Source organism: Furipterus horrens, unplaced genomic scaffold, assembly GCF_987537825.1.
Source record: "Furipterus horrens unplaced genomic scaffold, mFurHor1.1.pri manual_scaffold_6, whole genome shotgun sequence".
Lineage (NCBI taxonomy): Eukaryota > Metazoa > Chordata > Mammalia > Chiroptera > Furipteridae > Furipterus > Furipterus horrens.
In genome coordinates, this window is record NW_028327176.1 from 136,428,275 (window position 1) to 136,550,170 (window position 121,896).

Genomic DNA, 121,896 nt, shown 5'->3' on the forward strand with positions numbered 1-121,896 from the left:
AACAAGAAAAGGGAGTCATCATGATTCTCCTAAGTAGTTATTTTAAATACAGGCATACCTCAGACATAAGGTGATTTTTGGTTCCAGACTTTCACCATAAAGAAGATATTGCAATAAAGTTAATCACATTAATTTTTGGGTTTCCCAGTACATACAAAAGATAAATTTACACTATATTATAGTTTAAGTGTACAATAGCATTGTCTTAAGAAAAAAAAAAAAACAAACAAGGTGTATAGCTTAATTTAAAAAATACTAAATTGACCCTGGTTGGTGTGGTTCAGTGGATTGAGCCCCCATCTGCAAACCAAAGGGTCACTGATTCTAGTTCCAGTCAGGACACATGCCTGGGTTGTGGGCCAGTCCCCAGTTGGGGGCATGCAAGAAGCAACCATACATGGATGTTTCTCTTTCTCTCATTCTCATTCACTTCCATTCTCTCTAAAAAGAAATAAATAAAATATTTAAAAAATATATTGCTAAAAATGCTAACATCATCTGAGCTTTCAGCAAGTTATAATCTTTTTGCTGGTGGAGTGTCTTGCTTTGCTGTTGATGGTTGCTGACTCATCAGGGTAGTGGTTGCTAAAGGTTGGGGGTAGCTGAGGCAATATCTTAAAGTAAGAGAACAAGGAAGTTGGCCACATTAATGACGACTTTCCCTTTCCCTTGAACATGTAGAGGTCATTGCAAGGTTATTACTTAGCCTAATTCCAAAACTGTTGTGTCTCAGGAAATAGGAAGGCCCAAAGAGAAGGAGAGAAAGAATAAAGAGAGAGATGAAGGAAAGTCCAGTCAATGGAGCAGTCAGAACACATACAACATTTATTAAGATTGCCAACTTACATGGGATGGTTCATGGGACCCCAAAACAATTGCAATAGTAACATTAAAGATCACTAATCACAAATCACTGAAACAAATATAATTTTAAAAATTTTGAAATGTGGAAGTGAGAAACTGCTGTTAGAAAAATTATGTCAACAGACCTGGGTTACCACAGGGTTACCACAACTCTTCAATTTAGAAAAAAATTAAAAGCCCAATATCTGTGAAGCACAGTGAGAAGTGATTAGTATGGCATATTTTTAAAAATTCAAACCAAAACTATACAAAGTATGAAAGAAATCTTTTTAAGGATGTTTGGCTAACAGATATCTATCCCTGTGTCCTTAACATCACCCCTCTTTGAAAGGGAAGCCCTTGATACAGCCTTCCTTCTAGACAAGGAGAGTTGGTGAACCACGCATTGACGTAGTCCAAGAGGCTTCTTTTAAATGCTTATCAAACTCATACTCTGACTTTTTTTTCCAACTCATTCATTAAGCCACATCCTCCTGACATTTACCAAATAATTTTGCCTTTGTAAAAAGAGAAATGCCCTGGTTTTAGTCGGAAGAGATTATGGAAACAATGACCGATTGTGCTCCTGAACCTTGTGTTTCCTAGACAAATTGTGCAATCAGAGTTTCTTAGCACCTCCTTATAGCTCCATGCTTATTTGAGAAGCCACTCCTAATCATAGACTCCTTATGTGTCTAACATCCAGAAAATGAATGGGCTTTTTTAATTTCAGTTATCATTCATTACTTATTTGAAGAATGACTGTGGTTCATACCTATAAAACCGACGACAGTGGTAGAAGGAGAAGAGGAAAGGGAAGACAATTTTGACCTGTGAGACCTCATACAGACCCTATTAGGACCAAATCAGGAATTAGATCTGCATGTCACCTGTCCATTGAGCCCTCTGATTGCCTTTCTCAGAAACGTCATGGAGTGGTGGCAGGGCCAGGACAACTGTGGCAAAACCAATGAGTATCCCTTTAAGGAGGCCAAATGGCCAATAGGACAGCATCTGGAATTGCTTAGCCTGCAGTTAATCACATATTTTATCTTCGCTACAAGGTATCCTTTCTAATAAATCTAATAAATCTCTTGTTTTAGAGCAAGGAGTGGAGACAGTTACTTTTGTTTTGGCAAACTCTAAAGAGGTAAATAAACCCACATGAGCTGAAAGGGGATAAAAGGCTAGCTATCAGGGTGGGAACTCCTAAACCCTCAGTGGTCAGGCAAGAGTAAGGAAAGGAGGCTGTTGTTCGGAAAGAGGCTCACATATGGGCTCTATATGGACTCCAAATGAATTCAAAAGGCCAATACGAATTTGGTAAAGTCTGTGTTTAATACAATCCTTGCAGCTATCATGGGTCTGTGCTATATCGCCTTTGTTCATTTCATGACAGATTTTTAGCTCCTTTTTATTTTTTTCCCCTCTAAAATTACAATGCAGTCAGGATTCCCCAGGTCTCTACTGACATAGAGAAAGATAGTTGAATGACAAATCAATTAGCATTAAACTGTGATTACTAAATGCCTCAGAATTTCACACTTCATAAAGAATAGTGTGAGCATGCAACAACAAGGGCTTAACGCACAATATGAGCTTACTCTATTCTATTTATATAAAATATAAATGGTATTTAGTGGATATTTACATATAATAATAGGAAAGCAGGCATTTTCAGTATACCTCATATGATACTGGCTAGCTGATCACATTTTATTACAGAAATAATATCAGGGAAATACTCTGTATCTTTTGACTTTATCATTGAATTTTTGTGTTTTCCTTTAAGTAGAGAGTAATTAAGAAAGTAAAACCTGCTGATAATGATGGAAGAAATGTTTTTATACCTATAGTACAGTTCCCTCGTCGTTCGTCGGCTGCCATCCGTCTCGAGAGACGATGGTGTAGCTTCTTAAGAGTCTATCTGCACCGCCGAGAATGGCTGTGCAGTCCGACTCGGGAGTGACACGGTATCTGTCTCCTCCCGTGTTGAATCGACATCTTGTGATGACGCTGGAGTGTCCTCTCCAGTGAAGCTGAAGCTACAGAGCCTGGGCAGGGTGATATGGAGGGTCTGCTGTTGCCCATGCAGCAGACCCCCCCTCTCTTCGCAGCTGAAGGGTCCAAGGGAAAGACGGAGTCAATACAGCTTGGCTTCAAGTGCGCCGCAGGAGTTGCCGGTGTTGACTACAACGTCAAACCGCCTTAGGGACTCCGGCTCCGGATTTTCTGTCGGGGTTTACTCCCTTAGCCTTTCCCCTGAAGAGGTATGCCGCAAGGCAGCGGAGGTTTTTTGGAGTCAGAGTTTTCCTTCTCTGATGTGCCCTGACTGGAAGATCGAACCAGCGACACTTAGCTCGCAGGCCGACGCTCAATCCACTGAGCCAAACCAGCCAGGGGGCTATAGTACAGTACTACAGGATTAAGACAATTGAAAATCATATCTAAGAAGCCATAATTCCTTTATCTTGCAGAGATTCTTTTCACTGACCCTTGGGGTGTGTAGAGATCTATAAAATCCTAAGAGACTGAACTGCAGTCTGGGCAAATAGCTTAACCGTTCAGATACTGAAGTAGCTCTACACTACTACAAGGCCTGAAGCCATAGGCACGGTGTTGTCCACCTCTCTGCACACTTAAGCTTTACATATTACTACCTGAAGACAAAACTTATTAAATGTTTATCTTATTATCCTCAAGCTTCTTAATCCTTAATCTCATCTAAAGTCAAGTCTTTAATCTGGTCTTGTAGTTACAAGGATTCTGGGGATAGAACTGAAAGATTATAAGGCTGAAAAAAAAAATTATACCTAAAAGAAAAACCTCATAAGAATTGAAACTCTGCAATAAAAAAATAAAGAGGTCCCTGGCTGCTGTGGCTCAGTGGATTGAGCGTCAGCCTGCAAGCCAAGTGTCGCTGGTTCGATTCCCAGTCAGGGCACATTACTAGGTTGCACGTCAGGTCCCCAGTTGGGGGCGCCAGTGAGAGGCAACCACACAGTGATGTTTCTCTCCCTCTCTTTCTCCTTTCCCCTCTCTCTAAAAATAAAATAAACAAACAAACAAATAAATTAATTAATTAAATAAATAAAGAGGGTAGCAACTGTAGCCTACTAAGAAAGGCAACAAGATTCTATTCCTAGCATATTCAGAGGAAAACTAGCCTTGTGAGTAAAGACATAGGCTGTGGTACCAGATTTGCACTCCTTGGCTCATCTTAGATGCTAACTAGTTGTGTGATGTTGTTCATTTTATGTAACCTCTTTGAGGTACAGTTTATATTTCTTATAAATTAAGATATATAAGATTGAGCTCAAAATGTTTCTAGAAAATTTTAATGACACTTGGCTTCTGACTTAATGATAATCAATGTAGGGGATAAAATAAGGCTTTCCCTGCCCCAAACACTGCACACAATGAAATACGTGTCACAATGAATCATAACAGATAAAAATTTTAAAAATTGTTTTTTGTTCAAAATCAAAATGCTTTGTGTCCATTGTGAGGTGACAAACCTAAATCAAAATTAACTGTACACACTTAGCATAAACATTTAGCTTAAATTATGTATGTTGGATTATATTATTAAAAGGAAACATTTTTAAGAGTATAAAGCATTTAGTGATATTCCATAATACATTATAAAATGCATTTTTCATGCAAACCATTAGTCTGCATATGATGAACAAATGCATTTTCAAGAAAGAAGGAAACATGTGAAGTTGAAGTTTTAATCTAACCCCTAGACGCCTATGAAATTTGGTCATGGAACAAAGGGGAGAGATCTCAACTTGCCTTTGTCATGCCAATTTTTTTCTGATTTTGTTCTACTTCCCTTATAATGATCTTTAAAAATTTTGTTTTGTATAATCATTTCAATTTTTTTCAGGAGATGTTCTTATGTAAACATTTTACACAGTTATGTTCTTGTGAACAGATCTTATGTCAGACTAGTCAAGGCAATTGTCTTTGATTTATTCTAGAAAAGAGACAGGGAATGTATAAACTTTTTCAGACTGTCACTCTGAGCTTTCCTCTGACTTAAAAAACAAAAAACAAACAAACAAACAAACAAAAAAACACATCTGTGAGATCGAATTTACGGAATCTTTACCTTCATGGAGCAAGGAGAAATGGCACTTGAGATATTGTGTGAATATTTATACTTTTATCGGAAGAGGTTGTACACCCTCTGCAGTAACAAATGTTGGTGGAAAAAAAAATTTAATTGAGAAAATAACATTACTGGTAGTGCAGGAAATCTCAGCTGCAACCATAGCACATTTTAATTTTATTGGTAATAGAAACAAAAAGTCTGCATGGTTTAGGGATTTGGTATCCCAACTTTAGATTCAGACAATTCTGGGTTTGAATCCTGGTTCTTCAACCACCACATTTGTGACTACAGACAATTCAGTTAACCTTTTGGAGCCTCAGGTGTCTCATATGAAAAAAAGAAATGGTGCCTGCATGAATTGTGATAATTAGTGAGATGATGCATCTATGAAAGTTTAGCATATTTTTCTGAACACAATCAGAACTCAATCAACATTAGCTAATATTCATACTATGTGTATGTGTGTATGGTGGGAAAAGAAACCAGAATGGGGAGTTGGGGTAATGGTAACAAAATATTCCATTAAGTTATTGCTTTTTAGCCTTTTTTAAAAAAACTAAAGCTAGGGAATCAACTTCTTAATAATATCTCTTTTTCATATATTGGAAAGAAAGCTATTAAATGAAATATAGTCAGAGGAAGTCATTCAACTTTTCTTGCAACTATTAATTTTGCCATTTTAAAAAACAATTACTAAGTAGTATTCTTCTCCTTTTAATAGATATATTTCTAAATTTGACATTGATCAACTGCAAAACCGCTCTGCACCTAAGGCAAAAGTACATTGTCTGTTCTATTTCCTATTCCAAATTATGCCTTTTCACATTTTCCATTATATTTCTTCAGAGATTCTGCAATATGTAATGTAATGTCATAGATATATTTCAATAATTACACGAATAAGCACTTCTAATAATATAATGTCAGAAATAGAAAGAAACCCCACATTTGAATAAAACACTTCTCTTTCTCATTTTCTAAGAGAAATCAAGTTTAAAAACTACTTGCAAAATCAAATTCAAGAACCAAATGGAACTATAATGCAAAGTCAAATATTTTTATCTTATGAGCTAAAAGTACAAGATATTACATCCCCTCCCCCCGACACACATTTTCTTATTTTCCTGTTTCAGCCATGGGGATTCTTGATGCTTCAGTGGACTTGAAGTTTCTTTGGTCAACTGTATAACATCCTCTATGTGAATAAATGTGCTTCCTTAAAGGTTTGAGGAGCTGAATTAACGTAATGCCAGATCTCTAATAGGCCACGTGTTTTAGAGACTCCAGTAAGTTAATGGAATTTGTAAGATGTGCATAAAATCGTCCTCAAAGGAAGACATTTCCCAGCCTTCACAGTGATTATCCAAGATGCAATTATATTCTTAGAGGACAGTACATATGTTCCCAATGATGTGGCAAAGACTCAGAAGTGTTTGAGTGAAGTAGGACAGGTACAAATCTTCCTGGTTATAGCCTCATGAGAATGCCAGTCTTTACTAATTGCCTATGAATTTATTTAACTGGAAGTACTCTCTGAGCAAGATGTTAATTTTTGCACTATTGTTGTTCTACTGCCTGGGGAAAATTCCACCTCAGCATGTGTCCTCTCTCTGAAAGTGGTATTTGAGATACTGAAGATATCCTGTAAGGTTTATACATTTGCAATGATGACAGGTCCTCTCTAAGGTGTTTTTCTTTCTCCATCAGTATGTTGAGAAACCCTTAATTTTCATTTTCTCTTTGCACTGCCTGCCTAAGCCTGGTACTAACAACTTCACTCTAGAACCTCATCTGTGCTGTTTCAAATATAGAAGTTAGTATCTTTGTGGTTTAAAATTAATAAATTTTGTACCACCTGTCAGTGCATAAAGACCTGAAGATAAAGGGTCTCTCTACTATAGATATTTTCCTCAAAAGTTATTGGAGTTCTTAAGCATGTTTGGGTCTGTAAAAGTTCCTAAAGAGCTTGAGCAGATATGTTAGTAGACTAACATTCATAAACTTCAGAATCAAGCTGTAGAAAGCCGTGATAACGTTATAATCATGAAATTAGCTATTTTACTGCAGCCAGTGTTGCTCAAAACAAACTTCCTGAGTCCCACAATACTCTGTCTACCTCTTGCAAGTAGGTGGGGCAGGGGTAGGGGATAAGACATCATGTGTGTTCCATTAATGGATGTCCTTTTTCATAGAATAAATTATCAGAACCATGAAAGAATCATTCTCTTACCCTTCCTGATCATGTATAGATTTTTTTAATAGACTTATAGAATTTAGTTATCAATTGTCAAATAAGGTGTACTCATATATTCAAACACTTCATTCAAAAGTAAAATTAGTTAATAAATATTATTATCATTAAAATAAACATTTATTAAAAGTCAGTACCAAATTGTGAGTTTAAAAAACAAAATAATTTGTTTTTTAATGAACTAAACAACCATTTTTAAAATTTTAACTCATTAAGAGTTTTATTGATTTCCAGCCAAGATGGATGCGTAGACAGACATGCTGCATCTCCCTCCACAACTAAGAAGGAATACAACTACCACAAAACTAGAGACAACCAGAAGTTCCAGAAAACTGAGCTGCATGGAAGTCCAACAAACAAAGATAAAACGAAGAAATATTCATCCAGACAAGTAGGAGGAGCAGAGCCGGGTGGAGAGGACCTGGTGTGGTGGCAACAGCAGCAGCAGCAGGCCAGAGGAAAGCACAGGCACATGTTTTAAAAAGTCGAGAGGGTTACCTGAGGAGCATTCCCAGCTCCTCACCAGACCACTCAGCTTATGGTCCCAGCACTGGGGAAATCAAGCCTCATTGCTTCTGACTGTGCATACCAGTGGGGGTTGGGGAGGAGGCAGAAACTGCTGGTCTCTCAGCGGAGTCCGCTTGTTTAAAGGGCCCCCACAGTCCTAGAACATCACAGACCCACCAATTCTGGGAACAACAACCAGGGCAACAACTAGAGGGGTGCCAGTCCCATATGGAAGTGGGAAAAGTGCCTGGAAAAGGGGTGAGTGCTGGGCAAGCGGCATTGTTCTGTCTCAGTCCCCTCCCCCACATACAGCGCCACAATATCATGAGACCGGTTTCCCTCTGACGAATTTCTAAGGCTCTGCCCCTTACAACATAACAGGAGTGACAGCTCCTCCTAAGACACAGAGGCAAACAAACACAGGAGCCTGTTAAGATGAGGAGACAGAGAAGTATGGCCCAAAAGGGAGAATGGTCAAGGTTCCAGTGGGAGAACTAAGTGATGAGGAGATAGCCAACCTAACAGATGCAGAATTCCAAATACTGGTGATAAAGATGTTTATAGGCTTGACAGATATGCCTGAGTATGGCAAACTCATAAAGGAAGAAGTGAAGGCTATGCTAAATGAAACGAAGGCAAGTCCATACAAAACCAATGGTGAAGGGAAGAAAACCAGGGTTCAAATCAATGATTTGGAACATAAGGAAGAAAAAAGCCGTCAACCAGTACAGAATGAGGAAACAAGAATTGAAAAAAATGAGGAGAGGCTTGGGAACCTCTGGGACAACTTTAAACGTACCAACATCTGAATCATGGGGTTGCCAGAAGGAGAAGAGGAAGAGCAAGAAATTGAAAACGTATGTAAAAAAATAATGGAGGAAAACTTCCCAAATTTGGTAAAGGAAATAGACATACAAGTCCAGGAAGCACAAAGAGTCCCAGGCGAGCTGGACACAGAGAGGACCACACCAAGACACATCATGATTAAAATGCCAAAAGTAAAAGATAAAGAGAGAATCCTAAAAGCACCAAAAGAGAAGCAGAGAGTTGCCTACAAAGGGATGCCTATGAGATTGTCAGCTAATTTCCCAGAAGACACTTTGCAAGCAAGAAGGGACTGGCAAGCAGTATTCAATGTGATGAAAACCAAAGACCTACAACCGAGATCACTCTATCCAGCAAAGCTATCATTTGGAATGCAAGGGCAGATGAAGTGCTTCCCAGACAAGGTAAAGCTAAAAGAGTTCATCATCACCAAGCTATTATTATATAAAATGTCAAAGTGATTTACTTAAGAAAAAGATCAAAATTATGAACACTAAAATTACAACAAACTCACAGCTATCAACAACTGAGTCTAAAAAATAAAAACAAAATCCAAGTAAGCAAGCCAGAATAGGAACAGAATCATAGTGATGGAGATCATTGGGAGGGTTATCATCTGGGAGGGAGAAGGGGGAGAAATGGGGAAATGGTGCAGGGGTTAAGAAGCATAATTTGTTGGTACAAAATAGACAGGGGTAAGTTAAGAATAATATTGGTGAAGCCAAAGAACTTATATGCACTACCCATGGATATGAACTAAGGGGGGTGGGATTGCTGGATGGAAGACGAGTAGTGGGCAGAGGGGAGCAAAGGAGAAAAAAAGTTAGAACTACTGTAACAACATAATAAAATACACTTAAAGTAAAACAATGTTTTATTAACTTACTTTTATTTTAACTTGCATATTTAAACTTAATAACAGATTTTTCTTTAATAACGTATAATTAATGTTTAAATCCTGCAACAGTCTTACAATGGACATGATCTTACCAGTGATAAGTTAGTAATAATCTTAAAGGAAAATCTTATAGTGGAAGCTTTTATAGATGGCTAAAATTTATAAATAATAAAAAACACATTATTTTAAAATTATTTTATTTTTCAATTAATGTTTATATTCAATATTGTTTTATATTAGTTTCAGGTACACAGTATAGTGTTTAGACAATCATATACTTTACAAAGTGTACCTTCTGGTATTTCTAGTACCCACCTGGTACCACACAGTTATTACAAAATTTTAACTATATTCCTTGTGCTGTAGTTTACCACCCCATTTGTGTAAAGAAATCCATTTTCTGCCATAACAATAATAAAAGATTCCTATAGACAACATCTTACAAATGTTACCCTTATTCCTTGCAATTTTGGTGAATTGGGTAGGAGTTCAGTTGCTGTATTTATGTTTTATCCAGTGCTGGCCATGTTTATCTTACTTCTTTGAAGCTGAACATTAAGGGTCCTTGAGACTTGGGTTTGGGTACCTATTAATGATTTAAGCTCATCTAATTTTTCTTCTTCAGCCAATGTGCCACTTAAAAAAAAATCAAAACCACTTTATCCGACAACTCAAAAATGTTGTGGAGGAGGTAGCTTACTACATGTTGAAGAGTGTGTCATTGTGGTTATCATCATCGTTATTAACACTCATTAGAGCTTTTCATCTTCAAAGTGCTCTGTGTGCACTAGAAACCCCTCCTTCTCACCTCCTGTCCACCTTTCCTCTCTTTCCCAAAAGGACTGTGATGGATTTTTAACTTCACATGACCTTTGAATTTTTATAAAGTGCAGTCATTGATGACGACTACCCTCTTGAGGTCAGCCTTATCTCTTGGTAAGGAGGAACATGTGCCTTGAGGTTCAAAATTAATAAGAAATAAAATGCTTTCCAAGTGGAATTCAAGAACTCCTTTGAAACACATCTTGCTTTGCTCACCTTCCTCCATTTACCCCCTACTTCATGTCTTTAAAGGAATGCAAACACACCACGCTGCTCCAACACGTGCGCTTGTACACAGAGATAAGTGTGCTGCTGTGCTTGGGCCCAGACTTTTCGTTGCCAATGAAAGTTTTTCAGACTAGGAAGAAAAGAATTCAACCAAACATCCAACAGGGTGTAGAATAGGTTAATACCAGAAAATATAATTTGTGAAGACAAGGTGTTTAAAAGAAATGAGGCATAAACTCAATCTGCAGAAGGACTGACTGTTGTTCTTCATCAATGTCTTCCTCCAAAGGATGATTCATAAAGGAAAATTAATTACCAACGGCCCCACAGGAAAGATTGGCCTTGAGCATATAGTCTCTAATCAACTAACTAGCTAAACATGTAGAAGCCAAAAAACAGGCATGGATATTAAAAAATGCTGAGGAGGCATTTCTGAAATACAAGCGAATTTTGTTTTTGCCACAATTTACAGATTCTCACTAAAGCAGGGAGATAACCTTGTCAGCAAAGTAAAGCCTCCTTCCAGGGGGCAATTGAGAGGACGATGAGCCTGGGAGGGTATGACAGAGTGTTTGTAACTGGGATGCTTTCACATAAATGATAACTCCAGAGTTAGCCTGAAAGGGTTCTGCTGTTTACAGGTGTGACTGGTGCTTTTTAAAATAGTTGGAACCATAGCTCTCATTGCCAGGACCTAAAGAAAAGGAAATTCTTGAGGTCCCATCTGAAGTTAGCAACTTTTGCTTTTGTTTACCTTTTTCCCTTAATTCTGAGAAGATCATTCTGTAGCAATGAAAGAATGTGGTTCTCCTTTTTTGAAAGGAATGGGCCTGTTTTTTGTTGTTTTTCTTTTTTTTTTTTTTTTTTTTCTTTTAACTGTTTTAATCTGGGCTAAATTGGTAAGGGATGTAAAGTGTTTGCCTTCGGCAAAAAAAGAAAGAAAAAAGCACTCACATTGTTTGTAAAACTCTTCAGCAATGAATTAATGTTTAGCAAATGACAGTTAACTTTTGATAAAGTATTACAGTGTTTCAAAGAACACTCACAATTATAGATTTTTTTTGTCCTTTGTTTTGTTTCCAATGTCCTTTAAAAAAAATGTTTCCATCCAAAAGAAAGTATTCAGCCTTTGTTAAAGTCACTTTGATAAAAAACCTATTGCAAGTTAATCAGTTCCACATTTCTAATTGTTTTCTCAAAGAAGCTAAGGATTATTAATTTGGTGAAAGTTGTAAATGTTTGGCACTGCAGTTTCTGGGGAATACTTTGGTAAGATTTGTTGGAACCATGTGTTATAAACTATGCTCTACACTCTACATTGATAGACTAACAGGACCCAATGTTTTCAAGCGTAATTGCTCTGTAGGGATCAAAGACATGTTACTTACTCATCTTACGCTAGGTTTTGCGATCAGAAAGAAAAGTAGCTTGATTCCCCAAAAAGCTGTTATGAGGCAAAATAGAGTGTAATAACCCATTTTTGAGCCAGGAAAAAGGGGTAACATAGATTTCTAGTCAGTTTCATACAATGGATGATACAGAAAATATGTAATCAGTAGGGGAAAAATGATTGTAACACATAGTTAACTTGGCAATTAGGATCAGTGGATTTATAAAGACACTTGGAAAGAATTTTTTAAAATATTTTTCAAATCATATGTGTTTGCTGAGTTTTAGATTAACCTTCTCAAACTTAATCATTAAAGGGAAAAAAGCGGGAGAGTTCATCTGGATTACAGTTTTGCACAGATCTAGACTTTTAAAATTACTAATTTACTAATTTGTTAATTAAAAAAATAACGATGTGTAAACAGTTCTTAAGTTATTGAAAGAAGTGGAATAATTTGTTTCCTAAAACTTAACAAAAACAGAATTTCTTAATAGCTAACTTGAGAGCTTACACCATCTCCCAGAACTTTCCACTGAATTCTCTCAAATAACCCTTCCCACTATTTTATACATGTCCTATTGGAGTCACAATTTTCAACCCAAAATGAGAAATCCACATGGTGTATTTACTTCAAGAAAATCTACATAGCTGACATTTATCAACTAGTTGATAAATTGTGACACTGACTTAATAACTTCACATTCCTAATTTTCTTCTAAACTCAGAACAGGTCTACAAAGTAGAATTATAATTTCCTCACATTAAACATGTGGAAACCAAGTCACAAAGGGTTTAAATGACTTACTCAATATTCTCCAAGGTGGCAGACTTCAGAGTCCTTGCTCTGTAACCCATGATTGTAATCCCCAGTTTTATAAAATCAGAGGTACCATTCCTTTTATTTCTGTTAATTATGAGTCACATGTGGATTTAATTTCACCTAAATAGTTTTTCCTTTCTCTTTGGCCTTCTTCCCTGACTCTACCTTTACAGTTATGAAGCATTATTTAATATCTTGGTACCCTTGTGAAAAAGAAAACACTTTCTCACTGAAGTCATACACTGTATGTGAAAATTATACTGATAATCACTGTAAACATGACTCCACTCAAGTGTCTTTGATACCCAGATAACAGATTTTTTTTTTAAATAAAAGAAGCCTCCTTTATCAAGAGATTGTTCTTACCTTTGTATTCAAAACATGCAACTATCATGATCCTTCCTTCCTTCCTTCCTTCCTTCCTCCCTTCCTTCCTTCCTTCCTACCTTCCTTCCTTCCTTCTTTTTGTGACTTCTTGTTTTCTTTCTCTTCTCTACCCACTGAATTGCTAGCTCCACATTATCAAAACCAGTCATTGTCCACTTTATAATAATATAGAATTGTACTGAGCTGAACTATAGATCAATTAAGTGAAATAATTACTTAGGAAGTAATTGATTAACAGGATTTCACTGGGAAAAAAAACTAACATACTAAAATAAATGTTTTTCTACTACACATATCTACATATAAACATATTGGCAATTATAGACTAATTTAAAAGTAAAGCATGGTCCAACAGACTATTACCATATCTTTAATAGGGTTTTAAGTTTTGACTTATACTTGAAATAAAACTCATTTCTATTAAAAAATTAGAATCTTAATTAATTCTAACTGGCAATTTGACCCTGTATCATAAGGCTGCCTCAGCTGTATTTCACTATCTGTGGGTAATTTTCTTTAGTAATTTCCCATTTCTGTTCCCCTAATACTTGTGAATCAACTTAACATCTGTTCAGCTGTAAATATTCGAGATGTAATTTTCGTTTTTACTTGTTAGACTATCATCAGGTAGGCCTAAAAGTTTAATAATGCTTGTTATGATGATTATACAAATGACAAAAATGACAATGATAATCTAAATTTGAGATTTTAAATCTCTGAGTTTCTTGAATTTAAAGCAGTAAATGTAGAGAAGAGTGTTAAAAAAAAGAAACCCACGAAACAAAAAAGCAAAAACATTCTCAACACTGTCATTTTTGCCTTTCCAATATAGTAATTATTTATTTTTGAAGTATTCTGATTATAGATGTAGCCTTCTATTTTCAAATCTCTCCTTCCCCCAGGTTTTTTTCTTTTCTTTTTCTTTTTTTTTTTTTAACTTAATATCACTGACTCTTTCCACAGTTTAAAAATCGAGGACATGTTTTGTAAGCCTCCTTCAGATAGGAACTATTACACCACTGCTCTCTGACCACTGGAACTATCCCTATTCAAGTCTTGAGATCTCTAAGACAATACCTACCCAGCATCCCTCAGGTTTCCAATAGGCAGCATGTATTTGGGAAGCATTATTGATTTTAAAAGGCTCTGGCTCTTAGATTTTTTTCTTTTTAAGATCCTTTGCATTTTTCTTTTCAAAGGGCTTCAACATGGGGACCTGGTAAAGAAGGATTAATGTAGTTTAACAAAGTGAAAAACTAATTGAATCATTAACTCACTATTCAGATTCAAATATCTTCATTCCAAACTGCATTCACTATTTACACTTCTGCTTTGCTCCTCTGCCTGATTCCTTTTCTCTCCCTTATTGGTAAAACTTCTTAGTCTTAGTTCTAACCCTGAGAAGGTCATGTGAAAATGCAAAGCCAGCACGTCAGAGGAAGTCATGGCTGCTAGAATGAAGCCCAGGAGACGTTTGCTCTACAAGTTTGAAATCTAACATTTCAGTTTCTTTAAACATTTTAGAACCCTATTAATTCAATTAAATTGACACAAAATCATAACTGGCTATCACTTCTTTTAAAAATTAGTATTTCTTTGTTTTGAGTTGCTCTGTACAACATACGGAACCATCTTACTCCTACTTAACACAGAATTTGAATTCAAAGCTACAGTTCAATTTATCTGAAATGTTGACAGTCATTTCTTCACATAATAACACTCCCGCACATTTACTATCACTTTTTAAAAAACTGGAGAATAATTTAATATGTGTATACACTGTGGGCCAGCAATCATCTTATACATAGAGTAACCTGGGATGGGGGAGGGGCACTGCATTTGCAGGAGCTTTTTTAACAAGCTGCCACTAATAAGACCTTCCCAGTAGTTACTTCTATGTTTCACCTCTCAAATTTTATTAGACCACTGGCAAATTTTAATCTTCAATGCTAAACCAGTGATAATAACATGACATCTTAAGTGGTGTGTTCATTATTATACAATATTATTACATTTCTGTTTAGTCTGATTTATTGCAGGCTCAATGATTTCTTTAGACAGACACATGCTAATTTGTACTGATGACACAATACATTTTAGTTGACTAGAAATAATTTATTAACTAAGAGAACAACTCATGGACCTTTACAAATAAGCAGTTTTCTCCTGGAGCACTAGTACTCAGGCCCATTTTAGTTCATTCATCTTCACCATAGTGCTAGTAGTTATAAAACAAACATTATGAGCAATTATTCAGATTTGTTTTAATCCCCTAAATGGAAATAGTCCTGTACTTAGATTTAAAACAAAACTCACTCTCAGTAATGTTTAAGCACTTGAAGAAAAAAGAAAAATTATTGCTTTCTTAAATAGATCATGGTAGATAAAAATTAAGTCTTAATTAAATGCAATTCCATTTGTGGAAGCACCCAGTGCAGTGCCTTGCATACAGGAGGTGCTCATTTGGTGATAATTATAGTTATTACCAGCATTGGAACTAGACCAAAGGCTTTAGGACTCCATGTCCCTATTCCCCATATCCTATTTCCCCCTGTAAACCTCCAGCACCTCATCCTATGCAATTTATCATTCCTGTACTAATCACACTCAAACAGCAGTTTCCAAGAGCAGGAGAGAGATAAACAAATCAGGAAGGCTTGTGTGCAGTGTTACCATAGTCTAGACTTCCCTGAAAAGGCTCTGGTTTCAAATTATTTAGCGTTTCGACTACAGTCATTTATTTTTTACTAACATCACCAGAGGCCAAATTTATACCTGTATATCAGCACCAAAAGAACAATTTAATAAGTTCAAGTATTCTTGTGTTTGATGAAATAAAGCTTCAAATAAGCCTAATTGGATTGATTTTGATAATGATTCACCCTCAAATATAATGAAACATACCGCCTGATTTGCATATTGGAGCAAAGGACACCTAGTCCAGACCTTCAATGCGTCTCTTCTAGATACACCACAACCCCAGTGAGAAGATAAAATGGGAGATTTCCCTATAGTTTTTAAAGCAATACAGTATTTATTTATTTATTACTAAACCCTCTTTTGTAGTTCAGTATCCCTCACTAAAAGAAAACAAAGCAAAGAATCTCTGCTCTAGGGGCAAACCCTCGGAGGAGGCTCCCCCTGTTTTCCACAATGTCAGGTACTGAATTTAACTATAGGAGGCCCGGCCAGGAAGGGACCCAAGACAGGGTCCCAGCATTGCATGTAAAGTTTTACAATTTTCTTCTCTTGACAGCTGAGATTCTTCCTTCTGAGGATGGGCATCTGAGATACAAGCTTCGTTCCGATGCTACATGAAGAAAATGGAATGAACAGCTCCCTGCGCTTCCTCCGGCTGGTTGCCTCATTTAAACAAAAGGAGGACACAGTTTGAATTTACCTCACTCTCACCCTCCTTGCCAAGGCAGATGTCTTACACACTCTATTTTAAGGATCCAAAGACCATAATATTACTAATAATTCCACATACTTGTTAGCATTTCCCACATTACCTATAAATGTCAAAAGCAATGACTTGCAGCCCCCTTTAATCTTGTGACAGCTTTATTATCATTGGCTGGCTGAACTTCAAGAAAAGTTATGACAGTGGCGAAGTTCTGCAAACTGCAGCACATATTTCGGTAATTAGGTAAAGGAGGCAGAGCTACATTTAGAATGTACCGCTGAAATTATTTGCTAAACATTTAAGATGCCGAGGTATATCACATTCCTCCCAAGACAGCTTTTGAAAGATGATTTACAAAGTATTTCTTCTACCGTTTAATGCCAACCCCCCTCTGTTAGGCTGCTTTAGAAGCAAGTCTTACTTGAAAATGGATTTCTGGAAATACTGTATTTGCAATGTGAGAAGGTGGAAGGAGGATCTGGTCGGAGAAGCTGTGTTTTTTATTTTTATTAATTAATTTATTTTTTTTATTTTCTTGTTTTGAACTCAGCTTTCTTGAATGACTGCATCTCTCTCATGAAGGCTTTAGCATTGAACGTTGAAACTGTTTCTTTTCCTGTTTCTGGAATCAGGGCAAGGTTTTCCAATTTTGGAAAGAAGTAACATAAACTGCTTAAAATACATTTTGATCCCATCCAAACCAAACCATTCGTTATTATTTAAAAAAATTTTTTTCAAAATTTAGTTATTAGTTAAGTTCATGCTAACAATTACCTAATAAAGTTGCTGGTTTTTATATTTTGTTAAGAGGTCATATACGTCAACAATTTCTTAAAGGGATTTTTCCCCTAGCATAGTAATGGATTTCAATGAAAAAACACTTCATTCAGTTTTTATAACCAAAATCATGGACAAGAAGAGAGAGAGTAAAATCTGTGACTGAAAATAACACATATTTTGCTTAAGTGCATAAATTTAGTCTAATTAACACCCAAGTTTAATTCCTAAAGTTGGCCTGCCCAGACTTAGAGTTAAGAAAATCTGTCAACTGCTAAAACCTTTAATTTTTGTTTTGATCTGAAATTCGAACTATCTTCTTCAATCCCATAGATTTCTTTACAAGTTAACCTAAGTATTGTTTAACAAGTTGACAGAAATTCTTTAAATTTTGACAGGAAGATATGAGCTTATTGTGAGCAAAGGAGAAACTTCCAATTCTATTTATACTATCCCCTCTGTTGCAAGGTATTATGTTTCACTCTACAAGGAATATAGAGAAACATTCTCATTCCCATTCTTCTCTCTTCTCTCCTTCCCCTTCTCTCTCAAACTATAGATCTTGAATCTTAAGTCAACATCAACTTAAAGAAAAAAATATATACAAGATTAGGCAAATTAAAAAAAAATCACAATTACATAAAGAGATTAAGCCAAGGAAAAGAACCACAGCTAGAAATGAGAATTTAATAACATGTATGTCACTATCTAATACAATTGCTTAAAGTTGGCTGCAAACTGACTTTAAGCAAGATAAAAAGAGTTTGGTAGGTTATATGATTGGATCTTCAATGTTTTCAAGAACGAGCAAATCCAAACACTGGGAAACACAGGTATCTCTTACCATAGAAGGAGCAAAAAAATTCTTTCAATAATACTGTGGAAGAGAAAAAAAGAATTTACTTCTCTAGGTTCTTTCACCTGGTCTAATAATTAATCAACAAGAGACTGATTAACAAGACAAAACAACCAAATTTAATTACATGGTATATACAGGAGCCCTGCATGCATGTAAGGCTCCAGGGCAGAAAGGGAAAATGAAGTGTATGAGGTATCCTGAGCTATGAAATGAGGCAAGATGTCCTGAGACTTAGAGGGGAAGAGGGGAATTTCCCAGGAAGATAAGATGAGCAGATTTTCATTAATTAGATGTTTTCTCTGTCCTATAGATAGGTCATAAAAAGTTATTTCTGGTAATAATTCTTATTATGAGAAAGGCCCAAATTTAAATTCTTTAAGGGAGAGCTTCAGGGTCTCAATTGCCTTCAGCTCAAAATAGTCTGCATGCTCAAGGAGCACATCTTGGGGAGGCCTGTTCTGAACCCCTTCAGTACTTATAAGAAGGACACTTCATAATATTATGCAACAAACAGAGTCATTTACCACACATTAAGCAACACTAAGAACTTCATATATTTATTTATCACACTTGTCTTCTCTTGAGTCTCATGCCTTGCTACTGAGACCCAATTCAGTAAATGTTGTCTTATGAGTTGGCTAGTATGCTTTCAGATGGCCTGGCTTACTTCAGGGGTATATTATGTACTACTTAAAAAAATAAATGCACTATACTGTATATCTTTCAAAAGATCTCATACTAATATTTCTTTCAGCTGAGCTTTGTTAGACACTGGCAAGCACTGAATGCAAGATTATAACTCAGACAGAAATGTAGACTATAGCAGTTCTGTCTTTCACTAGATACAGATTCTTATGGTCTAAAAGTCAGTCGAATTCTAAGAGATTTGATCCTGTCTTTGTTGCATCCTAAGTAGATACCATCTAGAAAACTAAGGGTGTCCCCATTACCCATATTCAAGTTTACATTTATAAGATTACCAATAAATAAAGGGGGGGGGGGAGAGTTAAAAACATGGCATGCTTTTCCTAGAAAGAGATCAAGAGTAAGTTTGATACCCATGTAACTTTGCTTCAATTTTTACATGACTATCAATAATTTGAATGAAATTTGTATAATATTTGTATGTTTCAAATAATATTTGTTTTTATAAAATATATACACAAAAAAACTCTAAATCTGCTTTCCTTTCTCTGAAACATGTTTAAAATAATTTTCTACCCATTATACTTCATTTAAATAAAATAAGTTCTGCCAGCTATTTTTATTTTGTATCATTTAGCCTTCAAAATAAAGATTAGAATAACTCAAATGCAATAAATATTGATCTGCAATTTATATCAAAAGTAAATATGATACAAGCTATGAACAGAGATTTGATTTCTCTGAAAACCATTTATTTAAAGCTTAATTCAGTATTTGTTTTGTTATTAGAACTCATTGGATATCCAACATTTTAAAACTGTAAGTCAGAACTAATACAAAAACCTTTTTTGGAAGTTACAGGGTCCTGGAAAATTATAAGAATAAGTATGATAGGTAATTTAAATGTTCAATATAACCTTTAAAAAAAAGAACTTGACAATGAAGTCTTGTGTCTTTAGTCTTTAAAGTTAGCAAAAAAAAAAAAAAAACTAAGAAAAATTATTAATGTAGACCTGTAAATTTGTTCAAGAATAAAAAAGAAGTAAAAAAAAAAAAGATTTGTCATTTATTTCATATAACTCAAGTCACTTCAAGCAAGTAAATGTTGGCAACATTATTTTACTTTCAAATCAGAAATTGTGCATATTTTTTAAATGCTAGGATTCATTTTTAAAAAGACTATTTGGTTATGTGTAGTATTATTGTGTGTGTGTGTGTGTGTGTGTGTGTGTGTGTTTTTAATATGGTACGTAGAAATTCAGCCGTGTGACCCGCAATCTTTTCTACAGAATTTTGAATAAAAAACCATTAAAAGTCAACTTTTCTACTATCTTCAACTATCTAATACATCTCAATCTCTCAGCCATGCATAACATCTTAAAGGATCTTCTGAAATCATGGCACATTCACTTTTCTGCATATTTGGAGTAAGTAGGAATGAGCAAACTGCCAGACACAGTGGTGTATAAGGAAAATCGTGTAACAAAACGGTTGAGTATCATATAAACTAAGGTTCATTTACTTTGTATCCTTCAAATGCTAAATGCAAGAGATGTGAAAAAGAACAAACCTAGCACTAAATTGAATCCCACGGTTCCAGCTATTTGTGCTTTAGGACTGACCTCCTCAGAACACCTAATTCACACAAAGCAGCTTTAGTGAAGGACGTAAAATAGAAGTTTGGAGCCAATGTTAGCTGTGTATTCTCTAGTCATTGTTTCTTACTGTGGTATAATAAGAAAGATTATCGGTCTCTGTCCCCAGTTTCAGGCACACATTTCCTGAAACGCTTGGAATGTCCTTAGTGTTAGAAAAGTCTTCTGTTATTCTTAAGGGCTTCTTTGGAACAACTGGAGTTTATGCTAATGAGGTAGTTTAGGTTAGAGCCCCTAGATAGCTTCTGAATGAGGCTGTTCATCAAAAAGATCAAGTAATTAGTGAGTTGGAATTTTCAGCCCCACACATCAACTTTGGGGAAAGGGGAGGGGCTTGGGGATTTGGGAGAGTGGAAATTAAACTCTATAAAAACTCCTAGCTATGAGATTTGATGAACTTCCTGGATACTGGATGAAACCATTTGCCTGGATGCACCTCAGTTTCACATGAACAGAAGCTCCTGTGCTTGAGGGACCGTTTTAGACCTTGCCTGATTTATGTCTTCATCTGGCTTGGTTTTTTGTTTTTGTTTTTTAATTCTTTGTAATAGTTTTTATAATAAACTGGAAAATGTAAGTAAATGGTTTCCTAAGTTTTGTGAGCCATTCTAGCGAATCATGAAACCTGATTAGAAAGTCTTAGGAATCCAATGTATAGCTAATTAATCAAAAGTACAAGTGACAATCTGCACCTGCCATTGGTATCTGAAGTGGGGGCAACCTTGTGGGACTTGTAGTATATAATGCCATCTTCAGGTGGAATATGTCAGAACTGACTTAAATTTGTAAACACCCATTCGGTGTCTGTTGAGAATTAGAGAATTGCTTGGCAGGTTGGAAAACACTCCAGACTTATCATAAGATTGTTTCTTACAAGGCACTCTGATTTTCAGATATTGGGCAGCTGTCTGTTTCATGTCCCCCTCCCCAGTTTCAGAAGTAGGATGTCAATTAGCATAAGCCAGTGATTTTCAACATTTTCATCTCATGACACACATTAAACTAATTATTAACATTCTCCAGTACAGAATGTTACTGCAACAAAAAAATATTATATTTTTTGCTGATTTAACAAAAAATATGTATACTTTTAATTGATTTAAAAAATAATAGTAATTATCTACTCATTTTGTTCCAAAGTTACTTAAAAAATAAAAATTAAAAAAAAAAGAAACAGCTGCTTTTACTTGTATATAAGAATTCTTGTTACCAAGAATTAACCAACCAGAAGCAACTTTATTATACAACATGACCAATAAGATACAGCTTTATTATATGATCTATATATTTATGGTTCAGGACAGGGCATTCACACCACACAACTATTGTTGGGTTAGCTATTGTCATTTTTTATTTGACAACTTAAGGGAAAAGAGGTCGGTGTCCCTGACTAAATTATCTAAATAATCAAGTATTGCATGTTTTAAAAATTCTTGCAGCACATTTGTTAAAAAATCTCTGGCCTAAGCCAATCAGGATAATTCCATTTCACTTGACAAGTGTAATTGGCATTAGATATGATATAAACCAGGCAAATAAAATGTTAAAAATATGTGTTGGAAATTTTTTTCTAAAAGCCTATGCCAACTGAGTGTTCATCTATTCTGAATGTTTCCACGTGAGTGTGAGTTGCCTAGATCTGCTCCAGCTATCTGCTCTTTAGGACTAAACCCCCAGATATTCTCAGTTCCACTTATCTCACATGACACAGCAGTGTGATAAAAATAAATTGGCATTAATGACATTATTCAAAAATAGATTTGCAGCTATAAACTCACAACATCAGTTATTCTTTTGTTCATGTATACTTATGTGTCACCTATGCTTATATAGGATAGATTCCTAAAGGTAGAACTGCTGTGTAAAAGGTATGGGTTATGTGCATATATCCTGTTTTCCATATTGGAAAAATAAATTTTAAAAAAATTTCCAATCCCACCAAACTTTACCTCTTATAGACAGTTGAATAAAATATATTCAAGCATATTTACACATCTTTAGTTGACCATAGAATATATAAATGGGACTACTTACCAAAGGGATTATTGTCTTCTTGAGGTTGCCCTCTTGAATTTTATCTACTTGTTTATTCTCAAAGTTAAATGACAGAAAGAAAACCAGGTTTACAATACTGTATTTCAAGTTTCCTCATTTTGAGATTGCACTTGGCTACATATCTCAGTATTAAATTATTTTGCAGCCACTACATTACTATAGTAAGCCCACAGTTCAAGTTCTTTATGGTCATTTTCTTTAAAAACAAGCTGACCTCAAATTTTCTTGATATTTAATCATTTTTTTTCCATTTTACAAGAGGCAAAATAAAGAATCATGCGCTGATGATAAATAGAGCAGTTTCTTCCTTCACCTCTTCAGTTTGAAAGTCAGCATTCAGAACCAGCACTGTACTCTTAAAAGGTATTATTCTTCTGAAGGGACAGGTGTGAAACAGTAGCCAGACCAGCTGTGGAACTGGCGCTGTTTCTAAAGTAGGTTGCTTTGGTAAAACAGGAGGACATAATGATAGTTATATCAGAGTCTAAAGAAGCCTTTTGTGTATTAGTTTATTCCTTCTGTATTAGTCCTGGAGCCAGAAACTAGCAGACACATAATTGTAGTTGGCATTTGCCAAGGTACCACTGGCAAAGGTGCTGCGACAGAGCAGCTCTCCTGTCCTGCCACAAGCAGCCATGTTGGCAAGCTACCACACCGACGGTTGCCTGCCTCTTCTATCCACTCTGGTGACAAAGAGATCAGTGTCATCTGTCCGCCTGGCACATTTCACAAGCACAAAATCCACATGAAAATCAGAGTTTGAGAAGAACCTTCTTTTGAAAGTGTTTGTAGCAGTAAACTGGAGAGACTTGGCTTCTAGAAGATACAGGACATAGAACAATGAGAATAAAGTGAGGTGGTTGGTGAAAACGCTCATTATTAATGCTGAAGTGACTTATTATGCATTAAAATGACAAGCGAAACCAAGGCATATGAACCACGTTACAAAAAAATAGAATAAACACTATTCCTAACAACGTTCATTCTCATCTATAGTTATCTTCACAGCTGATCCATCTTAATGAAACAATGGCTAACCTTGAATCTGCCTGACAACAGAATATCATGGGGTATGGAAGTAGAATCATTTACTACATATTGCCCTGTTGAGCGTAACAGGCCAAGGAGTCTTACCCTAATATTTTTAATATTGACATAATTGTCAGAGAGCCTTCAATTATAGGAGCAACTTCACAGATATCTATTAATAACCCAGAGAATTGGCACCCTTTGTTTTAAAAACAAAACAGAACTGTGAAGTTCAAATAGTACTTCAAATTACAAAAATAAAATATAACTATTCAAATAATTTCTAGTATGTATGTATAGGTGATCTAAATTCATTCTGACATTTGCATGCAATTCATTACATGAATATTAAAAGCCAGTTTTTAATAGGCGGTCGAGGTCAAGGTATAATTGTATGTTATACATAGGAAAGAAGTAGAAGGCAATAGTTCAGATATCATATTTTATAGTCAATCCCACTTAAAATTCCACTTTTATTATTTATTTTCTGTGGAACTTCAAATTAGTACCCTTTCTATGCCCTGATTTTCTCACCTGCAGAATGTGGTTGAGAATAATTATAACACCTATATTGGAGATCGTTATAAAGCTATAAGATTTAAGTCATGTTAAATCTTAGGAAAAGGTCTTAATAAATATTAGCAGATATTGTTTGCTCATTTAACTTCAGCAGGCCCTGTCTCCCTCTCATCTTCCATTCCCTATTGCTCAAATACTGGTCATCTTGTATCTCATCAACATTTCTAAGGAAGAAAGGTTGAGAAAGACTCTATTCTTTACTTAAAATTTAAGTTAATGTGCTACCTTTCTCAGTGCTATTTAACCCTTGAGGGTCTTTTCCCCTCTAATTGTACAATTAAAAGTTTGCCAGCTGTCACAGCTATGGCAAAGCTCTAAATGAGTTTGAAGGTATTTCAGGCCCGAAGGCGTATTGAGTAAGTAGTCCTTCTTTACTAATTCCACCTCCATCTAGGGCCTGTCTCCTCCGAACACTCACAGGAATGTAAAGCAGAAATCAAAGTGATAAGAATAAGAACTTATATATACTTTTCAAAAAGAATTTTTTAATGTTTTACAATAGAAGACTTTTAATTTGTGGTTTATTTACATTTTCATACCATTCTTATTCTACATAGAACTTTCATATAAGTTCTCCCTCCCTCCCTTTTTCTTCAATTTTCCAAGAGATTTAGAGAAAATAGAAAGCAAAAAGTTAGTTCCTTGAAATATCACAAACACTAACAACTTTCTTCCAAAATAAAATTAACCCACTTAAAAATTTTTGTTGTGAATGAATCTATTCATTCTTGCCTATCTAGATCTGCATGGTCATATGCAATAGTTACTTAGCTATATATCGCTACAGAATTCTTGGAATATAGCTGATACAAACTGGGATCTATGTAAGAGTGAAATACACCTTATATTTCACAGACTTAGTTTGAAAGAAGGGCTGTAAAATATATCATTAATTTTATATTGACAATATGTTTAAAAGAAAAGCTGTAAAATGTATCATTAATTTTATATTGACAACATGTTTAAAATATTTATTTTAGGTTAATTAAATATATTATAAAATTAACTTAATCTGTTTATGTACTTCTTAATGTGACTACTCGTCGGCAGCCGTCCGTCTCAAGAGACGATGGTGTAGCTTCTTAAGAGTCTATCTGCACCGCCGAGAACGGTTGTGCAGTCCGACTCGGGAGTGACACGGTATCTGTCTCCTCCCGTGTTGAATCGACATCTTGCGATGACGCTGGAGTGTCCTCTCCAGTGAAGCTGAAGCTACAGAGCCTCGAGAGATGATGGTGTAGCTTCTTAAGAGTCTATCTGCACCGCCGAGAATGGGTTGTGCAGTCCGACTCGGGAGTGACACGGTATCTGTCTCCTCCCGTGTTGGATCGACATCTTACGATGACGCTGGAGTGTCCTCTCCAGTGAAGCTGAAGCTACAGAGCCTGGGCGGGGTGATATGGAGGGTCTGCTGTTGCCCATGCAGCAGACCCCCCCTCTCTTCGCAGCTGAAGGGTCCAAGGGAAAGACGGAGTCAATACAGCTTGGCTTCAGGTGCGCCGCAGGAGTTGCCGGTGTTGACTACAACGTCAAACCGCCTTAGGGACTCCGGCTCTGGATTTTCTGTCGGGGTTTACTCCCTTAGCCTTTCCCTTGAAGAGGTATGCTGCAAGGCAGTGGAGGTTTTTTGGAATCAGAGTTTTCCTTCTCTGAATGTGACTACTAGAAAAGTGAAAATTGCATATGTGTCTTGAATTTGTGGCTTCAATTTATTTCTGTTGACTAGTGCTGGTCTAGACTGATAGAAGGGAAATATTAAAGTTGTAAAATAGACACACATTATTTGGAATTTATAAATAAAAATTTAGAGAAGAAATTTAACCCCAAAATTTCATGTGTAAATACAGTGGAACATTTTCCTTGAAAGAACAACTGTAGAAATCATATTTATTACTCCCCCCATGCACATAAAAAGTTGTTTAAAGACATCAGAGAGCTACTGAGGCAATCCATACTGAGATAGCAGAATACCAAGAAGAAGGCCAATGCAGAGATATGACTTCATGAATTAAAAGAGTTAGAGAATCCAGTGGTCTCTGCTGGCAGACAGAAGAAGCATCAGAGCATCTGACCATTTTAAGGAGATGGAAGGACAAAAATGGGAGTTTAGGACTTCCAGGAATCAGCACTTGAGGTTAGAGATATTGGAGAGGAAAAAAACAAAGTTCAACATTAGTAAATTTCCACTTAAACCATTTACCAAATTCTTAAACTGTTCAAAAGCAAGACTAAGAAATTAGGCAGAAAGTGTCTAAAGAGTGGAATAAAGTTTTTGGCTTTATCATGATTTTAAGGAATTAAAAATTGGACTTTCAGGAGGTGTTAAGTAGGAGTTGTCATAATATAGAATCCAGACTACCAACTGGGATCCCCGGAAGACAAAACTCTATGAGAAGAACCAGAGTTTGATGGAAACTCTGCCAAGTCATGGTGGTTACAGTCCCATTCTATGTGCAAGAAGGGAGAAAACTCTCTGAGAAAGACAGTACCACTCAGATCCTTTATATTTTTCGTATATAATGTTATACATTTGATAAAAAATGACTTAGTATTTGAAGAAATAGAACCCAAAGAGGGAAAAAAGCAAATCAAGAGACCTACAGGTGACCCGTGTGGTCTGAATATGTTCTCTCAAAATTCATGTGTTAAAGCCTAACCACTAAGGTGATGGTATTAGGAGGTGGGCTCTCTGGGAGTGCCCTCAAGAATGGGATTCATGCTTTCATAAAAGAGAGTCGAATTGCCAGTATCAACATTTTCAACATGCATACCACTTGATACCTGACAGCATGTTGAGCTTCACTGTTCATGTCATGTATTTCCTTGTGCCACTAAATATTGAGAAATGACTTTATTAAAATGACTCATCACATTTTGCTGTGGCCAAGGTTTTTTGTTTTTTTTTTTTAATATTTAAGTGAAGTACTGGGACGAAAAGAAAAGAAAACTTGTCTCTTCCACCATGTGAGGACACAGTGAGAAGATACCCGTAAGGAAGTTGGGCCCTCACCAAACACATAACTTGTTGGCTCGTTGATCTTGATCTTTCTAGCCTCCAGAAGTATGATAAATACATTTTTGTTTTTTATAAGCTACCCAGGCTGTGGTATGATATTTTCTTCTAGCAGCCCAAACAAGCCAGGTCAATCCAGTAACTGAAAGTACCAGATATGGACTCTGATTAAAGTGTTTTAAAAAACTAGATGACAGATATAAAAATTAAGAATCAAATGGAAACCCTAGAACTAAAAATGTAATTATATAAATTTAAAACCTCAGTAAATGGGTTTAATAGCTCAGAGATAAGATCACTGAACTCAAAAATAGGTCAGTGGAAAATATCAGGCTTACTCAGAAAGCAAAAATGATGGAAAATATGCAATAAAAAGGGGTAAGAAACATATGGGTCTTAATAAAATGTTCCAATAATATGTGATTGGAGTCCTGGATGAGGAAGAGAAAGACAACAGGCAATAATCATATTTGAATAGTCACTGGCTGAGATTTTTCCAAAACTGTCAAAAGATATCAGACCTCAGAGTCAAGAGGCCCTACAACCCCAACTAGAATAAATATAGAGAAAATCACGTTAGGTACATTACAGTGAAACTTTGGAAAAACAAAGACCAAGGGATAATCTTAATAATGTGGGGGTTCAGGGTTGAGCGGAGAGCAGGAGCTAGTAGATTATTAATTTTCTAAAAGAAAAGAAAGAAATAACTTGGCAAATTGTGAGGCTGGATGAGATTAAGTATCCAAAGAGTTTATGAAGTTCATAACTCAAAATCCTTGGAAATGCTGCTGCAGATTAACATATAACACATGCTATCCTCACACTAATCCATACAGAGAAATGGTCAGTTAGCTGTAACAAATCATAGCAATTACATGGTGTGTATGATTGTTAGCTCTGTTAAGTATGGGGACGATCTCTACCAGAAGAAAAGAACAATGATATCAATAAATAGGAATAAAGAAAAGTGAACAATTTTTAAAACCTTTCATTAGTCTTTAAAATGGCCATAATTTTGGCTTACATTACCAATGAATAATGTTGGGAAATTTCTTTTGAGAAGAGGAATAGAAGAACTATTGTAATCATATGACCTTACTTCCTGTTTAAAGAAGGACCATAGACTGGTTTAGTCAGCCTTAGAAAAACCATCATAACTTCATTCACTTATAAACTGTCAAAATTTTTACCAAATTTACTTTTTTCATTAGTATTTGTTCACATCTTCCTCCAACAACAAATGTGCCTATTTGCTATGGCAAATAAATAAATAAATACAAACAAAAACAAGTAAAAGCAAACTTTTTTCTCCAAATATCAGGGAAAAACACCAATGCGCATGGCCTTATAAGTACCTGCCTATCACTGTAGACTGTAAGTATATAACTCCATCACTGCACCAGGGGCTCCTTCTTGAGGTGAATTTACTATTCTAATGGCCTGAATCCTGATTTAACAATCTTCAATACCTGTCCTTCAGCAATTTATACATTTTATCCCATTTATTCTGAAGATATTTATTGAGTACCCACTGTGTGGCAGGTACTACTTTAGACAGGGTATAAGGTACCTAAATGGAAGAAACAAGGTAAAATAAAACACATGGATTATTAGACACTGATTAGTGTTATGAGGAAAAATTAAGTAAGAAAGAGGTGAGAAATTAATGGGATGATGTAATTTTAGATAGGGTAGCAAGGGAATATATGGTTACAAAGGTAAGGTTAAAGCCTTGCAGAAGGTAAAGGAGTAAAGAAATAGGACAAGATTTCTAGTCAAAGCATCCAGTAAATGCAATGGCCATGGGGCAGGAGCAGGGTTGATGTTCAAGAACAAAGAGATTCAAAGGACATGAGCAGAGGGAGCGAAAGGCATGTAAGAGGGGATGCCATCAGAAAGGTGCCTGTGAACAAGTTCCTAAAGGGCTTTTCTAAGTCATTGAAGAACTTTGGCTTTTATTTTGAAGGAAGTGGGATGCCACAGGAAAGACGTGTGCACCAGAGTTATATGATTGAAGCTGAATGTAGAAGGATCGTCAGGCTGCTGTGTGGAGGACGCAGAGTGAGGGTCTAGGAGTGGAAGCAGGGCCGCCAGTTAAGAGGCTATTTCAATAACCCCAGGCATAGAACAATGGCTCCTTAGCTTACAGTGATGCTGGTGCAGATGGTGAGAGAGCATTGGATTCTGGCTGTAGAAAAGCCCAAAATTTTGGGGGGTGAGGTGTTGTCAAGTGATCTATATTTGAAATATTTTCCTCTGTAGTTCTTACCTAGCTGGCACTTACTGCCGCAGCGTTGATGTCATCTATGATGTCATGAGAGTGGCGGCCATCAACATTGCACCCTACAGCCTGGGGAAACCCCAGGATCTCTTTATGGTTCCAGAGAGTTTTGTAGCTAAAGATCAGTGTCACATCTGTTGGGCAATGCTGACAATCTCATCAAAAGTGATATTTCCACTGTGTTTATTTTATTTTTTATTTTTATTTTTTTTGCTTCTTTCTGCCTTTGGTGGTCCTTTGAGAGCTTTAATGATCAGGGCAGAAACAGAAGGCACTACCTCAACCTGGGCCTGTCTGTTCTAAATCATCAGTTTCACCATAAATCTCAGACCCTTCCAATCACTGGTTGCTTTGGCAATGTCAACACCAAACTTTTTTGGAGACAGACCCAGGGGGCTGATCTTGGGGGTAGTGCAGACATGACAGTTATTTCCCCACTGGTGCACTTCAGGTATTTTAATTTCTTTCGGGTTGAATTTTGGTGGCATAACAGAGGCTACAGGTGTTGGATGAACTTGGATTTTGGACAACTAGAGCAAGTTATACTTAGGCCTCTTCTGAGCCAAAAGCCAAAGAAGCCAAATATCCAAAAATCTTCCAATTGATCAGCTATGGGGAAAGAAGGAGCCAAGGGTACCCATAGTTTTTTGTTTGTTTTTGTCTTTTGGGTTTTGTTTGTTTGTTTGTTTAATTGAAATCAGTGATCTTCAACTGGTATGCCACAGAATTTTTAAAAGGTGCAATACCCGACTATTTAGTCAGGGGTACTGACCTCTTTTCTTTTAAATGATCAAGTAAAAACAAATTTCAAAATTGACAACAACGGCCAACACAACAGCCATCCAGTGTGAATGAATCATGAATCAAAATTATATCTTTTCGGGGGTTCAGAATGGCAGAATTTTAGTAATTAGTTTATGTTGAGATAGAACATGAGATAGAAAATGTTGAAATGGGGGAAAATGGGGAAAATGTCGGAGGTGTCCACTAAAATGAAGATCATGAGAATGGCAGATTTAGGAGATCTGTTTTGAACACGTTAGGCTTAGATATTAAATATGTAAGTTAGTCTTACTCTGCATGTCCTATGGCAAAAAAATAGTTCAGAAGGGAAAATAATTTATAGTAAATACTCTGTAATTTTTCAACACTGATTACTTAGATTAATAATGTGTTATTGGGAGACGCTCCCTTGGATTTAGCTACTCAGCACACTGTTTTCTCCACTTTCTCATGATGTTAAACTGTCTTTTCACACCAGAAACAAGGTCCATATCATCCAACCTTGATTAGTCATGAACTTTATGTTCTTTGACATGATGTGGTCCTGTCAAAATCTTTCCTGCTACTGATTTATTGGTACTGCTACATGGAGTTAAATGAAATACTCTTTTTATAAGTCTGCAAATTTGGGATCACGTGTATCTGTGGTTGCCAGTCCCCATCTTCCCTGACTGCAGGTCATTCTGTGGTGGAAGACCATGGGGACAATACCTAGTCAGGAAGACTACTGAGAGGTAGAGGGCAGCTTTGAGGTACTGTACCAGCCTCCAGTAAAACAAGCTTCACCCTAGAACTTCACCATTACTTTGTCATTATCTTTTCCCCTCCGCCTCCACCTCCACCTCCACTTCTTTTTTTTCTTCCTTCTCCTCCTCCTTCTTCTTCTTTGATTAGCACTATTTTGAACTGGCTTCTCTCATACATAACCAATACAAACAGAATTTGTTCAAAAACAACAATAACAGAAAAAAAAAAAGACTTCAGAGATTCAATCATTTTCACCACGAAGCAGAAGCATGTCAGGCTAATAACATTATTTTTGCTGCTTTTTTTTGCAGAATTTCTTTGAGAGACAACAACTGAAATTGTGCGTTATAAAAATGGGCATTATTTTTGAAAATAAAATTTAATAATAATTAATTTGGGTTCTTTTTAGAGCCAATTTTCAGCCATCCATATAAGTGGAAGATAAAACTATTAAAGATAAAATGATCTCTTCTCAAAAATTCCTAATCTACATTAAAATCAACTACTTTCATTCACTATCCTAAGTATTTTTTACACAAATTTCAAACCATGTGTGAGTTAGATGTTCATACTTTTTTACCCAGAATTCTAGGGTCATTCTTCCCTTGCAAAGGAGACCAAATCTAAAATTGAAGTGACTGTAGAAACAAGACATGCCCATGGCTCACTGAACTCATTGATTCTATAATTTGCCTTGAATGACTAAGAAGTTATTATAGTAACAATCAAGAACCCAGAAAACATCCCAAGATAAACTCAGTTAAAATTAAACCAATAGTAGATTCTTGGCTGAACTCTGGACTGCTATTATTATTTTCAATGTCCAGTGTACTTCAGTTTATAATTATGTATTATTTATTGTATCAGCTGGTTGATAGCTTATCTTCTAGACTCCATATTAAGCACATATTTAATTTTTTTTTTTTTTTGTATCTGTATTGGTTATTTTATAAATGTAACAATGACTTTGAGGCTGGTTCAAAAAACTACAAATTTCGTTTCATGCTCTTCAAAAACTACCAAAGGAAATGAATTTATTTCTATTAGTAAATTTAGTAGTCAACATTTTAAAAAATCAAACATGTAATAAGAGATTTTCTTTAAAATGTCATCTACTTTTTGGTGGGGTAAAAGAAAACCTCATTTTTATACTTGCTTCTAAAAAGGTGTTGCCAAATGATAGTAAATTAAACATAAAAACTTTTAGATAATATCTGGCAGATTAAATATAGCTCTAAAGGAGGGCTTCCCAGAGTTCCTCCCAGCAACCAGAATGAAGATCATTCAGTGTTTATACTAAAGATACACAAATATGAAAAAACAAGATAGCTTCTTATCTTAGGATTTCATGACTCAGAGATATCAGCACTTTTTTCTAATTTAGTTTATTTAATTCTCAAGTAGATCTATAAGTCTAAGGATTAAAATGCCAAAAAGAAAATGAGGGAAGGCCTCAGATAGCGTGAGCTGTAATCTAAACAATAAGCGGGCCCTGTGCATTATCTTCATGTGAATGGAGATTCCTTGGATAATGCCTATAGATCGGATAGGAAAAAAGGCTTTGCACACAGCCACCCGTTGTGTTCAGTCTTTGTTGGAACCAAAATAAGTAGAGACTCACTTTTCAGGGCCACTCCGTGAGGACTGAAAAAAGAATGTCATTGGATCCCAACAGTGTTTGATGTCTTCATTTTCCAGGACTCCTCTGGGAGAGACCTGGCAGGCAGGCATAGTCTCCCTAGAGAAAAAGCAACTTCTGGACCAAGTCACTTCCCTGGTAATGAGCACTGGGGCACTTCTGTTATGATAATGTGCTTTTATTGTCAGGGTAGAGCTAATAGAGCTGTGGTGACATCATAGATTCCATAATGGAAAAAATAAAAAACAAAAGAAGAAGAGGAAAAAATAGTCCCCAGAGGCTCATGGAATTTCCCAGAGGGTCACAGTTGGCAAAAGTGCATCAGACATATAGGAGATGTATTGCAAGCATGAAGGAATTGAAGAAGTCACTAAAAATTTTAAGTTATTATCTTCAACTTCAATCTACCTCGCCCATCCTCCAGAAGGATAAGAAACAAGAAATAAACAGATGAAGAAAATTAAATAGTACAAGTTTACTGAGTTGGCTACTTATCAAGGTGTAGCAGTTTCCTTAGACATAGCATTGGGCATGCTTTATTCTGCATACGCCTGTTGGTGTACATGCAAATATTTTTAGTTTTAGAAATATGAACATATTGTAATTTAAAATATATTCTAAGGATACACTTCTAAAAGCCAAAAGCCCAAAGGTTGTGTCAAACAGCTCTCTATATTTTACAGCTCTCTAGATTTCTACAACTCAGCAAAAATTACTTACTGGTCTTAGAAAAAGCCAAGTTCATTGTCTTGTAAAATACTGTGGGTATTTATCACAGCATGATAAATCTCAGAGAGAAAAGAAAGTGGGTAGGAGATTTTTAGATCTATTACACCATTTAATTCCAAGAATGTTTATATGACCCACTGCACAAAGTTTAAATACATGAGGCCGTTTTGATTGTTAACTCCTTGAACTTGCTGGCAGAGCAAAGTGAGACAAGACATTTCTAAATAGTGTGTGTGTTCTGATATTGTTATCAGCTATGAGGCACTTTCTGTCTTTTCAGCTGCTTCCTACATCTGCTCAGCTCCCTGAAACCTGCACACAGCATGGGGCTTTTGCTGTTGTTGTTGTTTGGGGTTGAAGAGTATCAGCCGATTTTAAGTTAGGTCTGTTACTCAAAGTTACATAAGACAGGAGAATTTTAGTGGTAAATTCCGTTCGCCAGGAAAAAAAAAAATATGTTTGCTTAACCTATTCAGTCTGTTTGCTAGGTATATTTTCATCTAAAAAAATGTACATATTACATAATATAGTTATAGCACTTTGAATAATAAGGAAAATGTTCCATCCTAATTTCCCACATAATATACCTACTAGATTCAGAGTATTTTTTCCAGATTTTTATATAAAAACATGTACATAAAAAGATAGTAACATAAAATGTTGTGCTCTGTTATTTTCCTTTAATATGTCATTTTATGTATCATTGTATTCCTTTATAAAGCACCATTTCAAATTGCTGCATCATATGAAGATAAGAAAATTCACTTAACTGTTATTATATTGTTGATTACTTAAGTTGTGCAGCATTTCTGCCGGGCCCAGCCGTGAAGTTAATCCTATGCTTGCTTCCATTTTTATGTGTTCTTTCCCACTCTACATGACCCGAGCAAAGTTCTCTTCATTTTACTGAAAGAAAAAAAAAAAAAAAAAAAAAAAGCTGTATTACATATATTAGTATTTGAACAAATTTTTGTGTGTTTTTTTGACTAACCTTTAAATGTTGTACCTCATAAAATAAAATTTTTACCTGATCAAATAAACCCAGGATACATGCTAGTATTCCAATGCTATGATTGTGATACTGTTTTTTCCTGGGGCCCATTAATACACCCACTGAGAATGTTCATTCTATCAGTATGATTTCTGCCAAGCACAGAAATTAACTGCTTGGGAGAAAGGGAACAGGATTATGACAAACAGGGTCTTCCTTCCAGATTTAGAAAGAGGATTAATGTAGTTGGACCCCAGACCTCATACAAATAGGGTTGAGCTTATATATTTTAAATGACTGAGACCATAGTCTTCGAGGAGTTGTATTAACCAACTAAAATCATTTTGAATAAAATAAGATATTTATTATTTAGAAAATAATTTTAAAAATTTAAATGCTCCAGAATAAATGAATTATTTATGTAATAATGCAAGACATTTTGTGCTCTCTACCAAATTGGTCATATGTATATACAACCCAAAGTTCTGCCTCTGATATTAAAATAGAATGAATGTCATGTGTCAGTTCTGGTTTGCTTCAGTAAGATAGCCCCTCAAAATATGTAAATATAGAAAATAAGAATGTGCTAAGATTCAAATCTTATGGTAAATAATAATATTTTGATTTACTCATAATCTCTTGCTGTCCTTCCCTTTCCATGTACTAAGCTAAGTTACTCTCTGCTCCATTTTTAGAGAAGCTCCCTAGAGTTGTCAGTACTGACTTTCTTCAACTCCTCTCCTCTCATTTTATCTTACATGCACATTGGTCATTCTTTTAACCCCAGTGCTCCATTAAAATTGCTCTTGCCATGGTCACCCGTGACATCCAGATTGATAAATCTCATGTCACTTCTCAATACTTTTCTTTAAAGTCTAGCACCAGCATTTGGCCTAGTTTTACTCTTTCCTTCATTAAACATTTCTTCACTTGATTTTCAAGACACCATACTTTTTTGTATCTTTCCTGCCTGACAACATTGTTGGTTCCTTCTCATCTCTCAAACTTCTTACTCTGATCTTAGAGCATACTGTTTCATTCACTGATTTGCTGGTATTTTTTTAATCAATACTTACTCTTTTGTTAGTCTAAAAGCTTTAAATGCCATATAGCCATTGATGACTCCTAAAGTCACAACTCCAGCTCAATCCTCTATTATTTTCCAAGCTTAACCACTCCACCTGGAAGAATAACACTTAATTCAAAATTAATTGACCCAAAGCCAAAATTCTGATATTTCTCGCAAAACATCCTCCTGCTCTCACATTCTTCATTATTTTAGTAAATGGCAACTCTGTCTTCCCAGTGGTTCAGCCAAAGCCTTTGAAATCATCAAGGATTCCTCTTTCTCCCACTCACAAAATCCAAATCTTTCAGTAAATCTTTTGGTTCTATCTTTAAAATTTGTAGAGAAATAGACCATTTCTCGTAATCGCTACTGTTATTATCTGGTCCAAGCCATCATCATATCACATCTAGATTATTGCATAGTCTCCCACATTTAAAAATTCACATAAGAGCACTGCCAGTGTAGCTCAGTTGGTTGAGCATCATTCAGCAAACTGAAAGGTCGTCAGTTTGATTCCCAGTCAGGGCACATGACTGGGTTGCGTTTCAGTCCCTGGTCAGGTTGGTACTAGAGAAAACTGATCAACGTTTCTCTCTCACATTACTGTTTCTCTCCCTCTCTTTTTCCCTCTCTTCCTTTCTCTCTAAAAATAAATAAGATCTTTTAAAAATATTCGCATAAGTAATATAATATAGGTAAGTCAGATAATATTACAACTCAACTCAAACCCATCTCACTCAAAGTCTACATTTTTTACAATGATTTTAAAAATTACTTTTTCTTGCTCAGCCTCCTCCTTGATAAACTCCACACTGTTCCTAGAATTCTCTTATTACAGAATTGTGCCCTTGTTGTTTTCTTAGGTTGCAATACTCTTCTCCCAGAGAACCACATGGTTTATTCCCTTTATTCCTTCAAAGCTTTGCTCAATTGTCACCTTCTCAGGAAAGTCTTCACTGATCACTGTCTAAAATGTCTACATCCTAACAGCACTTCTCAGTTTTCTTCTATGTTGTTTTTCACCAATTGTCATAGTATATATTATACTTACCTGTCTCCCTCCACTTAAAAATAGACTCCATGACTCCGGCCAAGATGGAGGCTTAGACGGACACGCTAGGTCTCCCTCTACAACTAGAGAGGAATACAACTACTTCAAAACAAAGGATAACTAGAAATTCCAGAAAATAAAACTACACGGAAGCCCAACATATGAAGTTATAAACCAGCGGTGCCATTTGGGCAGGTAAGAGTTAAAGAAGGCAAAGCTGTTTGCGGAGCGGCGGGCGGGGCGGCGAAAAATCCCGGAGGCAATCAAGCCCCTGGCGGGCGCGACTCCAATCAAGCCCCTGGCGTGCGTGACTCCGGGCGCTGGGGAGAGCAGCCGCAGCATCGCCTTGAACAGTGAGGCCCAGGGGGGCGGGAGGACGGATCCCGGTCTCCTAGCTGAATAACTGTGTGAATCCATCTTGGACCCCCGCCCCCACAGAAAGCACCACAGGGCTGCGAAATAGGTCGCAGACAGGCACTGGTTGCTAATTTGTGACGCGTACACAGGCACCGCCCCGGACAGCCAGCCCAGGAAAACAAAACGCATCTGTCAAAATGAGGCAGACAACTATAGAAATCCCGGTGGCACAGCTCACCAGACAGCAGATAGAGAACCTGACAGATGAACAGATAAGAAACCTGTCAGAGGCTCAGTTCTGGGCCATTGTTATCAGGTGGCTTACAGAATTCACAAAAGAGCAGGAAAAAGATATGAAAGAAGCGAAAAACTTTCATAACGAAAGGAACAAAACCACATACGAGACAGATGGTGAGGAATCCAGAGTTCAATTCAACAAACTGGAATATGGAGAAGGAACAAGCAGTCAACCAATGCAGCGAGAGGAAATAGGAAGCAACAATGAGAGGATCAGAAACCTCTGGGACAGCTATAAAAGGCCCAACATAAGAATCATTGGTTTGCCAGAGAATGAGGAAGATGAACTAGAACTTGAAAAATTGAGTGAAAATATAATAAAGGAGAACTTCCCAGACTTGGGGAAGGGAATAGACATGCAGGTCCAGGAAGCAAGGAGAGTTCCCAAGAGACTGGACCCAGAGAGAACCACTCCAAGACACATTATAATCAAAATGTCAAAAATTAAGGATAAAGAGAGAATCTTAAAAGCAGCAAGAGAGAAGAAAAGAATTATGTACAAAGGGATCCCAATTAGACTATCAGCAGACTTCTCAAGGGAAACACTACAGGCAAGAAGGGACTGGCAAGAAATATTCAAAGTAATGAAAATCCAAAACCTACAACCACGAATACTCTATCCAGCGAAATTGTCATTCAGAATAGAAGGACAGAGAAAGTGTTTCCAGGACAAAATAAAACTGAAAGAGTTCATTAGATCCAAACCACTGTTATATGAGATGTTAAAGGGACTGGTTTAAAAAACAGAAGCTAAGGAGATGAAACAAAGGCAAACGAAACAGGCAACGAGAGTGGAAAAGGAACTGTGGGTAAGGGAAGCATAGTGGGGGGAGGTCAACAGGGAGGGGGAGTGGGGAGAGGGAGGGAGATGATATAGGAATTGGGGATCATGGTAGGAGGGAATGGAATAGATGGAGAGAGATTGGGAGGAACTGTATGCACAACTAATGGACATAATCTAAAAGGGGGGGACAACTGGAGGGAGGGGGGCCACCGGGTGGAGGGGAGCAGAGGGAAGGGAAATTGGCACAAATGTAATATTTTAATCAATAAAACACATTAAATCTGAAAAAAAAAAAATAGACTCCATGAGTCAAAGGACTTTCACCTCCTTCATTATCATATCCTCACAGCCTAGAATAGTGCCAGGCACTTAGCAGGCACTTGATAAATACTTGTTAACTAAATACATAAATAAATGAAAGGTAGAGGTAAGGAGTTTGGGGAGTATTTCAGCAGTTCAAGTGAGAAATTATAGCGGCTTGAATCAGGGTGGTGGCAGTGGACATATTGATAGATTGCAGAGGTAAAGCAAACAGGAGTATTGGGATTCCCATCACTGACATTTTTGTCATCATACAAGAAATAAATCTACCTTGTACTTGAATGCATTGATATTGAGAGCACATTAACGTGAAGTTCCCCCTAAGGACTTGATCAGCTATCAATGTGCCAATATCGTTCTATCTCTTAGTCTAAAGAACTGAAAAGCAGACCTTGGTCTAGGGTTGCCAAATAAAATACAGGATACTCAGATAAACAGGGAATAAAATTTAAGTACACACAAAATATAGCATGGGAAAATTTATACTGAATACATTTATACATATATGTACAAATATTATATATACTATATGTTTGCAATATAATACACATATACACATATATCTAACTATTATCTGGCTTATACTTACACTGAATATATATTCATAAGTATTATAAATGTCTAGAAAATATATAATATAAATGAGTATATGTATTTAGTATAAATATATACCATGCAATGTTTGGACGTGTGTGTGTGTGTGTGTTTATTGTTTATTTCAAATCAAATCAAACTGGGTGTCCTTTTAAATTTTAGTTTATTTATTTATTTGTTGCTAAAGAAGGCAATCCTAACCTGGATAACTGTGAATTCTCTGAAATAACAAACTTTACTTTGAATCTTCTTTGATATAAACATATTAATTTTCTGTTGGTAAGAATAAACTAAGTTGAAACATGAGTGTTTGTTGTTTTTTTCTCCTTATTCTTCTACCTATTTCATTTGCAGTGATAGAGGCTATGAGCGACCAGAACCAACTCTTTAATTTCACTTACTATTCTTTTATCTCTAAAGAATACTTTCAGCCAATAACAATATCAAAATAAAAAATAAACTATCTCTGTAAGCTACTTAAACTATTTATATATTCTGGTTAATTATTATTAGTATATATCTAAGGAAATTAAATTTATTTTATAATTTCTTTTGCCATCTGATTAAAAAGCTGCAATGGGGAGTAATCAGTAAAAATGTTTATCTAACAGGTGCCCCGTAATTCAGCCTAGACTTTCTAGCCAGTGATGGCCAGGCCTAACCTCTGCCGAGCCCCTACCCGTACTCTCTTAGGTTGATGCTTACACACCTTCATGAGTGTGTACTTACACTTAACATGAACATGAGTAGAGCTAAAAATTGCCCCTGCTAGACAGATTCCTCTCTCTCTCTCTCTTTTTTTTTTTTCCTGGTAGATCTGGGGAAGAGGAGATGGGGAAGCTGCTGGTATACTTTCTTCCCCAATCACCTCACAGGACCAGAGCTGCAATTACAAGGGCTGGAGACAGGGGTGATTCCTAAGCAAATAATGTCAATTATGTTTTTCTTTTTTAACTTTATTTTTTATTGTTGACATTATTAAAGATGTTCTCCTTTTCCCCATCTTTGCCCATCTACACCCAGTTTCTCTCTCCCTTTCCCTCTGGCCATCACCACACTGTTGTCTGTGTCTATGAGTCATGTATATGTGTTCTTTGGCTAATCCTTTCCCCTTCTTTCTTCATGTCCCCCCTTCCCTGTCCCCTCTGACAGCTGTCAGTCTCTTCCATGTAGCCATGCCTCTGTTTCTATTCTATTCATCATTTTATTTTGTTCTTTAGAGTCTCCCCACATAGCATATTTGTTTCCTTCTGACTGGCTTATTTCACTTAGCATAATAATCTCCAGGTCCATCCATGTTGTCACAAAAGATAAAATTTCCTTATTTTTTACAGCTCAGTACGTTCCATTGCATAAATATTCCACAGCTTTTTTATCTACTCATCTACTGATGGACACTTGGGCTCTTTTCCAGATCTTGGCTATTACGAGTAATGCTGCTATGAACTTAGGGGTGCATATATTCTTTCGAATTGGTGTTTCAGGATTCTTAGACTTTATTCTCAAAAGTGGGGTTGCTGGGTCACAAGGCAGTTCCATTTTTAATTTTTGAGGAAATGCCATAATATTTTCCAACTGTGTTTTAATTATGTATGTCAGAGTTCCTAAAGACCTGATGGGGCAGGATGTGTCTTTACCCCCTCTGGCAAAATTAGGGCTAAGAGTTAATGCAGCTATATTGTTTGGTGGCAAAGTTAGTCCATTAGTTTTGCACCTGTGTGAACTTACCCTGCACTAATGGGTGTGAACTGAGGGGGAAGCACTTCCTAGATTAGTATTGCTGTGAGCAATCCAGAGCAGCACAGGTGCTGGACCTTTTTCAAAGCTAGAAGAGACTGAATATAAATGACGAGAAGGAGGGATAGTAGGTGAGGGTAAAAGAATGAATAAATGAGTTACATGATAAGGAAAATTCAATATTATATTAACAACTCAAAAGAATCAGCAAGAGATGACATTGTCTCTTAGCTGAATTATATTAAATTCCCGAAGGGATGAAGACATCTGCTTGCCTAGACCACTTCTGCTTTGGGAACTTGACAAGATCAGGTGGAAGCCTACTCATGCTGGCACACATTTTTCATATGCTATGATAATGGACTGGAATGATTGTTAAAGATTACATGGAATCCTAATAATGTGCCCATATCATTTTGTTACAAAGGGTCCATGGCTGGAGACTAAGAGGTGTGCTGTGAGATAATAGAAAATATTTATATTGGTCTTCCTCTCTAGTTCCTGGCACAGAGCTCCTAAAGCTCTAGTAATTTCTTAAATGATAAGAAACTAGGAAAATCTCATGTTCTTATATGGGTCTCTGATCTCTGTTCCTGAAACCCTGCACTGTGTCAGAACTGAGTTGAACTGAAGGACACCTAGCTGTTATCACAGAAATTGCTTGGTGTGAGGAAAAACCTTCATATATTTGACAACCAGAAGTGAAGTGTTTTGTGGGAGTAGTAAAGGAGACTCAGGGAAGAAACACATGGAGGGAAAGCTGCATTTTTCATCTTTAGAGGCATGTTCAGAATAGGAGTTAAATAAGTACTTGTTGAAGTGAACAGAAGGTACTTAGGACTCGTACATGGTGCTTGCACTGTTTGCTCCTACTCACACAAAGGGCTGGCAGCACGAGACATGAAACCCCCTCTCTGCATTCTCAATCTTTTTTCTTCATAAGAATAAAATAATCTCTAATTAAAGTGAAGTTTATTTACATTCATGTAGAAATAATATGCAATCCCTCTCTCCCTCCAAAAAGACTAGTTCTGTATGATTGTAGCAGCATGTAATCAGTTTCAATTTGTATGATTTCTTTTCTTCCCAGAAAGCTAACTACACTTACATTATCAGCATGATACATATAAAAATATGTGTTAATGTGAATTCAATCTGAATAATAACATGTGTTATAAGTTTTGGGGAGCAGGTTCACCCCACCTGGTGGGAACATTTGATGTTTTTTCTCCTTGCAAAGTTTTTAAAAACATTTTGGAAACTTAGGAGCTAGCAATAAGTTTAATTAAAGTGAAATGGGATTTTAAAAAGTATTTCAAAGAGTTATTTTAAGAGACCTAAATTTTAGTAAGTCATTATACCAAATAATTATGGGTGCTGCAGGAATTTTAAAACTCTTTAATGTTCACTTAGTATTTTAATTTTTTCCATTGCCTATTCCAGAATTTAAGTTCCTTTTGAAGCCTAAAAGTAGATTGTTGGATTACCTCTTCCACTTTGAGTTTTTTGAACAAACACTTCTAATCAAGGTTGTACCTCCTGGAATAATATGTGAGGCAGCCATCACTAATTGTCCCACTCTCCATTCTCCTTTTCTCCCTTTGAATAATAGAATCTCCTGGACACATGTCTGTGCTGTTTGAAGTTACATTTCTCAGTCATCTGTACAATGAGATGTGGCCACGTGATTAAGTTCTTGACAACGAGATGTGGGTGGAAGTGATGGGTGCAGTGACTTATCTGGACTTTATCTTTTTCTCTTTGTATGTGGCTGCAAACCAGTTTTGGTCATGCAAAAAAAAAAAAAAAAAAAGTAACACCTTAGGAAAAGTTGGATCACGAAAACAAGAAACCTATATCTTTGAATGATCACAGGGAACATGGTATCCTACTGAGTGGAACCAATCAGCTTTAGGTTTATGTGTGAGGAAAAATAACTTTAAATCATATTTGAGACACTGTATTTTTAAATCTCTTAGTTAAAGCAGCTTAGCCTTTGATCTGCCTGATACAATTTATTAGAACTTTAGCAATATAAATTGATGATATTTGCTTTTCTAGATTTTTTAAAAGTTTTTATTTATTGATTTGAGAGAGAGAGAGGGAGAGAAAAAGAAACCTCATTTTGTTGTTTCACGTATTTATGCAGTCATTGGTTAATTCTTGAATGTGCCTTGAATAGGGATTGAACCCACAACCTTTGCATATCTAGACAGTGCTCTAACCAATAGGCTTTATTAACTGGCATCGAGGGCAATTCTTGAAGCATTAGATTAGATAAATGGATATATAGATAGATGATAGATAGATGTCGATTAGATATTTCATTGAAATGAAGTTAATTTATTCTTTTCTGTTACTACTTAGATATCTATATATTCTATCATCTATCTATCACCTTTCTATCTGCCCCCCTTTCTTCTAAGTTTTAGTTTCTTTTTTTTATTATTTATGTTTTATTTCAACAATATCCTAAATTAATTAACTGAGTTATCATGAGCAGTATGTTTCTGTATATTTAAAACTTTAGGATAAAGACTCTGAAATACTTCCCCATTTAAGGAGTTTTGAGTTCACTTTGTTGTATGAACACCAAATATGTTTTTAAAATATCATGGTGGTAATAGTAATTGTTCACAGCACTTATTTAGTTGCATTAGATGCACTGAGTTTAGTCTTCTGATTTTTTTAGTAGCCTTTACTATTGTTAAGTTAGATGACTAACATATAGAACATTCAAAAGAATGTATATTACAAAATAATATTAAATAATTCAACCCAGCTTAAAATCATTCCTCCAGAATTATTTAGAATCTTCTTTTCATCAATCAATAGTTTGTAACGTATTGTGCTTTCTCTTTCTCAAAGGGGAAGGGGATTCTGGTAACCAACATTTGTTGTGTAGTTTTTGGTATAAATGAGTCAACCCCAAGTTTCCCGTGTAAATATTTCTTTCTATTCTCTAAATCCTGTTTGTAAATTGCATTCTATGGAGGCTTCCTTGTTCTGTAGACAAAGAAGAGTGGATATATGTGCATCTTTATTTTGAGTTTGTTATGAGTTATCTTAAAACTATATGGTCCAAAGTTAAAACAAAATACAAATAAAAAGAGAAAATGAAAAAATACAGACCTCTAACTGAGCTTATTTCTAAAAATTCATTGCTTTATATTTATATGCATTTTCTTAGTAAACCAACTCCAATCCCACTTGGAAGTAGTTCAGTAAAAATAGAATATAGAGAGAAAGGTTATATCTATTAGCATGTTGCTTTTCTGTCTCTATTTATTACAACTAAATACTATTGTTAGAGTTTTATATGAGTTGTATATTGCTGAAAAACATACAACTCTAAAACTTACTAACTTAAACCAACATCATTGTTATTTCTTGAAGTTCCGTGGGTTGACTTTTACCCTAGGCAGCTCTCTCCTGTTATACTTGGGACCCTCTGGGGTTGCATTCATATGTCAGCTGAGGATGGAGTCATCTGAGTCTTTGTCTGGGATGCTTCAATGGCTAGGCCTCTCTATCTCAACATAGTCCCAGGGACTTTTCCCATGTTTTTTTTTACACAGTGTCTCAACCAGGGTAGCCAGACCCCTCCCAAAATTACAAAAGTGAAAGTTGTCAGGCTTTGACCTAGGAGATATCCTGGAAAGCTATCTAAGGCATGATCTAGAACTGAAACAGTGTTACTTCCTCCATCTCTGTTGGTTAAAGCTAGTCACAGACCCAGCTTAGATTCAAGGGGTGGGGACAATACAGAGACTATGGTTTATTGTGGTATATGTTTGCCGTGCACAATACTGTCTTATACACAGCAGTTCAGTTCTGCTATTTTCACAAAACAAACCACTCTTTTAATGATTTCCTACTTCTTTACATGTCTTCTGGCTTACTACATGCTTCTTTTCTCTGACTTACATTTTAGTGTAGATTTGTTTAGATTGCTAGGACCAATGGCCAAACCATGAATATTTACTAGGCAAATTTTGTTTTCTGTAAAATGTCTTTTAATGTAGAGGATGCATCCCCAAAGTATGTCTTATTTCTGATTTTTTTTAGTATAAATAGAAATTATATGAGCCAAAAACCTTGACAGCTGGGAATCTGCTTGTTATTGCATCATTTACTTTGTACATAGTAAATGATAAAACATTCTTGTATGGCAATGAGTTCTACAGTTAAATCCTTGTGTTCAATGTTTCAGCTAAGTCCAGTGAGAAACTTGGTCTAGACAAGATACTGCTTTCTCAGTAATTTCATTTCTCCTGAACAATGGGATGAAAACTGTATATAGGTTATGAGCTCCCTGGTCCTAGATAACTTGGTATGGAAGCTCTGGAAAGAGATTTTCCCTTCAACTTGGAAGTCTATTTAAAAATCTCTCCACCTGAATACAACCTGCTCTTTGTTCTTAGTAAGCGTTATCAGAATTATTCTAGTATTAAATACACTAGAACTTCCACCAACACTTTATGTACCTGAATAAACTCTGTTAAATTTCATTTCATGATGATTAATTAATGTACCAAAAAATACAAAAGAATAATTAGATTGTAGCTGACAACTTTCCCAAACCTTATTCTTTTAATCAACTATGATATTAAAGAGTTATTTCTTGAACAGTTAATTTTACATTCACTTTCAATCTCAAAATCATGTTCACGGATTAAAAAGGGAGGGGTATGTTCTAGCTATATTTTATCTGATGGCTAAACTTATAGTATATATTCTATTAAATCTTGATGTGTGCTTTGTGATTCCTTTAAACAATTGGGTGCCTACCAGGAACTGAACTAGTAAATTCTCTACTGAACTTATCTCGGTGGAGTTTTTCTTTACTGAACATTTCACAGCAGTCTATCATCCATTGTGTGGGCATGTGTGTATTTCAGCAATTAGGAATTGATGGTTTTAATAATAGAAAAAAATAATTTTGAAGTAATACTAATTTAGACTATAAGTTATATGTGAGTTTTCTTCCTAATAACATTTTTTTCTGAGTATAAACAAAAACAAGCAGTTATCTTTCAACAAGGAGAAAGAACACAGCTACATGGCTCATTTCTCTCCCACATCAGTAGTGGTAAGCCACAGGCCTGTTTAAGCCTTCTCAATTGCTTTTTTCGGCAAAGACAAACAAACAAAAGCAGGGCAAGAATTAAAAACCATATTGGTTAGTGGATTTATATGACATATTTCACCACTTAAAATGCCATCATATATTCATTTATAACTTTGAGGTTTTGTTCATGTAGCTGTGTAAATTAATCAATGATAATGAGTTTAGATACTTTAGATATGAACTGCTACAACAGAATCTTATGTATAACACATGTCTGTATCTGAAAATTTGTTACTCAAAAGGAAAACATCAAAACAAGTCTTAAGGCCCCAGTTGACTCTAGCTAGATTTGTCAACCTGTACATGTATTTGAGGGGAGACCTCCCAAAAAACTGGAAGGTAGGCCACTTGTAGTACAGGTTTTCCCTGCTAGATGAGTGTTCTAGAAACTCATCTGTATCAATGTACCAGCTGGTGTTGTTGTGAGAGGCTGCATTGGGCTTCAGTGAATTTTTTTTTTTTTTTTTTTTTTTTGAAGACTCTTTCAACACATTTCATGACAGGTGATTTATGAGCGCATCCACCTGCACCACACTGAGTGTTCAGTGGCTTTTGACCAAAAACATCATGACTCTCACGACCCACCCTCCCTATTCACTTGATCTCACTCTGAGTGACTTTTTTGTTTATTTTTCCCAATGAAAAAAGTCCTCAAAGGAAAAAGTTTTTGCCGATGTGGAAGAGTTGAAACAAAAAATGGCAGAAGAACTAAAAAGCATCAAAATTGATGAGTTCAAAAACTGTTTTGAGAAGTGGAAAAACATCTTGATAGGTATATTGCATCAAATGGAGAGTATTTTGAAGATAACTAAAGTTTAAACATGTAGGAATAAAAAATAAGTTCTTTTGTGTGTGTGTGTTCCTCTTAAGTTTGATGAGAATTTCTTTTTGTCTTCCTTTCTAAACTAACTTGATCTTCAAAGCTTCCCTGAGAGCTTTATTCTGTGCTTTGACTCTGGCTAGGCTCTCTGATGACCTTAACTTATTATGAAAGAGGTAATTTTCCTTTAGTGTCAGCAAGATCCTTCTTCTCTCCAACACTTTTCTATGTACCTTTTCCCCTGTTAGTTCAACTCAATTTTTTGTATCAATAATTTTAAAAGTAAGAAGACTAAAAAGAAAATCCACAATGAAGGAACAAAAATTATTACTAATCCATATTAATTCTACTCAGAATGCTTGAGATACATCCATCAAACTAGTTTCTTCTGTATTACTTTATATTGGGTTACATTACTACAGGCTAGTAATAATTAAAAAAAAAAGAAGTTGCATAAGTAACTACAATTAAAAGAGAAAATAGGTTTGCTCCTTACTCTTATAAAAACATAGGCAATTTTCACATAATATTTTCTACATGCTAAGCACAGACTTATGGGCCTTACTTTTATTAAGTCATTTAATTTTCAAATTTTTAAACACCTCTCTGAGGCAGGTTCATTTCTATCCACCTTTACAGGTGAGAAAACTGAAGTACAGAAAGGTTAACTAACTTGGCAAGGTCATACAAGAAGAGCTGAGAGCTGAATCTGTGTCTAGAGAGAGATTATTACTATGGAAGGGAGTTAGGTGAGAACTAGCAATTGTTTAATGACATCAGATACTTAGCTAGGTACTTTACACATATTATCCCATTTACAACTCACAACAACTATATTCTAGGAGTAGTAATTGACTCATTTTGAGGAGAACCAGATTCAGAAACATTAAGAGGAAACTTGACTAAATACAACGATAATTAAAATGTAGAACCACTGTTTAAAACTTGGTTTTATTTCATTAAGAGGTTTCTTTCTACTGAGCCTTGTAATATTGATGGGTTTTGAACTGCCATTAAAATGAGCTCTGATCAATATACAAAATATGGATGAGTGTATTGGGTAGATGAAGCCTAAAGACAGAGAGAATATTATGCTGTGGTGTAGAGGTGCAGACCAGTGGATGATACACCATAAACGTTAGTCTTTGTGGGCTTTGTCTGTTAGGTGGTGTAGTTACTAGATGGTTTCATGTAAGGAGCAGCCTGAAGTAACATGACATTTTTAGGTAGACAACTGTAGAGGACTGATCAGAAGAATGTGGTATGAAGTATGCTAAAAGTGACATATCTTCCATAGATGAAGACTAACTGGATGTAGAGAGTAAAAGAAAATAAATTTTACAGTCTGAGTGGGTTACTGGGTAAGAAGTGGGGCTACTGGCCAAGATGGAGTATCTAGGTAGAGGAGCAGGCTTGGGGCAATGGATGATGAATTCAGTCTATATATGTATTGGTTTGAGGCATACATGGAGCATAGAAATATCCACAAACAGTTAGATGTGTAGATCTGGCTCTGGAGATTAAATTTTTGGGATTATCAGAATAGAGTGGATGGTTGAAGTTATGGGATTAAATAAGAAAAAGCATATGAAATAGAATGATCCTCTGGGTCAAATGCAGCAAGGTAGTCTTAGTTAAAAAGATATAAGGCAATTTTAATAGGGTTTAAGATTGTCCAGACAATGAGAAAATGGGTATTTGGATGAAATTAATTAAACCATGGTTGAAGAGTCAGATTTAAGGGTCAGAATTTTGTTGTTATTGTTATTTTTTTCAGTGTTAATGGTGATGGTTCTTGTTGACTTCATGTTGCCATTTGAGGGGCAAAAAAGAAAATCCTAAAATTATTTATGATGTAGCAAATAGCAAACACAGACTGAAATGTTAAAAACCAGAAAGAAAGGGGATAACTCATGAAACAGAAAAAAACTATTAGGAGACTTAGTCGAAATGCAAGTTGAGGTATTAGTTTTGAAATGAAAATTAAAGATTTTTTCATCTGAAACTGGAAGAGAATGGAGGAACAAAATGGATTTTAAGGAAATGATAATTATGGAAGTAAAAAACTGATTTAGTTCAAATCATCCTTAAATTTCTTGGAAGAATTGGGTGTAAATTCATCTTCTGACAGGAGCTAGAGAATGAATTATTGTATAATAGAGCATTCACTATATTCAACATAAGCAGCAAGAATAAGAAAGTCACAGCCTCATGGCATAGGTGCTCTATCAAAGGGTACTGGCAGCTTCCAGCAATATGTACCTTTTAATTAAAGGATTAGAAGACCTCATGAACTAAGAGGTACTCCAGATTCCTTACACCTGGCAACTAAGTTTATTTTGCAGTGCAGGGAACTTGAAATACCTTAGGACATAAACTGAAAATACAATAATTTTTGGTCAATGAATTATGATAATTATTGAAAAGCTTCCTATATATGATTTGAACCACCTTCTTTTAATGGGGTAACTTCATATTAGAATACTAGCTCCCTTTAAGAAAGTAGATATGATCTTATCATACCCAAATCACATTTCTCTCAGAATTTTTACTCTTTTTGACAAACTTTAGCACCTGTTATTAATATTGTAGGTCTAAGACAGTTTATTATATTTTTTCTGTGAAATGTATTCTAGGATGAGATTCACTTGAAAAATGAGATAGATATTGGAATGGTTCTGAGTTATTAACAAATAATGAGCAGCATCTGTAATTCATTAAATGGAATCTCCCACCAAACACAATTCTGACATTTGTGTAAGCCTATTTGACTTTGTAACTAATAAAATAGTCATATCACCTTTACTGCTTAAAAATCCCTGAGTGGCTCTCTATATCTTCAGATGCTTAAGAGGAAGGTACATGACACGGTTTTTACTGAGCAGAGCTGACCCATCCGGTATGGGAGCAGGTTTGATAAATTATTTCTTGAAGGACTAGATTTTAAATATAAATGTCCAGGATCTTTCTGATTTTAAACATAGCAAGAAATGTATATGCTTGTATTTAATTTGTGAGAATTTTGATCTTTACATCATCAATATGGGATTGAATTGTTAGCAGTGTTTTTATTTAGTTTTATAGATAATTTGAAGCAAACATTAAATTTGACTGTAATCTCCATTAAATTTATATTTGTTTCACTTACATGACTGATTATATTGACATTGGATATTAGCAAATGCTCCTTAGTTGAGTACAAGATAATTTATGATAATAGTATACTTTTCATGTATCAAGTCAAATCTTATTTAACTAGTTATTTCACACCTAGTGACAACAGTAGGCATTAGTAACTCATTAAAATTTGCTAATGTGCCACACATAAAATCTCCTCATCCCTGAACTTTAAAATAACCATAGCTATGGTACATAAATAAATAAGTGCACATATATATATATATATATATATATATATATATATATATACTAGTGTTATAAATGCTTTTGTAATGACTTTTCTAAGTAGCTAAACCATATAGAGGCCAAGAATAATTTTTTCTGGTATAATTTGGAGAGTGAACACAAAGATGGCATTTCTTACAAGAATGGAGATAAATTGGTTTTATGCTCTTTCAGAGTATATTCTGGAATAAAAAATGATTGGGTCAAAGTTGGTTACTGACATTATATAATCTAAAGCCTGATTATTTTTATCATCTTGTTTGTGATAGATGCATTTTTAATTACAGTTTAGCATTGGAATATGTGTGTGTGTGTGTGTGTATGTGTGATATATGATATGTATATATCATATATTTTATATACTTTGTTTCCAACTGCTACATATTTCATTACACCATTCTTACAAATAGTATTCATTACTTTGGTCATAAAAGCTCAATTGCTTCAAAAACATGTACTGAGAAAGACAGGTTAACAATGGGCATCTTGTTTTCATTGTTTAGGATCACTTTAAAGCAAATCATTTCCTTGTCAGCCCTTTCGCCTAGCACCTAAGTCATATCTGCAAATAGCTTCCATGATAACCATTTGTTTACATGTCCACTTGAGGAAAAACATAGAACATTTTCCAGTTGAATATAGGGAGACCCCAAAGTAGAAAGCAGAAGTTTTTCTGTTATCAGACTGTCTGACTCCTATCTTCCCTCTTATGAAAACCTTTTAAGTAAGCCTATTTTTGTCTGTAATCAAATTCTCAAGAAGTGGCCCTTCAGTAATGTACTTGTACTTCCTTCCCTGGTTAACATTCTCTCCCTAAAGCCCAGAATTCTCTGCTGACTTTTAGCTCAACAACCTTCTGTAAACTGTAACTCCCATTCTGCTGTTTCGGATTGATAGTAATCTCTCTGCATATGTATTCAAGTATACAGTGACGTGGTGGTTGCCAATGTTTCAAATGCCAGTGGGAATGCGATCTACGGCTACGAGGAAGCACTTAGGAACCACAAAGAACAAATGGCTGCCATCGGGAATAAGGGTTTGTTATATCAAAGGTTTGGCAAACATAAATGCTTAGAGGACTTAATCTAATGAGTTTCATCAACACTACCAGATGTGTTATCTAGAAATATGCCAAGCACTTGCACAAATATATATTGCCCAGAAAATCATAGGAATAAATGAGATTTAATTTTAAAATTAAACTTTTATTTTGGTAAATAGGATTAGTTTAGAAAAATATAAAAACATTTATGTTCACCATTGTACATTTGGCCAAATCATCAAGATTTTAACAAAAAGCCCAATTCATTTGTAAGATATTTTATGTTGGAAGTTTTCAATATGCTTGCAGTGCTGCAGTATTAAATATAAAATGAAGAAAAAGACATATGAAGGACCACACCCATGAGCTATTTGCTAACAAGCTTCTTTTTTTTTTTTATCCTAGAAATTTTGGTGTAACTTTTTGATTGTCTTTCGAACTTCTTTTTTTAAGAAAGATCAGAAGATGCTTAACTTAATATGCTTTTCTTCAACTCAAATGTTAAATTGGTTTCTTGGATGCAGACTAACAATAATTAGAAGAGGAAAGGGAAAGTAGACAGTCTTTTTAGGTGTTAACACCAGAGAAATTTCATCACCAACAAAGAAAAGACTGTCTAGAAAAGACTTAAGTTGAATTACCTGTTGCCAACAGTTCAAAGAAATCAAAGTAGGATTGGTATTAATGACAAAACAAACATGTTCCATTGTCTTAAGCATAAATGAGGTACAGAATATCTCTGCTCACTGAAGATCAAAGGATAATTTTCAATGAAAGTGCAGCATTCTTTCCAAAAAAGGGGGGGGGGTACCTAAAAGGAAATAGAGTCCAAATTTCATTTTTTCCTTCATCTGATTCTTTAACAAAGATAGATTGAAATACTTTTTGGAAGGTGTCATATTTGTGTGTTGAAAAGTAGAATCTTATTATTACAGACTCTGCAACAGTAAAGTATCCATTTTAGTGTATGTTCTGACTTGTTAGTATTTGAATAGAGATATTCTAGGAAGAAATATTTAAACTATCAGAGTAGTTATAGGAAAACAATAAAGACCTGCTGACACTGTTGTAGCTAGAATTTCCCCGTCTCCTGGAACAGCTGGAGATAAGGGTATTTGTCAAAACACACTCAATTCTAAGAAAACGAAGACAGAAATATCCTTAAGAAGACACCTTTGGTCTACACTAAAATGAAAAGGTTTGGCTATGGAGTAGGTTGCTCAATCTTGAAACCTTATATTAATATTTTGGAACCCAATTAAATCTTATGATAAAATCACATTCTCATCTGTCAGTGAAATTGCACTCTCCCAAATGTGTTATGATCTCTCAATCCAAGGGATTATCTATCAAGTTTGTATTATTTGACAAGCACTTCTTTTCCACTTCCCTTTTTCTTTTTTTTTCATGCTTACTTTATTATTTATTATCTCATTACAAAGACTATCTTGACTTTAAGATACATTCTCCAGATTGGGTTAGATGCTTCTCTATCTTATATCCTCCTTACTAAACAATAATATTATTATATGCTTGCTTAAATTCTGAAATTTTTTGGTGTTATAGGTAGGGTAAAAGTTTACTGAATATTATATGATAAAACTTTCCTGGAAGTGTTCAAATCTGGTCAGCAAGTGTGTTCATTTCCACTCCAGTTTGCTAATGGGTTATTTTGTTTGTTTGGTTGGTTGGGTTTTTTTGGAATCACTGGGCATACTCATGTGTTGAATATTTGGGTTCCTTTCAAGACCCTTGCTGACATGAAAAGTCGACAAACTCTAGTCATCATCCAATAAGGTGATAACAGATAGGGTGAGAGACAATTAAATGTGTGGCTTTAATTTTACATTGTCTTGTTGCCCTATGACCCCTTCCAGTGTTTTAATGTGTACATTAACAGAGACTGAAGGAGAAGGCAGTTGTGTTCTCTTGTGAGAAAAACTAATATTAAAGTTATGCCAGTTTTACTCCAGAAAATTCTCTCTTCAGTATTCTCGTGTATCTAAGGATGCAAGTGGAAAGACAGAATTTTACAAAACAAATTCAAAATGATTTAACTAAAGAAAATACTGTATTCTTAAATATATGAATAACCTGAATATGTTTAGCACAATATTTTCCCTGGGTCTTCATTGAAAACAGCATTGTGGATTGTGAGTTAATGGAACTGGGAATGAGATAAAATAGGAGAGCTTGAACAATACCGGATCATGTAGGACCTTATAGAACAAGGCAAGCCATTTTAATGATACTCAGAACAAACACAATGGGAAACTCCCCGAGGGCTCTAAGTAGAGAGATACAATCTTATCTGAATCTTTAAATGAATACTTTAACTACCACAACCAGCATGAGAAGAAGTGGGAGGAATAGTAAGGAGATATAGCAGTACAGGAGAAACCTCTGGCTAGGATGAGTAAAATGGCAGTAAAGAGGGATGAGGTGGGTGAATTTAAGATCTCTATTCAATTAATTAGAATAATGAATGTGGGGGACTAGGAAGAAAAATAATCAAGGTTTCTAACTTGAACAACTAAGTAAATACTCATGCTGTTTTCTGATAAGGGGAAGACTTAGTAGAAATACATTTGGAAGAGAAGAGTATTGGTTACATTATTTACTGGACATGCTATATTTGAAATGCGTATGAAGAATCTAAATGAAGATGTCAGGTAGGACTCCACATGTCTGGCTTGCACTGGAGGTATACAAGAGAAACAGCAGCTCTTTTTACATATCATCCAAGGTCACAAAGAGATAGAGAAAGAAAGAAGTCCTAGAAACAAATACCAAGGCTCTTGAAAACACAGGCCAAATCCAAACACTTCTCCCCACAGAATCTTTCCTACCACAGTCTTCTCTCAGTTGGTTTATTGCAAACCACTATCATCTCTATCTATTTTCACTTCTGCTTCTTACAATCCATTTTGGAACATAGGAGAAAGATGATCCTGGGAAAAATTAGTTCAGATGTGCTCTAAATTCTCTGGGAAAAAAAAAAAAAAAAGAGAGCGAGAGAGAGAGAAGAAAAAGAGAAAGATATTTAGATTGACCTGATCTAGGCCACAGTTAGATCTTGGACTTAATTCCCTTCCTCTTGCTTCAGAGCCTTTGTACTTGCTGCCCTGTCTGGAACATTGCTCTCCTGTTTACGGGTGTGCCTCAACTTTTTTCCTCCTCCTAGTTTCCACTCAAATATTACCTCAGTGATTTCTGCAAACTCCAAGGACCATCTTTATGGGCATGTGACCTGTCTAGTTATGCAGTACCCCAATTTTAAAAAGGTTCATTCCTTGTTTTAATGTGTTACTGCTACTATCTTAAAATTCTTAACATTTCAACAAGGGGCCTTGAATTCTTATTTTGCATGGGCCCCAGAAATTTTGTACCCAGGTCTGGAACACTAGCTTTAATCCCTTCTATCCTCCCTGCCCTGAATTCTGTTATCACCAGATTATAGATTAACTTCTAATATACTGTATTTTATTATTTGATTGCCTCATTCCATCAGAATCTCATAAGATAAGATATTGAAAATATTGTTCATTGTTGTGTCTCCAGTGCCTCTATGACTAGCCTGCTGTGGATGCCTCACAGGATTTTTGAATAAAAGAATAAATTAATGATTGAGTGAGCCCTGATGACAAGAGTTAAGATGGAGAAGAATGAAGGGAGGAGACTGGGAGGGAGTAGTCACAAATGGGAGAAAAATCAAGAGTGTTTCAGATGGAAATGTAGGGAATAGTGTTCGAAAAGGATGTGCATTCTAATGTGCTGAGAACTGCTGAGGGCCAAGCGGTCCATGAAGCCAATGTGGCATTTGCTACTGATCTTGACAAGCGTGATCTACATAAGCATAGTGGTGGGGATCAAAGACAAATGGGAATCAATGGAAGAGAGTAAATAGAAGATAAGGAAGATGTGTTTAATAAGTTAGAAAAATATCTAAGGTATTGATTTGTTTATCATATACATTACATTATCTATCTATCAAAAGTAAAGGACATAATTGTTGTGTTATATTGCCCTCCACAAAGTTTATTTTTATCCTACAGCTATAAAACTCCAATTAACGAAGTACTCTTTCTGGACTTGACTTCAGTCTCCATGGTTTTTGAACACTTCTGGGGGAAGAGAAGAGATAAAAAAGTATAAACATTTTCTCTGTACTTAGGAGCTTTCAACATAATTTTAAAACTATGGCAAACAACAAGGCAAAAATATGAATTTAAATAATATTTTGAGGCAACATAGAAGAAATATCACAAATGTTATACATAATAAATGATTTGTAACCAACCATCATTACAATTAAGGTATTAGAAGAGAAAAGAGATTACTCAGTCTGTGGTGGTTAATCAATATTTTAGAATTAAGGTAGATTTTAAATGCAATCTAGAAGAATGAATATCATATATGTAGACAGAAAGTGTTAAAAAGTATATTCTACATCTTTGGAGAAATCTGGATTAGGAAAGATTAGGAGATGAGGAAGTGGGAGATTGATTGAGGAAGCCAGATTTTGAACTAAGTTTGTTTGGACTGAAAAGTTAAGGAAGATGGGAACTTACATGTGACAGTACAAACAACGTGGTGTAATAAAAATAGTATTTGCTTTGGAGTCATAGAGACATATATTTTTATCTTGGTGCTGCTCCCCATTAACTGAGTAACTTCAGACGGTGTAGAAACTCCATGTCTTCAAGCTAAAACACATTAAATAGGCATAATGTTATTTAACTTATAAGTTTGATGTAAATATTAAATTCCCTAAAGAAAGCAGTTTAACGCACCTGGTATATACTTGTTTTCTAATACATATTGGTTCATTCCCACACACATCCAGCATCATGTTACAGAATTTTAAATGTTTAAGACTTGCTGTTTGTTATCTAAGTAGAGGGGAACAATTAATGATTTCTAAATAGGTAAGCAATAAGTTCAAAAGTGGGCCTTTTTAAAAGATGAATCTGCTTTTATTGTGCAGGAAACTAGAAGAGAGACTGGCTGGAAGCTTTATGGGAAGGTAGACATATATGAACAAAGATTACTTTACTCTGAATTTACCTCTTAGTTCTGGTCCCTGTGTTAATGAAACTCTAATCCTTATACATGCCTAAAATATTAGAGCTGAAAGGGCAGCTCTTACATGTACAATATGATAAATTTTTACCAAATGTACAAGCCAGATAATTTTTACCAAATGTACAGTATACATTACCAAGGTCTAGATATAGAACATTTGTCAGACACACAGACATCTTCTTAGTGTTTTACCTCAGCATTACCCTTCACTTTTCCAAAAGGTAACCACTCTTCAATAATCAATGTCCCAAATGTTTTGCTTAGTTTTTAATTTTATGTAAATAAAATTGCACAGCATTTACTCTTTCATGCATGGCATTTTTTACTTTATAACTGTAAGATTCACCTATGTTGATACATGTAGCAGTAGTTCATTCCTTCTCCTTCCTGTATACTATGCCATTGTATGAATATATCACAATCTATTTTATAACTGAAGAATAGGTACTTCCAAGTTTTGGCCATTATGAATAATGCTGCTATAAACATTCTTTCACATCTTATTTGGTGTACAACTGTATATACTTCTATTGTATATATATTGAAATAGAATTACTTGAATCATACAGAGTATGTGTTAAGGGGTATCTACTAAATCAATCCAGGTAGTTTATAGACAGAGCTTCTAGAAGATTAAAAAGGACCATTTTTATAACCTTATGGGAAGCAAATATTTCCTTAAAACTTTTTAAAATAAACCACTAACTATAAGAGAAAAGATTGAAAAAAATAATCTTCCCTAAAATTAAGAATTTTAATTTATCAAAAATCACCTTTAAGAGAGTAAGAAGCAGGACATAATGGGAGAACATGCTTTGAATTAATTTCTATAACAAAAGGCTCATATCCAGGATATCTAAAGAACTCATTAACACATCAAAAAAAAAAAACATAAAAATCAAGTTAAAAAAATAGGGCAAAAGAAAAAAAAATCAAACAGGCTTCTTATAAAAGGAGCTATCCTAATGGCTGAGAAACATAGGAAACAGTTCTTCACATTATTAATAATCAGGAAAATTCAAATTAAATTCATAATAAAATATGAGTACTAACACACCAGACTATCTAGAATGAAAAAGGTTGACACTATCCTCTATTGGTAAGAATATAGAGTAACTGTGACTCACACACACTGCTGATCAGAGTGTAAGCTGATATAACCATTTCATTCATTTTTTTAATATCATGTGGGTCATACAAAACATATCTTCGTGCTGAATCTAGCAAGGGCTGCTGATTTTCAATCTCTGAGAACTCCTTCATGTAACAGATATGGACCCTGAGGCACAAAGAAGTTAATTGAAGTTTAATTCAAGGTCAAATAGCTAGAACACAAGTCTCCTGCCTACTCAATTGGTGTTTTTTCTGCCCCATAGTTTGGCTTTCTCTAAATGACCAGACAGGAAATGAAGAGTAAAGCATAATGCTTTGAAATTTAACATATTTCTCATTGTGCAAGTAAAATCCATTTCATGCAATCTTAAATGAATAAAAGGAATTTAAAGCAAATGTATTTCAATTCTGCTAAGGAAGTTTTAGGCTTAAAATAATAATAATAGTAAGCCTAGAGCCACCTATTAGAGATTAGAATTTAGAAGGTTCAAACACAAAAGCCTTTTATAAAAAGATATCTGGGTATTAGTCACCATTGTTTTCATACATTTGAAAGAACGTAATAACCCACTTAATTATTTTTTTCTGGAGTACAAATGAACTGTTCCAAAAAGATCAATTAAATAATGGGAATGAGAAGCATCTTTTTATTATAGGTTTTTGTTTTTTTTTTTTTGAGAATTTATAGCATTAAAGTTAATTCTCTTGCCATTATTGAGGAAACAATATGGTTGTGTTGAAATTTTAAAATTTCTACTGATGTAGGAAAAGAATCTCTTGGCAGATTAAACAATAGACTCTTTGGAAACACTGAAGTAGTCTTAAAAAAAAAAATGATCTCTTTTAAAATTGACCCATCTTTAACCAGAAAGATAAGTTGTTGTTTTTTTTCACTACAAGAAAGCTTTTAATCTCATATTTAGTGAGGTGAATTATTATTTTCTTTTACATAGGAATTTTATCTATAAACACTTGAATTAAATGGTTACATTTTAAAATACATAGACATAAAATTAGGTGTAGTTAGAAATTACTGCTTCTTCAGACATTCTCTAGCTAAATATCTCTTCAGTATATAGTGTTGAAATTTCATCTGCTTTTAATGAAAATAAATGATCTGAAGCTAGTAAATCAGAGAGACTATCTAAAAGGCTTTAAAATGTCAGTGAGCTTCCTCTAAATTTTTCAGAGAATGTTAAAGCATTTCAAAGGTACTGAAAATTTCAGTTCACTAATAAAATTCTACCAATTATATAAACAATAAATACAAATCATGTACAATTTGCTGGAACCATTATTTTATTATTTTGGGAAAAAAAAGAAAAAAGTAACAAGTGATTATAGAGTACTTTTCTTGTGAAACAAAAGAGCATGCACTTTCCTACAAATATTAGTTCACATATATAAGCATCTACTGATGACCTACTGTGTTTTCCTCCAGTTTAACAAAACTAAATGTGTTAGCTGTATAAAGGATAAGGAACCAAAACGTCAAAGAGAGCTAAAAGAAGAAGAAAATGAATTTTTGTAGCGCATTGTTTAAAACTTTGTAGAAAACTTTTATTCACTGCTATTAATCCTTCACTTTGATGAGAAATGTATTCAATCATTATTCCTTTTTAAGAAACTGTTCTTGGCTTTTTAATACAGTAATTGTAAGACTTTTTTTAGACTTTAAATATCTCTTTAAAGTGCTTAGAACAACTAGTTATATTCCTTTGAATTCCTCTATTGCCATAGAGTTGAAGAAAAGAAAAAGTGACCTGACAGAGTTAGATTAAATACTTTATTTTTGCAGAATACTTAAAAAACAAACAAAGACTTGACCTTTAGCTTTTTTCCCAGTGTTTTTAACATCTTACTGTTTCTAAAATATCATTTCCATGGTTTCAGATAGCTATAATTGATCAACATACTAAAAAGAGCATTGCAATTTTACTGTGACCTAAAGATCTGATGTTTTTCTTTTCCTTCTTTTCTATTTCTCCTTTCAGTCTCAAGAACTACACAAATATATAGACAGGAAAAGATAGTCACATATTCAATACAGGACTCAGTATATTATCATTTTATTTCCTAAATAAACAAATATGTGTCCTTTCATCAATGGTTTTTTATGAGCTCATCCAGACTTACAAACTGGTTTTTAGACAAAGCTTGATGAGCAAAACTAAGCAGACTGAAATGATCTTGCCATTCTCTTTTTTTAAACTGTAAGGGTATTTTAAGTCATACTTCATATATATGACAATAGAAATATAAAGATTTAACTGGGAGTGACTTTTCAGAAGAGCCATACCAAAGAATGAAGAAGAGAAAAAATATATTTACTCACACATGAAATCTTCCTTAATATTTGGAGTTAAGCCTTGGGGTTGGTGTTAAAAGTGAAGCCAATGTATCATGGATTTCACTTGAAATTTTCCTGTCAAATTTATAGTGTAAGCATCAAAGGATCCTTAAATATATAGTTTAGGTCTTAAGGTAGTAACCTGGTATCTTTTTAGCCTGTTTCAAGAAGGGAAAAAAAAATTTTTTTAATGCTGATACAAGGTTCTCACTCAACCCATTGAAAGTTCTGAAATAGGCTTGATAGAACTCTCAGAAGAACTCTGGATTATTACTGGTCTCCTGAAGACCTACCAGGTTTCTAAAAACAAGGAAGATTCCTTACAACCAACCCTTTCCAACTGAACCACCTCCAATCCTTGGCTATTTTTTACCTCAATTATTGATAAGCCCATTTGTTCCCCTCAAGATGATAAAGAGCAAAGAACAGCCCTGTGTTTTATGCATTGTTCTGTTCTCTACAGAGCTTCCAGCATTTTGGGAGAGAGAGACACACAGGACCCCATAGGTATTCGGGGCAATATAACTGGGTGATGTACTTTTCATTTAAGTTATATGCTTCTCTTGGTACTTCTGCTGAAAGTATTTCTGTTAGACAAGCTAGTTATATCCTTGATATTTTTACTGAGCAGCACATATAACAATGTTTGACAATTGCTACATTAAAACATTTTAGTTATTCTCACCTTATATAATAACAGTAGTAAATCGGACCCTCCCAGGATTTTCTCACTGTGTTTCTCGAGCTGTGAGTCGGGGTGTAGGGGACATGATGCAGTAAAAATAGCTGGGGCTATTCCAGTCCCTGTTCTGCCAAGATCCAACTCTGGGCCCTTAAGCCCATCACCTACTGACATCTCAAAAGGTGTTTGCTCATAAAGGACAGATCATCTTTCACAGGACAGATATGAATACCACAAGAGTATGTAGTAAGGCATAAAACTATACAAGATTGTTACACATTAATATTGCAGCTGGGTGGTTTTGGGGAAATCATTTAAGGCTCTGTATACCCATTTTCTTATCTGTGAACCATGAACTGGTTGATCTCTAAAGTACTTTCTAATGTCAGCTCTAAGTTTGTACTTATTTATACTTAATAATTTGATTAAAAAGTAAATTGAAGGGCAGAGAATAGGGCATATGGTTGGTCACCACCATGGGTGACATGACTTAAGTCCCATGAATGAAAGTGGAGGTTTAGGGAGACTGAGAAAATAAGAGAGATTCTTGAGAGCCTCCCCAGACACTAGTCTGGGCTGACACTAAGCAAGGATTAAGACACATCTTAGCTTTGGATTTTTCCATCTACTCCTGCTACCCACTCACTTTGTCCCATTCTTTCAATATGCACTGCATTTGGCCTGATCCTTTTGGCAAAATGTTTTTGTTTTTGACTACTCAAAAATAATGTTTTCCACACTGGCTGGAAAACTATGGTTCTTTACATGAAATCCAAATTGTTTTTCAAGATTTACACTTCTAACTCTCCAGGACAACAGAGCCCCTCTTAGTTTCCTTCTCTAGTCGTTTTCTCACATCTTCAGACAGTTCTTTTTCATAAACATTCAGAATTTATCCCACAGATTCTTTCTCATATATCCCTAAACAACAAGTCAATATATGTTATGTTATTTTAGAAGAACCAGCAATTCCACATGTAATGTTTACAAGTCAAACATTTAATGTGTTATTAGTCAAAAAACAATGTGTCATCCACTGATAAAGAAAACTTGATAACAGAGGATACAAAAAAAAAAAAAAAAGAGAGAAAAAATGCTGTTGACCTTTATTCTTTCAACACAAAGTCAGTCCTGATCAGATAACCAAAGTATAAATCACCTGATATAGGAAAGAAGACAAAATACAATAGAAAAAGATGAGTAGAAAATTACTTTTAAAAAATTAGTTCAATTAAAATAAATGTGGGAGGCCATACTGTCTTATGCTATGTATATTGATGACCTACTAAATAATCATTTGAGAGGTCTGGGATATATCTAAGTGCCTTTGAACTAGAAAGAGGTATACAAAATACTGGAACTTACAGAAGAAAATTAGAAACCTAAATGACCAGCTCTGTTGTACAAATCATTGTTCCTCCTTTCAATATTTATATTTGTTTAATGACAGATTCACATTCTTGCAATGAAATAATTTGTAATCCTTGTCTTTCACAATATTTTGCTGCTTTGTGTAACATCAAACAAATTTTGAGAGAGTGGAAGCATCAATAGCTTATTTGTACAAGCACCTTGTAAAGTGTGGCCACTGCAGGACTCACCAATGTTGGCATCAGGCAGCGAGGGACCTTCCTGAACTTCCTTCATAATTAGCCTCATACCCAAAGAGAATAAGCACCCACATCAGAATCTTACACATCAGACTGTGTCAGAACATAGGTTCAAGAAGAACTGCAGGAGGAAGAATAATGACCATAGCCACTGTCACCTTCATCTGTGCCTTGAAAACCTTGGTTTTCATCATAGAATAGTCCATACAAAACACTCAGACTGATACTGCCTGCTTGGCCCCACGCATTTCTTATTAAGAGAGATGAAGTGAACCAGCGTGGCTCTAAGTTTAAGAGCCTACTTGTGTAGCAGGTAGTCTCGGTCTGCATACTCTCACACGCAGCCGGCCAAATGACCTCCTGGTACTTTTCCAATGACTTAGTTACTAGAAAATATATAAGGTATACTGGAGAATTTGAATCTTTCTGCTTCCATCATGGCTTTTTTACGTTGAGTGTTGCAGGGGTTTTAATAGAAAATTGTCTAGCATTATGTCTATTAAGTAAATCATAGCTTTTTATTATTCATTAGGTACCATAAATATACAAAACTAGGCATCCATTTTTAATGAAAGATAATGTTTTGAAAGGTAATTATGAGTCAAGAAAATGCATATTTATTAAAAATTTTTTTATTTAAACCAAATTTCTCTACCTCTCTTCAAAAGTTAGCATGTCAGTCAGGTAGAATGAAAGACTGTAGAGGAAATAACAGAATGAAGTAAGTTATCTAGGTGCAAAATATACTGGAATCATGCATAGTCATTTTCTATACACTTCATCAGAATGGTGTCATTAATATTAAAGCTAAATGTGCATTATGGAATCTTTAAGTCATTTAAATGTATTTCTGTAAACTAAAGGCAAAGCTGTCTTGTACATCAAAAGGATTTGCTGCATAGTCACAAAGAACTTTTCTGGATGCTGCCTAAATGCTTTAGTTCCTTGCTGAATAAAATTACAGGCCTACATTGAAAACTAATAACTAGTATAAAATAGTATTTATTTTTTTAAAGATTTTACTTATTTATTTTTAGAGAGAGGGGAGAGGAGAGAGTGCAGGAAAGAGGGAGAGAAACATCAATGTGTGGTTGCCTCTCACATGCCCCCAAATGGGAATCTGGCCTGCAGCCCAGGCAAGTGCCCTGACTGGGAATCAAACAAGTGGCTCTTTGGTTCTCAGGCCAGCACACAATCCACTGAGCCACACAAGCCAGAGAAAAATAGTATTTCTTTTTAAGACTCATTCTTTACATAATTTCCTCCATGGTAGTGACTGCATCCTATATAACTTTCTTGTCCACACAGTATGAACATAGTCCCACAACTTATTGAATAAACATAGGTAATCAGTAATTTTCTTTTCTGAACTGAAGGGTTAAATATAGTTTTTTAAAGGTGCACAATATGTTTATTTGATACATTTCCATATTACATGTTTATCACTTAAATATAGTTGTTTTATCTTATAATCATATGTTTCAAGAATAAGCAAACAAAATTAATTCCATAAAAAAGAGCAAAGTAGGTAAAGAGTATATTAATAGTTTGAAAATATTCTAATTAAAAATAAAAATACTTTAATTTAGGTTAATGTGTAACAATTTCTCTATTTACAGACAAAATGCAAGGGTTTAAATTAGATTATGTTAGAAAATACCTACGATCAGTGATTTCAACAGTTAAGTATAAAAACTGAAAGTTACACATTTCTTTGAGATTTAAAGGCACTCAAATTCTGCATCTTTTAATTGGTGTTGATTTTTTTTTACGTTAGAGCCTTCTGTCTACAAGTCTGTGTTCTCTAAAATCTAAGACGTATGCACCATCATAGGCACTATGCCAGACAACGGAAATCAGTCTCTGTGGTCTGCCTGCAGCGATGTAATGACCACTGACTAACTTCACCCCCATGGCAGCCAGCTGTGTGAGTCAAACATAAGGACAGACATGCTTAGTTCTACTTTTGTTTCTTTTATACTAAATATTTTTTGAAAAAGATACAGAAATTTTACTCCCACTGAAATAACTTTTATTTCAAAATGACCAAATTTAAAGAGAAAAATAAAACTCCAAGGAAGAACAATACAATAATATTTAAAAATTAAAATTAGTAAAGGAATAGGGGATAATAGAAAGATAAATTCTCTCCTAAATATATTTTTAACATCTGCTGTGTGCTACCACATTGTTTAAATTAAACCTAAACTCTCTTTACTATTGTTAGAGATATATGGTTTTGGTAAAACTCAACAATCTATCCCAATAGTGAAGATTGTAAACCTCCAAACCTTGCTACCTAGCATTATTAAATATATTTAACTTAAAGTTTCTTTAAATTGTCAAAGAAATTCCATTATATATTTTTATTTTTTATTTATTTAATTTTTTAAATTTTTGATTTATTTATTGTTTTTCTATTACAGTTGTCCCACTTTTTCTCCCATTGCTCCCCTGTCCCCCCACCTAGCCCACCCTTTCTCCCACGGTCAATCCCCACCTCGTTGTCCATGTCCATGGGTTATTTATACTAGTTCCTTTACTAAACCCTTCCCTTACTTACCCCCCTTTTCTCCCTCCTCCCTCTCCCCTGGTAACTGTTAGTCTGCTCCTTGTTTCCGTGCTTCTGGTTCTGTTTTGCTGATTTGTTTGTGTTGTTCATTAGTTTCCTGTGTTAGGTGATATCAATGGTATTTTTCTTTCATTGTCTGGCTTATTTTGCTAAGCATAACTCTAAATATAAATATTACAGAGCATATGTTTACACAGAAATTATTATATATAAAGCTGAGTCTAGGGACTATTACATGGTCATAAAAATATAAAATTTTACTTCCTTTTAACTATGTCTGTATAAATGAGATTATTTTCGTGTAAGAACAATAATTTTTTAATAATTAATGTATTTTTATGTTAAAAGTTCATTTTTAAATGTGACATTAAGCAAGTATCTTATATCTTAGCAAAAATAACAAACATATATTACATCTTTATTTTGTAACATTCAAGCATATCCCAAATTTTACATGAATATGCTTACTGCCAAACTTTACTTTCCAATTTTTTCAGTTAAATGAAAAAAATGAAATGAATGAAAAAAGAAACTACAAATCAATAGCCATTCAACCCGATTGATGTACTCAAATGAATTTCTGGGAATCATAGTGTCTAAAATATTTACGTTTCTCATCTGTTTGTAAGGTCTTACTTTTCTTTTTTCATTTTATAAGTTTACAGTTTGCTGAGAGAAATTTAAACTAAACCAAATTGAGAATAATCTTTTTATTTTCTTTTTGCAGTGTTAATTCGGTATTTACTATCTTCTCTGCATGCTCTGACTAGGTGAGTGTTGTCTCTCTTGCCTTCGGGACTCTTTCTGCCTGCAGATGGTTAGGATCTCAGGTTTTTTTAGGCATTACTTGAATGACCAGGAGACCTAAAACAAGTAGAACAGATAAGAAATAGAATTTGCTGATTAATATGGGAGTTGAACATTGAGATTTTTAAAGAAGACATTATACAGGATAAAGAACTATGCTTACTTGAAAAGTTAAAATTTGAAATAGTATAAAATGTAATGGATCTGAATACTAAAGAAATGCTCTTCTATATATAATTAGTGGGTTAAATTGCATCTAAATTATTGGAAATCTGTTGATCTGCATACATGAATACTGAACTTAAACTTCTCAAAATTATGTTCTATTTATACACCAGTATATTTTACAAGTGCTTTACATGCAATTATAGAGGGCAAAAGACATCTTCTATGGGAGAAAATATAATGCCTATATTATCAACATTGTAAACAGACAAAAGAAAGTCTGTTAATTGCTAAGAAGTAATAAGATGTAATATATAAAACTCTACTAGTTAGCCAGCTCACCAACTTCTTCCCTATAACCTTATCCTTCATTAGCCGAACTCAATAAACTTGTTTCTACATTTCTACAAAGGAAACTCTACACATACATGTGAATAATAGCCTTTAGCTATTATTTCCTTTTTGGAGGAAAAGTGAAGAAAGAAAATTTGTTCAGATAATGTTAGCTAGCACTAAATACCGATAGAAACCTTCCACAACAAAAATTATTAATATATATTATTAATACTTACTGTCATTCTTACATTTTGATTGTATATATTAAGTATCGACAATAAAGCTTAAGTAAAGTGTTGTAATAAAGCTGATTACAGTGTCTGCTTGTTATCTGTTTTTCCAGACTTTAGATTTTCACACCTTATTTCTTAATAGATATTCAAGGTTCTTAGAGTCTAAGATATGTAGTTGTATAGCTATTAAATTATTAGCTTTCCCATTAGATGGTCAAGCTTTATCAATTTATATCAAAGTGTAGCTATCTATCTACCACTCATACATATGATAATTTTTGGATTCTAACTTCATGCACAACACCTTTTCTATCATAGTAAGTAGCCAAAAGCTGAAATACAGCACTTGTACTTTGTGGATAAACAGCTTACCTCTCAACTTGGACTTCTGGAGTTTTCCACTGAGCTGATTCTACACAAATTAATCTTCCTGGCCTTGACTCTTACAATTACATTCCACTAGTTATGACTATAAGTTGGCACTTGGTTAGCAGAAATAATAAAAACACATAAATAATTGAGTGGTTAGCCCTGACTGGTGTAGTTCAGTAGATTGAGCATCAGCCTGTGAACAGAAATGTCACTGGTTCAATTCCCAGTCAGGGCACACGCCTGGCTTGTGGGCTCTGTCCCCAATTGGGAGCGTGTGAGAGGCAAATGATCCCTCTTTCTCTTCCTCTCTTTCTTCCTCCCTTCCTCTCTCTCTAAGAATAAGTAAATAAAATCTTTAAAAAAATACTAAAGAAAAATAATAATTAAATGGTTAGAGGAGGAACTGATTCTGTGTCTAAAGCATGCAGGAAAAAAAAATTCTTTTTAAGTCAAATTATCTTCCAATCATTTCCCTTCACTTGTCCCAATACAATTTACAGTACTGTATATAGTCAGGTAGCTAAATAGCCAAATAAGTTAGATTTTGTAGATTATTTGTCCATAATTAAAACATACAAGCAGCTGTTAGCTATATTACAACTCAAGAAAATACTGAGTGTCATTATTAAAAGTGTTTCCAAGACAGACTTTTAAATATTGCCCATAACCACATTGCTGAATTTATTTCTATTATAACTGCACACTCAACATGTTTTCAATAAGTTAGCATTTGGGGTTTTCTGGGCACATAACATTGTACTTACCACACTACCTCTGGAGCCAACCTCATATTTGAAATATTAATCTCTCATAAGGGTGGCTTATTCCTGCTGTTGAGGTCATTTTTTATTTATTATTTTTTAATAACCTCATGAATAGTTCCACTTGGCCTTTGCTTAATATCTTTCTAACCTGGCTCTGGACTTTATTCTCTTATGTACTAATGGAATAACCATCTTGATCACCCCTTCCCACCCCCACCCCCTATCACCATTCTCTGTATCCAAACAAGGAGAACCACAAGAAAAATTGAAAATTAGAAGATAAAAATTTTGAGAAGATAAGGAAGAATCATGCATTTTCAAACATGAAAGTTACACATTTAGAAACATGCAAGGCTTCAGTCAGTACACATACGTTTGAACTATTTATTTGGATGAGAATGTTGTTTTAAGAATTCAGAAATTAATGGAAAAGAACCAATTGATTACACAGATTTTCCTTCCTTGCATTTTAAGGCATACACATCTCTTGCCCTGAAATTGCTGAAGTCTTAAACACAGGATGCTATGTCATGTTTTTATTGTCTTCTCTGATCTCTGTTGGAATTTCATACGAACCTCATCCAAGATTAATAACTATACATTCGTTCATTTAACAGTGCAGCAAGTTTGTGATCAATGGACCTATACATATAGATGAAATGATCAATATTCAGAATGAAGATAAACATATAATTACAGAAAATGTCTTTTTTACAAATTATCTATTTCTTTGTGCTTCAACAACATTTACTACTGCAATATTGAGATTGCTTGAAAGTAAATGCAATTTGAAAAATCAAAACTGCCTATTACAAGATTACTTTTAACCTTTAATTATCAAGATGGAAAATGCAGTCTTGTTAACAAAACTGTCTTGTAAATAGAACATTCTACTAAGGGACTATAATTTTAGGAAGCAGTCCAAATTTACTTCACTTATTGTCTTCAGGCATTCTTCATAATCAGTTAAAACTTACAAAATATCAAGAGGGAGAATATCAAGAGGGTCATCTGGAGAAACTTCTCTAAAAAATTTAAAACTTTCACTTGTTTTTCCCAGGTTAGTTTAAATTCCCAGCAAAAAGCAGGAAGTTTTTTTGTTTTGTTTACTTGCTTGTTTCTAATATAAACTTCAATAAACTCATCTATACAGGGTTTTCTTATTGAGCCTACTCTCATTTAGTAAACATGTTAATTGTTAATTTACTAATGTTGAAAAAAAGATTTCTTTAACTTTCTTTAGCTATAGGTTCTACTTTTACCCCATTTTTTGCAAACAGACAATATAAAATAATTTTTAATTACTTCACAAAAATGAATAAAAATACGTGTATATGTTTTGTAACATAAGTGTGTTTTGGTCAAGTTAACATAATTCAATGTCATATTCTTTCTATATTACTGGGTCTTTCATACACTCTAAGGATTTTTATTACTGTCTTTGAACTAATGTTAATCATAGTTTTTTTTCTCTAATTTTGACCATGTCTCTGGAGTAAGAATTCATATATATCCAACTGCCTTTTGTATTTCTTAACATACAACACTGTATGTATCATCTTCGCACACCTAAACAGGTTCCTGATCCATCAGATCTAGAATTCACAAATTGGACACTTGTTATTCAGCTATGACTGCTTGCTTTTTTTCTCTTTATAAAAGCCAATATTATGTCATGTTTTCTCTTAATTATGTTTTATAATAGCTGTTGTTATTATTATTCTGTATAGACCTCCATGTTTCCATGTACTTGTTAGAGGTACTTCCCCTGACTATAATGCTATCCCCAACTTTCTTCAACTGATTGTTAAAGAACACAGGCTTGAAGTCAAACCTAATTCCAACTCTGTCATTGATTTACTGTATGACAGTTGCTGTTGTGTTCATCCTCTTTTAGCCTAGTTGGCACATCTGTTACATGGGCATTTAAAAAAAGAAATAGCTAGACTCTGAATGAAGTTTTTATAAGGATCAAATTAGGTAGTGCATACAGTGCATAGTAAAATAATCAACATATAGTAAGCAATCAGAAAGTTTATTTTATTAATATTATTGGCACAACTTAAGTATTATCTCTCCCATGGATCCTTCTGTAAGTCATCAATATCTGCTAGTACGTTTCTTATAGACTCCCATACAAATTTATGCCCTTTTCCTAAGTCACTTACTACAATGTATTGAAATTTTTTCTTCACATGCAGCTGTACTGTAAGTTCCTCTGGAGCAGAGATTCTTTGTTCATCATCTATGCATGCATTTAACATATTTCCTGGTAAAAAGTGAGCATTCAGTAAATAGTTGCTGAGCATGATTACAGAACTACAGAATAATCAAGAGACTCTGACCAATCTTATTAATACATCAAAAATGATTAAATGAATAGGTACTATCCTAGATATGTACCAAAGGAAATACAGTAATCTTGTGAGATAATTATTACCATTTCCAATTTACAAGTGAGATAATTAAGATTTAGAGTTTATATGCCCAGATCATATTGCCCATGAGTTATAAATCAAATTGCAATTTTCATCTCCAAATTGAAATATCACTTATGAAATAGTTATATATTAAAATCAAATTATTGGTAAAATTGGCAATTTCTGCTTTACTTGAGACCAGGATTTTTTAACCCAACATCTGAAGATAGCCTTCGAAAGGTTCATAAATCTTCTATGAGACCAATTGTCTCATAGAAGTGCAATTGTGTGTATGTGTCATTTGCTGGTAATAGCATCTGTGGCTTTTGTCAGAGTCTCAAAATAGTTCATGATGTGAATGAAAAAGGTTATGAAGCAATGTTCTTGATGATAGTTTTTCATTGCTTAAAATATTTGACTAAACCAGTATACTTTATTTCTTACTACTATTTATTTGTTATCAATTTGAATGTAAAATCAGTGCCCAATGCTGAGTATATGAGTAATACAATTTAATTTTGCATTTCATAAGTATAATAAAGCTAATTAACTTGACATTAATTTTTGAAAGTGATATTAAGGCATACATTTTAGTTGGTTCACTAAATAATTATAACTTTCAAAGCAAAAGCTTATTCTACTTATGCCAAATAATTTTCAAAAATTGCCTATTTACATTAAAAAGATATGCTAATTACACAGCATATTATTTATGAAGTCATGTCCCAAAGAAATTTGTTTGACAATCCTTTGTTAGTTAGTGGTTATTATATATATTGGTGAACATTATAGTTGTCTATTTCAAGCAATATTTTAATGGAAAAAATTGAACTAGTTGGCCTCAAAGGTCCCTTCTGATAAGGTAATGTTCTTTAACTTCTGATTCATGTGGGTAATTCAGACTTTTTACTTCAAAAACAACTACTACTCAAATAAATCATAACTGTGCTACTAAAATCTATGAAAATAATACCATATGTTTTTTCAAGAGAATGAGCCCATTTGGGTCTGAGGTGCTACATGTTCATTTATTTGAGCATCCTCTCACCTTGACCGCTTACTTACACATCTCTTCCCCTTCCTGTGTCAGAGACATCTGCAATAACCCTGTTTGTTCATTAATATTTTTTTCATCTTTTGTCAATATTTGCTTGCCTTGGATTGGCCACTGGGACAGGGATTGTGTTTCATGGCCCTATCCATTTCCAATCTCCTTTTAACTTGTCATGGTACAGTTGCTGAAGAACCTAAAAACTAAACTTTCAGACCCCCTTGCTGAATACAGCCCAGGAACGCATCCAGTTCTCACACAAGAAATCCACACAGAAGACCTAGAAGCAGAAAGTAGCCTGGGAGCTTGTGTAGCTGAAGAATATATTGCATCTTCTGGCGAGTAAGGTGATGGGATCGTTTGGTTGTTCTGGGGTTGCTGCGGTGGATTGTTCTGGTCTCCGTTTTGCAGAATCATGGGTGCCATGTAGCAGGTGGTGAAGACAGTGACACACCCTCAAAACAGTGTCACCAACTGTACCCATCTCAGACAGCAAGAGCTTGTACCTGAATGCTAATTAACACAGCACTTCTTATTGAGGAAGCTTCACTATGAAACAAATTATCAACTAAACTAAACAGTATACCTGCTGACACAGTTCATTTACAATATGGCACAAGGACTCTTTCTCATTCTAGGCTAGTAACAGAAGGTCGATCAGTAGCTTGACCACAGACCGCACCTTGAACAGCACTACTTTAGGTCGTGGGGAATTCTTCTAGTTGTAGTTTTCTTCTGAGCTACAGCAGTGTCTAAACCTGATTATCTGAGTGTCAAAAGATTTTCTTTATTGCATAGTGCTTTTTTTCTTACATTAGCTATAAGGAAACCTGTTTTTTGTAACTAACACAGCTCTTACACGGGAATTTGTCCCTGATAATATTATGCAGTGGTCAGGGCAACATCAGCCTTTAAGGCCCACTATTATTTTAAATGCAGTCTTCAGTTTGCATTTTGTTTGCACTCTTGGGCCTTCACTTGCTTTTCAGCAAATCCTACACTTCCTCCAGTGGCTACCACAGCTTAACATTTCTTTTGTTCATGCAAATAATCCTTTAAAAAATATTGAGTTCTCGAATTTCCTCCATTTTTTTTTAAACCTTCAGTGTATCCTTTCTTTCCTGACTTTATATATATTTTGCAAAGCTTGGGAGTGGCAATTGTTAATAATTATATTATACTTAAAATAACTATCGTCACAAACACTTGGTAAAAATTACATTCATATGATATTATTCACATCTAAAGAGTTCATAACATGTGTCTAAAAGAATAATAAATATACCTTTAAAGTGAGCTAGGGGAGCCTCAAAGCCCAGGAAAATTAGGAGTGTAGAGGAGTCTAAATATCATACAGGATGCTGAACTAGTCATAGCCTGTCTACAAATTAAGCTAAAGAAAATTCCCCTGCTCTCTCAGAAGTGATTATAAGAATTTATAAGATTTAAAACATGTTTTAGTTTCAAAAAATATATAGAATTGTTGAAAAATTATTTAGATTTGACTAAAATTAAAAGTGGCCATTCCTTGCTACTTCTCTTCCACTCCCTAAAATTATTTATTTGTAACAATTAGGCATGTTTTCTTTTAACCCATTTTTTTTATTATGGGAATTAAGGACACCCCATATCCAAGGTACCTCCTTGGTTTCTCAGCCTCCTTACAGTCTGGCAGTCCATTTGGCTAGTTATGTCTATAAGTAAGTAGAAATTATTTGTGTCCTTTGCAAACAAAGACAGTACTCAAAGTCCTGTGCAGTCCTCCGTTTCTCTTTTCCTCCTAATGGATCAGCCAATCAACCTTTTGTTCAGGTAGCAGAACAGAGGATTGAAGGGTCAGGATCGCTGAGTCATTGGGGAGGACCGCTACCCTGTGGAGTCAGCTGCCCTTGTAATGTACTCACAACAGTAAGCCGTAAGTTCTTGTTGCTTGAAATCACTGAGAATTAAAGATTGTATCTTACCACAGAAAAATATTTCCTATCCTGGCAATTTTATCTATGCATATAACATACATATATAGAGGTAGATAAATAAATGTATATAAAACACTTTCATTTTTCTTCCTTCAAAATTGAGGTGGTAGTATAAATACCAATTTAGAGCTTGTATTCACAAACAACAGTATTTTTTGGTTATCAATGCCAAAGAGAATGTGCTATCTTTAGTATTAACAAAGCATGTAATGAGCAGCTGATGCTCAGAACAAATGTTCCCTTTAATAACGGATAACTATTTATAATTATCCCATAAAATCTATTCAATCAAATGATAATCTGTGATAATATTGATAATCAATATCTATTTTATAGTTTCTATAATTAATTACATTAAAATAAATAATACTTTCAGCTTTATTTAAAAGATTTGTTTTCATCATTTAAGGTCACCATTAAAATGTTATTCTTCCTAACATATTTGTTTTGTACAGAAAAAAGTAAAACTTTCAAAAACAGCTTTTTCTGTTAATGGCAAGCACTAGTTAGAGTGAATTTTGTTCTCAGATCATCTAATAGATACAGGCATCCAAGAGTAGCGGGGCGAGGGGCGGGGATGGGGAGGTGGAGGGAAAATGAAAAGATGTGAGGACTTAGAGGCCCAAACACAAGGAAACCCTACCTGTCCCCAAATTTAAAATCTTATCCCTCATATTGAGATGAAGTTGTTATTGGTTCCTATTTCAGTGGATATGATCATAAGGAGAGCATCAATGATTATTTCTATTCCTAAATCTTGGGCTGTCAATATGGTGAGAAACTAGAGAATATGTTCAATTAAATGTGAAAGGGTTTTGTTTAATTACATGAGAATATTTGGTAGGTTTATCTACAAATAACTGTTAGCTTTATGGTTAATTGGGCTAGGCCAATAACATGTTTTTCTTTCTAACAAGTGATTCTTTTATCAAAAGTGAGAAGCAGAATTCACAGTCACCCAACCAACTGGTCTGGTTAAGTGGCAGCCTTTTCACCTGCTATTCAAGTGACTTCAACAAACATTATTGCAATTGCTAGTATGGATTTGACCTTGAAAAATAAGTAGCTCAAGGATTATCTGGTGTATTGTTCAATAAACTCTGTATCATTGAGCCACCCAGACTTTAAAAGCAGTAGGATGTTATAGTGTTTTCATGTCCTGCTTTTAGTATGATCAAACGTTTCACAGAGCCTGCTCAGAGAGTTCTCTTTCTTCCACACATTACATCCCAAGTACGATTACTTCATTCCAGATGACTATATTTTATAGCTCTTGTCTGCTCCATAACTTTGGATGGGTTACAGTTCTGCCAACACAAAACATTTACTTTCTGTATGCTCATACAAAAGAAATTTTATTCAGTTCTGCCAAGTTCTACACTCTCTGAAAACTTCCTAAATAGAGAAATATTATTTAAACAAATAAATGAAATAAAGCACATTAAAAAAAAAACCTTTTCAGTTTGTGGGAAGGAAAAGTGAGAATCTAAAGCATAAATCAGCTATTTTTATTAAAACAGAGTAATGTTTTTCACTGAGCTCATCTAAGGAAATTCACAGGTTTCTGGCAGGAGCTGTCAGTGAACTCTACTGGCAGCAGATTCAGTCTGTTTCCCAATCAGGATTTAGACCCCCTTTGTTGGAAGAAACAGCACAATTTCTTTGTGGCTTTATAATCACTTCAAGTCTACAAAGTTCTATCCAGCAAACTTCCAAAGACAACTATGAGCTCTCACATGGCACTGTACTTTATTTACTGTAATATTCCTAGCATAGAATTTATGTGTTATTTTTATAATGTATTTAGTTGTCAGAGTTACAGCATAAGAAGTGGAGAGGGAGAGTTTCAAGCAAAAATAAGCAAATACCTTTAATATTCAAATTATGGCTCAGGTTACAGCAACACTGGCATCGCCTGAGAGCTAGCCAGAAATGCAGAATCTGGGGTCTGGCCCAGACTTGCTAAATCAAAATCTGCATTATAACATGATCACCAGGTTTTTAACAAATCACATTGAAGTCCCAAAAACACTAGACCCGACTAAGAACTTCATGTGGATTTCTCCATAATGGATCTTCCTTTGTGTTCATGTTTGAATGGTTCACATTCTCATTGAAGATTCCTTCTAAGTGCGTCTATTAACTCAATCAAGCCATGAGCACTTACTATACACCAGGTACTCTACTAGGCTCTTCTCAACACAGACAAAAATCTTGCTTTAACATAGTCCTTGAGCTTAAATCCTAGTGTCCTTAAGCAAATAAAGCATATAACTTCCACAGAAAATTTTGATGTATCATTCTTGTTAATTCTTTGCTGAAGCAGCATAAAATGTATTATCTTTGTTAATTCTTTGCTGAAGCAGCATAGTTTAAACAAATAGTAGAACCATGCATCCAATAATTACTTATTGATGGTTTACATATTACATTAAATCTTTGCTTTTTACCTTTTCAGAATGGGTGAAATTACCTAAATAGCTGTGAATAAATCAGTATTTTACTTAGTCTTTTTATCTGGCTAGATATTTCCAGAGTAGTCCTTGGAAAAGCATAAAAATATCTGACCAGTCACAGAGCACTAAAGAAGAAAATAATTGTAAAATTACACTTCATAGAAAAAGTGATTATTTATAGGGCAATATATGTAGTTATATAAATTGTGAGTTAACTTATTCATCACCTTTAAACACTGGTCTTACACTTCTAAAAGTAAGTCCTATTTATTGCACAATTAAACACATAAGAAAAACTAGAACAAATCAATGCCATTTATTAACCTTAACTACACAGAATTATGATGGCATTGTTAATACTTCAATTAGTATTTAAGTATTCTGTAATGAGCTAATTCACTCATAATTCTCAGTGTCAAACTTCAAGAAAAAACAATATAGCTATAGAAAGATAAACTGTTCTCCGTCATTTTATATGTTTTTACATATATATACACACACACATACACATGCACAAGGTATCCTGAGTGAGACATTGGTGATTATGTTGGTAATGAATAGAAGAATAAAAGCATTTAAAATTATGCATCCCAGATATAAAATTATGATCTATATGAATAAAAGTTTCTGTAAGAGTCTTTGTTCCCCCACATCTGTTAAGTATGCACATGGTTGTTTCTTTTATTTCTGCTATGAAATTTTCAGAAATCTTACTTTATTTCAGAGAGTTTAACATTTTTGTGATTTCAGCAGATGTACAATGAGCATCTACTCTGAATCCATGGAGAAAGACCCATACGATTAGCTAAGTGCTTCCCTAGACTCAGTTATCAACTACATTTGCAAAAAATTGGAGACAGTGGCATGAAGAAGATAATGGTTGAATATGGTGGCAGTATATTTGACACACAAATATAGGTTTGATGGTGAGACTAAAAGATCCAATCCAACTTACATATTACCACATTGTTATTACTCCTTACTTAGTGATAAGAAATGAGGTATTATGTCAATATAATGGCCACTGAAAATACCATGTCATATGATTGCCTTGTACAATGTTTTCATTTGCTTTATTTTTTTTAGAAAAATAACTTGTAATAAACACATTAATGAAAACTATAAAAGTCAAGAGATTCTATTCAGATTACATCTCTATTAAAATAATTTTTGTGCCAAATATACTTTATAATATTATAAGACAATTTTTTTCTTGCAGACAGTCAATAGTCACTGTTTCAATTTTAGAATTATAAAACCTAACACATAATTACTTGCATATGTTAGATAAAATTACAAAGGTGAACACTTAAAAAACTGTACACATAAAAATTACCTTAATGAAGTGGAAACAAAGAGTAAAACAATGATAGTTCAGCCATAGATTCAAAACAAAGTGATAGCAAGGAAATATTAAAATAAAAAAGATATCTAGATGACAGATATCAGGCAAAACTTATTTATTATGCTAGTAAATGCCCTGGCTGGTTTGGCTCAGTGGATTGAGCGTCGGCCTGCGAGCTAAGTGTCGCTGGTTCGATCTTCCAGTCAGGGCACATCAGAGAAGGAAAACTCTGACTCCAAAAAACCTCCGCTGCCTTGAGGCACACCTCTTCAGGGAAAAGGCTAAGGGAGTAAACCCCGACAGAAAATCCGGAGCCGGAGTCCCTAAGGCGGTTTGACGTTGTAGTCAACACCGGCAACTCCTGCGGCGCACCTGAAGCCAAGCTGTATTGACTCCGTCTTTCCCTTGGACCCTTCAGCTGCGAAGAGAGGGGGGGTCTGCTGCATGGGCAACAGCAGACCCTCCATATCACCCTGCCCAGGCTCTGTAGCTTCAGCTTCACTGGAGAGGACACTCCAGCGTCATCACAAGATGTCGATTCAACACGGGAGGAGACAGATACCGTGTCACTCCCGAGTTGGACTGCGCAGCCATTCTCGGCGGTGCAGATAGACTCTTAAGAAGCTACACCATCGTCTCTTGGGACGGACGGCTGCCGACGACGATATTTGACACACAAATATAGGTTTGATAGTGAGACTAAAAGAGTTTCCACAAACTTGGGAAAAGGCTGATTTTTCTGTAGCCATGGTAAAAAGTGGCCTTTAACTAAGCCTCTCAGATGATACCAACCCACTTGCATTTGCGAATGTTTGTCAATGCCTGTACTCCGCACTTCCCCAGAACCCCTATGAAATCAGTCTTCTGCTCTGCTCAGAGAGACTGTGGCTGACCACTGTAACTTTCCTGAAGTAAGTTCAGTCTTGTGATTTTTATTTTAGGTATTGTGTGATGGTCATATCACTCTGACAGTGGACAGCATATCTGGTTAGAAGAGAAAGAAACCTCTGACTGCTCCCTTTATTTCTAGCAGAGCATCCTGCAATGTCCTCTTACTGAACTATGAATTCTTTTCTAAGTGTATGATGTGCAGCAGCAAGCATCACCTGGGAGCTTGTTAGAATTGCAAATGCTTTAGCAGTCCCCAGTTTTATTGGACTAGGAATCTCTTTACCAAGCTCTGCTGGTGGTTTTTGTACTCGCTAAAGTTTGACAAGCACCAATAGGAGGCACATAGCCTACAAGTTATTGAGCCGAAATTCAAATTTTAGCTAGTTGACCTTGGCAATTTACATAACTGTTCTGTGCTTTGGCTTCCTAAACAATTAGGGATAACAAAGTACTTTTAACTTCTAAGGTTAATGCAAGATTGAAGGACATAATGATTTTAAAGTGTTTAACCTGGCATGCCATAAGTGCTGTAGAAGAGCCAGCTATTTTATTATATGTACTATTGTTATCAGTTTTAAAAAACATCCATGTGTAACTTGATACATTTATTGATAACTATATTTAAGTACATGCAAGTTATTTACAAAAGTAGATCACATTTTGTATAGCTACTTAATCTGTTTGATAATCAGAAGCAGTTTAGAGAATTTTTTAAACAAATGCTAATAACAAAACATATTATCAGACCATAACTTGGTAGTAAGGTATAATGCACAATAACTAATAAACAATAATATACACATTTTATATATTTCTTCTATTTTGGATGAGTTGATAATGTTGCTGTACATTTGCAAATTAATTTAGAGTTCCTAGTCTAATTCTATTTCCTAAGTAATTTTAGTCCCTCTCCTTTTTCTCATAATCAAACCACATGACTTTACAGTTAGTTGTTCCAAGGTGTAATATTTCCTTCCCACCACAGTCCTTTAATTTTATTCACTTCTCTTCCCTAATCCTCACAGGACAAGACCCTTGGAATACGTTGAGTTCTCTCCCTCTCTTCTCGTCCTTCCCCCTCCCTCTCATGAGACGATTACAACATCTTCAATCTCTTCTCTCACTCACACTCATGTGGCCCTCAACACCCAGGTTTCCTGGAATAATTTAGTGCTTATTGGAATTGCTTTTTCATTAAGTCCCTTAAGTTTCAAAAGTCCTCATATCCTAATTTCCAGAATTCACACATTTTAAGTTCCATTGCTCACCACTATTCCCTCTTTCCACATCCTGTGGTTTCATATCTTTTGCTTGTCTTTGTTTATTGTCCTTCTTCAAGTGCTTTCCTTGGATAGCACACTTGCATGGCAAACTGAGTTTTAACATTAACAAGAAAAGGACTGAGTATAGGATTTTTCCCGTGCTATTTTTAATTCCCTATAGATTAGTAAATGATTTCCTATCATCTATTGGTTTCCAATATCAAATAATACTATTTCTGCCTGTGTGATTCTTTTTCCTTTGTTGGTAAGTTGTTCTCTAAAGATGGAAACATACATTATTTTCCTTTACCCTTGTAGTTCACACTTTTTGCAAGGATTTACTTGGTTGTGTATATCTTTTTACTAAATTAACCTGAAACTTAGTCAGGCCTTCAAATTTGCAGATGAAATCTTTCTTTAGCTTAGGAGCATTTATTTCTAAGAGTTGATTAGTAGTTACTTCTCTCCCATCCACTCTTTTTTCCTCCTTCTAAATCACCTTTTACTGTTCTTTTTCTTGATGTTATTCTCCTAGTTTCTTTTTTCTTTGTAATTTCTCTGTTTCTTTCCTATGGTTTGAAATATTTCTTGTACTTAAATCATCTAATCTCAACAGTAACTGTTCAACCTTTGAATATATTCAGTTAGTTCCAAAATCAGGGACTTTGTTTCTGTGTGTGTGCATGCACACACACACATGTTGTCCTCGTATATCTTTTAGTTCCTTCTTCCTTTCCTTATTTTTTTTTTAATTCAATTGTTCATTTACCCATATGTCACTGGACATGCGTTCTGAATTTCGAGCTGATCCTCCTCTCCGGATGCTCTGGCCCCTTGAATGAGAAGTTATTTTCTCAAGCAGCTCACTGGACTCATTCTGGTGGCTGGAATTTATTTAGAGCAGGAATTCTCTAGAGGATAAAAGGCCAAAGGGTTATCTCTCTCTCTCTTCTTTCAACCTTGTCATGTCTTTAATGGCAGGCTATCAGCCTCTTCTTGAGACACCAGAGCGGCCTCTCTTTTTTTCTATTTTCCCTGAATTTTCACAGACATCAGATTAAGGAAGACTCAGCTAAAACTCTGGTTCTGGCCTTCAGAGGGTCAAGTTGACCAGGGTCACTTAAACAGAGTGATCATATAGATTCTTTGATGACAGAGGCCACACATTCCCAAACACTGAGCTCTTCCATGGATCCACCACTCACCTGCCCACTTCTCTGGGTTTTGATGCTGTTCTTTAGTTCAACCGAGAGAGACCTCAACAGAGCTGGGTGATCCATCCACCCTTAGTCACCTACAAGTCTCAGTAGCTGCCAGGCTCATAAATGACAAACAGCTTGCAACTGAGAGAAGGAGAGAAGGGGGATCTGTCAGTTGCTTCTTTGCTGTTGTTTTACTTGCGGAGATATGAGCTAGGGAAAAAATACCATGTCAAAAAAGCCAACAATGTATTAATTAAATATATCTTAAACTAAGATGTTAGAGTTTATATGAGCATGACACTTACACGAGGCAGGTAAGACAGAATAGTGTCAAATTGCTTATTTAAGAGGCTTATTTAAACACTTGATGTAGAGGGTCTTTCCTCCTCCCAGGGTGAGTCGTGACCAATCCAAGCTAGTCAAGGTGGTGTCAATTCTTTGGCCAGTGTCTGATTGAGACTTGCAAATGTGACTCTAGTTCTGGAGGAGGATAGATAGCTCTTCTGTGGCTTCTGGAAAAGGTTTCCTCATTAATACAAATAGATACATACTGGGAAAGGTCCCTTTGTCTCTTGCAACTACTTCCTGAATTGACCGATTTTGGCTGCATTTTCCTTTTGTGAACTATCTAACTCATTATTATTTGAACAGTTTTATGGGTCTTCTGTCACTTGCTGCTAAAACCTATCTATCTACATATCTGTAAAAACAAATAGGTACTGTAGACAAGAACTTTGGGTCAGATTTAAATTTTAATGGAAACTGCAACTTATTTAATCACGCTAAGTCTGCTCTTTCATCCGTGCTTCACCTACTTCAGGGGTCTGAATATAAATATTACACTTGAGAGTTTATATAAAATCCCCAGAGATGACTGCCTATATTAGGTACTACCTCTGGTAGTTCCACAGAGATGAGAAAAGCAACTCTTCACCCAAGATTTGTTTCAGATGTTAAAACAGATGAACCATGCACGCACTAAGAGGGTATTAAAAACTTATTCTCACAAACTGAGGTCTTCTGGGGAGGACAGGATGGCTCACAAGCAGGTCTGAAAATGATGTGTGAAGGACAGGAAGGGAAATTGACTTGGGGATTAATTGTGTTTAGTGGGTGTGTCTGGACTCAGGGTTCCCAGGCAACAGACAGGGAGTTTGGTAGTTTAAACTTTCCACTGGCTCAAGATAGAAAGTGTCAGTGCCTTCTTAAGGATTTCCCAAGAAGTAGGGTAAGAAAGGAAAAGAGAGGAGTGGGTTTTGAAAGCTATCAGAGGCCAAACATCAAAAATGAAGTCAGAATCCATTACAGATGCTCATTTGATGTCCCTTCCCCCCTTTTGTCATTTTCAATGACACATTACAAAATGATGATTAAAGATTCCTTTTGCAGAGGTAGAGAAAAATGGGATCTTGATTAAAAACAAACAAACAAACAAAAAAAAAACCTCTATTGCCATTAGTTAAATATGTCTTTTTTTGCAAGGAACATACAACACATGAACTCATTTACACAGCTCCTATTACTGATGCTAGACTTCTATCACAGACCCCACATTAGAATAAGATCAACGTGTGAATCATCAGATAGATAGTAGACAAATGAATAAATCAAGGAATAATTGAGTAAATGCTTTCCTGTTGTTCTGACATTTAATTTCTAGCAGTCTGAACATTTTACACTAAAAGAGAACTTCCTTTTTCATGGTATGCTTTTGTTTGAGATCTGTTTAGTCTTCCTAACCAAAGTAACCAAAATCCTTTGCAATCTTAAAACCAAAGGAAACAGCATGTTAAAAACACTGGTGTTTCTTTCTCCTGCCTGTAGATTTATTCCATCACTTTCCAACCAGTTCTCTAAGCACACAGCTAGCAACTCTGAGCTGCAGAAACCATGTGCTTGCTGCCTGAAACCTCACAGAGGCAAGGAGAGGAGGCTCTGTTTTCCAAATTTCTCTCCATTTGCTGTAAAGACCAAAAAGACGCATGCAGCCACACTGTACATTTAAAGGCACAAAAATGAGTGACTTTGAGCTTTGGGCTTTCTATTGCCTTTGAGACTGAGCACGTAAGATATCGGGTATTTAAAATATTGGTGACTTGGTCGACTATTCCTCACTCGGCTCTGAAAGAGATGAATGCCCTTTATAACCATCTCTTCCAAAATTGGCCAGGTATGCTGTGCAAAGATTTTAATATCTGCTTCTTTCCAAGCTATCACACAACCATGTCAGTCAATTTTTTATGTGTTCTCCTTTTTCTCTATCTCAAAAAATTCATCTTTCAGTTCATTGCCATGAGCTTTTGAAATAAAAAAGCAAGTGGAACAAGCTCATTTGCCTCACTATGCCCTTGACCTCAGGCAGGCCTTGCTACCCACACCATCCTCCCTGCTCCACAATGCCTTTCATTCCCTACTTCATATAAACAATCCTAAATACCTGCATGAAGTAGAAGCTAGGAAAAGACAACCAGTTCCATGTTGGCCACTAATTCATTTTTTGTGTGAGTATGTTTAAGTTACTGAAAGACTCTGGACCTCAATTTCTTAAGTGCATTTTGGCTTCAACCTTCAATCAAGGTGGCTGCGTCTTCCTGTCCCCATTACTTCCAGTGTGACTCTTGAGCTTTGGTGTCTTTTTAGTTCTTTCCTCCATTGAAGGTTCCTCTTTATTGTGTTATCTCTCACAAATAAATGTGGGGGAGACTGGAAAAGGGAACCGGCGTCTCCAGGGAATGCTAATGTGAGCTATAAAGGAAGGTCTTAGCCTTTGAGATTTCCCTGTTGAAAAACAGGAGGAAGAGAAAAAGAGCACAAGTATTTTCACCTTTGCTCTAGAGTATTCTAATATTTTTCAAGGGTTTAAAGAGGCTGGTAGGATTTATAAAAGGTTTGGACTTCTTTCCCCTGAAAAAGAAATCTAATATAATTCTAGAGTCAATATATTTTTTTCTCAGCAAGAGTTCATAAAACAGAGTCAGCACCTCAAATGAATACACATGCATAAACCAGGGGACAAATGGCAAGTTTGCACAGATATCTGGTGATTTCCATGTTTTCCTCAGTTGTTCGCTTAACTCAAATCACAACATGTGGTCATTTGGTTTTATTTGACTTTATGATTATTGCAACTCTAGAGAACTAGGTACAAACAACCATGTCAAGAATTCCTATTCCCTGCGACCAATGCCAGAATTTTTGCTACCATTTTTCTTGTTCTAAATATAGTTTTATAGGCCTCTAATATAATAGTTAAATATTTTTGCATAACACAAAAGAATACTATTTTGAATTGCCAAAATTACCTATGGAAAAATACTAAAGAAGCATCCAAGCAGAATTCTTTATATTATCTCAGGTACCTGGGGCAGTTGGTTTAAATTGTTCAGGCTATAAGGAAGTTATGTATCCTAAATAAGTCTACATGGCTTCCCAACTACCTGACTTTATCAGAAAAATTAACGTTTATGCTTTTTATTGCCACCTTTGTCAAACTCCTCATACAAACATGCATCTTCTTGAGCCTAGCCCTCAGAGTGTCGTGTGCAGAACACTGTTGAGCAACTGTCAACTGATAGTCAGCTGTGATCTTCCCATTTCTGCCAATCCCTAAACATATCGTGATAGCTATGTCTATGGGCAAAGGAGTATTCTCTGTACTAGAAAATATAAAAGAATGAAAAGATGAGTTCCTACTTCCAATAATATCAGAATCTATCTGGAAAGACAAAATTCAGATATATAGAACACCTAAGGACTGGTATCAGATCATTTATAGCCAAACCCTAAATCATGTAGTTCTGATAATAAATATGCTAGGAATTTGGAAAAGTGAGAGATCAATAAAGAGCCTTTAATAGTCCTTTCACTAATCCTAAGGGATTCAAGCTTGAGGCAAAGAAAAATTGCAATGTAGGTAGTTGTGTGTATTATTTAATGATCAATTACTGTCTTACTTGGGGAGGTCATGTGAAATAGAATATGTATTTAAATGTCATGCTTTCTTTTATAGACTTATTTCTCCTCTCTTTTCCTCTCATCTCCCTCTCTTCCTTACTTCCCCTTTCTTTCTTTCTTTCTTTCTTTCTTTCTTTCTTTCTTTCTTTCTTTCTTTCTTTCTTTCTTTCTTTCTTTCTTTCTTTCTTTCTTTCTTTCTTTCTTCTTTCTCTCCCTCCCTCCCTCCATTCCTTCCTTCCTTCCTTCTTTCCTTCCTTTCCTCTCTCTTATCTGACAGATTTATCTAGGGATAATTCAGTGACTTTTACTAGATAGGGTCATAAGGATAGCAGTAACTTTCAGAAAAAAAACAATTTAAAAATTTTAAATGCTTAAATTTTTTCTCTATTAAGGCTAGAAATGTCCCTTCCTTTACTTAAGTCTTTACCATCACATAGAGGATAAATTTTAGAGTAAAACCATCTTAGGTATCACTGCTGTGAGGTCTATGCATAAAAGGTTAACCAAGCAGGATGGGGTGAAGAGCAGGATATCACGGATAAGCAGGCAGTGGAAGGGTATTAGAGAGGAAAAAAATGTTTTCGATAAGAAGAATATGTATCCCCTAAAACAAAATCTGCAGTAGCAGAACAAGAAAGTTTATGCCAAAAGAGGGTAGGCTTCTCTTAGAGAAAAAAGAAGAGACAGAGAAAAGATGGTGATTGAGAGTAGAGGTGGTACAGGAAAGCTGTCTCTTAAAAGCAAACAGACTGATAAACATTAAGAACAGTCTCCTAAGTTGTACAAATGGGACTTTATAACTCCTTCTGGCTTAATTTATTTTACCGTATTTGTTCTCCATTCTTGTGAAAAAATGATCATTATCACCAATAAGAAGGCAGAGTATTCTGTTGTCATTTGTTTATTTGTATTTTGTTTTGTTTTTATACCCAGTGAAGGACATTCTATCCACCAGGTCTCTGACATATGAGCTTACAAACTATGTTCTGGAACATCTGAGAAGAGCTGAACAGAATGAGATGAACATGCACATACACACGTACATTCCTTAATGCTACACATTCTTAATTTTTGTGCCCAGGAGCCAAATAAGGTAACAACTATTGTTATTTCTAAAGTCAAAGTAATACCAACTTTCCATTCACAACATGATTTACTTGTGCCATAAAATTCTTGCTCTTTTCCTTAAAAACTTCATTCCAGGCATAGAGAAACAAACAATTAGGCAGATCTGCTTAATGATTGTTATGCATTTCCATAAAGAACCATGGAGTATATTACTACCCTAGACCTAGATACCAGTAAAACAAATGTGAAAGTTCATAGCAGAGTCTGTTGATACCTGAGGAATTTGAAATTAATATCCAAAAACATTGTTAAATGAGATAGAAATAAATCTAGTACAGTTGAACACTTGAACACTGAAGTGTTAAGGGCACTGATCCCTGCAAAGTTGAAAATTTGCGTGTAACTTTTGATTCTCCCAAAATTTTAATAATAACCTACTATTGGTCAGAAGCCCTGTTGATAAATAAAGAGTAAATCAAAACCTATTTTGTATGTTATATATATTATATTCAATATTCTTATAATAAAATAAGCTACAGAAAATGATATTAAGAAAATCATAAGGAAGAGAAAATACATTTATAGTATTTATTAAAAAAAATCTATGCATATGTGGACCAGCTCAGTTCAAACCTGTGTTGTTTAAGGGTCAAGTATAAAACAAAAACAACTATTTCAAAAAGAATAAGCCTACTGATAACTATAGAACAATGAAGTATACTACTTGGCTAGTGACTAAATATTTATCTTCAAGGTATATGCTAATAAGTGAAACCTCACTTTAAATTCAATTTTAAGTAATCTCTAAAACAGCACATTTAAACTAATCTAGATTTTTTTTTTTTGAAATTGTGATACATTAGAAGAATAAGTTAAGGAAGTTTTCTAAATTCACATTTAGAATACCTTGCAGAAACAAGTCCTTTAAGACAAGTAGCTTTCATATATGAGAGAATGTGAGCATTTCATTTGCAACTTAACATACAGAGATTTACCTTACATTTCTATAGAAAAATCAAGAGCCATTTCAAAATCCACCTACATAGTACTTTACATTGAAATATACTCAGAGGAAAAAGAATTACAGAATTTATAAAATCGGATAATTTTCTTTTCCATCATTCCTGCCATTGGCAATAGCTTAAGGAGAACATTTAACTAGGATTAAAAATATCAAATGTTCTATTAGGTGACATTAAGTGTAATGGAGTTCCAAGGTTGAATTAATTTTGTAGCTTCCCTATCACTCCATAGATTACTATCTCAATAACTGGCATCAATAGTCAACACGAGAAGACTTGAATAATTGGTGATCAATCATGGCAACTTCATCCTTCCCAAGCCTTAACCTTAGAGATTTTGTTTAGGAAAAGTACATAGAAATATGTAACTATAGCTAGGTATGAGTTTAATTCAACTGTTTGAAAGTACAGTCTAACTGCATTTCAAATTTTCATTATACCATGCTAAAAAGCACATGAGAATTTTATGGGCTTGGTAGTTACTCATTTAGGAATGTTTCATATCACTGAAAGTAATACATTTTACTACTAGTCAAACAACCTCATAAAATTCTCAGAGATAAGATTTCATAAAACTTGGACAGCAGTCGAGATAAAAAAAATTTATCTTAATGAAATTCCAGGACAGGCATCATATTTCTATGTGAAATAGTTCCACAGAGAAGACATTTTACATCGAAGAATCTAAATTAGGATGAGTGTAACTTGGAGAAGAAGCCCACCACCAAGAGAGGTTTTCACAAATTCTCTTCTCAAGACCAGCCTTCTATGAAAATAAAAATATTTACGTATCTATTTAGTCAGTGACAAATAGAGAGGAAACCATCTGGCCATTTGAATCTGTGTAAATTGCCCAGCCACTCTTGTGAAAAGAGGAAGCTAGTCAAATTAAATGCTTATTTTGTTTTGCAGCTAAACAATTGTCCTAAACTGTAATCATAAAACCCACATTTGCGGTATCAAATAAACAAAAGCAAATCAGGGAAGAAAACTTGTTTTTGTGTAGTAATTGGCAAAGGGATTAGCATTTCAGTGGATCCGATTTCCGAAACCTCCTCATTCCTGATAACAACCGCAGTGGCCGAGGTGACACACCAAAAAGCATAAATTATCTAAAGCTGGAGATAAGCAGAGGCCATTTGGGGGTTCTGAGTGCAATATAAATAGATGCAAAACAGTAGGAGAACCAGCCCGTCCAAAACCTCAGAAGGATTAGCTGTGTGAGCTCTGACTCCTTTGCCATTGTAAGCTGTGATTTATCATCAGACAGTAACAGAGACTCGGCCTTATCTGTGATAATTCAACGGCTTAATGGCAGTACCTTTTTCCGGAGGTCATAATTAAGCTTGTTTGATCAGGCTGAGAACAAGCACCTAGGCTGTGCATTAGCCCTAACTATTGCTTTTGGTGTCAGGGGTATAACATAATAAGAACATCATTGGAAATGACATTAGTAATTTTGTTTAAGTGCTATGGCAAGTTATTACTCATCTATAAAACAGAATCCCCCAAATGAAGAACACTGCATTCAAAATTAGGAACTTCTATGTAATTGAGAGTTTAAAAAGGTAGCTTTGGTCTTTGGTGCTTGGACTTAAAACCAATTTCAATATAAAACTAAGAATGAGGAAATACTGTAACATTACCTTCATCTAATAAAAGCAAATGTTTATTAAAAGGAAAAATGAACATTTATTGCATCCTACAATTGAAACATCTTAAACTCCAGCATCTCTTCAAATGTAATAGAAATTATGGGCATTAATTCAAAAAGACATAATAAAACCTCATTAAAGTTGAAATTACTAGATGGAGATTTCATTTGATTTTAAGAAATATATGAACTATTAAATATTTTAAAATAAATTATATTTTATTACTTGAAAGTACTTAGCTAATTTGAACTAGCTATTATATATTTCTAGAAAGAGATTATGTCAGCTCTAAATTTAATAAGACATGTTGAATTTAGCAGTGCCAGTTGGTTGCAAATCAGGAGTATGTTAAAACACACAGAAAGAGTTCATTCTTTAACTTTGTTAAAAAATGTATTTATGATTACTTTCTGCATGATCTTTTTCTTTTGTTAAAGTTGTTCCCAGGTAAACTTTATATAGGTTAGGTATAATTATTTACGGATTCTGAATTAAGATATGATATATCTGAGATGTCTTTCAGCATTTGATTTTAGGTTTATTTTACTTAAGTATTTTATGAAATTAAATAAAAACTCCTTCATAAAGTATTTTCTCATAAAACATAATTGATTTGATAGATACTTAGTTCCATTTCTCCTTATGTGTAATATAGAATTTAAAAAAAAAAGTTTTCTCCTCTCAATGTTTAGCAAGTTAAGACAAACTAATATGTCCACAGCAAAGTCAGATGCTTTGGGTTCAAGTCACATCTCTGTCACAGGCTATGTGACCTTGGGTGAATTATTTAACCTCTCTAAGTTTCAATTTCCTACTCTGTTAAAAGAAGAGAAAAATAACATCCTATGGTGTTTTCTGAGACTCCAATAAGAAAATTCATGTGCAGTATTTTGCACAACGCCTGCCGCACCATAATTCACATTGGATGTTAACTCTCCAATTAGTCCTGCTTCTCTACCTCCTTCTCATCTTCACTTAGTGAAGAACTTGAGGCTAATTTCTTTAGAAAAGAAAATACTAGGAAATTTAAGAAAAATAGATGTTAAGAATGATCAAATAGGTGAAGAAGTCAATATGATAGCCAAAAGTACCTAATCAAGTCAATTTTACTGTCTTTTCTAATTAATAACCTGTTTCAAAAGCTTGGGTATTTGTCTTTTGGTAGTCTCAGATAATCTTAATTTTGTTCTCCTGATCATAATTATATTTATAACCTCCTGGAGTAAATTATTAGAAGAAAACATATATGTAGAGTGTATTATTATATACATGTTAATGTGCATGCATATATGTGAATCAAATGTAACCTGTTTCACTTTACTAAATATCAAAAGGACTTTTCCATGTTCTTAATAAGAAAGTCATTAGTATATAATAATTAAAATATATGTTATGATTATTAACGCTGGCTGGTTTGGCTCAGTGGATTGAGCGTCGGCCTGCGAGCTAAGTGTCGCTAGTTCGATCTTCCAGTCAGGGCACATCAGAGAAGGAAAACTCTGACTCCAAAAAACCTCCGCTGCCTTGCGGCATACCTCTTCAGGGGAAAGGCTAAGGGAGTAAACCCCGACAGAAAATCCGGAGCCGGAGTCCCTAAGGCGGTTTGACGTTGTAGTCAACACCGGCAATTCCTGCGGCGCACCTGAAGCCAAGCTGTATTGACTCCGTCTTTCCCTTGGACCCTTCAGCTGCGAAGAGAGGGGGGGTCTGCTGCATGGGCAACAGCAGACCCTCCATATCACCCTGCCCAGGCTCTGTAGCTTCAGCTTCACTGGAGAGGACACTCCAGCGTCATCGCAAGATGTCGATTCAACACGGGAGGAGACAGATACCGTGTCACTCCCGAGTCGGACTGCACAACTATTCTCGGCGGTGCAGATAGACTCTTAAGAAGCTACACCATCGTCTCTCGAGACGGACGGCTGCCGACGACGGCGGATGTTATGATTATTTATGTATTTAATTATATATTTATATAGTTTAATTATATGTTAATATGTATTTATACATTATAATAGTTAAGATATACACATCATGACTAGGGGTTGTTTGAATGATGGTATATGATTATTTGCCTTGCAAACTATTCTTGTCAGACCTTAAGTAAAAATTTCAGCATATAGAATCAAAGCATTTAGTCACCTTTGTTCTTAGTAAACAATTGAAGCATCATGAACGTGGACTTTCTTAACTGCATATTGGCAAATCTCAGATCTTGTATGACAGTGTGCACACCCCAGTGTCCAAAGACTGAACAGTGGAGGGATCACCATAAATCTAGTCATGGAAGCAGGAACCTTGTGTAATCCACCAAGGTGGTGGAAGATCTCCACTCTTTTCCCAGATGGAGAATATTTGGTTAGTTATGTTTTGCATCTTACTCCTTAATTAGAAAGACCAATAAAGCCATGTAGGAATATGAACTGAGAACACATAGCCACTTTCTGTGTTATGCCTTTCTTTCCCCTTGAAGAAAGGCTTAAGTCGGGTTAAAAAAAATAAAATGGTGAAAGGAAGATTCAGGTTGAACTGTTACCAGCTTTTCAAGTATCACATTTATACAGGTCATTTTAAGGTCATCTATTCCATCTACCAATCCAATAACTTGATTTTTTTCTCTATAAATTCTACCAAGTTGTTGGCACTGTGTGCTTGAACACTACCACTGATACGTAGCTTTCTATCTCATAAAACAGGCTCTTCTCTCTTTGGACACTATTGTTATTTATAATGTTTTCTGCAACTCCCATTTGTAAGTGTTATTTGTTCTTCCATTTAGATTCATATTAAGTAATCTTCTATCTAATATCCCTTTGAACATTTGAAATTATACAGCATATCTCACATGGTATTTTCCTACAGGAGGCTACCTCATAGGTATGGTATTGAAAGTCCATATCAAATAAGTTAGAATTTTGGGATTGGAGCCAGGTATTAGAATTTTTTACCCCCCCCCTCCAGGTGATTCCAGTGTGTAGCAATGTTTGAGAATCAGAACCCTATAGCCTTGTCAGCACATTAATAATGTCAGACTTTATCACTTTTAATATGATAGGTAAAATGGTATTCCACTGGTGTTTTAAAATTAATATCTCTAATTAATATCCCTAACTGAGGCTGAACACAGTTTTATCTGCTTATTGGCATTCTGAGGTTGTCTTCTGCGATTGCATCTTCCTATCATTTGACCATATTGCTCATGGGTTGCTTTCTTTTATTTATTTATTAGAAATCTTAAGTCTTATACTTTTATTAATATTGAGTTATCTTATTTATATTAAAAATAGTTTCTGTCACTTGTCTTTAGATTTTTACTTTAAATGGGGCATTTTGTTTGGTGATGTAAATTAAATGCAGATTTTTCTTTGGTTTCCTTAAAAAAGCTTTTCCTACTTCCAAAGAAAATTCACTTTTTTGTGATGTCGAGTTGGCCAGTTTATGAACATAATGTAATTGTCCATTTATCCAGGTTTTGTATTATCTTTTAAGAGAATTTTGTTAGATTAACTTCCACATATTAATTGTACTTTTTCTACTATCTAATTTTTGGTTATTGCTGATGTAGAAGGATACTGTGGACCTTTGACTACCTTTTTGAATCCGACCATCTTGCTGAGTCTTTTATTTGTTTTAATAGCTTTTTCTGTTTATTCACTTTGGTTCCTGGGAAAATTTCTAAATTATCTGGAAATAATGGCGATATTACCTTTTCTATTCCATATACATTACCATAACATACTACCTTTGTCAAGAACTTCCATAACACATTGTACAATAGGAGCAATATCAGGAATCCAGGTCCACTCATCTACTGATAGGCACTTGAACTGTTTCCAGATCTTGGCTACTGAGTGGATAAAAAAAAGATATAATACATTTACACAATGGAATGCTATGAAGCTGTTAAAAAGTGGGGATTCTTACCCTTTGTGACAGCATGGCTGGTCCTGAAGATTATTATGCTAAGTGAAATAAGTCAGTCAGAGAAATACAAATACCAATTTGTGGAATCTAATGAACAAAATAAACTGACAAAATAAAACTAGAGACATGGATACCTGAAAAAGACTGACAAATTTCAGATGGGTAGGAGTTTGGGCAGTGGAAGAGATTAGCCAGAAAATATATATGCATATATGCAAAGCCCATGGACACAGACATCAATGTTGTGAAAGCCAGGGGTGGGGGCTGGGTGGAGGAAAGCAAAGGTGGGGAGAATGGAGGATATCCATAATACATCAACAATAAAAGAAGAATTCATATCTTCTACCAAACCTTAAAAATAATACTTCTAAAATTCCTTATCCAATTGCTATGAGTTTTGGAGAGACAACTTTTATTAGGTTAAAAAATGTATTGTCTATTCCTGCTTTTTATGTTTTTATCATAAATAAGTGCTGAAAATTTTTCAAATGATTTTTCTGCATGTGTAAAAAAAGTATGCAATTTTTAAATTAATATGGTATAAAATATTGAGAAATAACCTGCTGCTTATCTACCCTTACAGTTTCAAGATAAAATCCACTCAATTATAAGGTATCCTGCTCTTTTTAATCAATTAAAGATAATTTAAAATTTTTGAATCATTTGAAATTTGCCCATAATTTTGTTTGCATGGATTGTTTATTATCAGAGTTATAGTTATATAATTAAATTAGATAGATACTTTGTCCAACTTAATATATGAATTTAATTTGTTGGTATGTTGAGAATGAGAAATAGAATCTGTTCACTGACATTTTGATAGTGTTTACCTGTAATACTCTCTAGAACTAGAAGTATTTGAAGAAAATGATGTTTTATTACATTCAAATTTCTGTATTGGTTATCAATCAATTCATATTTGTTATATTTCTTACACCAGTTTGGGTATTTTATTATTTTCCCCAAATATACCAACATTACCAAGTTTTTTGGCATGTAATTACACATAATATTCTTTATGATTTTATATATCTATTTTACCTAAGGCTATTTCTCTTTTTTATTTAATATTTGGTCTATTAAATCTGGTTTATGAGGTGCTTAGCATATTAACTCTGCTTCATGGGGCAGTCCATGAAGTTTTTAATGTCTTTTTCATTATATTGACCTTCTTTAGTGAGGCTGATGATTTTTGGTTATGGGCTAATGTTCTGCAACAGTGTTATAATATTTTGGTCTTCAGCCAACATATATTTGGTCTATTAAGAAGCATACTCCTATAAAATGAGTTTGGGGGCCTTTCCTCCTCTTGAATTTTTTGAAATAGTTTGAAAAGGATAGGTGTTAGTTCTTCTTGGTAAAGTTTCCCTCTGAAGCCATCTGGTCCAGGGTTTTGTTTGTTGGGAGTTTTTTTTTTTTTTTTTTTATTACTGCTTCAGTTTCACTAGGTATAATTTGTTTGTTTAGGTTCTCTGATTCTTCCTGATTTAGTTTTGGAAGATTGTGCATTTCTAGAAATTTATCAATTTCATCCAGGTTGTCCAGTTTGTTAGCTTATAGTTGTTCATAATATTTTCTTACAATCCTCTGTATTTCATTGGAGTCAGTTGTTATTTCTCTTCTTTCATTTCTGATTTTATTTATTTGTGTCCTCTTTTTTTCTTGGTGAATCTGATTAACAGTTTATCAAACTTGTTTATCATTTCAAAGAACCAGCTCTCAGATTTATTGGTCTTTTGTATCATCTTTTGATTTCATTTATTTCTGCTCTGATCTTTATTATTTTCTTTCTTCTGCTCACTTTGGACTTTGTTGTTCTTTTTCAATGGCCATTAAGTATAAAGTTAGATTGTTTATTTGAACTTTTTCTTGTTTTTTGACATAGGCTTGCAATATTATGAATTTCCCCTCTTTAGATTGTTTTCCCAGTGTCCCACAGATTATGGGTTGTTGTGTTCTCATTTTGATTTGTTTCAAGCTATCTTTTGATTTCTTCCTTGATCTCATTGTTGACCCATTCGTTGTTCAATAACATATTTTTTTAGCTTCCATGTCTTTGCATGTTTTTCAGCATGTTGTCCTTGTGATTGGTTTCTACTTCCATAGCATTTTCATGAGAGAAGATGCTTGATATAATTTCAATCTTCTTAAATATATTGAGACTTGTTTTGTGCTCTGACATGTGGTCTACTCTATAAAACATGCTGTGTGCATTTGAAAAATATGTATATTCTGCTGCTTTGGGGTGAAATGCCCTCAAGATATCAGTTAAGTTCACTTGATCTAGTGTTTCATTTAAGGCCACTGCCTCCTTGCTGATTTTCTGTCTGGAAGATCTATCCATTGAAGTCAATGAGGTGTTAAAATTCCTAACTATGACTGTATTTCTGTCGATTCTTCTCTTTACATTCATCAAGATTTGCTTTACATATTTAGGTGTCAGCATCATCCTAATTCCAAAACCAGATAAAGACACTACAATATATATATATATATATATATATATATATATATATATATATATATATGCCAATATCCCTGATGAACATTGACACTAAAATCCTCAACAAAATATTAGCAAACCAAATACAGCAACGCATCAAAAAGATCACATATACCATGATCAAGTGGGATTTACTCTGAGAATGCAAGTTTTGTACAACATTCACAAATCAATAAATGTAATTCACCACATAAAAAATGAAGGATAAAAACCACATGATCATATCCATAGATGCAAAAAAAGCATTTGTTAAAATCCAGTACCCATTTATGATAAAAACTCTCAGCAAAGTGGGAATACAGGAAATATACCTAAACATAATTAAGGCCATATGTGACAAACCCACTGCCAGTGTCATACTCAATGAGCAAAAACTATAAGTGCCCTCCTAAGATTGTCAAGGAAACAAAAGAAAAATTAAACAAATGAGACTACATCAAATTAAAAAGTTGTTTCCCAGCAAAGGAAAACATCAACAAAATAAAAAGGCAACCCACGGAATGAAAAATCATATTTCCTAATATGTCTGATAAAGGGTTAATATCCAAAATCTATAAAGACCTTATAAAACTCAACAGCAGAAACCCAAACAAGCCAATTAAAAAATAGGCAAAAGACCTGAATAGACACTTTTCCAAAGAGGACATACAGAGCCAATAGATATATGAAAAGATGTGCAATGTCACTTATCATTAGAGAAATGCAAATTAAACCACAATGAGATATCACCTCACACCTGTCAGAATGACTATCATCAATAAATCAACAAACAGCAAGTGCTGGTGAGGATTTGGAGAAAGAGGAACCTTTTTTCACTGTTGGTGGGAATGCAGATTGGTGCAGTCACTGTGGAAAGCAGTACAGAGATACCTCAAAAAATTAAAAGGGGATCTGCCTTTTGATCTAGCAATCCCACTTCTTGGAATATATCTGAAACAAACAAACAAACAAACAAACAAAAACACAAAATACTAATTCAAAAGAACATAAGCACCCTGTGTTCATTGCAGCATTATTTACAATCACCAAGATAGGAATTAGCCCGAGTATCCTTCAGGAGATGAATGGGTAAAACAACTCTGGGACATTTACACAATGGAGTACTACTCATTATAATAAAAAAATGTTTTGCTTTTTGTGACAGTATGGTTGGACCTAGGAACATTATGCTAAGTGAAATAAGCCAGTCAGAGAAAGACAAATAACATATGATTTCACTCATAGGCTAAATTTAATGAACAAACTGAATACCAAGCAAAATAGAGACAGGCTCATAGATGGAGAGCAGGATGACAGCTAAAGGGAGGTGGGGTGAGAGGATTAGGGGGTGGTAGGATTGAGCAAAAAGAAGAAAAGAAAAAAGACTCATGGACATGGTCAACAGTGGGGTGATTTGGGGGGAGGGGTTTAAGGAGAGTAAATTATAATGGAAGAATACAATAATTTCTTTTTTAAAGAAATGTATCTATTTTCTAGAATACTGAAATTCCTTTGCTTTGGCAGCTAGTTTTCAGGAACTCTACTGAAAGTGCTTTTAACTGGTTTCTCAAAAACCTCTGAAATACCAGGCAAGAACTTTACCTGCTATGAAAGATGTCAATAGTCCTTGTCTGACAGGGCCTGAGGGGCTACTGGTTTGTAGAAATGAGCAATTTCATCTCCTCTGCCTCCTTTAACTGCTTCAGTAGTTAGGAGAAGTTGAGGATGAAAGCCCTTGCTTCAGTCAGGGAAAACTTGAGAACAGAATGGAACTTTAGCTGGACCCTGTCAAAATTCTTAGAAATCAATAGATTTATGTTATCTGATATAAGTCTGTGATGTCTGGAACAAAATTTCTAACTTCAATAAGAATAGAGGCATCTTATTCCTTGTTTTCCTTAATCAGCTTTGTGGTAAGTTTTTTGGACATTTTTCTAGAAAATCGATTTTTTTGGTATGATCAAATGTCACTTTTAAATTGATAAATTATTTATCCACAGTTAATAAATTATTATCTATTTTATGAGCCCATTTACTTAAACTGTGCTACTCAGGTTATATTGTATCAGGTGGTACAAATTTACATACTTGCCTTTGAGGAAGCACCCCTACGATGCTTACTAACTTTCAAGTTTCTCTGTGGCAGTAGTTTCCTTTTGAGAATACTCATATAGCCTTCCTTTCCAAACTACATATATTTCATAAAGATCATGACTTCTGTTATAGTATTAGCCTATCCCAACTACTTAGTTCTAATTAAAGCCTCAGAGTGTGTGTCCAGGCAATAGGGATGTTCATATTTCACAGAACTCTGGTAACATTATTTTTTAAAAATTTTTTAAATCTGAGCTATGGGACTTATCATTGCCTTACATCCCACTCCTTTTCTGGGTGTGCTTTAAGAATAACAGAAAATTTAAAATTGTAGGAAAATTATAGCAAGTCTCTTCTCTTCAGCCATGTACTTACCATACTGCATAGGCCCAAGTGTTTTAAAGCATCTTGTTCACTTTTATATTCATATCTGTTTTCATTACAGTCATTATATTTCCAAAATTTATAATTAGTTCTGACAATCTACAGAGTTTTTTGCACCATGATTCCTAGAAAAAACCCAGACAGTGGCTAGGGATGATAATTGGGCATTATCAAAAATACACAGTAAAGGAGGATTGTTATCAAACACCAAGCAGTTCCAACATGTAAGATCTAGGTTGTCAGTCCACAGTTATATTGTGCAACAGAATGTATGCTCTATAAGGTCAAAGATTTGTGCCTGTTTTTCCTTCAGCTCTTTCTGCAGTCTCTAAAATTGTGCCTAGAAGAAAGGAGACTCAATAAATATTTGTTGAGTAAATAAAACATCATTTTATTTTTTAAACCCATCTAAATTCTAATTTCAAATAAGATGGCTGAAATTTAACCTCAGTCATGCTTAGAACTTTTCTGTCACTAGATTTGTGACAAGGGGCTGGAATCTATTCAGATTCTAAGCATAAAGAGCTATGTGAGGCAATGCATACTTTTTTGTTATAACATAAGAACATTTTTTAGACATGCACATATTCACAATTCATCTAAAGATAAATGTTTGTCAAGTTCAAATCTAGAAGATTTATTTCTCTCCCCTCTCTACTTTTGAGTTCATGGGAAGCATGTTACAAATGAATTAAGAATATTGGTGGGGTCTTCCAGACAAAATGGAGGTGTAGGTAGACATGCATTGCCTCCTTGCACAACCATAAGAAGGATTACATCTACCTCAAAACAAAAAGACAACCAGAATTACCAGAAAACTGAACTGCATGGAAGTCCAGCAAACAAAGATTTAAAGAAGTAATACTTATCCAGATGGGTAGGAGGGGTGGAGACAGGGAGCCGGGGTGGAGAGGACGCAGTATGGCAGCAGTGGCAAGGCAGTGGCTGTGGCCAGCCAGTGTAATGAGCAGTCACACATTATAAAAGCTATGAGGGACACCTGGGGAGTGATCCTAGTCATAGGCAAAGCTCACTGATCCAGAGCCAGGAAAATAAAACCTCATTGTTTCTGGCTGTGAAAACAAGTGAGGGTTGGGGAGGCAGAAGAAACTTCTAGTCTCTCAGGAACGTCTCTTTAAAGGTCCCCAGGATCCTAGAATGTATGCAAAACCACCCACTCTGGGAACGATCACCAGGGCAACAGTTAGAGGGGTGCCAGTCGCATATGGGAAGCAGATGACCTGACTGGAAAAGGAGCATGTGCCAAGCAAGTGGCCCTCTGACCCCTCCCCCACATACAGCACCACAACACTGTAAAATGGTTGGTCTGCACTGACAAATACCTAAGGTTTTGCCCCTTACAACATAACAGGTATGACCACTCTACTTAATACACAGAGGAAAATCCAAGAGGCTGTCAAGTTGAGCAGACAGTAAAGTATGGCTCAAAAGAGGAAGCAGATTAAGGCTCCATAAACTAAGAGAGAAGGAGATAGCCAGCCTAACAGATGAAGAGATAGCCAACCTAATATATGAATAGTTCAAAACACTGGTGATAACCATGTTCACAGAAATTATTGAGTACAGCAAAGAAATAAAGGAAGAAGTGAAGGCTATACAAAATAAAATGAAGGAAAATTAATAGGAAACCAATAGTAAAGGGAAGGATGCCAGGGTTCAAATCAACTATTTGGAATGAAAGGAAAAAAATAAATGGTCAACCAGAGTACAGAACGAAGAAACACGAATTTAAAAAATATGGAGTGGCTTAGGAACTCCTGGGACAACTTTAAATATACCAACATCTGAACCATAGGGGTGCCAGAAAGAGAAGAGAAAGAACAAGAAATTGACAACTTATGTGAAAAAACAATAAAGGAAAACTTCCATAATTTGGCAAAGAAAATAGACAAACAAGTCTGGAAAGCACAGAGTCCCAAACAAACTAAACTCAAAAAGAACCACATCAAGACATATCATAATTAAAATGCCCAAGGTTAAAGAGAGAATCTTAAAAGCAGCAAGAGAAAAGCAGTTACCTACAAAGGAGTTCCCATAAGACTATCAGATGATTTCTCAAAAGAAACTCTGCAGGCAAGAAGGGACTGGCAAGAAGTATTCAAAGTGATGAAAAGCAAGGACCTACAACCAAGATTACTATATTCAGCAAATCTATCATTTAGAATGGAAGGGCAGGTAAAGTGCTTCCCAAATGAAGTAAAGCTAAAGGAGTTCATCATCATGAAGCCCTTATTATATAAAATGTTAAAGGGATATATTTAAGAAAAAGAAGATCAAAACTATGAACATTAAAATAACAACAAACTCAACTATCAACAAATGAATCTGAAAAACAAAAACAAACTAAACAAACAAATAGAACAGGAACAGAACCATAGATATGAAGATCATATGAAGGGTTAGGGGAGAACGTGGGAAAAGGCATAGGGATTTAGAAGCATAACGGGAAGGTAAAAAATAGGGGGATATAAAGAATAGTAAAGGAAATGGAGAAGCCAAAGAACTTGTATACACCATCCATGGACATGAACTAAGGGTGGGGGGTGCTGGAGGGAAGGAAGGTACAAAGCAGAGGGGACAAAGGGGGAAAAATTGGGACAACTGTAGTAGCATAATTAATAAAATATACTAAAAAAAAATATTTGTAGAACCTGGATGGGATGTTGAAAATAGAGAAGTCTTATTCTCATCCTTGCTGAATGGGACAGAGTAGCCATCTCCATACAGGGTGGCATGGATGGTAACCCAATTCCTGCACTAGAAATGGACTTATCACATAGATGGTCACATATCATTTTCTAAAATATTTGTCTATTTCTTTCTAATAGTCAAGGACAAGAAATCTGTGTGGTAGGTAACTGTTTCTTGAAGTTGAAGGGTACAGTCCTGGCCAGTGAAAGTCAAAGAAGGTGATTTATGACAGCTTTTATTCTGCATGGCAAAATTTAGAAAGAAATAAGAACAAAGTGCTCTGACACCTCTGAGAGAGTAAAACACTCGCAATTTACAAAATAAGTGCTTCAAAGTGACCTGTGACCTAACTGACAGCCTCTTTAAAAGCAGATATGAGTTGCCAAGATAGAGGAAAAAGTTATGACTTGTTCAGAAAGATACAGGTCTCTGTAGCTGGAGGGGATGACATTTTTGACACCAGCAACATCAAAGATATTGCCCTAAGAAAAGACCAATTAGTTTTCTGAAACATATCTAAATTCAAGTGGAATGATTGATTGGCATCAGAACTTTTTTTTTTTTTTTTTTTACTCCCTGCAGTCTTTGAAAGTTTATGAGTCAAAAATGGAAAAGGTAAAGGTTGAAATGCATGACTAAGGTTGTTAGGGACACTGAGCTTGAGGATGATCTCTCCAAAGATTTCCTTGAGAAAAATGTTACATTTTTATTTTTTTATTGATACTGATTTAGTTAATATAGGTAACAGGCAAACCCATTCTATGTATTCTGATTTGGTCACTAAATGAACAAAGAAGTGCTTTTTGAAGAGAAGGAGGAGAAAAGGAAGTAGTAGGAGGGAGTGGACAGGGAGGAAGAGGAGGAGCAAAAAGAATAATTATAAAAGGAACAGGAGGTAAAGGAGAAGAAAACCGTGATAACAATCAGCGTTACAGCCTGAATCCTTTTGGTGAATATCAAAAGTAAAAGATGATCTTTTACTCCATTTGGAGGGGTGGGGGGAATCAATCTAGACAAATTAATTAAAATGCTAATAACCAATTAACATGTCATCCTGTTTTATGTTCTTGGATTAAATCTTTCATATGAATGGTTGGAAAAAAGAAACTATAGTAATTATATTTGCTCTTATTGTTTAAAGAAGACTAATTGCAAATGGTAAAATAGCTTCTTTGTATAGGTAAATTAGACTTTTAAAGAAAATTTTAATCATGAGAATATTACCTTATTCTCTTTAAACAAGTAAATTACAGTTTGGACTTGAGTTCTTAATTTTTCTTCTGGTTACCATTGTGCACTTTGAGACTTAGCTTAAAGAAGAATTCTTCTTTTGACAATAATTGAGTGTCAATATTTTACTTTGAATCCCCATAACTAATATCGATGTTATTTTTATTATTTACTTTTTATACTAGAAATGGTTGTGTGCATTTTTGTTTAAAGGACTGAGTAATATAGAAGTAACAAAAACATAATATAAATGTCCCATTCACCTATTTTATAGTGATTCCTTCTTTCCCCATTACAAGTAAATGTGTCGGCAGCCGTCCGTCTCGAGAGACGATGGTGTAGCTTCTTAAGAGTCTATCTGCACCGCCGAGAATGGCTGTGCAGTCCGACTCGGGAGTGACACGGTATCTGTCTCCTCCCGTGTTGAATCGACATCTGGCGATGACGCTGGAGTGTCCTCTCCAGTGAAGCTGAAGCTACAGAGCCTGGGCAGGGTGATATGGAGGGTCTGCTGTTGCCCATGCAGCTGACCCCCCCTCTCTTCGCAGCTGAAGGGTCCAAGGGAAAGACGGAGTCAATACAGCTTGGCTTCAGGTGCGCCGCAGGAGTTGCCGGTGTTGACTACAACGTCGAACCGCCTTAGGGACTCCGGCTCTGGATTTTCTGTCGGGGCTTACTCCCTTAGCCTTTCCCCTGAAGAGGTATGCTGCAAGGCAGAGGAGGTTTTTTGGAGTCAGAGTTTTCCTTCTCTGATGTGCCCTGACTGGAAGATCGAATCAGCGACACTTAGCTCGCAGGCCGTCGCTCAATCCACTGAGCCAAACCAGCCAGGGTCACAAGTAAATACAACAAAAGATTACATACATTCTTCTAGTCCTTATTCCTATATATTCACACACACACACACACACACACACACACCCTTTGTCCTTTTGTTTGTTACATTATTGGAAGTACAGTGCATTGTCTTAAGACTTTTTTTTTTTTTTTAGTTGTGTTGAGATCTCTTCATGTCAATATTTGTAGGTACTTTTTCTCATTGTTCACTGTTGCATATGACTTACCTAACTGCTCTCCTGAATAAGCACAATTTTATTTTATTTTTTTCATTTCAAACAATACTATAAAAAGCATTCTTATACATTTATCTGTATTAGGATATCATTCAGTTGTTAACATTCACAATAGTAGAAACCAAGAATATAGATTATGATAAGAACATGATTAAGCATGCTTTTAATTTTCATTTTTAAGAAAATATAGGTATATAAAGAATAAAGTATTTATATATATTTAACCTTCATTAAAAATAATAAATATTAATTATATAATGTTACCAAGTCATCTGCTTTTTAAAATAAGTTTATATCCAACACTTTATGTAAATAATTTTATATAATACATTGTTTGGAGAGTGGTTTTAGATCATTTTTTAAGCTACTAGAACATCAGATGTTATCATAGTTTGAATCATACTATGTATATATTTTGTTTGAGTGATGTTTAGGTCTATCTTCAGGGACAGGCTGAAAATTAAACTTAATGTTTTGAGCCAAAGAGTGAGGATCAAATTGATATTTATGGGGTTTCTATTATTTGACAAACACACAAAATCTTAATTATAATCCTCATATCAACTTCATGAGATAGATGTTTTTTATATCACTTCATACATGTGCCCATAGTTAATAATTAAATATTCTTTTTATAAGGTCAAGACTTCCTCTTATATCAGAAGAACACATTTTTTTTTTTTTTTGGCAATTTTTTATTACTGTTTATCCCCCTTCTTCCAACTATCACCACACTGTCGTCCATGGCCATGAGTCCTTTTTCTTTTTTGCTCAATCTCTCCACCCCCTTACCACCACCCCCATAGCTGTTATCCTGTTCTCTATCTATGAGTCGGTCTTTATTTTGCTTGTTAGTTCAGTTTGTTCATGGATTCAACCTATGAGTGAAATCATATGGGATTTGTCTCTCTGGCTGGCTTATTTCACTTAATATAATGTTCTCCAGTTCCATCCATGCTGTTGCAAATAATAAAATCTGATAAGGGGTTAATATTCAAAACCTATAAGGAACTTATAAAACTCAACAACAAAATAACAATCCGATTAAAAAATGGGCCAAGGACCTGAAAAGACACTTCTCCAAAGAGGACATAGAGATGGCCAATAAACATATGAAAAGATGCTCAATGTCACTAATCATCAGAGAGAGATGCAAATTAAAACCACAATGAGATATCACCTCAAATTGGTCAGAATGGCCATCATCAATAAACCAGTGCTAGTGAGGGTGTGGAGAAAGGAGAACCCTTTTGCACTGGGAATGCAGATTGGTGCAGCCACTGTGGAAAGCAGTATGGAGATACTTCAAAAAATTAAAAATGAATCTGCCTTTTGACCCAGCAATTCCACTTCTTGGACTATATCCTAAGAAACCCACAACATTGATTCAGAAAAACATAAGCACCCTTGTGTTTACCGTCACCAAGATATGGAAGCAGCCCAACTGACCATCAGTACATGAGTGGATAAAACAATTATGAGACACTTACACTATGAAATACTACTCAGCCATAAAAAGTAGAAGATATTTTTATATCTGCTAAAATTTTAAATCTTTTTTCAACTTGGTATCAATTTGGATATTAGAGAGTATTTATTAAGCCAGTCCACATTCTTAAAACCAATCCTCAAAGTGATTTGTAACTGCTATAAATTGTCTTGCTGAAATTAAGATGCACTTTGCACATAGAACTCTCCCATTTACTTGTCTAAAACTTAGTGACAAAAGGAAGCAATATATTCACTGATATATCTCCTAAGGCAAGGGAAATAAAGGAAAGAATAAACAAATGGGACTACATCAAACTTAAGAGTTTCTGTTCAGCAAAAGAAAACATCAGCAAGAGGAAAAGGGAACCAACCATATGGGAAAACATATTTGCCAATGCTACATCAGACAAGAAATTGACCTTCAAAATATATAAAGAACTTATACAACTCAACAGCAAGAAGATAGACAACCCAATTAAAAAATAGGCAAAGGAGTTGAACAAACAATTCTCCAAAGAGGACATAAAGAGGGTCTATAGGCCTATGAAAGAATGCTCAACATCACTAACCATCAGAGAAATGCAAATAAAAACCACAATGAGATACCACCTCACACCAGTCAGAATGGCCATCATCAACAAATCAAAAAAAACAAGTGTTGGTGAGGATGTGGAGAAAAGGGAACCCTGGTGCACTGTTGGTGGGAATGCAGACTGGTGCAGCCACTATGGAGAACAGTTTGGAATTTCCTCAAAAAACTAAAAATGGAACTGCCTGTTGAACCAGCAATTCCACTGCTAGGATCATACCCGAAGAATCTTGAAACACCAATTCAAAAAACCTATGCACCCCCATGTTCATAGCAGCGCTATTTACAATAACCAAGTGCTGGAAACAACATAAGTGCCCATCTGTAGATGAGTGAATTAAAAAACTGTGGTACAGGACTTCTGACCAAGATGGAGGCTTAGAGAAACACGCTCAGTCTCCCTCTACAACTAGAAAGGAATATAACTACCTCAAAACAAAAGATAACTAGAAATTCCAGAAAATAAAACTACATGGAGCCCAACGTACAAAGTTATAAACCAGCGGTGCTCATCGGGCAGGTAAGAAGAGCGAATCGGGCGGTGCTGTTTGCGGTAGCAACAGGGACAGCAGCAGGGAGAGCAGTCCTGGCTGCAGTCAGCCCCAGCAGCTCCCGACCCCGACGCTGGGAAAAGCAGCCACCACATTGCCTTGGACAGTGAGGCCCAGAGGGTGGGAAGACGGACCCGAGTCTCCAGCAGAGAATAACGGCAGGAATCCATTTTGGACCCCCAGCCCCACACAAAGCGCCACAATGCCCTGAAATAAGTTGCAGATTGCCACCGGTCACTGGGTAATGACGACAAAGGTCCACAGCATGGCGAAAAAGGTTGCAGATTGCCGAGGGTTACTGGGTCGTGACGAGTACACAGGCACTGCCCCCTATAGCCAGTCCAAGAAAGCAAAACGCAAACCTGTCAAAATGAGGCAGACAAGTATAGAAATCCCCATGGCGCAGCTCACCAGGCAACAGATGAATCTGACAAATGAACAAATAAGAAACCTGTCAGAGGCTCAGTTCAGAGCCATTGTGATTAGGTGGTTTACAGAATTAACAAAAGATTTGGAAAAAGACGAGAAAGGATTGAAAACCACTCATACTAAAAAAAACAAAACAATACATGAGAGAAATGGTGAGGAAATAAAATCCAGAGATCAAATCAACAAACCGGAACATAGAGAAGGAACAAACAGTCAACCAGTGCAGAGAGAGGAAACGGGAAGCAAGGAAAATGATGAGAGGATCAGAAACCTCTGGGACAGCTACAAGAGACCTAATATAAGAATTATAGGATGGCCAGAGGGTGAAGAAGAAGAACTAGAAATTGAAAAATTAAGTGAAAATATAATAAAGCAGAACTTCCCAAACTTGGGGAAGGAAATAGACTTACAGGTCCAGGAAGCACAGAGAGTTCTAGGAAAACTGGACCCAGGGAGAACCACTCCAAGACACATTATAATCAAAATGTCAAAAGTTACAGATAAAGAGAGAATCTTAAAAGCAGCAAGAGAGAAGAAAAGAATCATGTACAAAGGGGTCCCAATTAGACTATCAGCTGACTTCTCAAGGGAGACCCTGCAGGCAAGAAGGGACTGGCAAGAAATATTCAAAGTAATGAAAATTCAAAACCTACAACCACAAATACTTTATCCAGCGAAGCTGTCATTCAGAATAGAAGGGCAGAGAAAGTGCTTCCAGGACAAAACAAAACTGAAAGAGTTCATTAGATCCAAACCACTGTTATATGAGATGTTAAAGGGACTGGTTTAGAAAAAGGAGGATCAAAACTATGAACACTAAAATGAAAACTGTATCACAAGAAACAACAGAAGCTAGGGAATTGAAACAAAGGCAAACTAAATAGGCAACAAGAGTGGAAAAAGAACTATAGGTATGGGGAATATATTGGGGGGAGGTCAGCAGGGAGGGGGAAGGGGGTGAGGGAGGAAGATCGTACAGGAATTAAGAAGCATAGTGGGAGGGAATGGAGTAGACAGGAAGAGGTTGAGAAGAACTATATGCACAACCAATGGACATGGACTAAAAGGGGGGAGCAACTGGAAGGAGGGGTGCAGGGGAGGAGAGGGAAGGGAAATTGGGACAACTGTAACAGTATAATCAATAAAACATATTAAAAAAAATATTGTGGTACATTTACACAATGGAATACTATGCAGTAGAAAGAAAGAAGGAACCCCTACCCTTTGCGACAGCATGGAAGGAACTAGAGAGAATTATGCTTAGCAAAATAAGCCAGGCAATGAAATACAAATATCATATGATGTCACCTAATACAGGAAACTAATGAACAACACAAACAAATGAGCAAAATTGAACCAGAGACATGTAAACAAGGAGCAGACTAACAGTTACCAGGAGGGAGGGGGGAAGGGAGGGAAGGGGGAGAAGGGAAGGGTCTAGTCAAGGAACATGTATAAATGACCTATGGACATGGACAATGGGGTGGAGATTAACTGTGGGAGAAGGAGTGGGCTGGGTGAGAGGAGAGCAAAGGGGGAAAAAGTGGGACAACTGTAATAGAAAAACAGTAAATAAATAAATAAAATGAAAAGCAAAGCAAAGCAAGCCTGTTCACATTACTTAGTATAACTGGGCATGTGGTAATTGCTTTTTCTTGTTTTAAACACTCAAATCCATTTTTGAAGTTCACCCAGGGCTGTCACTGGCACAGGGTTTATGAATTCCTTTCCTGCCATTGCCTTTAAATATTGAGAAGGAATCTGGCAACTCCTGTTGTCAGGCAGTTTCACATCCCACTCCCTGTGTGGGACATTGCAGAATGGAGATAAGGCTTTTGCAATCACAATTACAAATAAAAGCACCTCGAGGGCAGGATCTTTAGCCATTTTTCTCCTTGCTGTATGATTATATGCTTAAAACAGTGCTGGCACCTGGTAGGCACTCAACATTTACTGAATCAATGAATTAATTGTTACACTAAACAGGGATTTAACTTCTTTGTAATGATGTGAATTTAAAATATTCAAGTGCCATCTTGCCATCCGGCATGATATTATTTTCTTTTCTGTTCTGAATTTAAATTTACTCTTAATACTACTTTACTATTTCTAGTTTGAAGGTTTTCCTTTTATAGAAAAAACTTGATCCAGGTTTAAGACAAAATGAAATCATGTGAGAGAGATTTCAGGATTATAACCCTGTTTTGCCTTCTCAGGTGCTCCTCTTTGGGGAAGGTTTCTCAGTTCTGTAGCTACGTGTGGCTGCTTTTTTAAAGTAGGCTTTTATCCCTGCTGAGATCGATGTCAGAGACCAGGCCGAAGCCATTTATTTTGCAGACTGTCAGGAAAGTGCAAAGTTAAACTTCCACTGCTGACTCTTGCCTTACCTTTAAACTAGAGGGCTGTGTTGGCCATGAACGCAGGTGCACCTCTTTCAGGTAAGGCGATCCAAGGGGAAAATATGTAGTGGTCCTTCAGGATCTCTGTCTTCCTGGGATGTCCCACAGAGATACTTTCTGTCACTCCAGATTTCCAGTCCCTTAAAAATATTTTCAGAACCACACAGAAGGACTGGAAGTCATTCAATCCAAAAGACTTCATAAATGTTTAAAGCTGTAAAAAATTTACAGGAAACTAAGACTAGACAGATATGTTATCTGTCCAATTATAAGCATGATTAAGCCTATTATTCTTCTAGGCTTTACATTTGTCAAAAGTATTAAAGAAACGTTAGAGTATATATGTTCATAACTTTTTTCTCAAACACACATTCCTGTGTTTGGGGAAAAAACATACACACGCAAACACACATTTTATTATGTTTTCATTTTTATGTCTTTTGAAGGACAGTCTTTTAAATCTATATCATGAGGTGAGTATAGAAGAATTTGAAAGACAACTGAAAAGTCTGTATTGGCTTACATAAGAAAAGCAGATACATCAAACAAGATAGGGGAGGAGAGAAAGAGAAACTCCTGCTCAGATTGGGTCTGGAGAGAGTTCCAGGGACTTAATTAGTGCTGGGGTCCAGCTAAAGAGGATCTTTGGGGAGATTAGTCAGTTATGAGTAGAATTCCAGTCTGGTACGTTTCATATCTCTCTATAGAAATGTTCAAAATGGTTTTACACTCCCTTTATACACTGGATAATATTAAAGTTTATATTGTTTTCTTAATCTAAAACAGATAAATGACACCTTATCTAGACTGAATAAAAGCAGGGACTATATTCTAACTTATAAAAGCAAAAAGTAAGACTTATACTTCTAGTCAAATGAAACAACAGGGATAATTTTTATGTTTTTACTGCAGCAAAAGAAAAATAAAGAAAAAATATACAAAACAATCAGTTTCAGGACACTGGACCACAAAAAAATGGTCTCTAATAGACTAGGAAGCACTAAGGTGAGTCCCACAATCACCTCAGTTTTCTGCTTTTGAGGGTTTTCAGTTCGCAGCTGAGGGAGGGACAGCAGGCAGCGCCTGGCAGACTTCCTGACTTGAAGAGATCAAGCTGGGAGTCTGGAGAGACCAAAGTGCCACAGTTTGTAGATAAGAAAGTATGGCAGAGTAAAAGAACTCTGAAGATCTAAAAAGAGTTCTTCTTGATTATTCCCAATAATTGATAAACACATCTGAGTATGGAAAGTACTCGATGTCAGGGAAAGAAACACTCCAAAAGATTAGAGGCATCAGTACCTGGTGTTCATACAAACTAGGAACAGTTACATCTATAAGATGTTTTATATAAGCCTCATGGCAACCATAAAGGAAAAATATACAGTAGATATACAAAAGATAAAGATTGTAAGACCTATAAAGCTACAGTAATTAAGACTGTAGTAACGGCATAGAGATTGACAAATAGATCAATAGAACTGACTAAAGAGTTTAGATATAGACACATACATATGGACAATTGATTTCTGACAATGGTTCAAAAAATTGAGTGGAGAAAAGATAATCTTTTAAATAAATGTTATTAAAATAATTGAATATCTACATGCAAAAATTCAAGACATAATTTGTACCGCATAAAAATTAATTCAAAATGTATTACATTCCTGAAAATAAAGTCTTAACTATAAAACTTCTAGAGAAAAACAAAAGGGAAAATTTTGTGAACTTGGCTTAAGCAATAATTTCTTAAACACAACACTAAAACATAATATATAAAAGAGAAGTTGATAAACTGGACTTCAAAATCTAAAAGTTCTCTTTAAAAGACATGGTTAAGAGATGCTGGAAGAAAATACTTGTAAACTGAATATCTGATAAAGGACTCTTATCAAGAATATAGAGAAACCCTTCATAACGCAACAATAAAAATAATCTCTAATAAATAAAATGGGTCAAATATTTAAACACATACTTCACCAACAAAAGAATGTGGAGGGTAAATAAGCCCAAAAAGACACTCAACATCATTAGTCACAGGAGAAAACCCAAATGACCTACTAACACTATACTACACATGTATTAGAATGTCTAAATTAAAGTGTCTGGTTACATTAACCTCTGGGGTGGATGAGAAGCACCTACAACTCTAATATAGTGCTGTTGGGAATGTAAAATGGTGCAACCATTTTGGAAAACAGTTTGTCACTTTCTTAAAAAGTTAAACATATTCAGACCATATGAGCTGCCATTCCACTCCTGCATGTATAACCAAGAGAAACAAATATATATATTCATACAAATTTGGTATATAATTATTCAGAGCAACTTTATGTATAATAGTCTGAAAACAACTCAAATATCCTTGAACAGGTGAGTTAATAAATAATTTATAATATATCTATACAATGAAATAAAAAGAATAAACTATTGATATAGCAAATAATATAGATAAAACCGCAAATGATTATTCTAAGTGATAGAATCTAAACCAAAAAGAATACATCCTACATGTTTCCATATTTATGAAATTCTAAAAAATGCAAATTAACCTTTAGTGACAGATGGCAGATCAGTGGTTGACTGGGGTTTTAGAGGGATTGCAAATGTATGCCAGGAAACTTTTTCAGATAACACAATGTTCATTATTTTTATTGTGTTGATGTTGTCATAGATGTAAATGGCTGTCAAATTTTTCAAATTTCGTACTTTAAATATGTGCAACTTATTGTATGTTAATTATATGCTAATATCACTATTTTTAAATAAGACTTTAAAGAATTTGAAAACCTTTTATTAAAGTTAAAAGAAGAAGGAGGAGGAAGATGAGGAAGAAGAAGAACAGAAGAAGAATGAGAAGACGTAGAAAAAACACTCCTAACTCAACAAGATAAATGGTACACTGTGGAGCATTATGTTTTTCAGATCCCAAGTGCTCTCCACTTGTGCTATATAGAGAAGTATCTGATTCCTTACTCCCATATTGGTTTGGGTCTTGAAAGCTACTGAGTTACAATAGCCTGGTCTTTTACTGGACCGCGGTAAAATTACATTTGCTTCTAGAATTTGCGCACATTAGTCTAGCATTTTTATGTTATATAAAATACTTTTCATTGTTCTTACTATTGATGGCTACAATAGAGAAGCAAATTCCAATCAATACACTTTACACATTGTGATTTTCTTTAAATAACCTCAAAAATATGATTTTCAGAAGCGAGTTGCCCAGAAGAATATTGTTATGAGAGTAGCTATTATAAAATAGGGAAAACAGAATATACAATTTAAACATTAGAGCAAGAATAAATGAATCATAATCAACAGACCAAAACAAAAACTTGTACAAATTTTCTTTCATTCTTTGGTTTGCTATAAAAATGTTATCGACATATTATAATTTAAACAGTGGGAAGTGTTAGCTTATTTGTGTCCACTTCGTAATAACATCCTATTTATTCCCAAAATTGTGTTTTGTTTCTATGGCAAGTTTATATCATTGTTTAAATAAATTAGTCTTAAAATTACAAGCTGAGAAAATTAAAAACCATGATGTGAATTTATAATAATATATGTAGATATATGCTGAATACTATGCATTTCACAGAATACTTGGCAATCTTGATTGTTAAAGGTTCTTCAGAAATAAATGCAGATGGCCAGCTTTTATCAAAGAACTTGTGAATCTCTCTTTTCATACTGAAGTTTGTAAATTTTTTTTTAATATCTCACAGTAATACTACATATATCTAAGGTTAAGAAAAAGACCTGAATTCATCTCATTTAACCTGATAATCCATATGTTTTGTAATGTTTATTTTACGTTTGGAAAGAATTACAGATGATTAAGCACTTGATGAAGCATGGAAAGTACTTTTAACATATAAATTTTATTCTTAAAAATAAAACTCTAAGCTATAATAAACTGTCCGCTTGATATGGAGTGCTAATTTCCTTGTTCATTGGAGCAAGATAGCATGAGTTTATTGGTATGATTTCAAAGTGGAGCGGACAGGACAGGTGGGAGGATGTTGGAGTGAGCATTTGGAAGGAACACCAGAGAGGGCAGACTGCAGGTGCGCAGGTGCTCACAGCTCTATTTCCCAGTCCACGTGTTCTTCCACAATGATACCTTGGTCTTTCCAACCAAAAAGTGGAGTTTCTCCACTTCATAAAAATGGTTGCAGAAAAAATGCTGTGTGCTTCCAGTGATTGGCCTTATCCAGCCTGGGACCTTCTGCTTCCCTCCTCTTGGAAGCCATGACCTAAGACCACCACGCTGTAAAATGCCCAAGTAATGTGGTGAGTCCCTAGAGGATGACAAACCATCTGCGGAGGGAGACGAGAGGCCAGGCATGGGAGTGAAGAAGCCATCTCAGAAATGCCTTTTGTAGCTCAGCCGCCCCAGATGACATCACATGGACCAGAAACAAACCACCCAACCAAGTATTTTCCAAGTTCCTGACATACAAAGTTGTGAGGAAAGTAAAATGGTTGTTATAAGTCACTAAGCTCTAAAATAGCCATTTTTCCAGCAATTAGTAACTGAAACAAAGTATATCTTGCAACAGGGTCCTGCTGTAACAAAGCCTGAAACAAATAGCGTTTGCTTTGCAACTAGAAGTCAGGCAGACACTAAAAGAGCTTCTAGTAGACTGTTAGTGAAAAGGGGAACATAGTTCTCAGAGCTGGAGAAAAGACACCTTCTGTTATGCTACGGAGGAAAGCCGGGAAGCACTGTCACCTTTGTTAACATGAAAAATAAAATTATCTACCTAGTTTGTTTAGCTAAGGAGATTTCCAGGCAGAATGATGAAAGTTAGAACTTTTTTTAGCGGCACAGTAAAGAGAGAGACATGAAGTTAAACTGGAATTACAGAGGGTCTGAGACTGTGTTTTCAGTCAGGGAAAAGTTTTTCAAAGTAAAAAATGGCTTCAGAGTAAAGGTGAAGTCAAAGGTACAATGCTAAGATCCTTTTGCTGAGAACTCAGGAAGATTTAAGGGTAGGTTCAAAGACTCTAAGAAATAAACAATGAGGCCTCTAAGAATCTTGAGGATATATGCGTTTTAGACACTGGGTTAGAAGAAAGGATTTTTATGGATCTTAAAGGTATTGTTCCATGGCACCTTAACTCTCAGGGTAGAAGAGCCTGTATCTAAGAGATCAACAGATCTGGCTTTTGTCTAATAGAGTAAACCTCATTGTGATCTATTAGAGGCTGATGAAGTTTGTAAGAGAATTTTACTTGTTAGCTTGGATTGAAAAAGACGGAGAAAGACCAAGATGGAAAAAAATGTGTCTGGGATCCGAATTGTCTGGGGCTGGAAGCAGGCTGAGGAAGCTACATACTGCAAATATAGACCCAGGACAAGGTTGGGAGAGCATAGCCTGAACAACAGAGATCACTTCCCGGAAGCAGAATCGGGCCTGTTTCAAGGAAAGGGAAATGTGTGCCTGGCAAGATTTCAGAAATGCTTTCCACCAGTGATTGCTACATACATCCCATTTCACACTCCCTCACTTTTAGCACTGGCGCATTTATTACATTTATCCTATTCTTGCATCAGCATTGTGTGTTGGGTGTGCCGGAGGCTGATAACTTGTCTCCTAAGTCACAGGTTTCGGATTGAGAGCAACTAAACTTGAGAAATGCCATACCTGGGCCAGATTAGGGTGGTGAGCTCCTGAACTTTGAGCTAATGCCACATGAGAATGAGAATGTGCAGGTGTGAATCGTAATGGCCAGAAGCACATTGGTAGAGAGACTCACTACTGAGCAATTGTGGTTTCTTGGATCAAGAGGTAGAGTCTAATGCCCTTCTCCTTGAATGTGATGGACTATCCCAGTGACTTAATTAACTGATAGACTATAGTGGAAATGGCATTCTGGAACTCCTGAGGCTAAATCATAGAAAACCTTTTAGTTTTACTTGAACTTCTTGGAATCTTCCCCAACAGCTTCGCATCACTCAGAGACAAACCTCCCACCCAAGTTCTCCCCAAGTTCTTAACATACAAAGTGGGGAGCAACATAAAATGGATGTTATAATAAATTAACTAATATACATATTATCATGTAACTAACATATATTATATGTTAAAATATATCATTGTTGTTATAATCTCTCTCAGCTCCTAGGAGTCATGCAGTTGAAAGCCCAAAAGCCGCATTCCAAATCCAAATGTATGTGCTTTAGTCAACAGCCCTGGAGGCGCTCTCAGCCAACAGCCAGCATGTGAGGAGCCATCTTGGACAGTCAGCCCGGCTGCCTCTCAGGTGATGGCTAGCGTTAGTCATTATCTGCTTGCAACATGAAAGGCCCTTAACAAGAGATAATAAATTGCTGTTTTAAGCCACTAAGGTTTGGGACAGTTTGTTATACAACAGTAGATAACCTGTACAAAAAGGTTTTGTTTTTTCAGAAGAAATGAATTGTTACTTCAGAGATATGGCAGTTTCACATCTCAATTTATAACAGACCCTGGACATCACCCTACATTTTTTATTCCCTTTGCTAAACATCATTGACTAAGGAGCCAAATGCTTTGCAATATGGAAGCTAATAACTCTCCAGTTAGAAAAGAAGGAAGGAAGGAAGGAAGGAAGGAAGGAAGGAAGGAAGGAAGGAAGGAAGGAAGGAAGGAAGGAAGGAAGGATGGAAGGGAGGGAGGGAGGGAGGGAGGGAGGAAGGAAGGAAGGAAGGAAGGAAGGAAGGAAGGAAGGAAGGAAGGAGAAAGAAAGAAAGAGAGAGAGAAAGAGAGGAAGAAAGGAAAAGAGGAAGAGAAAAAAGAAAGGAAATAAAAGAAAAGAAGAGAAAAACAGAAAAACTGTAAATTGTGGCCAGGGTTGTGCAAATGTTGGCATATTCAATACTCTTAAAAATAACTATAACATATGTTAAGGCACCTGACTTGATTTTTATTTTAAAGTAAGATATGTATGAAAAACATGTGGAGAAATATTTGCAGTATAAGTTACTGAAAGGGCAAATATTTTAATGCACATATTTTAAAAGAAACATTTCTTATTATCTCTTTTTGAACTATAATAGATAAAATGTTTAGAATGTGTCCCTATGGATGTTTCCAGCACATGAAAACTCTCCCAAGATGATTGCAGTTTTTTAAGAGTGAAACCAAACCAGCCCCAGGTAAAGCATTTATTTGTGGTCTTTGGGCTTCTTAGCAATCCTCTTGCTCCTAAAACTCGTGCTATACTGGTAGCTCAACTACACTGCTCTTCCTGCAGGCCACCAAGTGGTGAAGAACCTGCTTCTTTGTAGTCCTTCCAGAATCTGGCCCAGTGATATGCTCAAAATAGCTGCTCAGATGGTTGCTGAATGAGAGCATATCTTCAAAGTACAGAGAATGGGCAGCCACAGTGCATTTCATTTCCACCTTGGGCAAGAGTTCTTTAGTTACGTTATACCTGTTAGTCGCTGTTCTCAGAGCAGCATTTCACATAAGCAAGCATCATTATTTTTAAAAAATCCATAGCATTAAAGACATGGTTCCACCTAAAGAACACAAATGAAGTTTAGGGAAGAAGTGACAGGAAGGTGTTTTTTCAAGGAAAAGATTGTTTTGGTCACTGAGTTATTTCAAGTCACAACTTGCCATGAAAATACCTGGAAGTCCCTGTAAAGTAAAGATCATGAGAGCAGATGTCAGATGTTTTAAGAAACAGGTAGGAATGAGAGATTAAAGGAAGTAGGAAGTCGGAGTCTGGAAAGTCAGCCAGAGCCAGAGGTGGCATAAATAGTGAGAGGAACCAGTTATAGGGGGACAAGAAAGAACCAGCACAAAACTAGCCAGGTAGGTTGTGAAAGCCGAGCCAGCAGAGAAGAACCTAGGTGGCTCTGCAGGAGCTTCTGGGCATGTCTGGAAATAGTCTGACATGTGGGTAATGCTAATCAACCAGCCACTGCAAATAGCAAGTTTTTCTTTTAGCCCATCTATTCATAAAAATATATATAAGTATTTATCACCTGCCTATTATGAATTCAATGCCAGAGTGCTGGAGGTGTGACATATCTAGACAGAAGCAGTTTTTGTTTTTTGTTTTTTCCATAGAAATTACATTCTAGGGCAGATGTACTGAGCTGACCAACCACACAAGAGTTACACAAATCCTAGAAGGTGGGCAAAGAACTTCTGGGATACTGACTTATTTCCTCCCAGTTCAGGGAGACATTTCACTTGTTTTTATCCTGCCTAAAGGTGACCACCAGTAGTTTCAAACAAGGGCAAACTGAGGAGTGGAAGTCAACCAAGGACCACTACTGTGTGACAGCTCACACTGCACAGCAGTGAGAGTCACACGCATCTCAGCGCAAGAAGGTGCTCACCACCTGGATGGGAGGTATCTCTGCTCTGGGTTCTGCCCACCAATGAGTGTCGAATGGATTATAAATGGCTACTCTTTTTTGGGTGTCAAAAGAGAATTTTCTCTCAGCATTTCTGAACGTGCAGCAAGAACATGACAATTACAAGTAATTTTCCAAGAAAAAATAGAGCAGAGCTCATTGCCCTGTGTGAAAAATCAGCTATACCCCTACCTGATTCAAAGGCTCATTCTGTGGACCTGGCACTCTCTCTACTCTCTTTTAAGCCCTATTCTCTTGTTTCAATCCACCCAGACACTGCCAATGCTCTGGGCATATTACCATGCAGACAAGGCTGCTTCTAAATAATTCCCACGTTTAAAACACTACAGCAGCAACAACAGTGAAAGAAAAACCTATAAGCAACCAGCATTGACTGACATTTCTCATAAGCTCAGTGTATAATGACAGCCTTGCCTCCTTCATGTGCATTGTTTGGTAGCATCCTCTCATTGTAACCTGAATGCTAATGAGAAACCTGTTCTCAATATCATGGAAATAGAATTTTTGAAATATAAATAGGGAGTAGAAGGATTAGCTGCCCCTAGCAAGCAAGATCTAAAGTAATGAAGTAGAAAAAAAAAATCACAAAACAAAGAAAAATAAATGAACATATCCTCATGTCTTATGTATGGACCAAAAGTAATACCCTTCTTTCTATTTTTTTAAAAATCATAGTTTATAAGCCTTGTAAGTTCTCATTCAGAGAAAAAACAAAAACAAAAACAAAAACAAAAACAGTGGTTAGAATTTAAAATTTAAAATCAAGCCTTGATCTGACTGTCAGTTCTGCCCCATGCGAGCTGTGTGGTACTGAGTGAGATATTTCATCAGTCTGTATGTCCCAATATTACCATCTACAAAATGGATGAAATAACCTTGCTACTCTTCAGACAAAAAAAAAAAAAAGAAAAAGAAAAAAACGACAAAACATAACAAAACACAGAAGCTTCTGACATATATGAAGCTCTTTAAAAAATGCTAGTGAAGTTGCCACGTGAAGAGCCACCTGTGTTAGTGCTAAAGGTAGCTCTCCAAACCGGTGAGCTTCCCCGATATCAGCAGTTGGCAGAATGACGAGCAAAACCCCACAAAGAATCCTCCCTCCAGAAGGCCCGCAGGCCTGGTCGTGCTTCCGCCTCTCCTCGTTACTTATCCTAGGGGATACCCACTCTCTACGTGGGCACCAGGAGGAAATAGAATGTCCAGGAGTGCATGCATCGTAGTAAGCAAGCCAAAGATAAACAAATAGGCTCTGCCGATATTAATAGAGACCTTGAACTGGCACCTCCCCCCACTAGTATGGGACAGCCACATGCGACAGAGGTTCCAGGAGGAATTTCAGAAAAGGGTAGAGTTGGCACGGGACACTCTCGCTGCTCCGTTTGCTTTTCGCAATTTGCATCATCTGCAATTTACCTGTGGACAATTGTATGAATTTTTGAATTTGCCAAAATCAACACTCAGATAACACGGGGCTCAGAAAGATCTGCCAAATCAGTCTGACTGTTAATCACACTTATAATGCCAACACAAAAGAACAAAAGGAATGACAAGGATGAGACCTCTAATGTGAGTCCCCGAAAGGCCACCCAAATTGATATTGTGGCTGCTTCTTCAGTGAGAGTGGCAGGCATGGTGTGCACCTCGCCGATGTCCTTTTGGGAAAGAGCTTGCTGAGGGCCCGCCAGGAGCAGGTGGCCGACAGCCTTGGGGCATTAGTGCTGCAGAGTCTGCCTCTGCTTCCCCTCCGCAGCACTCAGGGACGACCAGGCCTCGCGGGAGTAGAGGGCCTCATCATTTCTGCTCAATGCAGGACTCTTTCAAGGGTGTTCTTTGCTCTGGAACTTCCTTTTCGGGTGCTGGAGACATTTTCAGATCAGCAAATCAGTAGGAGATGCTCTCTTCCCGAACCTGGGTCTGTCTCCCAACCTCGCCCCAACCTCTGCTTTCCCTTTCACAGACGTCAGCTGTGCATTGCATTGCAGTGTGAAGGCTTCTTTGCTGTCTTGCTTTATTCTTCTTCTGACTTCACAAGTGTTACCCCCAATAAAACCCTTGAACTTCTAACTCCATGTCAGCCTGTGTTTCCCAGAGAACCCAAATGAAAGGGAGTTTCTACAAAATGATTAAGAACTGAAACTTGAGACCTGAAAATTGGTTTTCCACAGAAACGGAATTAAAACAGTATTCATTCTTTTTTTTTTTTTTTTTTTGCTTATTTAGTTGTCTATTTTTTGTTTCTTGTCCTTGTAATAATCAATATTTCACTTAAAGTTGTCTGCATGTTTCTTATTGCTTATATTGAACTTGTTTTGGCATAATGGTTCACATAGAATCTTGGCAGATTTATTATTAAAACACATTTGTGCACTGCATTTTTATAAGTCTTTCATACTTTACCACCAAACTAATTTTTCAAAAGGTAAATGATTTTTAAACTACTCAGTCCTGTATTTACTAAATTTTTACTCTGTACCGGACACTGCTAAATTACTGAGGTATCTGCATTACCTGATAGCCGGGGCTTCCTGCATTTGTGGTACTTATATTCTCCGGAGGAAAGAGATGGCACCAGGCAAGCCAACTGCCTGTTTGGAACACTGCTCCAACCTTCCCAAGGCATGAGCCTCACTTTATTCTGGTCTCTGTTCTAATACCACCTTATATGGGCCATCTATCGAAGTTTCAACTCTTATAGCTCTTCTCCCTTTTCTTGCTGATGGTTTCTTCCTTACCCTTATTGCATTAGGTACTATATTTATGTGCTTAGTGCTTTATGTATTGTCCACTTGAAGGTAAGCTTTATGAAGCCAAGGACTTTGCCTAACTCCACAGCTACTAGAATATGGAGTGATGTTCACCTGGACTGGACCTCTTGTGTCAATTACGAGGTAAAAACAATGATAATTTAACTAGATGTTTTCCACTGGAAAATTAGACAAGGAATTATTTGAAATATAAAATTGTATTTATTATAGATTGATATGACAAACTTCTCCTAGAGCATACTGATCCCTGAGAAATTAGATAATGATAGTATGCAGCTATGACAAAAGGAAACACTTAATATATTTAATCTTCAGGTAATTCTTTAAACTGTCCACAATTGTGTGTTTCAGATGTCCCAATTTATAAATAAATCAATATATAAACATTGCAGGTATGTATTTAAAAAAATTTTTTTTCTGATAGGAGATACATTTAAATACATTTGGTGGTCACTGCTCTAGACATGAGTTTTACATTGTTTAATATGATAGAAAATGTTATGGGCTCAGTTGTGTCACTCACTCCAAATTCTTACATTAAATTCTTAACCCCAGTACCTCAGAATGTGACAGTATTTGGAGAGGACTCATGGTCTTTAAAGATGTGAATAAGTTAAAATAAGGTCACTAGTGTAGGCTCAACTCAATATGACTCATGTTCTTTTAAGAAGAAGGAATTTGGATGCAGAGAGACACAGAAGGAAGACCATATAGAGACATGGGGAAAAGCTGGCCATCTAAACTGAGGAGAGAGGCCCCAGAGGAAACCAGCCTTGTCCACACCTTGATTTCAGACATCTAGCCTCCATGACTGTGAGGAAATAAATTTCTGTGTTTAAGCCTCCCAATCTGTGATGCTTCATTATGACAGCCCTAGCAAACTAATGCAGATGATACAGATTTCTGTAAGATGCTACATAAATGTGTTCTTAGTCTCCTTATATTTGATGATTTCTTTTTTATATATAAGCCCACTTGCTATAGATATTTAAGTTCTGATACTTTAAAGTTATTGTATAATACAAATGTTACACTTATTTAAGTTATTTATTCCTGTACCTAAAAATTTCCAGAAATAAATGAATTATCATAAGTTTGAGACCAGTATGTATGTATAGATAAATATAGCTCTTGATATATATGTATAGATATATAAAAGTATGTATTTAAATATTCATGTTAAATTCTTATGTTTTGTAATTATAAAGTTATTCTTAGTAATTTTTGTAAGTGGAAAAATTTAATGCTGAAATGAAACAGCATGGGGAAAAAAGTAAATATTCCTCCCCAAATTGCAGTGTTTATTTTGTGTATGCTATTGAAATCCATCTGTTTGTACTGGAATTGAAACTAAATAGATTGCTAGGGACATATTACTCAGAAAAGCTGAACTTTTTTAGTTTTTCTGGTGCTACACTGGGCTCAGGATTATGAATGTGTTATCAGAAATTATCAAAAATGGCTCAGCCTCAGCCACGACCCAACATGAAGTGTCTTGTAGATGCTGTTAAAATACTAGCATTGCCAAATGAAGCTGATACCCAGAAACAAAGAAAAATATTGGATTTTGTTCTACTTTCTGTAACAACCAGCCACAAAACCTGTAAAACAATACAGCTCCAGAACTGATGGATTCTAGCCAGGATTTAATAAGAAATATATATATATATATACGGCTAGAAATACTCCAACTAAATTATTTGCAAATTCCTGGGTAAAAAGCAATTTACTATAGACATTGAGAAGAGCCAAGCCAGCACTAATACTAAAGAAAAATAAACCAGCTAAGGAATGTTCTTTTATACCCACCAATATCCTTAGGACCCAGTCCAAGGTATTGGTTGACTTTTTGGCTCACAGATTAGAAGGTTATTTAATGGTGTGAATCAAAGAGTGGATTCTTATTCAGAAGGATAACATTATTAATAATTTTATTGCATGCCATACATCTCAATCACCACAGTGGACAAAAAGGCACAGATGTTTCATTAGATGTTAAGAAGGAATTTATTAAGTTAATTGCCATGTAAGTATTACGTTTAGTAAAATGTCTAATAGTAAGTAAATCTTTCCAAAAGATTAAGATATAAACTTCAAGAGGCAAGCTTAACATCAATATTCACTGTCTTCAGTTTCTCTTCTCATCACTTCCTTGAACCTACTTCAATAAATATTTCGCCACACTACTCTGCAAAGACTGCCATTATCAACTTCACCCTTGCTTGATTCCCACTCTTCATTTCATTTAACTTACCCATGACATTTTGACAGAACTGATCAGTTCTTCCTGCCAGGAGCCCCTTTATATCCTGTACTCTCTTTTGGCTTTCTTCCTACCTCTTTGTTCTCCTTCAGTGGCTCCTCTTCCTCTCTCTGGACCCATGAGTGTCCTATGCTCATCCTTACCTCATTCTCGATAATCTCATCCAGTTTCATGACTTCACTTGCCATCTATGTGCTGATGCCTTCAGAACATAGATCCCAGCCTCAGTGTCTGCCCTAAACCCCAGACCCACCTAGCAAATTACTTCTTGCCACTGTCCAGTTATCTGTGGATACCTAATGGCCTCCCACAGTTAACAGCTCCCCAAACACACTGACTTCTACCTAATCCCCAAAAGACTTCTCTTTCAGCATTCCCATTTGTTAGTTAGGCCTTCCTCTTTTTCATTAGTTCAGTCCTTTGGGCCATGCTTTACTACTCTGCGTCTTTAGCTCATACCCTACTTCAAACAGTGTAAATTAGGTGGCCTATACCTTCAAACTATATCTATAATCTAATTCTTATTACCAACTCCACCACTGCTACCTGCTCCAAGCTACCATCATCTCTCTCTTGAAACTTGTTTCATTAGGTCATCAGGCTGTGCCACAGGATCAATATAACATGAATGTAGCCAAGGTCAAAGGCATGTAAGTATCACGCAGGGAGGAAGGAGACCAGTGCATGACTTGAGGTCACTGAGAACAGACAACATGCATACCAGACTCAAGTGGTAGAGCAAGAGGAGAGAGCGAGTACACAATATCCATCCCCTTGCAATGAGTCAGTCCCCCATGGCCAGAACATTCCTAGGTGAAGTGTACATGCACCCCACTTTATTCTGCAGTAGAGAGATTTCAACCCTGGCCCTGAAATACAAAATTTAAGGTCATATCTGAGGGCCACTGATGCAGGGATAGCCAAGCAGGTCCAAGGAAAGTTTACATGTGCTTGATTTGAGCAACAGGGGTGTCTTGACTGTGCACTAAATGCTTTGCATGCAATTTGATTTACGAATTTCCCAGGGTATCCTGTACAGAGCACAGGGTTCTTCTTGGAAACACAGGGGAGGCAACAATCTGTGCTAGGATCCTTCCCTCAAAATACATTTGACCTGCTCCTGCCCAGATACTATTCATCACAGAGTAGCCAGAGTAATCTTAATACAATATATCAGAGTACAACACTTCTCTGTTCAAACCACCCAGTGCCTCACTATTTCACTCAAAATGAAAGCCAAAGCTGTTCCAATGGCCATGAATGTTATACACAATCTATGTATCTCATCCCTGTTTATGTATTCTATTAGTCACTGCTTACTTATTCCTTTCTGTTCCTCAAATTTATCCAGCTTGCTTCCACCCTAAAGCTTTGCATTGTTCTTCCTGCAGTAGTTCTGACTGGAATGTTCATGCTCTTTCACTTCCATTAAAAGTTTGCTTAAATGCTACCCTCTCACTGACATCTTTCCTGACTGCCCTGTTTAAAACTGACACACATTCCCAGGCCCATCAGCCAAGTCTATAATCCTTTCTCCCTTTCTAGAGTATGTTTTCTTCACAACATTACCAACATCTAACAAAGTACATCTTTTAATTTAATCACTTTGTTTGTTTGTTTGTTTTTGCCACTTTAAAGACTAGAATGTAAAGTAGATAAGTTTATATGGACTTCGATTCAATGCTCTAATCCAGCCTAGAATACTGCATCTTGCACAAAGTAGGCTTTCAAAAAATAGCTGTTGGGTAAATGTAAACAGAAATGTGGTAAGAGTATGTGACTATTATTATCTATTATTCTTTCAGAATAATATGGGTTATGCCAGAAACCCTTCATTATAATGGTT

At 35.5% G+C, this 121,896-nt stretch overlaps 1 pseudogene; it reads right to left on the reverse strand.

Moving 5' to 3' along the window:
- Window positions 1-29,378: 29,378 nt before the first annotated feature.
- On the reverse strand, window positions 29,379-120,238 carry LOC150007476 (large ribosomal subunit protein uL11 pseudogene; annotated as a pseudogene).
- Between the last annotated feature and the right edge of the window lie 1,658 nt (window positions 120,239-121,896).